The 144,179-nt window shown below is 39.5% G+C and overlaps 9 protein-coding genes, 1 long non-coding RNA gene and 2 other non-coding genes across 16 annotated transcripts in view; 6 read left to right on the top strand and 6 right to left on the bottom strand.

The window, feature by feature from the left end:
• The window catches only part of LOC105045647 (telomere repeat-binding protein 2), a 6,203-nt gene extending 3,856 nt beyond the window's left edge, over positions 1-2,347 (bottom strand). The window contains exons 1-3 of one of the 3 annotated variants that reach the window (XM_010924000.4): positions 2,038-2,347; positions 534-789; positions 1-435 (exon numbers count right to left, since the gene is read on the bottom strand). The exon at positions 1-435 is cut by the window's left edge and continues 370 nt beyond it. In XM_010924000.4, coding sequence (XP_010922302.1) covers positions 1-435; positions 534-614 — 516 coding nt within the window. In that variant the 5' untranslated portion in view covers positions 615-789; positions 2,038-2,347. Of the gene's footprint in view, positions 436-533; positions 790-869; positions 1,623-2,037 lie in introns of those variants that run through there. The other 2 variants (XM_029264855.2, XM_073258590.1) reach the window with 2 other exon arrangements.
• Positions 2,348-12,830: 10,483 nt separating this feature from the next.
• On the bottom strand, positions 12,831-12,904 carry TRNAI-UAU (transfer RNA isoleucine (anticodon UAU)). The gene has a single exon. It is a non-coding gene; the product is annotated as a tRNA-Ile (tRNA).
• Positions 12,905-30,599: 17,695 nt separating this feature from the next.
• Positions 30,600-34,215, top strand: LOC105045646 (scarecrow-like protein 9). Its single transcript, XM_010923999.4, has 3 exons — positions 30,600-30,750; positions 31,076-33,726; positions 33,871-34,215. Exon 2 carries the CDS (start codon positions 31,368-31,370, stop codon positions 33,630-33,632), a length of 2,265 nt encoding a protein of 754 aa, XP_010922301.1. The 5' UTR covers positions 30,600-30,750; positions 31,076-31,367; the 3' UTR covers positions 33,633-33,726; positions 33,871-34,215.
• Positions 34,216-35,120: 905 nt separating this feature from the next.
• LOC105045645 (uncharacterized) lies at positions 35,121-45,794 on the bottom strand. The gene is made up of 5 exons (XR_832096.2): positions 45,566-45,794; positions 45,389-45,460; positions 45,238-45,301; positions 35,893-36,013; positions 35,121-35,655 (listed from the first exon to the last, which is right to left on the bottom strand). It is a non-coding gene; the product is annotated as an uncharacterized lncRNA (long non-coding RNA).
• A 3,302-nt stretch (positions 45,795-49,096) lies between these two features.
• Positions 49,097-51,836, top strand: LOC105045644 (laccase-17). The gene is made up of 6 exons (XM_029264857.2): positions 49,097-49,300; positions 49,443-49,594; positions 49,756-50,000; positions 50,105-50,233; positions 50,335-51,303; positions 51,421-51,836. The coding sequence occupies exons 1-6, from the start codon at positions 49,172-49,174 to the stop codon at positions 51,549-51,551; spliced, it is 1,755 nt and encodes a 584-aa protein (XP_029120690.2). The 5' UTR covers positions 49,097-49,171; the 3' UTR covers positions 51,552-51,836.
• Positions 51,837-52,943: 1,107 nt separating this feature from the next.
• LOC105045643 (uncharacterized protein At2g37660, chloroplastic) lies at positions 52,944-58,250 on the bottom strand. Its single transcript, XM_010923994.3, has 7 exons — positions 58,079-58,250; positions 56,282-56,553; positions 56,156-56,192; positions 55,976-56,073; positions 54,609-54,670; positions 53,586-53,709; positions 52,944-53,228 (listed from the first exon to the last, which is right to left on the bottom strand). The coding sequence occupies exons 1-7, from the start codon at positions 58,131-58,133 to the stop codon at positions 53,109-53,111; spliced, it is 768 nt and encodes a 255-aa protein (XP_010922296.1). The 5' UTR covers positions 58,134-58,250; the 3' UTR covers positions 52,944-53,108.
• Positions 57,542-57,613, top strand: TRNAD-GUC (transfer RNA aspartic acid (anticodon GUC)). The gene has a single exon. It is a non-coding gene; the product is annotated as a tRNA-Asp (tRNA).
• Positions 58,251-62,387: 4,137 nt separating the features above from the next.
• LOC105045641 (uncharacterized) lies at positions 62,388-65,558 on the top strand. The gene is made up of 6 exons (XM_010923993.4): positions 62,388-62,670; positions 62,773-62,859; positions 63,310-63,372; positions 63,484-63,585; positions 64,998-65,256; positions 65,370-65,558. The coding sequence occupies exons 1-6, from the start codon at positions 62,593-62,595 to the stop codon at positions 65,477-65,479; spliced, it is 699 nt and encodes a 232-aa protein (XP_010922295.1). The 5' UTR covers positions 62,388-62,592; the 3' UTR covers positions 65,480-65,558.
• A 700-nt stretch (positions 65,559-66,258) lies between these two features.
• LOC105045640 (protein FIZZY-RELATED 3) lies at positions 66,259-70,861 on the bottom strand. Of its 3 annotated transcripts, XM_019850543.3 has the most exons (11): positions 70,262-70,861; positions 69,950-70,072; positions 69,558-69,662; positions 68,936-69,115; positions 68,741-68,803; positions 68,408-68,602; positions 68,229-68,330; positions 67,076-67,138; positions 66,889-66,957; positions 66,709-66,783; positions 66,259-66,514 (listed from the first exon to the last, which is right to left on the bottom strand). In XM_019850543.3, the coding sequence occupies exons 1-10, from the start codon at positions 70,709-70,711 to the stop codon at positions 66,730-66,732; spliced, it is 1,404 nt and encodes a 467-aa protein (XP_019706102.1). In that variant the 5' UTR covers positions 70,712-70,861; the 3' UTR covers positions 66,259-66,514; positions 66,709-66,729. The 3 variants fall into 3 exon arrangements, 2 of the variants coding, with proteins under 2 accessions (XP_019706102.1, XP_010922293.1); XM_010923991.3 differs by lacking the exon at positions 66,259-66,514 and having other exon boundaries at positions 66,526-66,783; XR_002164724.2 differs by lacking the exons at positions 66,259-66,514; positions 66,709-66,783 and having other exon boundaries at positions 66,938-66,957; positions 67,076-67,165.
• Positions 70,862-86,921: 16,060 nt separating this feature from the next.
• Positions 86,922-89,963, bottom strand: LOC105045639 (probable WRKY transcription factor 49). Its single transcript, XM_010923990.3, has 3 exons — positions 89,624-89,963; positions 89,365-89,508; positions 86,922-87,679 (listed from the first exon to the last, which is right to left on the bottom strand). Exons 1-3 carry the CDS (start codon positions 89,872-89,874, stop codon positions 87,130-87,132), a joined length of 945 nt encoding a protein of 314 aa, XP_010922292.1. The 5' UTR covers positions 89,875-89,963; the 3' UTR covers positions 86,922-87,129.
• A 33,784-nt stretch (positions 89,964-123,747) lies between these two features.
• LOC109505869 (cyclin-dependent protein kinase inhibitor SMR5) lies at positions 123,748-124,267 on the top strand. Its single transcript, XM_019850653.3, has one exon. The coding sequence runs from the start codon at positions 123,812-123,814 to the stop codon at positions 124,031-124,033; it is 222 nt and encodes a 73-aa protein (XP_019706212.1). The 5' UTR covers positions 123,748-123,811; the 3' UTR covers positions 124,034-124,267.
• Positions 124,268-140,446: 16,179 nt separating this feature from the next.
• LOC105045638 (laccase-17) lies at positions 140,447-143,138 on the top strand. The gene is made up of 6 exons (XM_010923989.3): positions 140,447-140,658; positions 140,774-140,925; positions 141,028-141,272; positions 141,429-141,557; positions 141,653-142,609; positions 142,765-143,138. Exons 1-6 carry the CDS (start codon positions 140,542-140,544, stop codon positions 142,893-142,895), a joined length of 1,731 nt encoding a protein of 576 aa, XP_010922291.1. The 5' UTR covers positions 140,447-140,541; the 3' UTR covers positions 142,896-143,138.
• The last annotated feature ends 1,041 nt before the right edge of the window (positions 143,139-144,179 follow it).

Below are 144,179 nucleotides of genomic sequence, written 5' to 3' on the forward strand. Positions count from 1 at the left end.
GTAACTATCAGTGCAACATTTCTTGGCAGTTGTGCCAAGAGAATATGCAAGTTCTTCCTTGCTGCCATTAGCCACAAAATCCCCAGTATAAATATCCTTGTTGAATACATCAGATTTTACAGCAACAAAAGTAGATTCTGAAGCTGTTGCATTTGGAATTTGCGAATGTTCCTTCAAAGTGTGGAGAATCTGCCTCTGTATGGGAAGTTCAGAACCAGATGTACTTTCCTTACAGCTTACTTGATCAAAAGCTTCATCTTTGCATGGCTTCTCTTCATCCAGTTGCTCCTGTTTAACATTCTGGTTAGAGTTTCCGACTATGCTACTCAGAGTCGAAGAATTTTCTCTCTCTAGTATCTTCCCTGCTACAGCTGCAAGCAAGTCAAATGCACACATTTGGCCATCCACCACCTTCCTTCTAACTGAACGCTTTCCCTGTAACTCAACTATTAGAGATTAGAAAGAGTTCACCAAAACCCATTAGGAAAAGGGAGGGAAATTCAAGCAAATGGCTTGTGACAGAAAACAAATACCTTGGCAGATTTTGGAATTTGAGGCATTGCAGGAACCTGGTAGCCATTGAAACTGTATTCCAACCTCTTCTTAAACACCATATCTCAGAGACTCATGCCTTCAAGAAGATCATCAAACAGCAAGGAAAACATCACTGTATCCACGACCTTTCTTCAGATGCAAAAATGGAGACGCAGACAATATGCAGTTTCAGTTGCTCCATTAATCCAACGAGTTTATGAAATATATACCATGTGCTAGAAGGAAAGAAACAACCTGCAAACAGAGCAGAGATTAGATTCGCTGACAAAGAGATGCTTCAATGGTCACAAAAAATATAAGGTACTTGAACCAACCATGAAGACCAATGATTAGATTTGAATCAAAAATAAAGTTGATGATAGTAAAATCCCAACAGTAAGCGCCCTTCCCTCAGAATCCTACCAAAACTTCATTGTCCACAAGACTAACAGATGGATAGAGGTCCATATGGTGTCTATGGATAGAGGTCCCTAGAGGTCCATTGAACACACAAAGTATCGCAGCTTCTAAAAGAAAAAACTAATCAAAATGTTTAATCACTGCTGCAGTAATCGATCAGCAAAAAAATATACGCTTCAAATTCCATTATAGAAGGATATCTAACAGCCAAATCAATTTCTCTTATATCATCCAAACCCCAACAAACTGCTGACGAATCTAAAAGCTACATGAAGGAGCGATAGATATAATGAACATCAGGAGATCCAGTTAACGAACGAAATCCAAAAATAGCGTCAGAAGCTTCATAAAGGGAGTGTAAATGTAATAAATGGAATAAAAGGTGCGAGAATTATGAAGCGCCCTATTAAAACACAAACCTCACAAAATCATGAGATATTAAAAGAAAGATCATAAATTTAAAGCAGAAACAGATCAAAGATGTTACCTTTAAGCGCCTCGTATGATCCTTAGATCACCTCATTTCTACAGAAAGTCATACTAGATTAAAGAATCTATGGCATTTTGTAAAAATTCCTGCAAGTTATAATAACAGAAATACCTCTTTTTCCTCCATCCAAAGCAAAAATAAAGCTTATATTAGCCCCCCCACACACAACACCTCCACCCCCCCGACAACAACACCCCCCACCCCCCTCCCCCAAAAAAAAAAGTTTATGAAGGATCAAACGAGATCAAATACAAGAGGAAAATGGAACTGGTAAGAGGATCGGGAACCCCAAGATAAGGAATTCAATTGACGGATAATTCAACAAAAAAAAAGACATGAAATCCATAAAAAAAAGATAGTATCTTGATTGTCTTGTCGCTGTTGCTCTTTCAAACAGAAACAGTGTTCAAGAGAAAATTTCCTTTTTCAAATAGACCAGATACGTCCATAAGAAAGCAGAACCAGCAAGGAAAAGAAACAAAATTCACGAATTTTTCGAGGATCAGAGAAAAAATAATTGGAAATTAGCTCTCAAGACCGTCTATCCGAAGAATAAGGGTAAGAAACAACATGGAATCCGATCCGCTCCTCACCTCCACAAGAAAGATTTGGTCAGAAAACCGCATCAAATTCTTCAAGATTCTAGTCCGAAGGATAGATCGCCGGTAAACAGAGGAATTCCGGCCAAGGCCGGCGGTGACGAGATCGCCAGAATGCGAGAAAACAACCCCTAATCCCGATCGGAATTCAAAATTTGCTTCATGCACGCAATCTAATTTTTACCAAGAAAACTCTCATTCAGACGGAGCCCAATTCGGAAGCCTAATTTTTCTCTTCCACGTCTAATCGCTTTGCTCCCTCCCTCTTTCCCCGTGACCGAGAGATCACCAAACCTCATAAAAACTACCCTCTGTTTTGCTTAAGCCCCATCTTTTATAACATCGACACGTGCGACCGGCTAGTCCGGTGAAACCCATCTTTTACAGCATTACCTTTTCCTCTCCACGTATTGCACTAATTTCCTTTTGATGTCCGCCACGTGTATAGATCGAGCGATCGTAAGGTGGATGATAGTGAGCTTTGGTCGGAGACGTGATGCGGCGCCGGTTTTTTTGTAATTTTCGTTTCGTTTCCGGATTAAGAAAACTCCATGCTTTGCGAATAGAAATGTTATTGTTTTCGTCTTGATTATTGTCCAAATCCGCATGGCAGTGAGGGTTGAGTTATTGGGTCAATAAATATACATCTGAAAGACTTGCACATTAAATCTTATGGATCGAGTTACGAGGGCCGTTCAAACTTTCTGGAAGGCTATGTATGTTAGTATAACTGCTATGAATTATCCTCGTAATCATCATTTATAGTTGCCACAAAAAGTAGTATACAAGGATACGTATACATTAATGTATATAGTTTTCTATAGTTCTAATAATTCTAGTTTTAATAGCTCTTTTAAGTAAAGAGCCAAAGTTACGAAGAATGTATATACAACACATTAATACTGGTATAAGATACTGCATTTACCATAAACTCCTTCTCACGCTTTGATCTGAAACGCAGAAACGAGTCAAGATGTAAACCTCCTGTTTCATATGAATTAAGTGACGGGTTATTTCTCAACATTGTGAAAAAATTATGAAGCATCTCGCATGAGAAGCAATGCTCAAAGATGTGATCTAGTCACAACAACATTAGTTATTTACTTCCATATGCAAATTTTCTTTTCCGAATGTCTAAAACATCTGGAGGGTGTATAACAAATTAATTCGGTGCTTTCTCACCAGAACAAAAGATCAATGTTTTTCCTTTATTTTTATTATTATAGAACAGAGTCGGATAAAAGGTGGAAAAGAGGAAAAATCCGCTTCTTTTAATATTTTTTAATTATCTCGTAAAAGAAATATAATTAGTAGTTTAACAAGCATGCATGAGTGGTGGGGTAATTCATCCGCAGCACTGTAGCTGTCAATGCCTGCCGTCCTTCCCATTTGAACTGATGACGTTATGCAGGGGAACAGATAGTGTGGCCTGTGGAGCGGCCGCGAGGGCTGGCACCATTAGTACGGGGATAAGGGAGAAGATGAGGCCAGGAGTGGAAATAACTATTTGTGTGGTGGGGAGTGAGTGGGATCCGGACAGCCGAGGACGGGAGGAGAGTTAGGGAAGCACGATGCCATTATTGGAATGATCATCTTGTGCACCAAGTCTCCCGCAGCACAAACGGTCTGTTCTGATCGCCCAGTATGGAAGGCCAGGGTATCCCACATGTTCCTCCCAAAACTCCAGCCAAAAGAATTTCTCATCAGCCTGCCCTTCTTATATTGGAGTGATTAAGAATTTTGATTAAAAGATTAGAGCCATGATTTTCTAGATTAGAAGAAATCAAAATACATTTTTTAATCTAAAAATTACATTATGTTGTTTTCTGGTTCATAGATTATCTTTAGATCTATAGAACATTATGAAATTATTCTAAATACAAAATTTTGATTTTTCTTATTTAATTATTTTTTGTACATTGAAACATAAAATGTAATAAAAGATATAGAAGAATAAAATGGAGAGAGAGAGGATTGTACATGACCTTAAAATCAATTTTTAAATATAATTATTGAACTCGTACGCATATTTTTGGCTGAGATGATATTATAGCTCGAAGATATCAACTGAGATCTTAAAAATTTTCATTTTTATCAACTGATAAATTGATTCATTTGGTCTCAAGTGCTCGGTCGGATAACTTATCAAGATTTGAGGACCTTGCTTTTGGATAGGCTAGTGGAGCTATACATAACCATCCATCTTGGTGTAGACCACTGAAATGATTAGGTCTTTTGTGCTCTGCCTGATGCAACCATGTGGCACCTTTCATGCATGTCGTCTCACTGGCAGAATGAAAATCCCATGCATCATCTACCGTCTGGGCGTTGTCTTAAAAATTCCAATTAATCCCTGACTTTATCCAAAATAAATTCAAAACCCTGATCATTTTTCATGTCCTTGCTACAGCAGTCTAGTACAGATCCAGCTGCCTGCCTTGGCAAATGTACCATGCCAACATAGATGTTGTTTGCTATAGAAGATTAGACAACACATATCAACGCTGACCTCAAGAAGGCATGTAAATCTACAGAGCAGTGCAATGAAGTACAACCCTTGGTGGCTCAGTTTGGTGCTTGTCTGTCTATATATATGCTGTAATGTGGGGTAGACATGGATGGTGTATTTAATATGGCCACATAAAATAAGATTAAAACCTAACTCGGAACCTTAATACGCCAAAAGGGATCATATGTTATTGGCTTGTTTCGAATTACCAGTTTTATGTGGCATTGTCTTTGTGATTATTACTGTAAAACTAGCAGATTGCTCTTGATTAATTTATATTAAATGAAAAATACAAGACATGCGATACACATGGGGAGACAAGAGTAGCATAATGGCGGATTTGGAGGTAGCTTCATGGCTACACATCTATTTGTTCAGATAGGAATGGTTAGCCTGTAGCCATCACATGATCGATGATAGAAATATCAGCGCGATGTCTGTGATTAAGGGGGACGGGAGGCCAACTATAAAAATGAAAAAGGAAAAAGAGAGGAAAAAAAAAAAAAAGGGATATGAGGCCATATAAATTATAGAACGCTGCAAGGCCAAGCCTGACATCTAGTGTGTGGAATTATCAAGTAAAATTGCGAGTATATAGTGAAAATTAAAGAGTTTGAGCAGGATTTAATTAGTTGAGTTTTTCTTGGTGCATGAAAGGATTCAAGGGATGGATGTTTTAGTCAAACATGGCAGACTAATTAGTCTGTCACACATGCAATCTTAAAAACTTGCAGAATATTAAGATGCAGCCCATGTAACAAATTCTTGTCTGAACCATACAAAATCTTATGCATAAGCGTGCATGGATTTGAATTTGAATATGTATATTTGTATCTGCACGCACAGGCGTGCATTTGTAAGCATTGTTGCAATGCACTCTCAGGTTCTAACAGTGCATGTGACAAGGTTAACGACAAAAAAAAAAACACTATAATTAGAACTTTCATTGCTTAATTATCAAGGTTAGCGAACCATAGTTAAGCCTAATCAATATTCTGGTGAATATTATTATCACAGCCGCTGGATCATTTCTGTCTATTAATAAGAATTGGGTAGGCGTTGGCTGCCCTTAACGTTTCCCCTTTAATTTGCTCTCTTTCAGGGAGTCCACCAGGCTGTGACAGAGAGAAATGTGTCACGTGAATCGACCATCCACATGCAATTAAAATTAACTAAGGCAGTATATTGGCGGTCCCGCACGCTCACGCATAAACAGTTAGAAATGAGGGATTAGAAGTTCTATTTGATGATGATATCAGGCCTATTTCAACACCTATTGTGCTAATAAAAATATATGACTCTCATTTCCACTATTCGATCGAAAGAAGTTTTATTTTGATATCGATTCCAAATGAATTGGCTCAATCTCTTGTAAATATTAATTTATATTTTTTTAAAAAAATGTAATTTTTTTATTTTAATTTTAATTTTAATTTTAAATATTTTGAGGGATACCATCATTCTGATTTTCATTCTATTTCGTTCCGATTCCAAACCAAAAAGATAGTGCTTTCCTGTGAAAAAGGCTCTCTACTCCGCGTCCAACAGTGTAAGAATCCTGGTTATCTCCTTCAAACAGCAACTGAGACGGACGGGCCCACCTTGTCAGCCTCTAACTCGGAATCCCTTGCATATGGTAAATATGCCTACAACCTAACCAAGAAGAAAAAAACGCCTACAAATTTTATCGGATTTCTGTGTCATCCAGTCGTGGTTGGATGTAATAACAAGGCAACAATAATAGGACAAGGTGACAACCGACAACCGACAACCAACCATGTTACCAAAAACCCTTATGACTTTTCTCATCTAGAGAATAAAAGAAATGCACGAAAACTTCGTTACACCTACCGCATTTTTTTGAAGGGAAATGGGAGGAAGCGATCCACATTTTTTTGAAGGGGAATGGGAGGAAGCAATGTGCTTCCTCTTTAGTAAAATGAGCCATTGGCGAGATAACAGGTAGCAGGTACAACAGGCTCGGCGCCCCGGCTATAGAGCTCACAGTAAAACAAAACGAAGAGAATCCACACTCTATCTGACTAAAAACACATGAAAAATAAATATTGGAATAGAGAATAATCCTTCTTAGCATCGAAACAGAGAATCCACACTCTATCTGGCCAAAAACACATGAAAAATAAAAAAATTAGAATAGAGAATAATCTTAGTATCTGTGGGTTGAACAGATTTTGAAGAGACCGATGATTCTTAGGACTCGTTTGGTTCGTGAGAAGAACTTTTCTCTTCAGAAAGTTACTTTTTGGGAATAGAATTTTGGTATGTTCGATTGATCATAAAAAAATAATTTATTATAAAGTAACTTATGTTTGAATAAGCACTTATTTTTCTGAAAAAACTATGTAAAATATCTATTATATCTTTAGTAGATATAAAACCATATATTTTTACTAATAAACTTTATATAAATATAAATATTATATTTATATTAATATAAATATAATATTAATATATTATAATATAACATTAGATCATAATAATTTATTGTGCTAATATAATACTAATATATTAATATTATTAATATAATATGAATATTTTAATATAATAAATTTATTAATATAGATATAAATATAATATTATATTAATATTAATAAAAATATTATATTAATATAAATATTAAAATAATATTAAAATATAATAAATATTAATATTATACTTTATAAATATTAGAATAATATTAATATAATATTATATAACTATTTAGTATTTCATCTTAACCATCCATTAGTATTTTGCTAAATTTTAGCTATAGATCTTAAAAAAGTCTTTTAGAAAAAAAAAAGTACTATTACTTTTCATGTCACGGAAAGTGTCAAAACCCACCTCCCCCATTGATTTTCACTTTCCATGAAACGTGAAAAGTGACTTCTCAAGAGAAGTAATTTTTTCACTCTCTCTCTTCTTAAAACTTCAATCAAACAAGAGGCTCTTTCTTTACTTTTCAGAAAGTATCTCTTCTCCTCTCCATTTTCTATCAACCAAACGAGTCCTTAAAGATTAATCTCCCTTCACATATCTTTCCCCAGCTTATGAATGATTGGAGTGCCTTTTGCAGAGCAGTAGAATAACATTTTTTTTGGGGCATGCATTGCAAAATAGTGTTTATGGAAGAGTTTTTTTGAAAAAGAAAATACAAGAGTTCCATTCGAGCCAAATGTGCCGAGAAATTGCCATTGCAAATTGGTTCTGTTGCTGCAAAACTCCGAAGAACAGATATTGAGATCGTTGGTGAATCGAGCTAAAGAGCTATTGAGCGTCGAGTAGATGTAGACCGCGAATGAACCTGTAAAAGAAGTTCTAAAACTGTAGAGTACTTTTCGATTTAGGACTCTTCGATATTTAAATCAGTCAGGACCTTGAGAATAGGTAATGGAAATGGAGAAGTAGAAAGCAAGAAGTATGAGTTTAAAAGGGGAATAAAATGGAGAGAACTCTGATTTTCTTCAGTGAAAAATTTAGTAGAATTTTATCTTTATGAATTCAGACTTATCTCTTGGAGAGTATCCTATCCCTTTTATATAAAGGAAGCTTGCTTAGGTCTTAAAAAAAATTTGTTAGACTGTTAAAGATATGTTAGGCCGTGAAAGATCTGTTAGGCCGCTAGAAATCTATTAGATCATTAAGTTGTTATAACAGAATGGCCAACTGTGCAGAAATCGTGGGACGGCTGCCCACGTGACGATGAACTGAAATATATATAGTTGGAAGACAGTTATTACTGAGCTAGATGACAACTATCGGATAATCGTTTGTATCTCTAGTGGCACGTCGGCAAAAAATTGATGTGAAATGGCTGATATCAATGACCATCTAAATCGAATATCATACCTTTAGTATCGATAACTATGTCGGATGATAACCGAAGTAAGATGTTGCAGCTCGAACACAAATCGAGATAAAAATCTTGCTTATCATCAGTTCTGGATTAAGTCAACTAACAAATAGTACTGAAAAGATAGATTAATCATAAACTGATGTGATTCAAAAAAAATTATTAATTCAGATAATAATCTACTTTCACATATTCAGATGAAGATGAGATCAGATAATATATACCAACGGGTCCCATGCTCTTCTCAGACAGTCGATACGTTGTTTCATTGTTCTTTTGTACAGCTCTTCAAATAGGGAGGCATGCAGAGAAGTGTAGATAAAGGTCATGACATGTGTCGCGATTGCAATGGCTCGTGATGAATTAACACGGAAAAATAAACATGAATATCGTTTGGTCTGGAGTTTGGTGTTATTGATCTGCCATCAAAGTGGAGTACCATGATATGTCAGACTCGATTAAAATAGTAATAAGGGTGATAACAGCAGGAGCACATCGATCAGACAATTGAAAACTTGTTGGTTTGTGAGAGATCATGGGTTCATGAAACCTTAATGATGTTATTGTTGGGCATTTGGGGCAGAATACACAGCACATGGAAAAACATAAGAGCCATCAATTTTTCTCATAGGCTTTGGGAGATAAGAAGATGAAAACATAAGCATGAAAGTATAAATAGGAGTAAGTAGCACCGAGCATGTATCATTGGGAAGTAGAAAAACAGTGCCTTAGAAGGATATCTGCAGAATTGGGCAAAGCATTTGTCATGTAAGTCATAAAAAAGGGGAGCCAGGAGAGAGATTGTATTTTTTCTGTGAAATAAATTATAACTGCTAATTGAGGAACCTTTGCATACATAAAATCTTCCTTTGTACCTGAGAACTCTCAGTTTAAGAAATGGGTGCCAGCTTCCTGCTGTTGGCCATAGAAAAAGAAAATCTTATCAGGCTTAAGTTCCTTATGACCTTATCTGCTAATAGCTGAAAACAAGGTATTACTAATGCTTTTGATTTGTACTGTAATTCGTCAATTAACAATATGTTGTCAAATATACTGCAGAAGGTAGATTCATGGATTGAGGAGCAGGTACAAAGAAAGGAACCTGTAGTTTGAAAAGAGGGAACTCCATATATACCATTGATTAAGGTTTTACTCCGTTAATTTGCATCTTTACATGATTTTTCTTATATAAGTATACGTACATATGTGTATCTATGTATAGTAGCTCCAATATTTTTTTAGTGTTTTATCTTTTGATACTATTACTAGATTATGTCTGCCTAATCAAAACTTTCCATTTTTCTTTGTTTGAAGCTCGTAACAGCCAACATTTCAGTGCGTAATACCCTTTCTAATATGTCTAGAGGATGTTTGGTTCGTAACCGAAATCAAAATGAGAATAGTAATCGGAATGGTCAAATCCTCTGAAGTATTTGGTTCGTGATCGGAATCGAAATCGGAACCAGAATTGGAATGAAAATTTGGATCTGTAGAGGAGAGTAGGGATTAAGTTTTATATAGATTAAGCCATTTCCATTCTATCTTGGAATCAGAATCGGAATTGGACTCCTCCTAATCAAACGATTGGAATGGGAGTCACCCATTCCAATTTTAATTCTAGACCCCCAGTCTCCCCAACCAAACACTTCTCTAATTATTATTCAGAATAAAAGATTGATGACGTCGCTTTTTCTAATTTATCTCCTACAATATGCCAGCCACTATTTTGGCATGCAGGGGCAAAAATTTGGTAGCGTTCATTTTCTTCTTACCATCATTTCCCCTGACTCATACTCGCTGTTTGATTGAGTTATTGCATTAAAGAGCAAAAAATCGCTGCTTAGGGATTGGTATATAATACACCACCCTAATCCCAACTTCTAGTTTAGATATCTTTAGATAGTTACTTGCAGAACCAATAATAGTGTCATTTATATGGTTGAATTAGTTGATTTAAGAAACTAACTTCCGCAAACGTGGGCTGTCAATCCAATAGCTCATTTGTTAAAACTGCATGAGCTATGGCTATTGTCAATAATATTCCAAAACATGCAGATAGTTTTGGTCAAAAAAAAAAAAAAATAAATAAATAATTAGACTTGGCTACCCTCAAATGAATCTTCACTCAGATCTATTTATATTTACATTGAACAATAGAAATCTTACATCAATGTTCTAAACTACTAGATGTAATTTACCTTCTCTAAATTGCTTACATATAATAAATTATATGATGCAGAGATCCCTACTCTATGCATAAAAAGGTCAAAAAATTGGATACTTTAAAAAAAATTAAATCATATATATATTTTGATTATGTGATGTATAAGCTAAGCATCTTTAAATTAAATAATTTTTTATATATAAATAGCTTAAAGGTAGTATATATATAATATCCAACAGTTTGGATCATTGGTGTAGGACTTTTATTGTCGAATATAAATCTAACTAGATTTAAATGGACATCCACTTTACTATAGCTAAGTTCATCTCTCTCTCTCTCTCTCTCTATATATATATATATATATATATATATATATATATGTATGTATGTATATGTATAAGTATGTATATATCTGTGTATTGAATTCAATTTAAACTTGTGGGTTTAAGCCACGAAGAAGAAATAACTATGTATATTTTCATAATATTAATTTGTCCTAAGCCTAATTTGCATATTTGCTAATTAAAATAATTCTTTACATGAATCTTTAAAAATGATGACAACAATTTTCACTGCAGTTTGAATATGAGTCTTGTTTTGTAGAGGATATGCAGGTTATACTGAGGATTCAAGTTTTGTGCTCCAATATATGACTATATATGTTCAAGCCTTCCAAATCAGTAATAGATCTAGCAGTACCTTCACCTCACGTAATGTTCTCCTTAACATGTTGATCCAGCATCTTATGCTGCCATAAAATCTAAATCAGAAATTTCCTCCCGCATAAAATCATACATTTGTCAAAGCATAATTACCCTCATTTGCATGTGAAGATCCTGCTTTTGAGTTCTATAATTTTTTTTGTAAAAAAAATGCAGGTACCTATTCTTTGTTAGAACAGCGATCTAATACTCTCTTCACATGCTCACTGTGCTAATCAACGCTTCCATGAAGCAGAGTTTAAACAGCACTGACGCATCTCTATCACTATCATGTAACCTAAAGAGGACAATCAATATTTATGACAGAAACAAGATGATTTTAAAAAAAATCTGTTAACCTTGATATCTCAGGTGAAGGATAACAGCTCCCAGGATGAAACAATTGGCAAATAAAAGATTGCACATCTTCACATGCATTTGGACCAGAGATGATCATGGGCTGGGCTTTAGCACAACAATATCGAATTAAATTGGTCCGGCCCAAAACCCAACTAACAAAGAATATAGTTTAAGCCCGAGGTCTGACCGATGATCAGCTCTAATTTGGAGCTATATGATGAGATGCAAATAACCAAAAAAAAAAGAAAAGAAAAACATCAATAGGCAGTCCCAGTGGGGCCTGTACTTGTGAGCTTGAATTAAAATTATGGCAAAGAAGTATGTATTTTGCTAGTTAAAATTACTAGAAAGAAACCTACAATTTTTGGTTAGAGGATGGTGATAGAGCTGTGCCATTGCTGTCTAAACTCCTCTTCATGGAAATATTGATTGCATTGAGAGAATGTAGAGAAAGTATTAGAATGCTATCCTAACAAAGACTTGGTTCCTGCAAATTCCATCAAATATAACTCAAATGCATGATCTTCAGATGCAGATGAGGGTGATGATCGATGCTTTGACAAATGTAATTTGCATAGTTTGGCAATTGGTCTGAGAATGTACCGAAAAACAATTTTGTTTTGTATGCGGGAGGAGGTTTCTGATTTAGCTTTTATTACAACTTAAGATGCTTGACCAACATGTGAATGCGAACATTGCATTAGTGATTTGGAAGGTTTGAACATAATCACATACCAGATCCAGGTTAAGCCTGGTCAATTATTTGTGAAACCACATTTCTCATACGTAGAAAAGATGAGAAGAATTGACTACTTGCTTGGGTGGATCTAATTAGTTGCATTGAACTTGAATCCATAGAATGAGAAAACACGGGGACCTACCAATCCTCTGCAAAAAGGACTTACATCCAAATAGATAGGGTTGTTATATATAATTATTTCTAGCTAAGTTTAGACAAAAAAAGATATTAGGAAAAAGAAAAGTTATACCTATCCTCTGCAAAAAGGACTTGCATCCAAACAGACAGGAGTTGTTATATAATTAGACGATCAAAAACGTTAAGAAAAAGAATAGTTATTTTTTATTAGGAAAAAGAATAGCTATCCCTATCCTCTGCAAAAGAGACTTGCATCCAAAACAGACAGGAGTTATTATATAATTATAAAATCAAAAACATTTGGAAAAATTTAAAAATTATTATGGTCCCGGCGGGGCTCGAACCCGCGACCTTCGGCTCATAAGACCAACGCTCTAACCAACTGAGCTACGGGACCAAGACAAGGGGGAGTAGGCAATGGAATCCTATTAATAGTTAGATCGACATGTTTTGAAATCTGTATTAATTTAGATTGTATAATGTGTTTTTCTAATAGAGCCTAACTTCATTTTCTATCAAAAATCCAATATGGTTTTATCTTTTTTTTTTGTAAAAATTAGTTGCCTATTGTATGTCCCTTATGCATGTTCATAGTTTAGACATACAACATGATCAAATTTGAATGTACTCTCTTATGCTAAATCTTCACCAAACTTTTCTTATGCAACCAATTTTTTTCTTCTATCTTTTTAAAATATTTTTTGTTGTACCGTATCATCTGCTCAGCTCTTTCCATTCTTACAACAATCTTGAATCTTTAATAAGATCTCAAAACCTCACTATAAGAGGCTAAAATATTCTAGTGTTCGATGGAAGTCCAAAAAGGCGCCAAAGAAGACTCAAAAGGGAGGGCTTTTTTGACACATGGTTTCAAACAATGAGGACTATGTTTAGCATTATAACATACTTGATTATTAATTCTCATGTATTATATAAATATTTGATGTGATATGTTTAGTAAGATAGTGGAGGAAAAAGGGCATCTGGCCACCTTGACCTGGCTGCCGCGCCCCCCCTCCACCCCCCTCCCAAAAAAAAAAAATTCTGGTCTCATTTCTCAAATTACATATTAACATTCATGTGCTCTACAATTTACTTTAACTATGAAGGCATATGCACCATCAATGACTCCGAAGGGATATTCTAATTAAGAGTGTGCAAAAATTTCTTACAGTCGCAACATATAATTGGAGCCTATTCATTATTGGCTTTATATTGAGATGATGCTTGTTATACTATATCAGCATCAAGCATCTACAGTGCCCATGCATATAAAAGAGGAAGATAGATCATTATTCTTATTTTTAGTGTTATTTTTTAATTTAAATTAGAAAGTAGATGCCAATACGTTTAATTGCCAAATTTTCAATACTTATCCTTGATCAGAAGAAATAACCTAGGCCAAGATGTGTATTAAAAATACCTACAACTAGATCATCTTTGGATGCTAGTCTAAGGATGAATATTCTGAAGTTATCCAGTTAAAGTGGCAAACACCATCCAAAAAGTGGTGGATAAATTTATTCGGTAAAAAACCTAGAAAGGTATTTACCTGTGAATTCTTATTTCAGGAGGGTGAAGCAATGTTAACCATCCAAAATGCTCTCTCTCTTCCCCTCTACTTTAACCTTTGCTATTTAACTATGTGAGAACCAACTGAAAAAAAAAATTTATTCGCTGGAGCAATGAACATAGATTGCCAAATATATTCAACGGGCGGGTAGCTATTCCGATTCGGCATCCAAGCCTATTGTAGGTGATATAATCCGGTTTTCTTTATGTTTTTAGGAACATTTTCAACCTGCTGAAATCAAAATAAAAGCCTTTCCATTTCCCGGGAGGGATAAGGAGAAGAGATACTGCCAGAAAAGCCGTCAAAAGATGCTATCCTCATGGTTCCATACAGCCTTGAATGAGTCAAAGTTTTACCCCTTTCTTTCCCTTTCTCCTCCTCTCCGAAGTCATTCCCCAAGCCTCCACGTCCTGCGCCGCTCTGGACACCCTCCCTACGCACTATCAAAGCGACACGAATTCAAATCAAGTGGATTTTGCTTGCGTGGCGCTATCTCATTGAGAGAAACGATGCTCCTATGTTCGGTGCGCACCGAACAGCAATTTAGCACATGCCGAAAATAGGACACCATATAGAAAAATATTAATCGGTGGTGCAAACGAAGATAAATACTAGGAGGATAGCAAGCGTGTCGACGTTGGAGTCCGGTGCTTCGCCGGTGTCTCTTTGTCGGTCCGCGCCCTCCGCGGAGTCTTGTCCATGGAAGCAAGAGCATTAATATTAGTGCGCGATGTGAAGGTTAGTCAAAGGCTGGTTACCTCGGGGCACCGGAGTGGAGGTCGACGTCAGTGTCGAAGAAGAAAAGTAAAGGAGAGTGGCGGAGAAGATTGGGCACCAAGGAATCCACTCAGAGGGGGGGAAGATAAGAGTGGTTAGGCTGCCCACCGGCGGCCGCAGGTGATCCTGGTTAGAGCCGGTCACCTGCGATCGCTGGATTCTTCTAGAGATTCGGAGAATCCTGTGCTTTCTAGGCCCAACAGGTGCACAGTTGCACAGTCGCTCTATACGCTGCATGGTTCCAACCATTTTTTTTTTTCTTTTTTTTTCTTTGGGGTGGTAGAAGCTTGGGTACAAACCATGCAGGGGCCACAGAGAGCACTAAGAGGAAACGTGTGATTTATGTTGCTTTGTAGATTGACACCATCATGTGGAAGTGATATTATGACAGTGATATGCACGTATATATGTTACATGTACGTCTTCATATTGAATGTTCTTTTCTTATTCCGTTTGTCTGAAATTTTGGAGCAGTTGAGGAATTGTCGCATACTGATCAGAATGCATTGCTATGATCGGAGTGGACAGGTATAAGTCATGTGAACATATTAGATGCATGGAGATCGAAGCTGAAGTAGGGACATCCGAACGTACACATGCATTTGCTCATTTGGTGTCTAATAGCTCCCTCCATTGATAGATGTGTTAGATTCTTGTTTGGGTTAAGGGGCAAGTTATCGTACGTACGAATGTGCTTGGAAATCTGCAGCATCCACATAGGCCTCCCCAAGGATCGGTGCTTAAAACGCCTCTTTCAACTACTTCTATTTAGTATTTCGAGTCCCGAGATAGAGAGTTGAATAGTCTCAAGTTTCTAATAATATGTCATTCCTTTCTTTATCCACGTTTTTTTTTTTCTTTTTCATGAGGAATATTATCCCATGCACCGATCCTTGTCTTGATGATCAAATTCTTAAATTCTTCTTGTAATCGTGTCTGAATGCTATTTTCTTCTTCCAACTTGTTCTGTTAATTTATTTGAGATGTCCTTTTGCAAGATTTCTAGCGAAGTGTTCATCAGCTTTGGTTTGACCAACTAATGGTTAAATCATGATATTGAAAGGTTCCACTCCAGTACAATAGAACGTTGATTTGGTGTGGAATGAATTAAATTATGTGACCCTCCGTGAATCCTTTGTGTGCACGTGTGGCAGAGGCAAATAAAGATATAACGGAGAATCTTAAAAGGATGCAAGTATTCACAAGAAATGTAAGGAAGCAATTTACAAATTCAAATTATATTTCAAATAATTATCATGTTTCATTTATACCGATTTGATCGTACCCAAAAGGGAGAAGAATTTTCTTAACCCACTTAACTCAAATATCTCAAAAAGAGTTTAGAAAAAAAATAAAAAAATTTGACAAAAATAGGATTGAGATATTTTTTCTTTCATTCATGATTTAAAAAATTATCGTAGAGAAGTCCACCTCTTACACAATTTGGATTGCATTTCTCTTTTAATTTGAATATGAATAGTTTTTCAAACATATGCATGACCAGTAGAAATAAATACTAAAAAAATTATATTCTACAAGAAGTAAATCTTGACTTTCATATCAATATTATCTTTTATTACTTTGTCTTATTCTTTCTAGATTATATCAACATTATCTTTTATTGCTTTGCCTATCAAAGACTTTTCTAAAAATAATTTTTTTAGTTTAATTGGTCTATTTTGGAATCCAAACAATAATATTTGGGCTTGATTACTGGTTGTGTGTTTCTCTTGATTTAATTTTTAAAAAAGATCATTTGAATTAAGCATCATATGATGAAGTTATAGTCACCAAAAGTTTGGCATATGACTCGATTTTTTGATATGGAGGATCTCCCTCTTGGACTATATCTAGCCCTATCTGTGATGGTCAAAGTAATATACATCAATTCTGATGATCCTCCTATATCATGATTATAGAATATCAAGTCTAATGATTCATATAAAAAATATTTTAACAAAAATATGAAGTCCATTTAAAATTTATTCAAAAAGTAGAACATTTTTTTAAAGAAGTTTATATCAATGATTTTAAACATAGCTAATTATGACATCCAAGTCCAAGGGTTATATATATGGGTTGAACTTACATGATTTTACCTTAACATCATATCTTGTTTCATAAAATTATGATTACCTTAAGGTTTATTCTAGAACCGTCGCCAAGAGTCTGAGAAGCAACCTGGGGAGACAAACATAAGAAATGGCATATGATGGCACTAGGTTTGAATTATATAATATAGATCAAATATGAATTCTTTTGAAGGTTCATATTTTGTGTTGAGAAAAACACCTCAAATTCGACTCATAAGGAGCCCACAACGAAGTCCACAGTAAGGAGAAGTCCAAGGAAGGAGCCCATATGAAGAACAGCCCGTTGGAGGGAGTTGGCCCATAGCTGGGCGCGGCCCAGCAGCTCGGTGTGGCCCAAGCCAGCACGGGTGCGCACGGGCTGCCCGCAGGTGCGGCCTAGGCGAGCGTGCGGGCGCACGTGAGCCAGCAGCAGGCGCGGCCCAACGGGCACGGGGTGTGCATTTCCCGCACGATTTCTCGCGATCCACCATAGATCAGTTTAGGTTTTCTACTCATTTCTCGTAGCTCACGGCTACTCTTTGTAGGAGCTGGTGCAGTGGTCCCAATCCTTGAGAGGCCAAGGGGTCAAGAGAGCCAGCTAGTAGATCTTAGTCGACTCATTCTGAGACTGGATCGACTAAGTTGAAAGTAAGTCGATCCAGTCACAGAATAGGTCGACTATGTCTCAAAGGATGGGCCAAACAGAAAGATAAGATCTCGGAGAAACTATGGATGGCACGTAGGTTAGTTGACTCAGTGCCAGTCTGAGTCAACTAGATTTCAGATGAGTCGACTCAGTCCTAGTCTGAGTCAACTCAGGTATGTGCAGACAATGAGATAGATTTTCTATTTGGATCTAGGGTCGGATTTAATCTTAGATGCCTTAAAGCCTGGTTTGAGAGGTCTTAAGGGAGCTATCTCAAGGTTTGGATTGAGATTAAGTCCATGGGTGAAAGCATACAAGACTTGGGCTTGGATGAGTGCTTTCATGCATGGGTTAGCCTAGAAAGTTTTTTGGACTTGGATTATTTAACCTGTTGTAATTGGTATATATACAGGTCTTGTAATACCAAAGATAAAGAGAATGAATGCAGAGTTTCTTCTTCTAAAACCATAGCCACCTCTCTTTCTCTCACGTCCTTAGTCTCCACCTAAGATTGCAAGCCAAAGAAGAAGGTAGCCTTGCTGCTCCCATCCACCATCCAATCAGGCTTCCGCGCTTTTCTTTGTCTCTTCTTCGATTTGCTGGTTTAACACTTAGGTTCCTACGCAAGAGATCGGTCCATGGTTGGTATCGGAGCAGTAACAGATTTTTTCAATATTTGGTATCAGAGTCAGGTTGAGCATGGAGGAGGAAGAAGAGAAGATTAAGGAGTTTTCTACTGTAGAGGATTAGTAGCAAGGTTTTAGATCAAGGTTTTCTCCAGATTTTGTGAGGAAAAAAGAGATCTGGAGGTTGTTGTCCACCACCCCTTATCAGGTATTTTTCAGATCTGCCTTTGTGCTGTTTTATGTTTTGGATTGATCATGAAAAGTAGCGGGGTGAAGGTTGGGTTTGATAAGTTTGATGGAAAGGAGAGTTTCACCATGTGAAAGGTTAGGGTGGAGGATCTGCTGGTTCAGACGGGATTGGATTCGACCTTGGATGATAGATCAGAGGAGATGACTGACAAGTAGTGGATGTCCTTGGAGAAAAGGGCATGTGCCATGATTAGGACTTATCTGACGGATGAGGTGTTGTATGGCGTGTTGCAGGAAAGATCATCGAGAGATTTGTGTTTGAGGTTGCATATGTTGTATATGGGAAAGAACATGTGCAACAAGTTAATGCTGAAGAAGCAACTTTATAGCCTTCGGATGCAGGAGGGTGAGGATGTTGCGGGGCATATTCAATGGTTCAACCGAATGAGCATGAATTTGCTCAATATTGGGGTGGAGCTTGAAGAGGAGGACAAAAGTTTGCTACTGTTATGTTTATTATCCAGGAGCTTTGATCTATTGGTTACAATGTTGCTATATGGTAAGGAGACACTGATGTATCAGGAGATCGTTTCAATGTTTAGATCCAACGAGCAGCGGGAACGGTTGATGAAGAGGGAGGTTTTTTAGGAGGATCTTGCTGTTTCGGAGCCCAAAAAATGAAAGAAAAAGAGCGAGCAGGTGGGGCGGAGATAGTCCCGAAAAGGCAGCAAGGAGGCTAAATACTTCAAGTGTGATGAAGCAGGGCACTTTAAGCAAGAGTGTCCGCTTTAGAAGAAGTGCAAGAGAGAAGAAAGAAAAGAATTAGATTCTTTAGGTTTAGTTGCTGAGTCTAAAGAGTCGGATGAGCCCTTGATAGTTTCAGAGGAGCTCGTGGGGTGCAAGGGTTCGAAATGACTTCGGAGGGGTCTGTGGAGTGCGGAGGGTCTGAAAGGGCAGCGACGGTGATCAAAGTGCAGTGGCAAGTCCAGTAGGATAGTGTTGGGAGGTTGGCCTCAGATATAGGATTGACTTCTGTAGCATCAGGTGGACTTCGAATTCAAGTGGAGCATCGGATAGAGGTGGCTTCACAGGTGGAGGGAGTTTTGGCACAAGTTCAGAGCAGAGGGGTGCAAGAGGAGGAGCAATATCCCAACACCAGTGCCAGAGTTGCACAGAGCTAGATGGAGTGGAGTGTGCAGTTGGAGAGGCGTGGCTCTGAGGGGATTGTGTCAGGTGGAGCATCAGTTGCAGTGACTATTGGTATAGGAATGCTGCAGTCTCTTCATGAAAATCCAAGGCAACAAGTGGTACAGCTACCAAGCAGAAAGGAGCCTACAACAAGTTTCAAGGTGGTGCCAAAGAGCAAGCAAAAGTCTTCAGCTATGGAGACGGTCATCCCAAAGGTCTCTAAGGGAGCTCAGAAGCTGAAGAAAATTAGCGGTGGCAAGGATGTTCGCACAAGGGGCTGTCAGGATATGCAACGATAGCGGGATCATGTAGGAGGATATTGCCAGGTGTGCTAAGGCTTGAGGGCACCAAAGTGGAGATTATAGGAGTTGGTGTAGTGCTCCTAAGCCTTGAGAGGAAAGAGGTCAATGGAGCCAGCCAGTAGATCTTAGTCGACTCATTCTGAGACTGGATCGACAAGTTGAAGGTGAGTCGATCCAATCTCAGAGTGGGTCGACTATATCTCAGAGGAGGAGCCAAACAGAAAGATAGGATCTCAAAAAAACTATGGACGACATACAGGTTAGTCAACTCAATACCAGTTTGAGTCAATTAGATTTTAGGTGAGTTGACTAGGTTTCAGGTCAGTCGACTCAGGCACATGCAGACAGTGAGATGGGTTTTTTGTTTGGGTCTAGGGTCAGGTTTGATCCTAAGTGCCTTAAGACCTAATTTGAGAAGTCTTAAGAGGGCTAACTCAAGATTTGGACTGAGATTAAGTCCATGGGTAAGAGCATACAAGACTTAGGCTTAGGTGAGTACTTTTATGTATGTGTTAGCCTAGAAAGTTTTTTAGGCTTGGGTTATTTAACCCGTTGTAATTAGTATATTTACAGATCTTGTAATACCAAGAAAAAAGAGAATGAATACAGAGCTTTTTCTTCTAAAACCCTAGCCGCCTCTCTCTCTCTCTCACGTCCCTAGTCTCCACCTAGGGTTGCACGCCAAGGAAGAAGACAGCCTTGCTGCTCCCATCCGCCATCCAATCAGGCTTCTGCGCTTCTCTTTGTCTCTTTTTCGGTTTGCTGGTTTAATACCCAGATTCCCATGCAAGAGATCAGTCCACAGTTGGTATCGGAGCGGTACCAGATTTTTTCAAGACTCTCATGGACCAAGTGGTCCACAAGCGAGATATCGCGGTTCACAGGCTTTGTGTGCATGATCAAGCAGCTAACAGTGCATGTAGGAGTGATCCGATGGTCAGAGGGTTATTTGAGTCCTAATCGGAGTCCTGTCTCTAGTCTGGGCTCAGTTTGAGAACTTTAAGAGGCCCTATAGGCATGGTCTTCAACAGCGATGGTAGCAATCGGCATGCTAGAGAAGCAACAGTCGAGAGAGAGTTCAGTAGGCAGCAGACAGATGCTGAGGGGTGCCGATAAAGAGGAGAAGCAGAGGACTTCAGGCAGATTGTCAGACAGTGGACAACAGTCATTTCAAGAGTTTTCTAGAGAGAGAGAGCTTTGTGAGGGAGTGCTTCTTATTAAGAGAGAGATTAGTGTACGAGGGTTGAGAGTGTGATCTCTTCTTGTAATTTTTTTTTTCTCATAGTGAAGCTTGCATGTCCTGTGGAGACGAGCCTTTGATTGATTCACGCATTTGATTGTGTTTTTTATTTTTTATTTTTTTCTATTACAATGAGTGGTACCAGATTCATAACAATTGGCATCAAAGCTAGATGGTATCAGGATGTAGGTTGTGGCAGTGGTGATCAAGATTGAAGAAGATGGAGAAATCATACTCAATCAAGATGAAAATCAATCGATATGATGAGAAAAGTAATTTTTCTTGTAGCAAGTGAGGGTGAAGGATATACTCATCCAACGGGATTGATTGATGCTCTCATATATGAGGAGAAGCTGATTACTATGGAGGTAATGGATTGAAGGCGGCTCCAGATACAGATGGTGAATACGATCCACTTGTACTTAATGGATAATGTGGTGATCCATTTGCTTAGCGAGACTTCTCCGATGGGGATGTGGACGAAGCTCAAAGAGATATACATGACGAAGTTACTCACCAATGTGCTCTTCTTCTAGAAGTAGTTCTACCAGCTATGGATCAGCGAGAAATAGAGCATGTAGGAGCATCTTAACAACTTCCAAAAGATCCTCATCGATCTTCTCAGTATTGACGAGAAGGTTGAGGAGAAGACTAGAACACTGGTTATGCTTTCGTCGCTTTCCTCTTTTTTTGAGTCTTTGATGACTGTTCTTCTAGTGGAAAAGAGCACCATCAAGATGGAAGAGGTAACTTCTGCTCTACTCCAGAATGAGATTCTCAGATGGAAGAATCGATCTTCGAGTTCAGGTAGTGACTCGGCTATGATGATGTCTGGAGGTGGTGACAACAGAAAATGGAGCGACAGAAGATCGTGAGATGGGCGATCCAAGTCTAAGATGAGGGAGTCAAGCAAAATTAGATGCTACAGATGTGATGAGTTGAGATATCATGTCAGAAATTGCCCACAACTCAAAGATCGGATAAAGGATACTATGACGATAGTGAGTAGTGATACAAAAAAAAGTGATGTGATTCTTCTGATTTTAGACGAGATATCTATTTCTTTCCATCAGTGGATTATGGATTCTGTATGTTCGCATCATGTGTGTTGCAAAGAGGAGCTGTTTGACTCCCTGAAGAGCAGTAAGGGCACTGTTCGTTTGCCGGATGGATCAAGCTATGCGATCGAGAGCATCAGGACTGTCAGTGTGAAGGTACATAATGAAACAGTCAGAAAATTAGATGAGGTCCGATATATACCCAGTTCTTGAAGGAATCTAATCTCTGAGCAAATTGGATTCGATCGACTACAAGTGGAGAGCTGATGGAGAAATTCTAAAGATCTTGCACGGCAGCAGGATTGTGATGAGGAGAAGAAAGTATGAAGGATATTACCTCTTGCTAGGGAGCTCAGCGCGAGGTGGAACTTCAAAAGCTAGTGGGAGCCCAGTGCGAGGTGAAGCTACAGATGCAGATGGATCAGACACGAGACAGGAGACTCGGAAGGATGACAGACAATATCATAAGGTGAAGTTCTTATTGCCACAAGAGGCTATTTCAAGTAGATCTCAAGTTAGGAGAAGCACAGCATATGATGGAGATGGGATCGAATGGCCTAGCTTGACTCTCATATTTGTCAATCTATGATCAACAAGTATATGCCCTAGGGCATAGGGGTGAGATCATCCAAAATGCTCTGAAAATTAGGTGGAGCCTGAATGTTGAGTCGAGGTGGAGATTATTGAGAAAAATATCTCAGATTTGACCCACAAAGAGCCCACAATAAAGTCCACAATAAGAAGAAGCCCAGGGAAGTAGCCTATGTGAAGAACAACCCGTTTGAGGGAGCTGGCCGCGGCCCAGCAGCTAGGCACGGGCCAGCCCAGGCGCGCACAGGCTGGCCACAGGCACGGCCCAGCGGGGCACACGACATGCATTTTCGATACGGTTTCTCACAGTCCACCATAAACTAGCCTACGTTTCCTGTCCATTTCTCATAGCTCATGGCTACTCTCATGGATCGAGCGGTCCAAATGCGAGATATTGCGATTCACAGGCTTTGTTTGCACGATCAAGCGACTGGCGGGGCATGCGGGAGCAATCCGATGGTCAGGGGGTTATTTGAGTTCTAATCGAAGTTCTGTCTCCGATCTGGGCTCGGCTTGAGGTGTTTAAGAGGCCCTGTGGGCAAGGTGTTCAACAGTGGTGATGGCAGTTGGCAGATCAGAGAAGCAGCAGCTGAGAGAGAGTTCGACAGGCAGCAGACAGACACTGAGGGGCGTCGGTAGAGAGCAAAAGCAGAGGGCTTCAAATAGATTATCAGACAGCGGACAGCGATCGTTTCAGAGATCTTTTAAAGAGAGAACTTTATGAGGGACTACTTCTTGTTGAGAGAGATATTGATGTACAAGAATTGAGAATATAATTTTTTTTATAATTTTTTTTTATAATAAAATTTATATATTTTATAGGGATGAGTTATTATCTTGTTCATATATTTGATTTTTTTTTTCTGCCGTAATAAATGACGCTGGATCTATAATATTTTGTGTCTAAACATCGGTAATCGTAAAAGTTTATTAAAGAAGCCATCCGGATGTATGACTAGATGGCAGAGTATGACGGGAGAATGCATGCACCATCTAGAAGGCGACGTCATGTTGGTGCACGTGCGCGGGAGTAGGATGGAAGAGCAAGCAGATTACATCCGCATAACAACAAGATCATACATCTTGGCAATCAGATTCATCTCATTCATGTGGGCCAATCATCAGGATAAGTGTATAAAGAGTGTGGCCCCCAAAAATGAGATGATCCGATTAGTACAGCGCACAACCACATGGTGCATGGAGGATATAATTTTTTTTGAAAAAGCAATGGAGATCCCTATGTTGGTCCCACCCCTTGAATTATTTTCATTTGGTGGTCTTGATTTAGTGGGGATCTGCATCGTACTATTGTGGAAGCACGTCAAAGTCCGAGGCTTGTAACCTAGCCAAATCCTAAACACTAAATTATAGAAGATGCCTTGCTTTCACCCACCCACGACAGATGCCCACATGATAACGGTTGCTTACAAAAATTATATGGGTCACGCATTATAGAAAAAAACATGAAATAGATTTTCTATTTTATCATATTTTATCTAACTATTATCAAATTTAAAGAATAAATTTAAAAATTAAATTTTTTTTTACTAACAAAATTATCAATCTCATAATTAAAAATAAAAAATATAATTTTTTTTAAATTTTTAAAATATACTTTTACCTGATACATACTATATGATCAGATGTTATCCATCAAGCAAATTAATCATTAAATGAGTCAATATATATTTTTAAATAAATTGATATAATTTTTAGAATATCATATTCACCAATATATAATATATGATCAGATGATATATATATATATATATATATATATATATATATATATATATATATATATATATATATATATATATATATATAAAATAAATTAGTCATCTAATAATCTAATATATATCTTCAAGTAAATTGATGTATAATTTTTAAAATATCATGTTCATTGATATATATTATATAGTCTGATGATACATATTCATCAACTTTTTGATATATACTAAATATTTTTTTAAAACGCATCTGCTATGGTCCAATATATATATTTAGATAAATCGATATGTAATTTTGAGAATATACTTTTTATTTAGAGATATGTATTGGATCACCATCATATGAGTATTAAAAAAGTTTATAATATATATCAAAAAATTGATATTGAATGTGTATCACCTAGCCATATATTGTTACTGATAAATATGATATTCCAAAAATTATGTACCAATTTGATGAGATTGCTAGATGACTAATGCTAAATATGTATCACTTGACCGTGTATTATATATTGGTAAACTTCATATTGTAAAAATTATATATCAATTTATTTAGAGATATAAATTGACTTGCTTGATAATTAATTTATTTGGAGTATACTATCTAGCCGTATATTATATATTAGTGATTACTATGTTCTGAAATCTATATATATATATATTTTAGATCTAGAGTACATGGATGAAAAGCACATTCTTAAAACAAAAAGAAAGAAAATATTGTACATTTCTAATTATACATGAGACTAATAGCTCTACTAATAAAAGAAGTTTTTTACTTTAATATTCCTTACTTAAGATGGTCATTAGAAGAGATGCGGCAAAACTGAAAGTTCATCCATATATCTTTTTCTCCGATGCCTACTAGTAGGAGTGGCAATTGGATCGGATCGGATCATATATGGGTCAGATCAATATGGATCGGATCAGAAAATCATCAATCCAAATTTGATCTGTTTATTAAAAAGATCAAAATAAATCTGAACCCAATCTATTTATTAAATAAGTAAATCGATCTGACTCATTTAATCTGTTTATTAAACAGATCAAATTAGATTAAATAAGCTAAACAGATTAAACAGATTGGATTAAATGAGTTAGAAATATATTAAATAGACTTTAAACAGATTAAATAGGACTTAAACAGATTAAATAGATTAAATAAATCAGAAACAAATTTAATAGATTATCTGAATTAATTTAATTTAAATATTAAATAAATTAAATAAATTGAATATTTAAAATTTAAATTTAATTTATATATTAAATATATTAAATAAATTAATTTATTTATAATTTAAATTTATTTATAATAGAATAAATATAGATATGGATGGAAACATATTTTGTGGGCCCTACTTGCTGCATATGATTTTAGTTCTCAGAATGCCTATGACAACCTAAGCGATTACTTTCCCCCTGTGGACGACCCGCAAAATATTCGTACATGGCTTGCTCTGTCGACCATTAATTATCATAATAGTAGTTTATTAATTACAGCATATTACCGAGAATTACCTTCCAGGATCGATGTCCCATACCCAACAAGGACGTGTTGGTTTTCCCCTCCCCAAGGCTTCATCTAATCTCGTATCGTATTTTTTTGTGATGGTCCGGCGCCTGGTCCGATACTACTGTCGGACAGAGGACAGCATACTGCCGGAAAGGATAGGATGCATACTGCCGTCATCAACTAATCATGCATCACTGTATCAGCCGACGGACAGAGGGCAGCATCCTCCATTCAGCTGTCCGGCCAGCGCAGCAGACAGCCTTGTGCCACAAATCCATCGAGTACTTTACCTAATTAATTTTAAAAAAAATTATTTATAAAAATAATTTAATTTTTAATTTATTTATCAAAATAATATAAACAGTATAAAATATCATTCAAAATGATATTTTTTGATAACCACGTCACCGCCATTCTCCATATGGACGTGAAAAAAAAATTAAAATCATCAATTCAAATGACGTGTTTTAAAACGCCATTTGAATTGACGATTTTAATTATTAATTCTTCAAAAAAAATAAAAATTATAATTTTAAATTTAAAAAAATAAAATTTTTAATTTAAATTCAAATAAAAAATATCATTTCAAATTACTTTCCTCATTTCAAATTAATTAATTTTTTTAAAAAAATATCTCAAAAAAATATATCTTAAAAAATTAAAAAATAAAAAATATCATAAAAAAGAAAAAAAAAGAAAAAAGATAAGAAAAAAAATAAAATTTATAATTTTAAATTTAAAAAAATAAAATTTTTAATTTTAATTCAAATAAAAAACATCATTTCAAATTATTTTCTCCATTTCAAATTAATCTTTTTAAAAAATATTCCAAACAAAGGAAAAAACTACCTAAAAAAATTCCATAAAAACAGAAAAAAAATGAAAAAAATTAAAATTAAAATTTTAAATTATTAAAAAAATTAAAATTTTAATTTGAATTTAAAAAAATAAAAAATAAAATAAAAAAGTGAAAAAATGAGAAAAAAATAAAAATAAATTAAAATAATAAATTAAAATTTTTAAAAAGATAAAAATTTTAACTTTAATTCAAATAAAAAATATCATTTCAAATTACTATCCCATTTCAAATTATTTTTTTAAAAAAATATATGAAAAAAGAAAAAAATTGGTGTACAAAAAATAAAAACAGCATAAAAAAAGAAAAAAGAGAAAATATTTAAATTAAAAAAAATAAAAATAAAAATTTTAAATTTTTTAAAAAATAAAAATTATAATTTTGATTCAAATAAAAATTATCATTTCAAATTAGTATCCCCATTTCAAATTATCTTTTTAAAAAAAATATTTTAAAAAAATTGGTGTAAAAAAGAAATAAAAAATACCATAAAAAAAGAATTAAGAAAAATAAAAATAAAAATTTTAAATTTTTAAAAAATAAAAATTTTAATTTTAATTTAAATAAAAATCATCATTTCAAATTACAATCCCTTTTTCAAATTAATTTTTTTAAAAAATACCATAAAATAAAAAAAGAGAAAAAATTAAAAAAATAAAAATTATAATTTAAATTAAAAAAATAAAAAATTATATTTTTAATTCAAATAAAAAATATCATTTCAAATCATTTTCTTCATTTAATATTAATTTTTTAAAAAAAATATCCCAAAAAAATTTTAAAAAAATACCATAAAAAATACCATAAAAAATGAAAAAAATGAAAAAAATGAAAAAGAAATGAGGAAAAAATAAAAATTATAATTTTTAATTTAAAAAAAATAAAATTTTTAATTTAAATTCAAATAAAAAACATAATTTCAAATTACTAAATTAATTTAATTTAGAAATACCTTAAAAAATATCCCCTTCAAATTAAAATTTTAATTTTTTTATTATTTAAATGTATAATTTTAATTTTCTCCCATTTTTACCCTTTTTGGCATTTTTTTAGGTATTTTTTCCTTTATTTGGAATATTTTTTAAAAAATTAATTTTAAATTAATTTAGTAATTTGAAATGATATTTTTTATTTGAATTAAAATTAAAATTTTTATTTTTTTAATTTAAAATTATAATATTTATTTTTTTTTATTTTTTCTTTTTTATGGTATTTTTTCTTTTTTAAATTTTTTAAGTTTTTTTGGGATATTTTTTTAAAAATATTAATTTTAAATGAAAAAAATAATTTGAAATGATATTTTTTATTTGAATTAAAATTAAAATTTTTATTTTTTAAAATTTAAATTTAAAATTATAATTTTTATTTTTTTCTCATTTTTTTCATTCTTTTATGGTATTTTTTAAAAAAATTAATTTGAAAAGGAGATTGTAATTTGAAATGATGATTTTTATTTAAATTAAAATTAAAATTTTTATTTTTTAAAATTTAAAATTATAATTTTATTTTTTAAAATTCTTTTTTATGATATTTTTTATTTTTTTATATCAATTTTTTTTCAGATATTTTTTTTAAAAAAATTTGAAATGGAGATACTAATTTGAAATGATGATTTTTATTTTAATCAAAATTATAATTTTTATTTTTTAAAAAAAATTAAAATTATATTTTTTTATTTTTTTATTTTTTTTGAAAAAAATTAAAATTTCTGATTTAAATAGCATTTTTTAAAACACTATTTAATTTTATGATTTTATTTTATTTTATTTTTTTTCCATCCACGTGAAAAATTGGTGGCATAGGGTGGCGACGTGACCATAAAAAAATATCATTTTGAATAATATTTTTTATTATTTATATTATTTTAATAAATAAATTAAAAATTATATTATTTTTATAAATAAATTTTTTTAAATTAATTAAATAAAGTACTCCAAATCCACTGTCGGGTCACGTGTTCAGAAATCTGGTCTTATGTGTGGTCCGCAGTCCACATCAGGGGGACCAAGTGTCAACCACTACAACGGTGGAAATAGCCGAGTGGACGTTGTCTCGTTCTAGCTAGCAAGCCATAAAAAAGAAGACGATCGTCAAGAAGAGGTCCAGAGAGGCTGGAAGAACATCATTAATTTATTTGTTAGCTTGTTAATTGATGAGTAAATTTTCCGATGATATCACGTCATCATTATAATAAATTAATGGATAATAAAAAATAAATAAAAAATAAAAAAATAATATGAGATATTATCCATAAAAATTATTGAAATATATAAAAATCGATGAAATATAAAAATTCTTATTAATTTATTATAGATTTAATGTGATGTCATCATTGCAACGAATATTTTTTTGTAATTGATGACTGGTTTTCCGATTTCAATCAGCAGGATTGTTCGGTTTCCCTTCATGGTTTTGGATGCGTCTCTAAACGAACAAGGCTTTGAAATATCGCCCAGATATCCCAATGAGCAGTCGAAGCCTGAGAAAACGAAGCATTGACTAAACCAAGGAGTGGTTTGTCGGTTCGAGGCATACATGGTATGATGTAAATGATTCAAAATAAGTTTAAGAAAGAAAAACGCTGAAGGTTGCTTGGTGCCCACGGGATGATTGAACCATGCTAGGACCTCATGTGACACATTATACCAATATTCACTAAAAACGCAATCACTTTTTTCTTTTTTGTTGCTTTCCTAAGAGGAGCAAGACATGTAGGGTTCCAAGACTTGGCAGAAAATGCCAAATTTTAAAAAGATGTGATTCCCAACTACCAAAAAGCATTTCACTGGTGGGGCTATTTAGTAATTAAAAAAAAAATCCAACACAAAATATTTATACTTAGAATAGACGAATAGGTACTCTTTCTTTTTTTTTTTTTCTTTTTTTTTGTTCTTTTTTTTTTTTTTTGTGGTAAAGAATAGGTAGTTCCCTTTCCAAATTATGCCCTACGTCGTCGATAAGATTAAAATAGAAAAGTCGTACACTTTAACTTGATTAGTTCAATGTACTTTAAATAAAAAAAAAAAAAAGGACTTTGATGTGTTTTATTCTCGAAACCAATAATTATAATAAATAGTTGACAACTGATGAACGCTGGGATGCAAAAGAAGCCAGTCTATTGATTTGACAATTACCTCGCCCGGGCTTTCCATCTTCATAAACCAATGGCTATACTGATTAATCTGAATTCCTCGTCAGAATTGTTGTTGCAAAGGGCGAATGAAGGATTGAAAGAATGGTGGGTAAAAGAATGCAATCCCAAGAGAAAAATAAAAATAAAAAAATCTACCACCCTTATATCATTCACGTGCATGCAAGCCTTTCACAAACCATGCATCACAAATACGTCACTCCTCCTCTGGGTCCAATCTTGCAACGTGGACTTTACCAAAAAAAAAAAAAAAAAAAAAACTCTTGCTACGTGGTAGCCGAGATGGAGCACCAACAGTCGGATGGGAGCACCACTGACCGTCCGATCACCGTCCACGTACGAAGCAGCGTGTCGTGGCACGTGGCGAAAAGAAGCTTGCCGCTCAAGCTTGTGGCGAGGAAATGCAACTACTCGGGTCAAAATCGTAGTCGGTCACGTCGCCTCGCGCTCCAATCCAGCGGCGCGCGTCACCGGCGAAACGTTGAAACCACCGACGGTAGCCGGTGACGTTGTCCCCACGGTGCGCGTCGCGCGAAGGTTCCTTGCAGAAAAAGCAAATCGTTGGCAGGCAGATTTCTTGGAATATTTTATAAATGCGAGACTTGTTATTAATAAGCGATCCAAGGACCAGATGGTTCCTCCGCAAGAGTGGAGAGTCCCGGAGCCCTCCTCTTCTCTCCTCTTTTCTCCCCCTCCGTTCGTTCGTTTCTCCCGTCTAGGGTTCCAATAAGGTGCGTTGTTCTCCATCACTTCCTACTAGATTTCGATCGGTTTCTTTGGTTTCTTGCTTGAAATACTATCTCTCTTCCTGCAAAAATTGCTGCAAATTTGACGGATTTCGTGTTTGTTAGAGCAGATGATGTGGTTTTGATTTCTTGTTTCGATTGGTATTTCTTGGAAATCTCGATCCTCGTTGCATCTTCTTCCAGTGATCTTTCTTTGGATGATCTCGTGGTCTCATTTCGTCCAATTCCTGGGATTAATTTTGGATCTAGCGATGCTGTGTTTGTCCGTTATCATGGTTAGTGCATGAAATTTTACGCTCTTTATTTGCAGCTTACCAGAGATTCGTGATCCGCTAGCTAGAAGGGTTTGGAACACACCATCTCACCAGATTTTCTTAAATTTTTTGGGTGTTTTCGTGAGATAGCTTTAGATCTCCTCTCCTCTCCTCAATAGCCTTCCGATTTTTCCTCTGGTTCTGTGTCCCCATCCCTTTTTTTTTCTTTTTCCCTGTTTTATTGGTAGAAATCCGTAGTAAAAAATGGGTAGAAGGGGTGGGTTAAGGTTGAGGTTAGAATAGTAGTGATTTTTAAAGTTATAGGCTTTTAGGGTATCGCATAATTCGATGGTTATGGGGACGGGCATCCGTGACTTGCGAGGAACGACGAGTGGATTGACATACGAACACCCCTTCCATGACCAGACTTCCATCAATAATTTGAAGTCAGTAGGGCCACCCCCACCCATGTTAGAAAATGAGAGGTTCATCGACCTCCAAAACGTCCCCCAAACTTCCACTCTCTCCGGTCCCACATCCTCCATCCTCACCACAAGTGCCAATGCCTCATCCTCTGTGACTGCAAGCACGGAGTTGGATCCCGCGGAAGATGCGGAGCTTTTCTCCGACATAGTCCTCAGCTACATCAGCCAGATGCTTATGGAGGAGGACGTGGATGAAAAATTCGAGCACCCAGCTCTTCTAGCTGCGGAGAAGCCCTTCTATGATATCCTTGCCGAGAATAGTTCTCTTTCACCGGACCAGCCCCCTTTGTCTTCCAACCATAGTTCAGGTAGCCCTGATGATTCTTCCAATAACCACTATGGGAGTTCCAGTGGCTATGTTAGCAAAAATTTGGTGGTAGATAATAATAGCTGGCCCTATGATTCACTTGAGTATCAGCAGCTACAGACTCACCCTGCTCCTGTTGATTACTTCTCTCAGTCTTCATTTTCTTCCAGCAATATCGTAGAAGGATTAGATGAGACGCTGGCAAATACAGTTGCAGTTCCTGATCTCTTTTCTGAGAGCCAACCTGCTTGGGAACAGTTCAGGAGGGGAGTCGAGGAGGCGCGCAAGTTCCTCCCTAGCGAGGATAAGTTGGTGATCGATTTGGAGGCCAATGGTTTCTCTTTACCTCGGGAGGAAGTGAAGCAAGAGAATAAATTGGTCGAGGTCAAGGCAGAGAAGGAGGAGAGGCAGGGGTCGCGGGGTCGGAAGAATCCACATGGTGACGATTGGGAGTTGGAGGAGGGGAGAAGCAATAAACAGTCAGCTGTTTTCCCGGATCAGACCGTTCGTACCGACATGTTTGATAGGATCTTGCTGTATACCGGGGAGGCATGTTTAAAAGGTCCTTCTGAACTTCGAGCTGCAATGGAGAAGGAGGCGAGCAGAAGGTCTCAGAGCAACCAATCTAAAGGGTCCGGCGGTGGAAAGGGTCGCGGGAAGAGGCAACCTAAGAGGGAGGTGGTGGATCTTAGAACCATCCTCATCCACTGTGCTCAGGCTGTGGCAATCGACGATCGCCGGAATGCAAATGAACTACTGAAGCAGATCAGGCAGCACTCTTCCCCTTATGGAGATGCGACTCAGAGGCTGGCCCACTACTTCGCCGATGGGCTTCAGGCTCGCCTAGCTGGTACGGGGAGCGAAATCTACAATTCTCTGGTGGCGAAACGGAGTTGTACGGCGGACATCTTGAAGGCACATCATCTGTACATGTCTGCGTGCCCTTTTAAGAAGATCTCCCATTTCTTCTCCAGCCAGACCATTTTGAACGTAGCTGAGAAGGCGACGAGGGTGCACATAGTAGACTATGGCATCGGCTACGGCTTCCAATGGCCATGTTTCCTCCAACGCCTCTCTACCAGGCCTGGTGGGCCCCCGAGGCTTCGGATCACCGGTATTGATGAGCCCCAGCCAGGTTTCCGTCCGACGGAGCGGATCGAGGAGACGGGGCGTCGATTAGCTGATTACTGCCGGAGCTTCGACATTCCCTTCGAATACCACGCTATTGCAGCCAAATGGGAGACCATCCGAGTGGAGGATATCAACATTGATAAAGACGAGGTGCTCATCGTGAGCTGTCTGTTTCGGTTCAGGCATCTGATGGATGAGACTGTGGTGTTGGATAGCCCAAGAAATATGGTCCTGAATACCATTAGGAAGATGAATCCAGAGGTATTCATCAATGTGATCATGAACGGCTCGTACAGCGCTCCCTTCTTTGTCACGCGCTTTCGGGAAGCATTGTTCCACTTCTCGGCCTTGTTTGATATGCTCGAAACGAATGTGCCGCGGGAAGATGCTCAGAGGCAGCTGATCGAAAGGGACCTCTTCGGACGGGAGGTTCTTAATGTCATCGCCTGCGAAGGCTTGGAAAGGGTGGAGAGGCCTGAGACTTACAAACAGTGGCAGGTGAGGACCCTCCGGGCGGGGTTCACACAGCTTCCGCTGGACCCGGACATCGTGAAAAAATCCAGAGACAAGGTGAACGCAGGCTACCACAAGGATTTTATTGTAGATGAGGATGGCAAATGGCTGCTGCAGGGGTGGAAAGGGCGCATCATCTATGCCCTCTCCTCTTGGAAACCCAACCACGCTAGCTAGTCTCTTTCCGGAGACATGGTGCACCGTATGCTGTAAATGGAGACGCATGATCCACTAGTCTGTTTTACCTACAGACTGCTCTTGATGACTTATGGTAACCTCTTGGTTCTTAAAAACTGTTAGTTTAATAACCTGGATCTTTCTTCCATAGTTATTATTATTATTATTATTTTTATTTTTTTGTGTTTCCCGGTGCATGACTTGTTACGCCTTACAAGGACACTCGGTTATTACACAGGTGGCTGGGGCCTGGCTTTCAGAAAGAAGATGGTGGAAACTGTAGCTAGGAGCTGTTGAAGTAGATAACGGGAAGACCGAGGATTCCCAGAAACTTTCCTCGTGCAGTGGTCCCTATCACTGTTCGCTGATATGAAATTTTGTAGGTTGGTTTTGTATGATGTTATAAAGTGTGTTAGACCCTTTGATGAATGACGGATCAGATAGTGGTACCTTGACAAGAGATTTCTCTCTGACTGTACAATTTAACCTATTAGTGGCCCTGCTGCCAAATGGATGCCTGGTGGCGGATTCTGTAAAGATGCATGTGCTATATACATTCCATGCCCTGCTTTGATCATTGACATATCATCGTATCTGCTTGGTAGCTACTCCACCTAAAAGCATACATGTTTGATCTATGAGGTATAAGGTCATATCTACTTAATAGCAAGAGTTTTGTGCTTTGCTTTCATCCTCCTCGGTACGGCGGGTTATGCCTAGCTGGTTAAATGCGGAGTTCCAATGTGCCTGCATGGCGCACGAACCATCCTGACATAGAAAAACCTAGCAAGCCTCCGATAATTCAGATATGTTAGATGAAATATTAAATTTAACATGATAATCTGAGGTTTTAACAAAAAGCTCCCAAGATGAGGTCTCTTCCTCCGGGAAAACGCCCCCCTTCCCCAGGGCCACCCTTATGCGCAGGTTCGTTTAACTTGTCATTAAGTAGTCCCGCACCAACTTAACACAATGGCTGCTGTGAAAAGTGAAACTCCACGGTTGGCGCTCGTGGGGCACTTCGGCTGAAACCTCATGAGTACCATGACAGCAAATCCTCTCTAGAACCGTCTGAGCTTCCACATCATTTCCCACGATGATCATCTCTCCCAAGAATCATCGTCCAGCAAAGTCTGAAATACTAGGATAACGAGTCTTTCTCACTTAGCATGAGATGGAAAATCACAAAACGGATGACTACGTTTTGAATTTCTTCTCCTTTCATCCGTATAGCTGACTCAGGCCAACTAGCTCCCACAATCTGCCCTTTACTTATCCTGATGAAAAGCTTGAATTGACAAATATACCACACTTCATATAAAGGTAGTGGCCTCAGATAAAAGCATAGAAAGGCCGAATAAGTTACCAAATAAACATTGAATAGCATGGCAGGGGGTCTTTTTTTAATGTTAAACAATCAACCATTGCTCCCCAATAATCAAAAGGATAAGGCCTTCATAAGCAATATAACATACTGACACATTAGCATTGGCAAGACCCAATAATCAAAAGGATAAGGCCTTCATAAGCAATATAACATCTTGACACATTAGCATTGGCAAGACCACCAGTGAAAAATATCGTCCACCATCATGTCAATATTTCGTGAAAGTAGTTTGCTTGTCCCACTCAGGTGGTGGCTTGAGTCTGTGCCATTATCTAAACCATATATTCTATAATTTAAAGAGCTTTTCCAGCAATGTTAAGATCCAAAAGGAAAACCTGTAAGGAGCTTTCAATTTGGGATTACTACATGCTGGAGACATACACTTTCATGACAGTTCAGTAGTATAAAAGACCGTATCTGCCATGTCTTCATCAAGCCACTCCATGCCCAGAATAATAAATTATAACAGAAGGAAGAAAAATGCTAGGAATCTTTTCGGTGGTACTGATAGTCTATTGGCAAAGAGACAATGTGCATTGACACTCTCCATAAATCTCTAGTATTATAACTGCCTCATCTGTCATCACAATATCGCTCGCTTCATAAAGAAATATCAACATAGTGATCCAATTAGTTCTGCACAATACACCATGAAGATCAAGACAACATGATTCATTCAATCATCCATCAGGAATGCCACAAAATAATACTTAAGGGAGAACAGATGACACAAGGGCAAGCATATTTAAAATAGTCGAAACCCCACTTGCAGTTTAAAATTATGCATGATTCTATCAACTCGCCATGAGGGCCAATTGTATAGGTCATCAAATTAAATGCAATAAGTTACGTTAAAGAACAGCCAATGCTTACCTGATCTTCTGACTTTTCTCTGCAGATATAATATTGTTCTGGAGACTGGAATGATCTTCTGTGTTTGGTTCATACATGAGGTACTTGAGAAAGGTTTCTGCCCTCAACAATCTTTACAAATCTGCTCCCATAAATAGATGAATAGGTCGGGACTAATCAACAAAGTAACAACAAGAAGTGGGGCAAATTTAATGTTTAAATCTGCAGATAAACAGAAAAATTGAAGAGAAGTTTGATGATATTTATGCATCATGGTTCAAGGTCCGGCCAAATCTATTTCGCAGTATTAAATCTCATTACAGATAAAGCGGCAGAAAGAGAAGCTATCAAGCACTTGATAAAAAGCTTTCGAGACCTTAACATGGCACACTTGTTGTGTGTCAATGATTTCAATTATAGTCTGTGGTCTCAGTTCAAGTCCACATTGCTCGCTACCCCTTCTACCCATCCACCAAATCGAAAAAAAGAAAATACACACATGCACAGACATACAAATGCGTGCACACACACAAGGGGAAAACACAGACTGCTCCTATAATGGAAGAAAAAGCAAAACATGCATCTCAGAAAAAATAATTGGGAATATATTCTGCATGAACATCTCAACAAGTAAAACAGGATCATTAAACATAATCAGGAATATACAGTGCATGAACATCTCAACAAGTAAAACATACAGTCCATTATAAGTTCAACCAAAAAAAGGCAAGCATGCAAAACACACATCTCAGTAAAACAATTAGGAATATACAGTGCATGAACATCTCTACAAGTAGAATAAAATTATTGATAAGTAGTGAAAAAATAACTATCGAGCAAAGTCAATGATCGCTAATGAAGAAACAAAATGCATACATATTTTTTTTCAACTACTACAAAATATCTATCATTAATCAAAAGATTCTCCCTCATCAAATCACCTGGGAGGATTCAAATCCATGGCCACGAAAATGATGGAAATCCAATTTTGTCGCGTCGCTAAATAATAAAGTAGCGAGATTCACCTTTCAAATAAGTGATATATCATAAGCATAACCATCAAGCCTTTTGCCTTTAGGATAAATTACATGAACACCCTCTCAATTTTAGCCCAATATTTCACTTACAACCCCTCTACTTTAAAAAATATCAAACTACCCTTTCAAGTTTTCAAGATAATCCAAATGGTCCAGCCATTTATCTTCATTAATGGAATGATGTCATGTAACCATCACATAAGATCATTATTTTATAAAATGACCAAAATATCCTTCTCCAACTCCCTTCATCCTCCTTTCCGATTGCTCCCATCCTCTGCCGCTGACATCCCTCCTTCCTTCCTCCTCTTCAATTGCTCCTCTCCTCCATTGCCGATGTCCCTCCTCCCTCCTCTTTTCCCTCTCCCCTTCCTTCTTAACCCCTTCTCCTCTTCGTCGTTGTCCTCCTCCTCCAAACTCATCCTTGAGCCCTCCCCCTCCAATGACGGCTCCCTCCACCTCCATCCATTCATTACCGACGACCCCTCCTTTTTCCTTCTCTCCTTTCTCCTCACACACTTCTCCTTCTCATCCTTCTTCTCCTCCAAGCCTGCCCATAAGCCTTCCCCCTCCATGATGGTTCCTTCCATCTCCACCCATTTCTCATCGGCAATCCATCCTTTCCCTTTCCTTCCTCCTCATCCCTCTCTCCTCCTCATCATCTTCCTCCAAACCCATTCATGAGCCCTCCCCCTCTATGTTGACTCTCTCTATCTCCATCCTTTCCTCTCTGGCAACCCCTTCCCCCTCCCCTTCCTCCTCACCCTCTTCTTCTCCACTTTCTCCTCTTCCAATCCCACCCATAAGGCTTTCAATGCCACCCTCCCCCTCCATGCCGACCTCCGCAACCCTGCCCTCTCCCTCCATGATAACTCCCCCCGTCTCCATCCCTTTCTTGTCAGTGACCCCTCCTCCCCTTCTTTCTCACCCTCTTTTCCTTCTCGTTGTTTTTCTCCTCCAAGCCCATCCATAAGCCTTCTCCCTCTATGGTTGCTCCCTCCACCTCCATCCCTTCCTTGATGATGATCCCTCTTTCTCCCTCATCTTCCTCCTCACGCCTTCTCCTCTTCCTTCAATCCCGCCCACGATACTTTCGATGCCATCCTTCTCCTCCAAGCTGACTTTGGTGACCCCATTCTCCCCTTTTATGGTGGCTCCGCCACCTCCCCTTTTATGGTGGCTCTGCCACCTCCATCCTTTGCTCACCGACGACCTCTCCTATATGATTGAGGGATATTTTTATCCATTCAAATGATAAGCTAGCACCATTTGTTGGTAAGTGAACAGCAGGTCCATTTTGGAACATCTAAAAAACTTAAGGGGTATAAGTAAAATTGAGCTAAAGTTGAGAGGATGTTTCTGTAATTTATCCTTACCTTTATCCCAACAATTTAGAAGATAAAATGAACACTTATGACATTGCAAAGTTATTAGATGGTAAAAACTATACCAACAACTTAGCTAATGATCCAAGAGGATCCCCAGACTTAACATGGATTACTTTGACCACTACAAGTAGAGCTAGATAGGATACGTGAACAAAATCTGCCACAAAAGGAATTTGAATCTGTGCCAATTTTTAGGAAGCCATAACTTAATAATATGATGTCTGATTGAGATAATCCTTTTTTTTGAAATTGAGTATCTTTTCAAATCTACAACTTTGGGCCAGCCTCTTAGGGGGCTAAATCGGACTAAAATTTTATTATTTGGGCCTCGAAACAGACCGGTGAAATTGAAACTATCTTTTTCGAGAAAGACTTTGATTCGAGCTTATCTTCCACTTGGTGAAGAATTAGGTGGAGCAATAGAAGGCAAAGTTGATGAAGAAGTCAAGATCTATCTCTTGTAAAATTTTAGTATTTTTTGATAATTTTTTATGTTAATTATTTTTTAAAGATATAGTCCTATTCGAACTAAGATATAGTTCTATTCGAACTAGAAAGTATTAAAATTTGACGCCTCGAGATTCGATCCACAATAAGCTTACAGCGAGATTCAAGACGACGAATGGAGTCCAACGAACCCAAGAACAGTCCAAACGGAGTCCAGACGGAGAAACTGCGCACGAAAGAAGGCAAGAAGGTGGGCTGGTAGAGCCCACGGATGGCCGATGGGCCGGCAGAGGCCAACAGTGGTGCAGTCGGGCCGGCGGGCATGTGGTCCAGGCCCGACGCGTGGGCACGTAGTCAAGCGCATGGGACCGTGGTGTACCACGATCTATGGGGCGCTCCGTGGATCGAAGGATCGATTCTCAACCGTTTCTCGCGGTCTACGATGGACCGATGGACGTTTTTGCATGGTTTCTCACGGTCTACGGGGGTTTTCTTGGATTGAACACACGATCGAACAGCGCGGGCATGATTTTGGGCTTGATCGAGCGGTCTAGATGCTGATCAGGGGCATACAACACACGCTGAGGAGTGATCGAATGGCCCAGTGAGCGAGCGATCGTGATCCAACGGTGAAATGGCTTGCTGTATGCTATCAAGAGTCCAAATTTGTGTAGGAATCGATCTGAGGCCTTTAAAGGCACCTGTGGACGATCAAAGAGCTGTGGCCTGGCTTTGGTGTTCGATAGAAACTCGAGAGAGGCGGCAGTAGTTGCAGACCGTGTGGTGGTTCGACGGAGAGCAGAGGTACAGGTACCTCGGACAGACTGTCACACAGTGGTAGTTCCAAAGGTTCAAAAATCTTAGATTCTAGTGAGAGCTTTATAAAGGTAGCTTCTAGTTGAGAGAGATTGTGTACAAAGATTGGGAGTGTGAGGATCTCCTCTTATACTTGTTCTTTTTCATAGTGAAACTTTGCATGCCTCGTGGAGGTAAGCCTTGGGCTGATTCACGTACTTGATTTTTTTCTCTTGTTTTGTATTTATTTTTCTTTCTTTCTTTCTTTTGCTGATCAAGTGCAACGCGAGTGGTATCGAGAAGGTCCTATAGTGATAGTGTCCTGACCAGACATCCCCAACAGGAAGAAAAATCCAACTCAAATTATTTAAGGGCAGACATCATTCTAGAAGCTAAGAAAATAAATCTAATCTAAATTGTGTAAGGGCGGATTTCACAATTATAAATATGGATTATCTACCTCGGTTTATAGAGATAGAAAAAAAATCAATGAAAGAAAAGGGGATCTAAGCCCTACTTCCAAAAATCTCCTCTTTTTCTATCTTTTTTTTATAAGATTTTAGTTGAGTGGGTTGAAAAAAATATTCTTTCTCCCCAATTGGATCAAGTTGGTGTCAGAATATTGATTCTCTACAATTGTAGGGCCCTTAGCTCATGGTCCAAACATACAAAAAAACACAAGCAATCAGGAGAGAGGCTATCCATACTTCAAGTACATAAAAGGACAAAAATGAGTATAGCTGCTAGTTCTTCTTTGAGAGATGATGAAATGAAATGACATCTCACACAACTGTAGGAGAAGATTGCCTAACTCATCGAGATCGTCTCTAGATTAACGACACCTTCAATGCAAGCACAAGCATCTACAACTGTTACAATGTCTCCTACGTTTGGAGATAAAGATCCACCATCCAGTAAGAAGGATGAGCAATCTAAAAGTATGCAAAATCTATCTTCAAATATTTAAAGTTGGAGCTCGAGTCGAGATCTCCATATACAATAAGACTGTTGATGCAAAAGATTAGATAATTGGCTAGACTAGTTAGAGACCTACTTTACTATATATAGATACTCCAGCATCCAGAAGATAGCTTTTACCCATCTCAAATTTTCTAGCTATGCTTTAAGGGGTGAAATTCGTGTATGAGAAACAATGACGTTATAATACGACATGGAGCAAATTCAAAGGCCGAATCAAGAGGCAGTTTTATCCAATTGGCCACAAAAAAAATTGATGGTCAAGAGGCAATACCTACAACAGAAGTATGATAAATTTGTCGAGGACTATACCAAGTTCAACAAATAAACAGTCTCCATCGACAATCATACAATTTTCATGAGATATGTTGGAGATCTTGACGAGAGCATTTGAATGGAGCTAAAGCTCTTCAAAGTTGAAGATATCAGCAAGGCTCGCATAAAGGCTATAGGGATTGAGGAGAAGAATCAGCCTAGGGAAGGCAAGGAGGGAAACAAGTTCAAAAAAAGCAGCAAAAATTTAGGATAGAAAGATAAGTAAAAAACACGTTAACATGGTTCAAAAAAATTACTGCAATCACTATAACATTCACGAACACACCAAGGAGCAGTGTTGAAAACTTCACCACCAAGTTACATCCCAAGAGGAGGAAGCCAAAGAATGATGATTCCGAGAATAACGAGATGGTAGTCCTCAATGTTGTAGAGGTTGAAGAGCTGTTTGAATTCAAGCAAGCAAACTCCAAATGGAGCTTAATGATGAAGAAACCCAAAACAGTAACTGAGACAAATCTGAAGGCACGATAGAAACTCTTCCATTTGAATATCCAGATGAAGCAAAGGATCATCAAGACTATTGTAGATCCTGAAAACTAGAAGAATCTCATCTCTGAAAATCTAGTTCAGAAGCTGAGGTTGCAGACCAAGTCTCACCTACATCCTTACCCTCTTAGTTGGATTCAAAAAAATGTTGAGTTGAAGAACACCAAATAATGCACTTTCAAGTTCGTCATAACCGAGAGGTATATTGACGAGGTAACTTATTAAGTAGTTCCTCTAGATGTTTGTCAAATTATTCTTAGGAGCTCATACCTTTGGGATCAAGATGCAGTTTTCTACAGACGATAGAGAAAGTATCATCTCGTAAAGGATGGGAAGGGATGACCAAAATCTTCAAAATGCAAGACAATGTAAACCATATGACTGCTGCTCAGGTAAAGCAACTTGTTAATACTTGCAACAACTTCGCGATGATAATACAAGAAGCCAATGCTACTCGTGAGAGACTCAGCTCTCGTCTTTGATTTCACTAACTGATTAATCGAAATCGAGATCAAACAAGAGTCATCATAGTCATCGTTGACAACAAGGATGTCAAAGATCATCCTTACCATAGGTCCAGATATAGGAGCAAATCAAGTAATCTGCTGAGATCCGAGAGTAAAGAAGAGAAAAGCCAGAAATCATGTTTGAGCTAGATAGTTCAACCATGAAATAAATAAGCAGGCGTTTCCCCAACTTCAGTTCTGATTTAGCAAGAGCTAAATCCTCTAAATAGGGAAGCTCTGATCTAAGAAAATTTTCAAACTTGATGTGGATCATTTTGGGCACTACAGACAGGGTTGGATAGAGTCCAAAAGCAAGATCCACCACATCAGAAAGTCAAATCACGTGCCAAACTTTAAAAAGCTATGATTTAGTCATACGATGTCTGATTGAGATGATTTTTTTTTAAATTAGATATCTTTTCAAAATCTACAACTTTAGGCCAACCTCCTAGAGGACTAAATTGGATTAAAATTCCATCGTTCGAATCTCGAAACAAGCTGGTCAAATCAAAACTTTTTTCGAGAAAGATTTTCATCGGAGATTATCTTCTACTCTGTAAAGAATAAGGTGGAGCGATAAAAGATAAATTTGATGTCAAAAGTGAAATCCATCTCTCATAGAATTTTAATATTTTTTCATGATTTTTTATATTAATCATGTTATTTTTAGAGATCTAATCTTATTTGAACTAGGAAGAGGAATCCGACCAAAATTGTTTAAGGATGGACATCTTTCTAGAAGCTAAAAAGAGAAATCCAACCAAAATTATGCAAGAGCGGATCTTACCATTATAAATAGGGACTATGCACCTCGATTTATGGAGATAGAGAAAAAACAATGAAACAAAAAAAAGGGACTTATATCCTATTTTTAAAAATCTTCTCTTTTCTTCTACCTTTTTTTATGAGATTCGATTTAAGTGGGTTGAAGAAAATCTTTTTTCTCCTTAATTGGATCAGTTAATGCCAATATCAAATGATTGAAAACTATATTTTCTTTTTTTTGATAATAAAAATTGTATTTTCCTTTTGATGTGTTTGAACTTGTAGTTATTAGCTTGTTAATAATGTTTGAGATGTATTTAGTACTAGTTGACCAATGTTTAAGATAAGAGACTTTGCTGGGGGCATTTCAGAATAGAGATTAAATTCAAAGTAGAAAAAAAAAATGAGAGGCTTTCATTTGAAAAAGATGAATATCCTAACAACAAGGTCTAACAAATTCTTAAAACCTAGATCTGCCCAAACCTATTTTTTCCTGATTTTCTGGACTTAAACAGCTTGCAATTGGTGAGGTTCTCGGGGCATTAGCTTGTCTCTTGGCGTGAGGATCAAGGTGGTTCCACATTAGGTGGCCACGGACATAGGTCAGAGGAGAAGAATGGATAGAGTAAAGAAGAAATTAGAAAGGACGACAACGTAGTTGCTTTTACATTGGGATAAGATCATAGGATCAGGCAGGTAATATCCCACCAAGGTCCAAGTTTCTTCCCTAACAAGTTCCTACAATACTCATACACACTATGCATTAAGAGCATTGGATTATTCCCTTTTCTTTCAGTCGGGGAGGCAGGGGGGGTTGTTGTTCCCTTCTAGTTTTGATGTCGCAATATCACTGATAATATAAATTGTTTTTTGTATCTTTTCTTTCTTTGACTTCTCTTGAAGTATACTTTGATTTTAATGCTTATTTTGCTGCTTTCCACAAAGATATGTGAGAGGGTTTGGGGGATGGAGGACTGATGGGCATGTTTAGACTTCTAATCAAACAAATTAATCTCTGCACCTGGAAACACAATCATTAGTCCGGCAGATCAAAAGCTCCTACATGGTTGTTTGCCTCACTTTAGTGTCATCTCCACCCACAACTCTCTCTTAAGAAACTTTTTTTACCTGTATAAAACTGTAATAGAACACAACAATGGAAAGACATTTAAACCATGTTATTCTTATGACCAGGAAAACACTAACTATTTAATGCACAGCTTCAATTGCAAGCCATTCAACAATCAACTATCAGTTTACAAAGGGGGCTTTCGCCTCAATAAACATTCAATCATAATTACTTGAAAGGTAAAAAAAGAACAACAAATAGGCATAAGACAGAAACATATAACATCTATTCATCAAGATTTGTAGATAAAAGAACTTGCTACTGGAATCTATGCATGGATACTATATTTAAAGTTATGCTGGACATAAAGGAATAAATTGATGAAAAACATCCAGCAAAGCATGAATGCAAAGCTTCACCCCTTGAAGGAAACATCTTTACTCCATTATTTTGTAATCATGTTTTTAACTATTTATAGAACCATAATCATGAAGATATTAACATAGCTGTGCTCTAGCACATTACCAGAATGATAATGACTGCATCTTCCTGAGCAGATAGCAGCGACATAAACTCAGAAAAGGCAATTTTTAGAAGTATGAAAATTTATTTCATAATACTCAACAAGTGCAAAATAAGCATCTGGAAATGGGTGCAATATGGAATTCTTTAGCATCCAATGCATTCAAGTTTTCTAGCATAAGAAAATTGGATTTTGGAATATATTTATATGCTCATGTGTGGTACACTTACATGTTACAATTAAAGAACCAAGAATATGGCAAAACAAATTAATAAAGAACAATTAAATTTTCAGTGTACAAGCACTATGTACCTGGTTTGCATTTACATTGAAGTTTCTACACTTTTCAATTTTAGATAATAGCATCTTATCGATGAGATCACAACTTAAAGGCCACCAATTAAACAAAATGACAACTGTGATCATGTTCCAAAAAAGACACCAAGAGGGTCGCAATGGCAGATACGCCAAGCTGTGAGGATTGTACCCTTTACAATGCCATACTTTTTACATGCCTGCATCGAGTACCCGCTGCAAGTTGTTACATACCGACAGCTTGATGGCAGAAGTGGTGATATCTCTCCTATTTATAAATACTCTAAAGTTAGCAAGTCAAAAAACTCAAAAGATAACCTTGTTCCAATTCTCAGAGAAAGACACACACACACACACACAGGTCATGCTGTCCAGAAATTATATAATGTTTAAGACAGAGATACTGAAATCTCATCAGAGGATCCTTAACTCATTGCAAAATTTCAGGGTTGAAAAATGCTGCTCTGGCAGTACGTACACATCTAAAATGCCTTGCTTCGCATTCTACATGTCACAAACGTTCAAATATACTATACACATAATTTTACAACACTTAAATATATATAAAATATTTTGCGCCAATAATCCAGGGATTACCATAATTCATTCTTTAGAAGAAAGATACTGCAATTAAGATACCAAGAACGCTATGTAACTTCTGTGACACCAAGAAGCCTCATCTATCCGTGATGATAATAACACCAGGATACAGGAACCCTACCTTACTTTTGCAAAATTTCAACATGGACAATGCCGCTCTAACCCCAAATCCGTAACCTCCTCATCTGAGAATCCGCAAAACAGAACAACGTAATCAACAAACTGAAAAATAAAGGACTACAACAGGAGATAAGAAGAGAAGAAGAACAAACCAAAGCCCTCCCTTCCACCGCCTTCTGATCCGAATCCTCCTCCGCACCATCAGCAGACGACAATCGAACTCGCTGCATTTCATTAGAAAGAAAGACGGTTAAAATAGAAGAAGATGATGAAGAAAAATTATGAAAGGCTTCGAGATCGAGTATAGGAGCCAGGGTTTGGTGAATTACGGGAGGCAGATGAAAGGGAGCGCGGCCTAGGGTTCTAAGAGAGAGCCGAAGGGCGTCATTGCTTCGTCCGAGGAGGATTTTGGAGAGATTGGGAAGAGTTCGTGAGGAGGGAGACGGACTCGGGGAGCCTGGGAGGGGAACAAAAGCCGACGGGGAACGTCATCGGCGTCGAGCTCCAGTGTTCAGCTAGGTCGGCCGACTACTTTTCTCTTTGGGCTATAGCACGACAATAAGAGGTTCTTGGGTCAAGCCCAAGCCCATTCATTATTTCCTTCCCTCTCCCCACAGGCCACAACCTGTCAATACCTTGATGGGACCCAGAAATGACATAGCTCATCGAATGGTCGCACGCAAGAAGAGAAATTCTTTGTGCATCATAGAAAATCTAACGTGAAGCGCATCTCTTTATATAAATAATCCATCTGATCATTATTTTTTTAATATATATTTAATATTTATAATTTTATTTTTTTATTTAAAAATTTTATATAATAAAAATAATTTTATCTTTCAAAAAAAAATTATGACATATCATAACTTTTTATACGTAGGATGCCATAATGTAGCCTAAAAAATTATAATATCCTATGCATATTATGACATCCTGCATTAAATTATGATTTTCTGCATGCAGATTGTCATAATATGACCTAAGATGTCATAATATGGAAGGCATATTTTTGTCCAACTATTTTCCAATACGCATTTAATGCTTGCAGTTTTACTTTTTCGTTTGAAAATTTTGAATGATGAAAATGACCATATTCTTTGAAGAAAATTATGATATCCTGTGCATATTATGACATCCTACATTATATTATGACATCTTATGGAAAAAAATTATAACTTTCTGGACACATAATATCATAATATGGACATAGGATGTCATAATTTTTTTAAAGAATAAGAGCATTTTCGTCATTCAAAATTTTAAACGAAAAAGTAAAGTTAGAGGTATTAAAAGCACGTTAAAAAGCAGTGAATACCTAGACCAATCGGATAAAGCAGTGCACTCCACGTTGGATTTTCTACACTGTCCACGGTGCACAAAAAATTTCCCCACGCTAGGATGACCATCCATTTGCACTGGGCCTCCTAGGATCAAGCCCAAGGCCATTTCCATCCTCCCACTGGGCCATTCCAAGCCCAGGGTTGCATTTGATGGTTGTGCATCTTCTTTTGTAATCGGATGGCCAATGTCGCATTTGATGATCTTCCCTTGCAGAACATGTGATTCTTGATCCATACTTTGGTTGTATATTTTTTTTGCTGCAGCAGGCCTCATGGGTTGCAAGCCGAAAGATATTTCATCTTTCAACTAAAACCCCCCTCCTCATGCATTCTCTCTTCAGCTAATACTAAAAAGACATACCAAAGATAAAGAGTATATTAGTTTCCTATACTTAACGATTTATGAAGTCTCACTAGAAAAATTTATTTAATTTCAAACGTCTTATTGGTGTAGGGTCATAATCATCCATTAAGTGTCACTTTTTTATTCAGCAGCTTTTTAAGATTAATTCGGATGATAAAAACATAGTGACAAGGAAAACCTAATCTCGAGCACCTAAACAGATGAGCAGAATATGTTCATTCATGAAATTATTCATCCACTCGAATCAGTCATGTGGATAGCATGTGGTAGAAACAAAATACATCCATTAAATACTCTTTCTTTCTTAAAAAAACTATGTGCATATATGAACTAAATAATTAAAATATATTTAGAGAAAAATGAAAAAAAAATCAATCATTTGATCTAATCACGGTCGTCAATCAAGTACATCTTTTTCTGGAACTAGTCATATGCATGTCATTTGGCAAATGTCAATTCTCTATCCTTTTCTGGCTGTAGATGTATGGTCAACATCCTCAAAGTGAGACCAATAGGCTGCAAGCAACATACCCGGAGCCATGCATCACAGAGTGGCTCTCCAGAAAACTAGAATATAATGCACCTTTATCAGTGTTCAGGTTCTGTGATCCCAGGTTCAAAGGAAGAAGATGACTTATTTCGTGTTGCCCACAGTCCATACTAGCATCAAGGACGTGCGAGAGTGTTAGTAATTAAAATTTGCACTTCTGAATGAACAGTTGAGAATTGTTTTGTGTGTGTGTGTGTGTGTGTGGTGTGTTTTTGTTGGTGTATATATATATATATATATATATATATATATCTTTTAAATATATATTTTTAATGTCTAGAGATGGTAATGGATCGGATATAAATTGAGTCAATCGATATCCATATCTGTTCATCAACTAAAAATTTCATACTCATATCTGCCTCAAATCTGATAGATACAAGTCGGGTTAGGTCAGTTAGATAAGAAAGGTTGGACTAGGTTGGATAGGATACATGTAAACATATATATTCTAATTAAAGTTTGCACTTGGTGAATGAACAGTTGAGTTTTGTTTTTATTTATTATTATTATTATTATTTGTATGTGCGTGGGTGTTGGTACATGTGTTCTTCTTAACATGTGTTCTCAGTGTCAAATGATAAGGGGGTAGATATAAAGGGAGTATCTCCAGAAAAGGTGGAATTCTTTTTTGGTGGATTGGTGAGACGTAATAAGATGATGCTTAACTACGGCATCTATTTAATCCGACAATGAACCATGGGCCATCCTCCAAAAGTCAAAAGGATAGCTTAGGGGAGTGAGTTAATTGGTTCAGACATCCTTCTCTTGCTTAGAAACCCGGAGAAGGAAAAGCAAAGGGAAGTCCACGATCACCAACCCTTCTGTTACCAACAAATCTTTATCAACCTATCAATATTTAAAATAATAGTTTGGAAAGGAAAACATAAACTGAAACTTGTTCTAGCTAGATAATAACAGAACCTGAAAATCTGAAATTAACCCAAAACTATAACTTCAGATCTCCCAGCCCAAACTCTGAAACTGAGAAAAATTAACTCCTGTCATATACATTACAATCATATGTACCAGCTCTAATATGTATTGCTAATTTTATTAATATAGCACCTCATGAGTTAGGTTTTCTCTAACTCAATTACATCAAAAAGAAAGGAAAACAGAAACAAGGGCTTCGTTCGTGTCTAATTGTTTTTGCCAATTGGAAAAGGACCCTTTTAGATTCAAGAACAAATGATGTGGTTCTGAGTTCTAATTTTCTTGGATGTCTAAGGATAATGCTGTCGGTATGTGGTTGGAAGCAAGAACAATGCGCAAAGAATTTCTTTCATAATTTTTGCCTTTTTGCATGGAAAAGAAATACTATTAGTACCATGTTAAGAAAGCTTTTTTGAGAATGCATGTCCTAACAATCGGACACTGTTTAGGAACTGTATCCTTATTCAGAAGGTAGGCCAATGTGTTATCAAATAAAATAGAACTGGACTTTAGCTACACTCCAAAGCTAAGGGAGGCCAAAATTCCCTTGAGGTGACCTCGTCAGCTCACCTCACCTAACAGAACAAGCCCAAGCTAGCTACGACCATATCCACCAGTATAAATAGACCTTTCGAGCTCTCATAACTCTGTATCCACCTATACTTTCGAATCCATTCTTCTATCCATCTAGCCAATTATCTTTCCTTCTCTACCTAGTGAGTTCCACATCACCACAGAAACAAAAATGGCTCTCTCTCTTCTTCCTTCAACCCTTCTCATGGCTGCCTTGATGTTCTCGACTGTCACTCTGCTTCTCTCTCTGGGTGGCGCAGGTGCACAACAAACTGGCATAAACAGGCACTATAGATTTGACGTATGTTCTTACATACAAGTTACATTAAATAATATATATATATATATATATACATATATATATTTGTATGTTTGCGTATAGATGGCACAATATAAGATGCATGGAACTGTTTCTTTTCTTCTGAAATGGATCATATTTGCAGATAAGAATGGCCAATGTGACCCGACTGTGCCATACAAAGAGCATTGTGACGGTCAATGGGCAGTTTCCAGGGCCCAAGATCGTTGCTAGAGAAGGAGACAGAGTTGTGGTTAAGGTGGTTAACCACGTTCCGTATAATGTCACTTTACACTGGTATGTGTGCTAATGAAACTTTGTTTTCCCGTTACACTACTTCTATTCAAGGTGTTCGAGTGTACCAACGAGCGTTTAGTCCCCCATGTTTTTGTATTATGATTTTTTAACGATACAATGAATGTTGTGTGAACCAAATGATCAATGCATGGAACGAACAGGCATGGTGTTCGCCAGCTGCGGAGTGGATGGGCTGACGGTCCGGCGTATGTGACCCAATGCCCCATTCAGACAGGGCAGAGCTACGTGTATAACTTCACCATCGTCGGCCAGCGAGGGACGCTCTTCTGGCACGCACACATCTCGTGGCTGAGGGCCACCCTCTACGGGCCCATCATCATTCTCCCCGCCCGCGGCGTCCCTTACCCCTTCTCCAGACCCTACAAAGAAGTCCCCATCATCTTTGGTACACGCATATATATTTTAGTTGTTACAATCTCTTAACTACGGATTGTCTTTGATTTGAAGCTTGGTAACATCCATGGAATTAAAATTTGTAATATTTTGCAGGGGAATGGTGGAACGCTGACACGGAGGCAGTCATTAGCCAGGCTCTTCAGACGGGTGGCGGTCCTAACGTCTCTGATGCCTACACCATCAATGGGCTTCCTGGTCCCCTGTACAACTGCTCGGCTAAAGGTACCTTTAAATGAAAGTTATAGATAGTGGAGTACTTCGAGTAGTTTTTAGGCATTTTTGGCAAAGTTTAATTACAAATGGTGGGTGGTGGCGTTTGGCAGATACATTCAAGCTGAAAGTGAAGCCCGGAAAGACGTACCTTCTCCGTATGATCAACGCTGCACTCAACGACGAGCTCTTCTTCAGCATTGCAAACCACACCCTCACCATCGTGGACGTTGATGCTGTTTATGTGAAGCCCTTCGACACCGACACCCTCATCATAGCACCAGGTCAAACCACCAACGTCCTCCTCCGTACCAGGCCCAGCTTCTTCCATTCCACCTTCCTCATGGCTGCAAGGCCCTATGCCACTGGAGCCGGCGCCTTCGATAACTCTACGGTGGCTGGCTTTCTTGAGTACCAAGATCCCAATACTTCCTCCAGAGCAAGCTTTAGTAAGAAGCTCCCACTCTTCAGACCAACCCTCCCATCTCTGAACGATACGGCGTTTGTCGCAAACTTCACCAGCAGATTACGGAGCCTGGCAACCGCTCAGTTTCCTGCCAACGTACCACAAAGTGTGGATAGGCGATTCTTCTTCACCGTGGGCCTTGGGACGAGCCCATGCCCGAAGAACCAGACTTGCCAAGGGCCCAACGGCACCAAGTTCGCCGCGACCGTCAGCAATATATCCTTCACGATGCCGACCACAGCTCTCCTCCAGGCCCACTTCTTTGGGCAGTCAAGGGGCGTTTACTCCCCGGACTTCCCGTACAGTCCGCTGATCCCATTCAACTACACGGGGACCCCTCCCAACAACACAGCGGTGAGCAATGGGACCAAGTTGATGGTGCTTCCTTTCAACGCCACCGTGGAGCTTGTGATGCAGGACACCAGCATCCTAGGGGCGGAGAGCCACCCATTGCACCTCCACGGCTTCAACTTCTTCGTCGTGGGGCAAGGCTCTGGCAACTACAATCCGGCAAAGGACCCGGCCAACTTCAACCTGGTGGACCCGGCGGAGAGGAACACGGTTGGGGTGCCGGCCGGTGGGTGGGTCGCCATCCGATTCCGTGCTGATAACCCTGGTGAGTAGACAATTGCATGTAGAGATGCCTGCTAGTGCTAGGCAATGCCATATCTTTACCTTGATCGATGCTTTGCCTGGAGTATAAATATTGAGTTGGGTTTGTGGGCCCATGCAGGTGTGTGGTTCATGCATTGCCACCTGGAGGTACACACGAGTTGGGGTCTGAAGATGGCGTGGTTGGTCTTGGATGGGAGCCTCCCCAACCAGAAGCTGCCTCGTCCACCGTCCGATCTTCCCAAATGTTGAAAGGTCCGGAGGAGTTTCGTGGTTTGACTGCTTGGCGGAAAGGGTGCCAGTCCACGCATCCGTTTTTGTTTGTGTTCGCGTTCTTTACTCCTTTTGGCGTGGTTTGTGGTTCCTTCACTAATTGACGTACGGTCGAGAGTTCGTGAGAGGACAAAGCAGTTTCTTGTTTTTATTGGCCAAGTTGGCCTGCAGGATCCGCGTGTCATTTTTTTTATCAATGACGTGGCAACTTCTAGGATTTCACGTCATTCATATTTTGTTTGTTTGAGCAATAAAACATGAGTGAATTTATAACTTGATTCGAATTTATAATTTTTTATTTTTTATAAATCAGGTAAGCTATTTCAATAGCTTCATAAGAAAACTAAAAACTACATATCAGTGCCAAAAATAAGTTTCAAAAAAACAAAAATTCCAAATGTGTGATATATGCCCTCCTCGGCCATTTTCCATAAACTTTTCAGAATAGCTCATTAGTTCCCCTGGAACGTCTTTGTTAATATCACCATTTATTTTGAATCGAGATTGAAGCGATATCCCTTATTTAAAAAAAAAAAAAACGATATCAAAATCTAATTTCTAAATAAGGCACTAAGGCAGTTGCATATAATGCATCACTGTACAGGGGTTTTTAAATATATACCTTTCAAAAATTACCTTAACGCACGTACACAAAAACCTAAACGTATATTTTCCAAACTTTGCTGGAACGAATTTTGGGTCATACAAGATTTTCTACAGGAATTAAGCTCCTGAGGAATGTGAGCAACATAACTCAAGAAAAAAAAAAAAAGAAGAAAATAGCGTTTTTATCTTGGTGTGGGACAGCGATTTCAACAGAGTCGACACACCTTCGTTAACAAGAATATAGTTTACCAAAAAAACAAAACAAGAATATTAACTTAGTTCAAGGCATATCCAAGAGAAATCTTTCTCCTTCGAATGAAAGGGAGGGCAACCCACTCGACTGAGTAGCAACCAAGCAGCAACGCTTGGATAGTTGGATATCTAAGAAAAATCAACAGAAGACATCCATCCATAAATGACTCCACGATTCTCAAAGCTTGTAGATGCTGGAAAAGCCTTGCACCAGAAGTTACGGGAACAATTCGAACAAAAAGATTACATCAGATTTATTGCAGACATTACTAACGATTAAGACCTGATAAATAAGGCTGAAGGGAAACCATCACCAGCTTGATACCCAGATTCTCTCATTGCTTATTGGTCAAGTTCTGTTGGATTTATACCTTGCACCGAGCAATCCATATCCCTGCAATCTCTACACCCCCATAGTATCTAAAGCCACAACAAAGATATGAGAGAACGATTACTGTAGCATCTAGAAACTCATGAGCACCAAATTTCAAGACAAGCTTTCGTAAGAACTGATTTTTGAGTGAACCACAGCATATAAACCATTATTTTATTTCGAGTGAACCACAACATATAAGCCATTATTTTCCATTCTCTTCTCAGTTTGTCATCAAGTTTTTCAGCTTAAAACTGCAACAACAACAATTTAGGGTCCACCAATGGAGCCTCATAATTGGCTACTCAAAAACGAGCACTAGTCTGGGCAAAGAGTGCCCCGAAATCTTTTGTTGGTGTACCCAGATTCTCTGGCTTTGACGCCAGATCAAACGCCTTGAACTTTGCCGCCTCAATTTGCAAAGCCTGTCAATCACAGAAAGCAATCCTTAAATAGTTGGCCTACACTGTTGTAGAAGAATTTTTAGTTAATGCTAAATGGTACCGAATGTTATTGCCATTTTCTTAAGAAAGAAAAACATGTCGCTTGTACTTTGCTGTGAGTTTAAAGCACATCCATGTCAGACAACTTTGTTATCGTCAATACTAAAAAATTTGTGGCCATGATACATAAAAAATAGTGCCTGCTGTAACTGTCCTAATTTAAGTCTTATGATCAGGAGGTAGAATATGCTTGTCAAAAACTAACGTGTTTTACCGGCTGCAATTTTAACTCTTCGATTAAACAAATCAAACCAATATAGTTGCTCAACTAAGCCGAACCTGAATGCAAGCTTCTGCAACATCAGCCCTAGGTATCGTCCTAGTTTCTGTCTGGAGAAGCTCATCATCTTTTCCCACGAGCAACTCTCGTTGGCCCCCATCTTTATCTTGTAATCCTCCAGCTCTGGTCAAGAATAACGTAGGTCAATACATGATTCCAAAACTGGGCATATATAATGTTAAACTTGAATTGTTTAATTGCAGTTTGCTGCATAAAGATTAAACATTAATCTTCTGGTGAGTAGACTCAGCAGTTGGTTGTTCATTTAAAAGGTTATCATAATACAGTTATGCTTGCTTTAGAAATTTGCAAGTTGTTCCGATGAACGTTTCACACAAAGAGCCCATAATCCATGACTAGTTTGGCTCCCGTTATAACCTGATTGTCAGGCAATAAAATAATGCCACCCCCTATTTTCCACGTTCAAAGAAAAAAAGGTAATGAGAAAAAAGATCATTGTACCTATGCAAGCGGACTTGATGCCCTGGTTTAAGCAAGAATTCTTAAAATGATGGTTTTTTCCAGTTGAAACTTTTATAAGTAGAGAACAGAACAAAGAATTTGCATCTTCAAAATGCCACCACCTTACTGCTAAATGTGTAAAGGCAACCATAGGTTCTGACTTTCAAGTGTTAAACTCACACTTTGGTTTTGGAAAAGAAGGTTATGGGTCTGAAATGTATATGCTTTCAGTAAAATTCTACTGCAACTTGTGTTTAAGACAGAAATGATTGGTTTTAACTGTAAAGCTCATTCTATAATTTCTGAAGAAAATGGAAGCAACACACATATACATAAACATACACACATATGTATACATACATGTCAATCTATGTGTATATGTATATCCAACAAAAACAGCTTTTGCTGATACTCCAACCTATTTAGAAGGACAATCATTGAAATGGAAAGTCATATATATGAACATTAAAACAACATATATAAAATGACCAGATGTTATCATCCCCAAAAACTAATGCAGTATACTTTGATTTTTGATAATATATTATCAAAAGCCAAACCTTATAATTGTGTATGGTACTCCAGAGTCTGCTAAGTACTGCTCTGCCTTTCGCTTCCACACCTGTAATTGTTCAAACATCACCATTATCAGGACTTAACATTTGTGAAGCAAATATTCAATTCCAAACAAGATTACAAAGGTCACTCATGCTGGACTTTAGAGGTTATGAACTATGTTCAGAAGATTCTTATGGGCACCATTAAGATAATTTGGACTTGAGAAAAGCAGCCATACTAATTACCTTGGACATCACAGTATAATCCAAAACTTTCTGCAATATATGGAAAGCTAGAGATATTAAATTTTTAAGTGACAGCTAAAAGAGGAATGCTTCACAGCTTCACAAGATCCAAATTGCAAAGCCCAGGTCTTAAAGAAAGGGCCCCTGTAGTACAACATAACGTGCTAATTTTACCATGTGCTGATACCCGGTGAAATTATTCCCCGTTGAGCAAGTGCATATGACAACAAGATGTTTAAAGGTCCAGAATAATTGTTGCAAGGAGAAAAAACAAATGTATTCCAAGATCAATTGCTCCAAGTTAAATACTTGTTAGTACCTGGAAGAACCAACTGAGAAATATATTAGTGAACAAATCTTATATGCTTAGTTTTAAGTGCTAACAAGGGCACTATGCAAGTGGGTGGTCTGAAAAATGCATAGAATCCTTAAAAAGCAATAACACTACCTTTTTGATCAATGAGTGCTCTGGGATTTAAGTGATGGAAGGAACTTCTGTTACAAGAAGCAGTGATATTTCCATGTCATTTTAGATATTTCATATTAAAACATTGTTATTGCATAACTTGGCAATTTAAAAAGTCCTTTGGGACTTCAAATGAAGGTTGAGATTAAACCGAAGCTATTTGGCAAGTTCTGAAGATGCAGGTTCATGCAGATATGCAGAGAACAAAATAACATGCAAACTACATAAAAGTCAAATGCTCCTGTCATTAGTTTGTTGAAATCGCATCCTTCAATTATACCATCAACCCAACAAAATTTTGACAAAAGATCTCCTAGATTCATACACATTCCAGTGAGGGCAGTAAATATAACATACTGCTAGTTAGGAGTCACCAGAGTATCTGCGATGATGATTACATGATCAAAAAATGTTTTGTTCAATGCTAATACAGGTTTAGTCAAGCATCAAATCTCACAAGAAAGCTTGCAATTCAAGGGCAGAAAGAAAGACATGGCGCAGAACACAAACTGGCCCAACAAATATCAACAAGAAGAACTAAAAAAGGAGTTAGAGAAAGAGAGGAAAAGCAAAATGAGAAACATAAACATCTAAACATAACCACTTTTAAGAAAATATAAAAAAGAATACAACTACAAAATCAAAACTAAACACTTACCAGTATATTTCCATTTCCAAGGCTGTTCAAGGGATGATTAGGGTTTGTTCCGCCCATAGACCCAACCAAGATTATATGCTTCACCCCAGCAGCCTTGGCTGTACAAGAGGGTGACAATGTTTAACAAAGCTTATAGTAATTCAAAATTGGACAAATGAATTAGATAATAGTGAGACTTACCAGCATCAATCTGATTCTTCTGACCAATCCAATCAACCTAACATACCAAACATTCACCCAATGAGTAAACGGGAAAAGGTTTAGTACAAGTACTGTCTTGAAAGAAAATCAACAACTGAATTATACCTGCTCAGGATATAATCCATCTTCAAAATAGAACTCAGGGCGTCCACCTTTGGTTGGGTCAAACCCTGGCTTCATTTTTGGAACGGCACTTGTGAGAATGATCAGAGCATCAATGCCCTGTACAGCAGGAACAATACTTGCAGCATCCCTTACATCGGCTACAAAAACATCATCAGCTCCTCCAATTTTTTCTTTGCTTTCTGGTGTCCTAACTAGGCCCCTCACAATGAACTGATCTGTTCTCTCCTTCAATTTTTTATAAACAATTTGACCTGAAAATGAATCAAGAGGGGAAAAAAATCTAAGAATGAAATGGTACCATTTTATTTTCAGACAGACGAACAGAAGGTAAACCATCCAACACTCTATCTGCCACTGAAAATCCAGCTATCTTTTTTTTCTTATTTTAAAGATTAAGAGAGGCCAAACCCCACCTTCCACCCTATACGCACCCTATCTCTCGAGAGCCAAGACTAACTGGAATCAAAACCCCATCCTCTTGGTGATACTATCAAAGCAAGCGCTCAACGGTCTGAAAATCCAACAATCAAACCTTCACTTTTTGCAATTTTCTCTGTCATAATTGCTGGCTACAAATAAAATGACCTGGAAGCACTTTAATGCTGGTATAAAATGCAAACTGATGACGATTGCAGCAGATGTTAAATAAGAGTCATAAGGGTAATTATATTATTTGACAATCAGTCACATGATCTTAAAATATACCGGTGCCCTTGGGACCAAAGCATCTCTAAAGCCTGAGTTTTGAATACCAGACGCAGTCATGAGTGCAAATTCTCATAGATGCGCATGTAAGTACTTTAATATTTCGCAGAAATTGATCTTTCTCTGTCATAAAAAATCTTGTAATAAACTTTAATAATGAGAACATAGGTGGAATGTCTGATTTAACCAGCAGCGATCCAATTTGATTTTGTGACTTCATCGCCATCTTGCGATCAGCTGTATCTGATGATTCCATCAGCATGCTTCACTAATCTGATATCATTATAGCAGGCAGGCTTGTGGATCACCTTTTATATGTATGCACACAGTGATTACTTCCAGATTCTTACTGAGAGAACTAGCTAAATTCACCAACTTTGAACCTGTGTGATTTCCATCATGAGAATCCCCAGTCCAAAACAAAGCCGATACTTTTCGGCATCTCTTTTGCAGCGCTATCCTTATGTCATCCAAAAGGACAAGCATCGCTCAAGCACTTATTAAGGAGCTTTTAGACTGCACTCATCGAAGGTTGTCGTTGTAGTATAGTGGTGAGTATTCCCGCCTGTCACGCGGGCGACCCGGGTTCGATCCCCGGCAACGGCGAAATGTTTTCTTTCTTTTTTATTCAAATAAATCTTTTTGCCAGGGAAAAAAATTGCTTTATTTTTTCATCTAAGATAAAAAAAAATCTTTTGACGAACAATAGTTCGCATCTCCGTTCTCATATTTTCTTTATAGAACCCTAAGATCATAGGGAATAAAATTGCTTTATTTTTTCATCTAAGATAAAAAAAAATCTTTTGACGAACAATAGTTCGCATCTCCGTTCTCATATTTTCTTTATGGAACCCTAAGATCATTTTTTTTCTGAAGCAAAGATGTCATCTTATAAACATGAAATCATCACTGAAACACGAAAGATTTTGGCGACTTCATATCAATTAACACTAGAAATCCACGAGATGGTCAAAAAAATTAGAGAACCCCAGATCAAGATAGAACGCGAACAGGTAGTTTGATTCGTAAAAAGCAAAAAAAAAAAAAAAAGGATGGGGAGCAGGGGATCACCTGTTCTACCTCCGGCACCAGTGACGAGAACTGTTTTCGGAGAGGCATCCGCCATGGCCGTCGCAGAGAGAGAGAGAGAGCTGAACTGGAGCCAGAGGAGGGGAGGAGGGAAGAAGACCGTTTGGATTTCTCTAGAAGGTCTCGTTGGGCATCCTAGACACGGGAGTCATGTGGAACACGCTTTGCACCCTCGTTGGCTGGCCTCAGTACTGCATGCAGCAGTGCAATTGGACCGCGTCAAATCCCACGGTGGACCACACGCCACGCTACCCCCTGTATTTCACCAATTTCAGATTGCGCGCATATGCTCCGGCATTTGTTCTGGTTCCGTTGCAGCTGGTCCATCCAACGATTTTTCCGTAGGCAGTCGGTTACCATGCATAAAAACAAAACATGGAGCAATAGAAACCCTTGGATCGTTGGCGGTGCAGAAAATTGGATATGCAGTGCATCATTTTATTCATCAATTTTTTTATTTAAAAATTTTATATAATAATTTTTTTAAAAAAATTATAATATTTTTTATAAAAATTATAATATTTTTATAAAAAAATCACTGTCAATAGATCATAGATTAATTATGATCTAAAATTACGACCTTCCAAAATCTAAGTCAAGATTCGCTAAAGTGTGTGTGTCACAATCTTTTAAGACTTTGCTGACTATAATGAGCTCGTTAAGATCTGAAAATAAATTTTAGTTTATTTTAAAATATAAAATAAAAAATATTAAATTGAAGTAAGGTATCATAATTTTTATGAAAGAATATTATAATATTGTATAGAAAAAAAAATAATGAATATATATAAAAATAATATTATGATATCACTTCATAAAAATTATAACATCTTTTTATAAAAATTATGCTTTTTCTTCACAAAAATTATTTCTACCAAGATGTCATAATTTTTATGAAAAAAATTATAATTTTTTAAAAAAATATTATTATTATATAAAATTATTAAATAAAAAAATTAATCTACTGATATTAAATATATATTAAAAAAATAATAATTATGTAAATTAATCAGATAAAATGATGGACTTCACATCAAATTTTCTACACTGTCTCGCTGCACAAAGAAATTCTCGATGGAGCAATTTAATCGGATGGGCCTTTCCGGCTGCAGATGCAACTGGCTTAGAATTTATACACAAACTTGGCCGAACTTTTTTTTTTTTTTTTTTTGATAAAGATGTGTATTAGAAATAAATGCTCGACCTACCTGGCGGATAAGCTTGGGAAATGGTTGGATTGGTTTAAATGGTTGAGCTAAAACACAATACAAACCTGGCCCTAATCTAACCTGAAATCCAATCTAGCCACATCCTAATCGATCCAACTTTATAATAAATAAACTTATGAGAGATTTGCACGTTCTATTTGGTTTCTTTGTTTGATCTTGTTAAATTATATAATTGCACAAGTAAATCCAAATATAACCCAACCAAAATAATACTAATCTAAAAACAAAGCTAAGGCCTTTCTCCAATCTCAAAATTACTATTATAGAATATCTAACTAGATCAATGGGACACAAAACTCAATACTAATCTTGCTCAAAACAAACTTAGCTCAAGAAAACAATGGGTTAGGTAGGGTTGGAGAAATCAATACAAGGGCTGGCTTGAGTTAGAAATACAAGTCCCCAGCTTAACTCGTCCAAATAGGCTCGATTTTAGTTCAACTAATTTTTTTTTTCATTGGGCTAATATGAGAGGAAATGTTGAGAACGGAGCCATCAAACTGATGTAACATGACCTTGATAAGTATCAAACATGATTTTCAATGACCATCTATCTAAAATTTTAAAGATCGAAGCAATTAAGTAGTGACAAAAATGCCTTATTATGTTCCAAAGTAGATGGGCAAGCAAAATTGAGGATCATCTCATATTTAGGATGGTGTGACCACGATCTTAGACAATGCATAGTATCTGCATGTATAATATCGCACAATGACTTCCATTGAAGGATGAAATCTAGCTACTAATCTGTAGCATGCTAATAGATTTCCGCCAATTGAAATAATGGATCACATTCTTCATGCATCATACAACCTTCCCAACTACTACATTCAGAGCATGGTAGAAAAAGATGGATGAATTAAAAATCTATGAATTTTGCATTTGATTAACTATGCCTCCTTGAATGAGATGCAAATTTCCTGAGAAATGGCAGGGCAAAGAAAAATTGGAGAGCTATCATGGACATTTAACTACAACAATGAACAATTTATGCCAATAAATTCCACAAGATCATTTACATTGGCCAAAATATTAGTTTATTAGCAGTCATGTGATGCACAATCTAAAGTGTTTTGAAGGTTTCTTCTGTTAGGTATTTAGGATTCTATTGATCATTAACACTGTGCATAAATTTGCATGAAAACAAACTATTATTTGAATGGGCAGAAAAGGTTTGCACATACCATGCAAATTACCTCAAGGCCCTTTCCTTTGGTTCCATGCACTTTAAAGAGTAAATGATTTTTTACGGACTCAATAGAAGTGTCAAATGTATTATCATTATTAAAACATATAGGCATGCCACCCCACTATTTTAGATGGTCCATTATAATTAGCTGTGAATTTATAAATGGAAACCCTATCTCAGAGAATACGAGACCAAACAAATATCAAGACATCATTTTGATTATGAATCAGTTATTTTCATGTAACATGACTTCCAATATATTATCCACCATTTAATTGACGTAAATATTAGAAAGTAAATGAATGTTCAACACCGACATATCAATCAGGATAGAAATATAAACAAGCATGTTGAAATACTATGCAGTATTAATAAAAGAAGAAATTGCAGTATAGAAAGAGAATTATGGCAAAAAACATCAAATTGTAAAATAGTCTATGGTCTACATTTGCAACCCTTCCCCCATCTCTTTCCAAACGGCTTTAATTAAGATACCAAAACCACACTCCACCAAGTCAGGTGTGAAAAGGGGCATTGGCGAACCTCTTGGTGCTCTTCATACACAACCACCCAATGTCATACATGTCATGTCAAAGAGTTGCCCTTTCATGACAATGCAATATAACATGACATAAGTATTAATAGAGATGGATAGATATCAATTTTTCATCAATATTTTCATGACAATATCATAAAATGATGCAAGCATGTGGCTACAGTCTAGGTTGATTGCTATTTTTTGGATGCTTGATCAGCAATTTGATTGCATGTTATGCAAATAGGTCCACCTATAAGCCTCGGCCGCTGCCTCAAACCAAATCCTTCCATTTGATGTCAAAATTATAGTATGGTCAGTGGAAATTGAGCCTTGCACGTTTTGGCCCTAATTATGTAGTCTTTAAATATAATAGGTCTTGCACCCTAATACCTAACCTTAGTTTAGATGATATTATCCTTGCCACTATCACATGTGGCGGGGATAGTTCTTTCGGTCATATCATAAAAATAGATCAGTATTAGATAAAAATTTGGCCTCATCCAGTCTAATCCAAATTCGAGGGCCTTCCACTCATTTTTCTTTGAGTGTGTTTTCTGGACTAGCTTATTTAGATTGAACCAAAAATATATTTAATTTATGATCAAAATTAAAATTAAAATAAATTAAAATAATAATAAAAATGGCCTTAGGATGTCTGATTCATGATTGAGATTGATATTTATCCTTCCTCTCTTTGTAAGGTAATGGACCTAATAAGAGCTTTAGCATCTCTCTGCGCATGTGTTCCGTTCTTTTCCCGCAGAAATTTTTATGGATGGGGCTAAATTGCTTTCTGCATCTTAGCGCATTGCTACTTTGCTGCTGAACAACCGCTAGCGAGGATTCCTCTTCCTATGGTTATATTCATTTTTGTAGCAAAAAATCCTCAACAACTTTCTACTACTCGATTAAAATTTAAATATTAAAAAAATATAAAAATTATATTTTGAAGAATAAAAATATCTTTATTCCATCTGAAATCAAAATCAAAATGAAACTTTTTCAATCATTTTCATCCTTATTTTTATTTTTGGAGTCAAACTCTCTCAACCAAATATTCATTACAACAGTGATGTCACGTCAAATTTATAATAAATTAATAAAAATACTTGCATATCATCGAGTGTCATATATTTCATTAATTTTCATGATGATGCTCTATATTATTTCATCAATTTTTAATTTTTAATTTTTAATTAATTTATTATAAATATGATGTGGCATCATCGATGTAACGAATATTTGCTCACCAAGTACGCCGCAAGTTTATTTTGGCTCCACGGACTAGCCCAATATTCACCTTTTTCAGAGCAAGGTCCAAACTAGCCTATTATTTTTCGAACCAATCTCTGTTTCAATTTAAGTTTATTTGATCAAGAGGCGAGACCAGACGTTCCAAGCCCTGTCTAGGGTTTTAGCGTCGGCGGATCGACGAAGCGCTTGATAAACCGCGAAAAAAGGGTCTCGCTCTGTGCTGAGACCCCCTCCAACTCCAATAACCCGGCAACTGGAGGAGGTGGAGCTAAGGAAGTCGGAAGATATGAGCGGTGTCGGAGCGCCGGATTTCTTCTACAGAGAGGCTCAGCGCCTCGGATACGTCGCCCGTTCCGCATTCAAGGTCACATCTTTTCCTTTCCCTTTTTCTTTTTTGGCTTGATTTTTGAGCGTTTCCTTCGATTAAAATCCAACAGTAACATCGCTATTTTGATTTTTGCGGCAGCTTCTCCAGATGCAGAAGCAGTACAAACTGATTACTCCGGGAGCTTCCATCCTTGATCTTGGATGTGCTCCTGGTGCTTGGCTTCAGGTAAAGTTATCTCCCTTTTTATTAATCCTTCTTTACCGGAAAAGAAAAAAATCCTGAAACTTTCTGTAAAATTTTTTGGACTTTTTTTTTTTTTTTTTTTGCTTTTGGTGCTTTTTCGGCATTCTGTCTATGATAAATGAACAAAAAAGTAACCTTTTTTTTTCCTTACTTTTTGTAAAATCAACTTTTTGTTTTAATTCAAATTGGTTAATTTCTGTATATCCTACATTAAAAAAAAAAAAAAAGACTGCTGTTTGGAATGTTTCCTTCGAAATATTTATGGTAGCTACCGTTCTCTTCTGGGATTTTCTTTTGATAGTTATTGGGGCGATATATGCAGCAAAAAGATCTTCTTTTCTTTTTTTTTTTTGGGAGTGAAAGGGAGCCAGAGCGTCTGCCACTCGGCTTTTATTGCTAAAAAGATCATCTTTTCTGTTGTGTTATGTTTAGGTGGCTTGCCAGACCTTGGGTCCTCTGGAGAAAGGTGGGGTCGTGGTGGGTATTGATCTGAAGGTCAGTCGTGACTGCTTAGCCTAATCCAGGAATTTACTGAGATGGTGAATTAGATTGCCTTGTGTGTTCCTTTGGGTTGTTTTGATAGTGGCTTCATTGGTTGCAGAGCAGAAGGTAAAGGTTCCTTGTTCTCATTGTGACTCGAGAGTGAGAACAGTTTGTGCTGATGTGATGAATCTTTTGAAGGATCAAGTTAGGGCAATGTCTCCTCAGGTTTTATCTTATTCTTGCTCATGACCTTAACTGTAATTTTAATTTTATAATTTGTCAATTTAGTAGCTTCCTAGTATCAGACTGTGGAAGTTTACACTTAAGTGCTTGGGATATTTGTGCTCATTTACGCAAGAAACATGATTACTCTGAATAGTACATTGCCAGACAAAAAACCACCATGGCATATAGTTAACAACTCACAAGGTTAATGGAGCATGTTACTTGTTTGACATGTTGTAGCTTATGAAATGCAAGATGTGAGAGAAGCTTCTGATATTCTTTTTAGTTTTCGTGTGTTCATAGGTGGTAGCCATTTGGGGAGGCAGTTACTTATTCTGCAAAGACTCAAGTGTTTGCTGACTGTCTCGATTAAACATGAGAGAGCAAGGCAACTTAGGCAGAACATGCAGTAGGCTGCCTCCTAGCTCTTTGTTGTTTCTGTTCTTTTCCACTTTGTTAATTATACCTCTACGAACTACTTCATGATTTGTTTTTCTTTCATTACTTTATTAGAGTTTAGCTGGGTAATGTGATTATCATGCTCTGTGTACTCTACTTTTCACCACTTTTCTCCAATGGACTTCTCGTTTCACTTTCGCCTTTTATTGGTGGGAGTCTGTAAACTATTGTTGACTATGATGCCAATAATTGCAAAACCTATGAAGGATAAAGGATGTAACCAAGGGAGGGCTTATACTGCCTTCCCAATCGGGAATGATACTGGATTTTAAAATTTTTAACTTAGTGGTGAAAATGATTTTTATTTGGTGATCTCACTAGGTGAGGAGACATGGATTTTGAAATCAGAACTTGCTTTACTTGCAGGATGATTGTGGAGGTTTGAAAAGAAAGGACTTGATTATGAATGAGGGTTATTGTTGTGATATTGTCTGATATATTTTTGGTAACCTGAAATATGAAGTTGGCAAAAAGAATTATTCTATGGTTTTATATCTACAGTTTAAGGAGTCTATTTGATAGGGAAGTCAGCAAACATTTTATTTGTGTTCTGTTGCCCATCCTGACCCTTGTCATTTCATCTTCATCTATCTAGTCCACTAATAGACCCAAATGATGCAGTGTTGTGTGTGAGCCTCCATTCCTTCGCCTCCACAATTTCACTGCTATAACTACTCCCATGTAAAATGAATACGCCTTGGTTCAGTTCTATTTTTAAGTGTGAGAAACAAGAGATTGCATTTTCTAAAATTGAAGGTGTTGTTATAAATATTAAGTTAAAAAAATAGATTGGAGGATTGTAGCCACCCATAGCATTCTCACATGCATTGTACTTGTTAGACTCTAGTATGTTGTATTCACTGATTGGAGCATGCGGACATGCATGTGTCTTTTAGTAGTTCCTACCAAATTGAATCATGAATTTACAAGCACGTTTGTCCATTGTGTTTCAGAAAAGAGGATTTTCTGTGATACTATCAGATATGTGTCCTACGGTTTCCGGGATCACAACAAAAGATACAGCTATATCATGTGAGCTGGGGATGCGAGCACTCTCATTGGCTGTTGGGAGGGTACGCCAACCTAGTTCAGCTAATAATACAGATCTAGAGGATTGTCTGAGCATTTCTGAACCTGATGCAAATGAGGATGGTGTTCTTCAACATGGGGGCAACCTTGTGATTAAGCTTCTTGAGAGTGAAGATATACAAGGTTATTACCCTTCCTGGAATGCAATTAGCGATGTTATTCTCTGCATGTTACTGTTGCTGCTGCTAATACATTGACTTCTAGGTCTCACTTTATCATTGTTCACATGGTTCCAGGATTCGGCAAATTCTGCAAACTTCGTTTCAAGAAAGTATCATGGTTAAGGCCCAAGGCAACTAGATCTTCTTCAAGAGAAATTTATTTGATATGCCTAGGTCTGCGGTAGTGCCATTCAGACAGGATTATGCTAAAAAAATTATGTTCTCATTGTAAGAAGCTGGGGTCACTCAATTTTGATCTGATGACATGATGCAGCTATCTGATATGCTGTTTCTGAATGTGTTTGATGTTGTATGCTGCTCGAACTCTTTGAATGAATTTGATATCTATCTCTAAATAAACTAAAATAGAATTAGAAAGAAAGCAAACCGAGTAAATATTTCGATGGAATCACTCTTTAAGTTTGCCCTTTTGAACCGATGATACACACAAAAAGAAAAAAAGAGAGTTTTTGGATGCTTTGGCATTTCGTCTACTAGTTTTTGTTCCATCCTCTGCGGCTCAGCTACATTGAGAGATCCTGCAGAAGTCCGACACGTACATTTCCTTCTCTCTGATCTGTTTTCACTGCATATGTACTTAGGTGTTCACTGTGCTTCTTTGAAGTCAACACGGTAACACTGAGGTGGTGTTTTTTTTTTTTTTTTTGAAAAAAAAAAGGAAAAAAAAAAGAGAGTGTGTTTTTCGGCAACATTGTCTTTTACTAAATGAGATGGGTTTATTGGATGCTTTGGCATTTCGTCTACTAGTTTTTGTTCCATTCTCCTGCGGCTTAGCTACATTGAGAGGTCCTGCAGAAGTCTGAGACGTACATTTCCTTCTCTCTGATCTGTTTTCACTGCATATGTACTTGGCGTTCACTGTGCTTTTTTCAAGTCGACACGGTGACGCTGAGGTGGGTTTTTTTTATTTTTTGGAAAAAAAGGGTGCAGTGAAAACAGTCAGAAACCAATGCTTACAAATAACCCAATGGTGCTCTTGGACGAATATAAATTTGCCACTACAGTAATTTCTAAGAGTTATCCGAGGAAGCTCGACAAAAATGAGGTCATTGCCGTAATTCTACTTTCACAACTATAATAGCATTTGGCAATGAAAATGAAAAAGGCTGTAATGAAGCCACATAACAGGTGAAAAAACACCAGCACTTGCTTGCAGAAGACAATTCTGAACTGTTGTTTCTCCATCCAATACAATGATTCTAAATTCAATAGAGTGAAAAGAGCAAGGAATCAGTCATTTGATTTGGCTTCTGTTAGTTGATAAAAGCAGATTCACATATTATCTGTGTAAGTTTTATCTGATTGGACCATTTACAAAAAAAAAATGGTTAGCATAAACCTTGTTTAATGCAAGTAATGTCTGTGAATCAATTTGGGTTTATCCGAGGATTACACTTCTATTAAAAAATGATGGTCATCTGATGTGGGTCCGTCCCAAGGACCAAACTCCAGAGTCACGTACAGGGACCTGGGAATGACGCACCTTGTTAGAATATAGATCATAACATTTCCCACAACGGCTAAGCAACTTCCATTCCAAGAAGACATGAGATCTGCATAAAGGAATGCTTACTGGTGTTTTTGCAGACGGAAAGACGTTCCAAAATCTGAGTGTCTCATCACCGGCTCCAGTGACTATAGTCTGCAAGATAATCCCAACAGAACATATAATGCGTTAAGTTAATGAGACATTATTGATTGATGTGAATGTAACGGTCATGCTCATATGCTTGCATTTGCCAACTAGAGAGCGTGGTTACCTGCCCATCAGGTGAAATGGCAAGGTAGAGAACCCGGAGCGTGTGACCGGTTAGAGTAGCTACCTGTTGGTTTTAGTGAGTTCAGCTCAACTTCAAAAAAGTAAACAAATATGATATAAGAAGGAAAATTTATCCATAATGCTCAACATAAGGTAAATACAAAGCAATACACTTTCTAGTCAATATAGATCTCACCCGAAAAGAGAGAGAGAGAGAGAGTACACTTATATTAGATGATTCCAGCGTAAATAGAGTCATACGTATATCAGTAGTGGTGCTCATTAAGCAAAAACGCACGTTATCCCGTCTACTAAGGACCAGTTTCATCAATCATATTTTATACCACATGTCCTTTACCTAGCTGCAATATTTTTCATTCCTCTCTCTGTATTTTATAACTTTACAAGAAGGCAACAGGGATTTATCATCCTAAGGCAACAAGGATGAAAATAATAATTTTACAAAAGTTAACGAGATTAAGGATCGTTTCTAAAAAAGTAAATGAACCGTCAAGGTTTTTTTAAAAAATATTTGTAGAATTTAATAATGATTAACAAAATCATACCCTATGAAAAGAACAAGTAGTAAAACAATAACATGCATGTACACACCATATCACTCAATCTGGACAAGAGATGCATAAAAGTTTTGAAAGAAAATGTGTAAAGGTAAGTCATGATTACATTCATGAGTAGAGCCTGCAAAGTCATGGCAAAGCCAATAACATTATCGATAATAAATAATAACTAGCTCATAAAATATGATTTTGTAATCCAATAGAAATATTGAAATAGGGATTAAATTATAAGATTGGTGGATCTGAAGGAAAATACTGTGACAGTATGCCTATACAACAGTGGCATCATCGTGGGAGGAAATATAAAGGAGCGTTCATAGATAGAGGGTCTAGTAGCCTACAACATGTTCAGAAAAATCATTGAATAGAAGATAAAAAAACTTGGTGAATTTTATGAATAAGGTTTTAAGACGTCCTTGTTGGTGCATGTAGCAGTCGATGAAATTTATTCCAAACCAAAATTTTATGTAGGACGGCTCTTTGGTTGTGGTTATGTTGTTTTTGAGCATTCTTTTCCACATAATGCTGCCCCAAAATTACTGTGAGTGAACTCTGATATACATAAACGACGCATACCTTCCCCAGAGATGGATACTTCCATATCATAATTTGGTTCTGGGAATACCCATGAGTGCTGACTAATTCATTGACATTTTTACACCATGCTAGATTGCAAACCTGCAAATTTCAAATGTTAGATCGAGTTTTCAGCATATAAAGTTCTCAATACAAATCTATATGTAAATAGTCAGCACCTGACTTCCCGTATCCACACATTTCAGCATGTTTCTGTTTGTGGTATTCCAGAAGCGAATGCACCGATCAGCAGTTCCACCACCTGATGCAAGAAGGCCGCTCTGATGCGGCGACCAGGCAATGGCTTTAATCGCCGCTGTATGCTCTGTAAATTTTATGACTGGTTGCTGAGAGTGCTGGTTCCATACTAGTAGCTGATCCACAGTTCAAGCAGAGACCAAGGTGATCTATTTTATAAGCTTGAAGAAAACTTCAAAGCAAAAAATAGAATAGTAGATAAATGTTAATATATTAATTACTTTGACCACCATTTAGTAAGCAGATCCATTTACCTGGTTGTCATTTCCACCTGATGCTAATTCTCTGTCATCATGAGACCATTTCAATCCACATACCTGGTATAGAAATGGAATTTTATTGAAGAAATATGTGATTATCAGATTATCCCGGCTCACAAAAGTACACCACTCTAAATTTAGTTTGCAGTGTTTTCTGCTTTGTACCAATCTGAAAATGTTAAACTCTACCTCAGATCTGTGGCCAACAAGCTTGCTGACATAGTCCTTTGAAACACGAAGATCATGTTGAAGAATATGTTTGTCCCTACTTCCAGAAGCCAACATGCATGAACTCCATGCCAGAACTCCTGTTCTAGTCTGATGGCCACCCATAGTTCGGATCTGTTTGCACCGAGAGCTGTCCCATATCTGTGAGACGAAATCAAACCATCATTTGGACTGTTACTTCCATTAACAGAGTTTGACAGAATGCTTTCTTTAAGAATTCTAGCAATCAATTTACATCGATGATAGCTTGAGTATTTGTTAACACACAAGGACCCAAGTACATGAGACCTGATAACAGTCCACACCATCAATCCATATGTTGCACCTTGATGAAAGCAAATTCCTGGCTAATTTGTATAATTCTTTGTGATGTTCTTTCACTGTAACATTTACTTCACTAGAAGATGCAGAAATATTTGTTCATTGCCCACATGCAATACCGTGTAGGAACAAATTGTTGAAATTTTGAATAGAATTATATTTCTTTCTGTTTAGTAGCATCTTTCTAGTAAATTTGTCTAATCTATCAGGACAAACTGAAACTGTCATCAAGGCAGAAACATGATGAGAACAATTAGCTTACCTGGACATCTCCAAGATATGTTCCAACTGCGAGATAGGATCCTTCTCTAGTCCATTGGACGGCACATACACCATCTCTGTTGCCCAGGTCGCATAGTTTAGTCACCTGAAGTCAAGAACAGCAAGAAGTTTGCGACATTAATCACTGACCCATGTTTCCAAGAAATAAGTTTTTCTTTCTTCGGGTGGCATTATCACAAAAAGATTGCAATTGTATAGAATAATTAAAGTAGGAATTATTTTTATATACTTTCAGATCATAGCATTTTAATGAGTTATTCTATTCATGAACCAACAATTGGTGCTGTTAGGCCTTGGAACAATTTCTTTTGATTCTCGATATGGCATCTGAAAAACTAATAGAAGCCAAGACAGAGCACCGAGATTTAGAACCTTGCTGGTGGATGCATTCCATAGATAGACACAAGTCCCCAAACCAACGGCTAGCACATTCTGCGAGGACCAATCAACCAGATTCAGATAAAAATCATCTTGAAGTGATGGAGCATCCAGAACCTGCAATTGTCGAAATACAATTATCAAAAAACCATTTTTGCTATCAATCTTCTTTTCCTTTGTAAGTTCCCTCCAATTTTTAGGATCGTTAGCGGTGATGCGAAACTAAACTTCTAATATTGAGCTTAATTTGTGAACTTTTGTTAAACCACAGCTTTCTTAGAGCAACAAAAGCAGAGTTTTGGGTACCTTATAAGCAGTCTTGGGTACCTTCCTCGGCACCTTCGGCGGCATCAAGACTTCCGCCGACCCGCTCCCATCCTGACCTGTGATAACCGCAGACAGTGGCGAGTTGGGGGCTGAGTGATCCGCCTTGAACCGGAACAGATTCTTGCTTGGACTCATCGGCGACCCCTGGCCTGCCGGAGAACAAGGCACCGAATCGGCTCCAAAGAGCTCGGTCCTCAGAAGCCTCGAATAAGCCTCATTTCCCCCTTCCTTGACCGGAGAAGATTTCTCCACCAGCGCAAAATTCTGAAGCCTTGAGGACGACCGCAACGGTATGAAACGATCGCTGTACGTCGTCTTCGACGGTGACGTTGTCTTCGGGATCGAAGGGAAGTGGGTGGAGATTGTGTTCAGGCGCAGAGAAGATTGCATACCAGCTGGAAGATTCAGGCTTGATTTCCTTGAATCCATTTGGACTTCTACTCTTCCCCTCCTTCGATCTTTCTCGATTTTTTTTTTTTTCGTTGCCTCCAGTGACGATGGGCAGAGGGGACTTGGGAGAATGGTAGGCAATACGGATAGAGCTAGAGCTAGAGCTAGAGCCAGAGAGAGATCTCAACTGTAGACTAGGTTTTGTTTAAATTCCTTGCTGCGTTCCATTCCCAACGGTCACCTGATTAGAAAAAGTAGAGGCGAGGGGCGGTGACTGATGAGCCAACTAGCCGTTGGAAACGCGCCAGCTTGGAATCCTAAAAGTTGGAATAGACTCACAGCTGATCCTGCGGATGGATTTTGTTGGATCGGATGCAGACTGGCCCCGGTGTAATTGGAAAGAACACTAGCCGTTGGTTCATTTCGCTGGAACCGGATGGTAGGCAATGGGATGTATTCAATGGACCATCCATAATGACATCATTAAGATCGAACCAACAAATTATATCCTACGCCAGATGTACCGTATGATACACCATCCCAGCTCCTTCTTATAGTCGTGCATCGGGATGCGTGTTTGATAGTGTGGGCCTCACCGTCAAGGAAAAAGTCAAAGAGTATGGACGGCCGTAAATGATTTATAGGAAGCTTATACTTCCTATAAATGGTCAATTTATGCAATTATGCTTTTAGAAGTCTTTGATGGGATCAAGACCCATCACAGACTTAACTGGCAGATTTAAATCAAAGTTATCATCAATAAATTGTACATTAATAAATAATGATATTCTTTCACTTAGTGCACTTGGCCCACTCAATGCTTCTTCATAGAGATTTGGGGGCCTTGGTTACTGTCACAGGACTGATTTTCGTCCAAAATTTTTATAAAAATACAAGCCTTTGCAAGAATAAAAGCCCAAAATTGGACTGTGACAGTTACCCTAATGTACCAGCAAGAATTTGAGTCCACATCACCATGTGTAGTCTAGAAATTGTGGTCCAATTTGGATGGTTGGTGTTGCGGCTTGTTTCTGGTTGATGCCAGAAGACAAAAAAATATAGCGTTAGAGCAACCAGCAAAAAAATTCGGATTAGAGGATTATACTACAGTGATTACCCTTCGATGCTCAAGTCAGAACGCGCAAATAGAGAAGCAGAGTTTTGAGCTCAATGAAAATGGATTACCCATCTGGATCCTCAAAATTTGAGTATTTATAGAGGAGACTGCTGTACAACTATTTTTGGAAGACAAGCTGGCTGAATTCGGTGCGATTATGTAGTTATGATTCTTTGGATCAGGCAATTGTACCGGCAAATTCTTCGAATCAGACGATTGCACCCAAATAGGATTGAGAGCTGTGGCCAGTTGGTGCCTGCACTTTGAACTTGAGCTTTTCGATCTGCTTCTGAGAAAAAATCAGAGAGTGTTGTATGTCGACTAGGAGTTGAAACTGATAGCCTTCTGACCAAGGCTCAGTTAGATGAGTTGATCTGGAAGTCCAGTCGACCCGCAGCTATTATGCTGATTAGAGGTTGTTCCGATACGCAAGCCAAATAAGGATCGGATGCAACTGGAGATCGACCAGCTGATCTTCTGACCAAGAGTCGAATCAAATTATTTTCATCCAGAATTCGAGTAAAGAACCGTTCGACTAGAGATCGGATCAGAAACTGACCGACTAGGGGTCGGACGAGTCATAATCAATCATGTAACTGCACTGCTTAAGGTGTGCATCTCGACCAGCTCTTTTAGATCAAAAATCGGATCAAGAACATACCGATGAGGGATTGGAGAGAATAGCCTCCGACCAAGGGTCGGGACAGATATTTGCTGATCATGGGTCAGGCAAACCATAACAATTAGGCCGCTTGAGAGGTGCTGATATGAATCCGATGGGTCATAACGGGCTTAAGTCTTCATATATTACCGGCCCATTTCAGATCACTCCTAACAGATACCCCCTACTCCCAGTTTGAGCTCTGGTCGGACTATGGGAGTATTTATTTCCGCATTTTGAATGGCCGGAGATGTGAAGAGATCTTTTTAAATCAAATATCTGTATGCGATTTTTCAGACGAAAAAATTATCGAGCTAATGATAAAATATTCAAAATTTGCACAGATGCCACTCCAGATGCCGCTCTTTTCTGCTGGGATGCATTAAATGTGGAGATCGTTGGCCAGTTGCTAAGCTAATGAAAGCATGATGCATGGTCTTTTTTAGGGATTCATACCGACTTGACGTCCTCTAAAAGACATGCGTCTTTCTATTTAAAGGGGTGGCTTCTTTTGTTTTATTTCTCTTTACCCTGTTAACTTCTGTGAAATCTTTCCTCCCCTTGCCATTTTTCTTGCTGCAAAGCTCCCATGGACAGATTTCCTTCTTTCTTCATCGTGTGATGAGCTCTCAAAAGATAGTTGCTTCCTCTTGATTTCTTACTTGAAGGTAAGTCCCTCTTACCTCCTTCTTGATTTTTTCTTCCTTTCATTTTTTCCTTAGATTTCTATTTTCATGGCGGGTTTCAAAAACTCTGTGAGTGAGAGTCCTATGCGAAAAAAAAATGAAGGATCCAAAAAACCCTAGGTCTAAAACCAGTCCTTTGGCCGGACCAGGAGAGATCCAATCTGAGTTGACCTTGAGTGACCTAGAGTTTTTTCGAGCCTAATAGTCTATCCCAGACGAGTTCCATCTTGAACTTCCTGATTCTGATGCTCGAGTTTATAATCCACCTCCAGACCGGTTAGTGGTGCACGAAAAAAATCTTCGAGTAGGTCTTAGATTTTCTATCTTTTCCTTTATTCTTGAACATTTTAGATTTTACAAGATTGCTTTCTGTTCTGTGTCCCCATATTTCTTTAGATGCATCATAGGATTTCTTGTTCTCTACTCTCAGACGGGAGTCCAACCTTCGATTCTTCTCTTTCGAGCTCTCTTCACACAGAGAAAACATCCATATGCCAATTGACTATATGTTTTCTCTCAGAGAGGTGCCACTTCTCTAGTTTCTGGTGCTCCCTCGTCTATTCATGATTGGAAGAGCCATTTCTTTTTTATTTCTTGTGTTTCAATAGATGACTAGGGGCTTTCGAATTGGGGTTGGATCGAAGCTTCATCTTTGAAGCCCGTAGAGTTAAGTGTTGAGGAAAAGAAAGGACTTAGGAATCTTCTGAATCACAATGCTCCTCATTTGGATGAGCTTTTATCTGATGAATCTCTCTTCTCGACAAGACTTTTCTTTAGTGAACCTAAGAGTGAGTGGGATCGTTTATACTTTCTCTCTTCTTCTTCTTTATATATATATATATATATATATATATATATATATATATATATATATATATATATATATATATATATATATATATATATAAACTCTCTAATCTGACGTTTGTTGAACAAAATTATAGAAATGGAACCCTCGATAAAGAATATTATGAAATTGAATGCCTCCTTTTCACAAAAGAGGAAGACTCGGATCGTCGGGATCGAAAAAAGAAAAAGCTAAAATCTGACGAGCTTAGCCAAGAGCCTGTCTCCGCTGACCAAGCATTTTCTTCCGAGATCGGAGTAATTTTAACAACATCTGCACCTACTCCGACTCTGACCGTCGATTTTCGAGAAGAGATCGTCGAGCGACCTCAACCTTCTAAGACTTTTGCTCAGGATGGATCTTCTAAGAAGGCTGATGATGATGAGATCTTTTCCGACAACATTATGGAGGGTTTATTTTTTCAAGACAGAAAGGCAGTCCGAAAAACAGTCGAAAATTCTGTTATTTCGATGGAGTTAGAGCAAATAGACAAGATGAGCGCTTCCAGTCTGAGGAAGCTGTCTTTGACTGTTGGCTACCAAGTATAGTATTTATCCTGTCACACCTCTTTTTCTTTTTTAGTCATCATATTTTCTCTGACTTGATCGATTTAAAATGCAGCTGCTTCATATTCTCGTCAATCGGTCGGACCGCTCGGTCAGGAAGGCACAATTACGAGAGGTCGAGAAGAAAGTCGAGATGGATGCCCAAGTAGTTCAGGTGAAAGTTAACGAACTAGAGGCTGAGGCCAAGCATTTCCAGGGGGCCCTTGGGCAAGTGGAGTCTGATCTTGTCCACGCCCTGAAGAGGAAGAAAGAGATGGAGAGAAGGATTGAGAAGTGCATTCAAAATGTCAAGCGCTCCTCCGTCGAGGAATTCAAGGCATCACCTACTTTCGCAACCATCACCTGCGGTCGAGGTGTTTAAGGCGTCTAAAGAATACTGCAACAATCACCTGGCCTTCAGCGAAAAAATTTTTCATCAGACTCACAAAGAAGGCTGGGTCGACTGCGAAAAGTCGATAGAGGAGGAGCATCTGAAACTTGATTTCGCTTTCTTGGATTATGAAGATGGAGATGAAGATGATGAGGAAGTTCAGGCTACCTCCGGGGTCTTCATTTTTTAGAAGGAGAATGTTGTCGAGCCACCTTCCTCTTCAACCGCTGATGCAGGTCCCTCTGAGCCTCCTTCAGATACAACTCTCCAAGAGAAGGTTGGAGATTGAATACTTATACTTTTTGCCCCCTCTTTTTTTTTGTTTGTTTTTTGTCTATCTCTGTAAGAAACTTTCTTTTAATGAAATAAAATTATGAGCTTTTCGAATTTACCGCTTTCAATTGCTTGTATAGTTGGCGGATAATATTTGTGACGTCGGTTCGATAGCTACTGCTCCTTTACCAGTCACTCCTCTTCCTCCGGTGATGGCGACTAAGATTAAAACTCACATCAAGAGTCTAGAGAAGAAACTCAAATCTTTCGAAAGGAAAGCTGCCAATCAGAGAAAAAGACTTCAAAAAGCTCAAAAGAAGCTTCGTGAGGCCGAGAAAGAAGTTAGCATACTTCAATAAGAGGTTCAACGAGGAGTCGTAGTACACAGTGCCGAGAAGACATAATTAACCGAAGAGGCACAGAGGAATCTGACAGAGCAGAGAAGAAGTCCTGGGGTGTGACGATGAAATTGATTGTATATCGTCGTCAGCTTGATTCTGCTCATAAAGAAATCCCACCTTAGAGTCTCAGATTAAGTGCAGGGAGTTTGGATGGGCGAGGTCTGGACATAAATTACAAATTCAAGACAAACTCCGCAATGCCAGAAAGAAATTTCAAAGTTGCAAAAGATATTGGATAGCAAGAAGATCGTCGTCACTCTCAAGGATGTACAACAACGAGATATCCAAGTGACTACTCCAATCACCATCATCAACCCAAAAGAGTCTCTTCCGATCACCCACGATGATATATCTCGACCGGAAGAGTGGGAACCAAAAGGTCAATCTTCGATGGGAGAAGAAAGAGCTTCTTCTTCCCAATCTAATGAGCAGCTAATGGACAGTTTTTGGTTGACGAACCACATGACCTTTGCTGGCAGACATCATTCTGATTACAGCTTTTGTCGGAATGCAGTTTGAGTTTTATACCCACAACTTGATCTGTCCAAGCTTCCAAAACTCAACATAGGCATGGACGACGCTTTAATGTAGTTAAATGGGAAGCGAGGGAATACTTACGTATTTTTTGAATTCATAATTTCTCGTAGAGTTTGGCGCGTCGAAGATCTTGATGGTGGGGTACTTTCTGAGATTGATGAAGTGCAACCAGCTGACGGTGCCCTACCAGTCGAGTAGTCAACTCTCTCTGTCTCTCTTTTTGTGATGTCAGATAAAGAGCTGACTAGACTCTTATCAATATTTTTTATTAAAATAAAATAATAACTTTTTTAACCATGCATTCATTTTTTTTTTATATTGCTATTTTCTGAATCATGTTGACTTCACATGGTTGCCACAAAATTGAGTTTAAATATAAGCTGATTAAAGGCTTTTTGTACCTCGAGGCTGATTAAAGATCGAGTTCAAATATAAGTCGATCAAAGATTTTTTGTATCTCGAGATCGATCAAAGGCCGAGTTTAAATATAAGTCGATCAAAGATTTTTTGCATCTTGAGGCGATCAAAGGCTGAGTTTAAATATAAATCGATCAAAAAAATTTTGCACCTCGAGACCGATCAAAGGTCGAGTTTAAATATAAATCGATCAAAGACTTTTTGCACCACGAGGCCGATCAAAGGTCGAGTTTAAATATAAGCCGATCAAAGACTTTTTGTATCTCGAGGTTGATCAAAGATCGAGTTTAAATATAAGCCGATCAAAGGCTTTTTGCACCTTAAGGCCGATCAAAGGTCGAGTTTAAATATAAACCGATCAAAGATTTTTTGCATCTCGAGGCCGATCAAATGTCGAGTTTAAATATAAGCCGATCAAAGACTTTTTATATCTTGAGGCCAATCAAAAGTTGAATTTAAATATAAGCTCCTCATTGGTATTACACTTACTTATATGTGAAAGTACCGACATTGACAAATTGAAGCATTCATTCATGCATATACTTCAGTAAAATTACAATATCACTGATAATACATATGGAGGTTAGCTGAGTTTCACGATCTTTGGAGTGGAGTTCTATCAAGCTGCTTTAGTTTATAAGTTTCAGAACGTACCATCTCATCAACTTGATAAGGACCTTCCCAATTAGGCGACCTCTTTTCTCGCTCCATAGGCTGTGAGACCTCGATGCACAGCACTCGATGCACAGCACCAGATCGTCGATCCAAAATTCTTTAGACTTGACTCAAAAATTATAGTATTTGGCCACCCTTTGTCGGTAGAAGGTCATTCGTATGGTAGCTCGTTCTCTACTCTCCTCAATTAGATCAAGATTGGTTCGCAACTGTTCCAAGTTGGTGTCCTCATTGTACTCCTCGTCCCTAAAGAAAGGGAGCCCAATCTCAACCAGTATAACTGCTTCGATTCCAAATGCAAGGTCGAATAGAGTTTCTCCGGTCGAAATCTCCAGAGTCGTCCGGTACATCCATAAAACATGATATAGCTCGTCCGTCCAGGACCTCTCAATCTGATTAAGTTTAGCCTTCAGGTCTTGCAAGCGAGTCCTGTTTGTCACTTCAGCCTCTCCATTAGCTTGTGGGTATCCAACTGAAGTGAAGCATTATTCAATTCCAAGATCATCATAGAATTTTTGAAGTCAGAAGCTACTGAACTACCTGTCGTTATCAGTTACCAGCATTCTCAGGAGGCCATAGTGGCAAATAGTAGATTTTTAGATGAAATCTTTAACTTTGACCTCTGTTATATGGGTTAGAGGCTCGGCCTCCATCCACTTTGTGAAATAATCAATGGCTATCAGGAAAAATTTACGCTGATCTGAGGCCTGAGGAAAGGGATCCAAAATGTTCATTCTCCATTGAGCAAAAAGCCATGGAACGGCTATTGGAGCAAGGGGCACCGCTGGCTGATGCTGAACATTAGAAATCTTCTGATAGCAATTGTACCTTCTGATAAAATCAGAGGCATCCTTTTGCATCGAAGGCCAATAATAGCTTTATCGGAAGATTTTGTAAGAAAAAGTCTTTGCACCCAAATAATTTTCATAAATTTTCTCGTGGATCTTTCTTAGTGCATAATCTATTTCAGATGGTCGCAGACACCTCAAAAATGGAAGAGAGAAAGACCGCTTGTACAGCTTGCCATCATGAAGTATATAGCGGATAGCCTGCCTATAGATTTTTCGAGCTTTTCGGCTGTTAGGTGGTAATTTATCCGACCTGAGGTACTTTAGCAAGGGGTCAATCTAGCAAAGCTCTTCATCAATCTACTGGATAGCAAGAGATTTTTTCAGGCTTGAGGTTCCCAATGTCTCGATATAAGTTCTTTTTTGGAATTCAAGCGGTAAAGAGGCTGCTAGCTTTGACAACACATCTGTCCGTGTATTTTATATCTGAGGTACCTATTAGATATCAAAGCTTAAAAAAGATGTGGTCAGTTCTTTTATCTTTTCGAGGTACCTCCTCATATTTTTCTTTCGAGCTTCATATTCACCCTTGACTTATCCCATCACCAGTTGAGAGTCACTGAAGACCTTCAAGTGTTTGGCTCTTACATCCTTTGCCAGTCTGAGTCTGATAATTAAAACCTCATACTCTATTTCATTGTTGGTGGTTGAAAATTCAAACCATAGAGCGTACTCTGCTACATCGCCTTTCGGTTCGGATAAGATGATCTCAGCCTCTGATCCCGATGAATTGGATGACCCATCCACATGAAGAATCCATTGATCTTCAGGATCAGGGCTCATATTTATTTATTCTTCTAGCACCATTGAACTACCTTCTGTAGCCTATGAGTTCTTCTCATCAAGAATGGTGCACTCTAGGATGAAGTCTACTAAGAACTGAGCTTTGATTGAAGGCCTTAGGTGAAACTTGATGTCGGACTCGGAGAGCTGCAAGGCCCATTTTGCAATCTGTCCTGATGTATCCGGACGATGGAGGACTGCTTTGATCGACTAATCTATGAGTAATACTATTATAAGAACTTGAAAATAGGGTCGGAGCTTCTTTGCCATGATGACCAGAGTAAATATTAACTTTTTCAACTTTGTGTATCTGATTTCTGCATCTTAAAGGACCTTATTTGAGTAATACATTGATTTTTGAATTCATCCTTCTTCTTAAATAAGAATCGAACTAATTGCTATTAGAGATACGGCAAGGTAGAGTAACAATTCTTCTCATAATTGGGGCTTTGTAAACAAAGGTGCCGAGCTAAGGCATTGCTTCAACTCTTCAAATATTTTTTGACACTCGATCGTCCATTAGAAGTCCCTTGACTGCTTGAGGGTTGAAAAAAAAGATAAACATCTCTCAGCCGATCTAGAGACAAAATGATTGAGTGAAGCGATTCTTTCAGTGAAGTGCTGGACTTTCTTTATATTTTTTGGTGGGGACATCTCTAGAATCATCTTAATCTTCTCCAGATTCACCTCAATTCCTCGTTGGGAGACTATAAATCTAAGAAATTTTCTAGAGCTAACTCCGAAGGCATATTTTATGGGATTCAACCGCATCTGGAATCGACGCAAAGTGCTAAAGGTTTCTTGGAGGTCGGCTATATGATCCAGGGTGATTCGATTTTTACCAACATATCATCTATATAGACCTCAATGTTACGATCAATTTGATCTTTAAATATCTTATTCACTAGTCACTGATATGTTGCTCCGATATTCTTTAGCCCAAAGGGCATTATCTTGTAATAGTAGAGCCCAGAGTTAATAATAAAGATCATTTTCTCCTCATTCTCAGGTGCCATCCAGATTTGATTATAATCGAAGAAGGCATCTATGAAGGTGAGGAGCTCGTGCCCAGAAGTGGCATCAACCAATTGATCTATCTGAAGAAGAGCGTAGCTGTCCTTAGGACAGGCTTTATTCAGATTAGTGAAGTCGATGCACATTCGCCATTTTTCGTTTGCTTTCTTGACTAGCATCACGTTGGTGAGCCAGTCAAGGTACATTGCTTCTCGAATAAAATCAGCCTTGACGAGCTTGTTTACTTCCCCAGCAATTGCTTTCTGGAGCTCTGGGGCAAAGCTTCTTTTCTTCTACTTTATAGGACGAAAGATTGGATCCACCTCCAAGTGATGGGCCATCACCTCCGGATCTATGCCAGACATATCTGCCGCTGCCCAAGCGAACATATCCATATTTTTTTTGTAAAAGAGCAGTTAGCCGAGCTTTGATTATCTGATCTATGGATGATTCGATTTTCATAGTTTGATGGGGATATTCTTTCCTCAGAGGGACCTCCATCAGACCCTCGGACGGCTGAGCATGCTCCCCAACTAGATTGTCGCGGGTGTCTAAATATGTTGGGAGTTTAGGTTGGGGTGCCGTCGGTTGTTTCTTCGCCTGTAGCTTAGCAGCAAAACACTGTCGGGCCACAGTTTAATTGCCTCGGACTTGTCCCACTCCAGCTTCCGTTAGAAATTTCATCATCAGGTGGTAGCTTGACACTACTGCCTTCAGCGCCCCTAGACTTGATCGGCTAAGTATTGCATTGTAGGCTGATGGTAGATTAAGCACAAAGAAATCAACATGGATGGTCATTTGTCTGGGTCTGATTCCCACCTTAAGGGGCAGTCTCATAGTTTCTTCCAAAACTATCAAACTCTCGGAGAAATCTTGGATTGGAGTACTGAATTTACTTAGCTGTTCTGGAACAAACTCCATTGCAGTGAAGGCAGCAAAGTATAAAATATCGATAGAACTTTCATTATCAATAAAAATATGATGTACATTGTAGTCAGTGATGTTAGCAATAATAACCACCGTATTATTGTGCGGGGTTTGTATACCTTCAGCATCTTATTCGGTGAAGATTATTGACTCTTCGAGTCGAGGCCTCTTCACTGCATGCGGCTCCATCGAACCAAACGACCCCCTGTTATCATATGAATCTCACCCCACAGGGGTTGATCTTCTGCTATCATCCATCTCTCCACCTGTGGTTGCATTGGAATCAGTTGAGGTTGAGGCTGAGGGGGCTGGTGCTATTGCTGTTGAAGCACAGGACACCTCTGCTACTGCTATCCGGCCCTTGGAGGATATCAGTGTGGAGAACCTTATTGTTGGATGAACCAATCCAGCCTCCCCTCCTAGATCAAACGCTCAATTTTCTCCTTGAATTGGTAACAATCTTCGATATTATGATCGTCATCACGATGATAGAGGCAATACTTGTCTGGATCGCGATGCCCTGAGTTCATTCGTATCTTTGAAGGCGGAGGCAGCTCAGTTTGCAGCTCCATCAAAATCTCTCTCCTTGAAGTATTCAAAGGAGTGAAGTCGCCGAATCACCTCGGGGGTGAACAATTCCTCTTCGACAAAATATTTCTTCTCCTCGATGGAGACCTCGAACGATGGTGATTTCTACCATTTCGCTTAGATGAGCAAGCCCCATCCTACTCTTGATTCCCCATAGTTGGGGTTACTCGGACGATTTCTTCTGCTAGAGAATCATGCAATCGAGCATATTTCTCTGCCCAAGCCAGTATTTTTGAAAAATCTCAAGAAAAGGTCTTCAACAGTATTTTTGAAGTCGCCCATCAACAATCCATCCTTCAGGACGGACATTGCGATCGAATGATCTAGATCATGGACTTCCAACATAGCTCTGTTGAACCGAGCTACGTAAGATCGAATGGACTCGCCCTCTTTTTGTTTGATGGTCTGGAGGTAGTCCGAATGCTTCTGTTATCACCGACTGATGATGAAATGGATGGTGAAGGCTTGGCTCAGTTGTCGGAAAGAGTGAATAGAATTTGGCTTCAGACTGAAATACTAATGTCGGGCCGTCCCCTTCAAAAAGAAAGGGAAGACTCGGCACAGGATAGCGTCAGAAGCATCCTGAAGAAGAATGACTGCTTGGAAGTAGTTGACATGATTGGCGGGGTCTATAGTCCCGTCGTAGCTCTCTAGCTGAGGAACCTTGAAGTTTGGTGGGATTGGCTCCTGGAGAATACTCGCCACAAAATGTGGTTCAAAATCGAACCAGTCGGACGGTGCTGGCGGGTTGTTGCAAATTTGCTGGATCTTTTGATCCATCTCTTGAAGTCTTCACTTAACTTCCACATCTCAATTGGTATGCGTTTCAGAGTGCGGAGGAGATCATCGACCGGAGGTTGAATCATGCTCCAACTAAGGACTCGGAGATCGCTGCCTCCTAGGTTCTTGTATCTAATTCACCTCCAGTCGCTGGGCTGGAGGGATTTGGGTTTGATTCGCCGGCAGGGGTGCTAACGGAGATTAGATCGCTGCCTGAACGACAACTGTGAGTTGTTGCACCTGCTGGAAAAGCAGGTTGAATTGCTCCGCGGTCACCGCCGCGGGTTGCTGTACTGATGCAGGAACTTTCGCTGCCGTCAGAGGTGCAAGGGCAGAATGGTTTACTTCATTTCGCACCTATCGAGAAGCGGAGGCACCGGTTCGCGGGGAAGAAGTCCTGTGCAGAGCAATCATCAGGAGTTTCTAACTTGTCTGCTTCTTTTATAGGACCAGAGATTCGACCCTTCCTCTATTTATTGCGACTTATTTCTGATTGATGCTAGAAGATAAGGAAATGCAACGCTGGAGCAATCTGCAAAAAAGTTCGGACCAGAGGATTGGGCTCCGATGAGGACCCTCCGATGCTCAAGTCAGAATGCGCAAACAGAGAAGCAGAATTTTGAGCTCAATGAAAATGGATTACCTCTCTGGATCCTTGGGGTTTGAGTATTTATAGAGGAGATGACTGTGTAGCTATTTTTGAAAGACAGGCTGGCCGAATCCAGTACAATTATTTGATTACGATTCTTCAGATCAGACGGTTGTACCGGCAAGATTCTCCGGATCAGGCGGTTGCTCCTAAATAGGATTGGCAGCTGTGGTCAGTTGGTGCCTGCCCTTTGAACTTGAGCCTGGTCAATCTGCTTCCGAGGAAAGATCAGAGAGTGTTGTGTGCCGACTAGGAGTTGGAACTGATAGTCTTTCGACCAAAACTCGGTTAGATGGGTTGATCTGAAAGTCCAACCGACCTGCAGCTGTTATGCTGACCAAAAGTTATTCCGATACACAAGCCAAATAAAGATCGGATGTGACTGGAGATCGACCAACTCATCTTTCGACCAAGGGTCAAATCAAATCTTTTTCGTCCAAGATTCGGGTAAAGAACCGTCCGAGTAGAAGTCGGACCAGAAACTAACTGACTAGGGGTCGGATGAGTCATAATCAATCATGCAATTGCGCTGTTTAAAGTGTGCACCTCGACCAACTCTTTTAGATCAGAAGTCGGATCAAGAATATGCCAACAAAGAATCGGAGAAAATAGCCTCCAACTAAAGATCGGGACAGACATTTGTTGATCATGGGTCAGACAAACCACAACAATTAGGCCGCTTGAGAGGTGCTGATATAGACCCGATGGATCATAATGAGCTTAAGTCTTCATACAGTACCAGCCTATTCCAGATCACTTCTAACAGTTGGCTTATAGACTGTGCCCTAAAGATGGATGCGGCTCCCCATATCCAACCTTGCAGTCTTTGTACTTCAAGTAGGCCTAGACTATTTCCCATGTCTACAGGAACCTTAGAGGGTTACAAGTTGCTTCTTGATTAGCTAACCTTAGAATGTGTAACCAATAAGGTTAGTCTCGTTATATATGCCATTCACGCTTTAGTTCAAGGTAAGGCCTCTCTCTCTTGCCCAAAAGTTGCTCTATGCTGGAATTTGACACAACTTATGTGGAGCAGATGTCAGAGCCTTTTGTAAACATTTTCAAAACTTGGTTGGTCATACTTGATCAACAAAACTTACTGGGAATGATTGGGGACATAATCCTTCATTAAGTCAATAGTGTAGATGAGACACTATGTATTGTTCAAATTTCATACTATTTTTAAAGATATTTTTTTTATTTTTTAAAATAATTCAAAATCTCATCCAAAAAAATTAATTAAAGATTATTATTTAAATTTTTTTATCTTATATAAATATTCATAATTTTTTTAATAAATAATTAATATAAAACTAAATACACGTCCAGTCCTCATACTTTGAGACTTATGGAGGAAGAAAACTAGTGGGCAGATAAAATGGAGATACCATTGGTGAGGCGTTTCTTCTGCCCCCTTAAAGGTAGAAGAAATTAGTAAAAGACGAATATTGGGACTAGTTGGCGATCTGCTTCTATTGTTTCAGCTGTGTTTATCATAGGGGAAGAAAGGTCTCCAGAAAGTATCCTCGGTTTACCCTGAAGCGAGTTTCAGCTGTCTTTCAGCTGCTTTTCTTTTTTCAGCCTAGTTGGCTCTCTGAGAAATCCAGAAAGTATCCTCGGTCCCTTTTTTGGCTGTTTGAAGGTCTCCATTGCTACAGAGGTTTAACAGGACAAGGAAGGTGCATCCAAGGTTGATGTTTTAGCTGGACTTTATTCAAATAGAACTTACTTTTTCCCATCTTGTTGGAAGTCATCAAAATTGGTCGCTTTTCACCTACTCTAGTCTTTTTCTGTTTTGAAACTGAAGCAATTGGGCGCTTTATATGTTTTATTAAAGGCAAAATTCATCAGATTTGGAAACTAAAACCTAGCTGTTTCTTGTTTCTGGATTTAGCCGTCTCGAGGCCATCAAAAGATGAATTGTAATGCACCAATAGATTCTTCGAAGCTATCATACACTAGGAGGAGATCCAAATCAAGAATTGTAAGCACAGACTTGAACCAGGTAAGCTAATGATATAGGAAATGTTATAACTGATCCACTGCATTATCACGTGGTGGACCATTGTGAGCCACAAATAATACCGGACGCTGGTACATCTGAACCATACAACATCATGAAGTGCTGATGAACAACATATATCAACTATTTTGTCACAGTGTTTCCATGTGTTGTTCAACGATCACAGTCATGAATTTACAAAGCAAGTAGGTCCATGATACCATGCATTAAACTTTTGATGCATGATTCCAGTATCAAAATTTCTTCAGTCATCATTCCTAACCTTCCATTGTTGCGTGTTTGACTTGGGATGGTTGGTACCTCTTGCTGCAACCATTCCTTTGTCTGAGACAAAGGCATTGATCATAGGCGCCTTGTGGTAAAGAGACATCTACTTGAAAATTATTACAAAAGGCAGCATTAATGAGAGCAGGTATAACTAAAACTAGCCTCTTAAACTTGACAGGTAGAAAGCATCACTTAACAAACAACCGCCCTCATTAATCAAGGGACCCATTTGTTCGAGACTTGAAAATCTCCAACATTTAGTTCGAGTTTATCACTGAAAATCTTCTTTTATGTTAATGTGATCCAATTGTGAACATCAGCACGTAGGTTTGAGATCCAACTGGTAGCATATATCAGGGCTCGTGGCGATTGCGGGCAAATATGAAGAAGGTTTTCCAATATCTTTATCACAGAATATTTCTAGGTCCTAATGCACCCAATGCCACCATATAGCGGCCTATACACTTTAGAAAGCAGAATATGTGCTCTGCTGACACCTTAGAAATTTATATTCCCTAACATACATAAGCAATCATGCAATTTACTAAACATTGTCTGATATGCACTATATGAGACTACTCTGCTTGGTTTTAAGCTTAAAGCTGGCTCTATACCAGATCAGGTGCTAGAAATCTAGAACTAAGACTCAGGTTTAGAAACATATTTGCATTGACAAGGTTGGAGAGCAGCAGGTTTAGGTATTTACATTCTGAAGCTGGATTCTCTTTTTACTTTCCTCTGTCATCTGATCAAGTAGGTACACATCATTCCGCCTTTTCTAGACCTTGACCGAAATTAGGATCCAAATATTCTGTAATGGCTTTTTCTTTTTTTTCTCTTTTTGTGTGCGTGTGTGCGAGTGATTTTTGGATCAAACTACTCTGGAGCTCACGATATTCATCTCTATACATTCAAAGAGTGAATTGTTTTCTTTGCTTTACAGTTGCAACTTAGTGAGCTTGAGCTTTTGTAAATACTTGATCCTAAGTTAAAAAGGTAAAAAAGAAGGGCTCCATGTTCTTTTTCTTTTTTTTCTGTCTACACTGGACTCTGTTTTCAGATTCGAATCTAAAGAAGGCTTTGATTTGCAACTCTGGAACTGAGTGAATAGGGCTTGAAGTCAGATCCCTAGGATCCTATCATGAAAAATCTCAGCGGGGTTTCAGTTCACATGAATTATTTCTTGCCAAATGATCTTAGCCAATTCATGTCAACATTTATGCATTAGTTCTAAATAGTGATGGGTCCAAACAATGCATGCGAGCCACGTGGGTTTTGCACGTGTGTTGAGTCTGTGTTACGATTAACAGAGATTAGTCCCAGACAGTGAATTGGTGTATCTATCATCCACTCTGAGAAGAAGAAGGAGAAAATTTAGCCGAAAAAGGGTACTGTACGATGTAGGGTCTGCAAGTTAAATGTGATGGGAGAATCGAATAATGTTTTCCAAGCCTCCCTGTTTCATCTGCATCTTAATTAGAACGTTATTTTTTCAACGTCTGACAATTAACATGGTTGGCCACACAACCTTTTTGCTTCTACATGATAGTTTAGATATCCTTAATGCGCACCTCCTTCATCTTCAACTGCAAATTTCAATTTCGTCATCTAATCCTCATGATTTAAGCATGTCAGTTTCAAAATTGCATAATTTTATATGATTGGTGTTATGCTTCAATCCTGACAGATGATGCATTTAAGCCCCACTTTTATTTTATGGGCTGGACCGATTTATTTGGTTCTTTTTTGTTGAAAATCTAGTCATTAGAAAAATATAAAACGGTGGAATTGCTCATCTAACATAATATAAATCATTACCATAAATAATAATAATAATAATAATATAAATCATGTATATAACAAGTCTACCAAAAGCTCTCGCATTCAGTGTGCATTACTTCACCACCCTAATTTTCTTTCACGTTGGTGTTACACATGGTGTAAGAGGACAACCAGGCCCCACATTTTCCAAGATACACTTGCAGTATCCAAAGGAATTAAGTATGAAGCCATACAACAGTAATCCTTCTACGGATGTGTCACCGGAATCATGTTCGAAAGTATACCCACGTCAAGATGAGCTGAGTTGAGAGACCAAGAATGGGATGGCGAGTAGTGATCAGGAGAAGACGCCTGAGAGGAGGTAGAGTTGCAGGGCTTCCTAACAAGCAAGGGTACGATATCCTCCAGCAGCCCTTGTGGGCACTGCGCATTGTCTTCGGTTGGCATCCTTTCTTCTCTGAGAACCGGGCCAAGGAGCGTTCCTTGAGGGCTCTTCTCACCAATGATCACAAGCTCCTGCTGCTGCTGCTGCTGCGTCGTGGTTGGTGCTTCCGGCTTTGTGGATCTCGCATCCGGGTTTTGATCAAGATCTTCCGCCTGCTGGACCTTGGGTTTCTTCGGCACATGAAGACTCGTCGCAGAGTTCTGGCCTTGTCGTCGAGGCAAGAAAAAATGGGAGTAGGCATAGTGGAGGTGGAGGCCTTCATAGGTGATGATCAGCATCTCTGGATCTTCTGTGGATCTCTCTACTTGCTTCTTAGCATTACAGCGAGGGTTGGTGCACCTGTAGTAACTCCTGTTTGCCAAACAAACAAATAAGGGGGAAAAGAAAAATTATGTGAGCATATTTGAAGATGGGAGTGAAAATGAGAGCACAAGGGAACAAGCATGCATGACCACCACTTGATCATGATCCAGCTTGGCTTCCAAAAATAGTAGCACGTGATGAAAGCAACTTCACAACCAATTTTTAAACAATGGCTGCTCCTTCCTGAAGGTTAGGCGTTAGGATTGCGACATTGAACTACCTGCAATCTTTTGCACAAACCGGCAACATCGAATTCCATGGCTAGCTCAAATGCAAAGATCTCTAGCGGGTGGCCTGGAATGTTTATGATGATGATTACGTGCATGCACTAACATGTTCGCAACCCTTGCATGGCTTGGAAGTTAAGGTAGTACTGTAACATCCTCTCTGGCCGTTTAGATGGGAATGAAATCGGTGCTTTTATGCAGAGTGGCGTGGTATCCTAAACCATTGGATGGTGGACTGCAGCGGTTTTATGGATTTACACCCCAAAACGGGTGCAAAATCAGAAAAAGGTCGCATTTAAGAAAGTTTTTTTTTTTTTTTTTTGTTCATGTTGCAACTTTTGTATTTCTGGGGAAATTTGTGGTGCCTTTTAATGAAAGAATTGTACCCTATACTGCTTGCATGAATGTCACCGTGCATCATGTCAATTATCTTATCTGGTTGCTATAAGCTTTATCCATCATACTCAGTGATTGGTCCATAATAAAGAAATGAGGTGATTGACGTGATGCTTGATCATGTTGGCGCGTAGTACATATTTTGGATGCAGAAGATAGGAAGAGAAGCTTCCCTAATTGGCGTCTTTACTTGCGTGGGCCCTACTGTGCTATGAAATTTAACGATATTAGGCTCGAGGTCATCACATCCAAGGGCTAATCTTGTCGGTTGCTGGTAGGGAACTGTAGCCATGTGGGGTTGTGCGACCACTGTGGCTCGCTAAGAGACAGGGTGCTGAAATGGAAAACTTACAACCGGGCCCGGTTTTATTTTCCTACCGTTCTCATTCTCAGCTTGCTACCGGGATGGTCATAAAAGTAAAGCCAAACGCAACAACGCACCAAACAACTTCCGCAAGGAGATTCAGCATTGAAAAAGAGTAAAGGATTTTTATTCGCGAAAAAATAATACGTCTTCTAAGTCATCTCTTTCGGTAGTAAAGATGGTGATAAAATTGCTTCTGGCAAAAGAAATGGACCTTGACAATTTGCTGGATATTATGGAAAAAAAGAAATGGAAGATTTTTCAGATTTGAAGCTGATTCTGCGCGCAAGACTCTGGAGAAAGGCCTACTACTGCATAAAAGCTGGACATCAGTATGCATAGGAAAATTAATGGGAGACAGAGTTGAGGAAGCTTGTAAACGATCTCGGCAAGCAATAGAGCTGGGAATATGAGACTACGTCGATGGCAAACACACAGGCTCTCTCTTGCTTCCCACTTCTGACTTTTGGCTTATTCGCCATGTGAGGGATATATATGTTTGATTTCTGATGTAAGAAGGTTACGTGGTCATCCCATCTCCTCATCTCGAGGGATGAAGAATCGCTTCCTTTCTATGACCACACCTACTGTCCTTTCATCTTGAGCATGATATTAACTTAGCTGTAAATAAAATCAGGGGAGGGGATAAATACCCTCCTTTACATGAAAAAAAAAAAAAAAAGGACCTTGGGTTTGGGTTGTTCTTGATAGATTTCTGACCATACTTCCTCCACTTATAGCCATCATCTGTGAGTCCATTCCCACAGCTCTTGATCCTGAGTGTATACTTATTCTCCATTTTACCTGACCCTTTCTCTGGGAATGAACTCCTACAATAAATAGAATCAGATTCACTGATTAATAAAAGATAAGTAATGGGGCAAACTACATATCTTGAGAGTGAGAAACAGAAGCATCTGCAGAAGAAAAGCCTAGTGAACATACACAGCTAGAGAACCAGTACTGCGACCATGCTGAAATCCCATGGACAGCGCACTCTGGATGTCTCCAATTGTAGGGCCAGAGTAGACAGATGAGATGAGCTTGTTAACTACGGACTTCTGAGAAGCAGCTTCTTGAGATTCTGGGACCTCAGGTGGGACGAAGAGAGGGGACTCGTCGTCAAAGAGCTCATGGATGAGCTCCTCTACTGACCCATCAAACCAACTGGCTTCTGATTCATCTACTTCCTCCATGAAAATTGAAGAAAAATGGTTGTTTTTGAGAGGAGAAAGAAGTGAGAGCAGGGCAGAGTTGATATAAGAAGGAAACCGTGGAGCTCTAGACAAGTAGATCTCCGTGGAAATGGCTTGGCTTTTATAGTCTCTTCCATTTTTAAAAGACCAATATACCCTTAAGCGATGTGTCGTGCCATTTTGGTGTGAAAGCTGGGGTTTTGCTATCGGGGTGGTTGGGAGTAATCCAGCATAAAAAATAGAAATGAGATCCTCTACGGTACTCAAAAGCGTACCATAGAGAATAAAATGATTCTCTTGTTAAGTTATAATATTTGGTATAAAAAAAATAATAAAAAAATTAATAAATTTTATATTTATTTTAAAAAAATAAAATAAATATTATAAAAAATTAGTATTTGATAAAATTTTAAATGACGATAATTTATACTTGATAAAAATATTTTTAATAAAGCTTCATATGTAATTATTGAATTTATTCTGATATCTTTTCAAATTTATTTAATAAAATTTTTTTTGTAAAAAAAATTAAGATGAAGGTGGTATTATGTAAAGGGCTTTGTGATTATAGTCATTATATAAAAATTAATTAAAAATGATAATATTATCTTAATATTAAAAAATTATTTTATGTTGAAAGGTATATTTATAAATTTAATCATATTCCTATATAAATTTACCTCCAACCAAATATAGTAATCTTGTTTCAATATTATTTTCTGCAATAATTTTTTCACCAACCAAATATAGTAAAAATTATTTTTTTTCGTAATTATTTTTTCAGATAAATGATTCTCAGAAATTATCAGATTATCCCATAATCTGACATATCCGAACCAAACAGACCAAAAGATATTCTAGTCTTTTTATTTTTTTTATTTCTGACCATCGGATTAAATATGGACCATGCAAATTTCAATCAGATGAGGAGCTATGTGTATGACTGATGCGGTAAATATTTAAAAATCAGGATTGTTTTAATGATGTAAAGGATGGCTTTTTTTCTTCTTGGCTACCACCTCGGAAGGTGGAGGAGCTAGGAGAGGCGGTGACGGAGCCGCACTGTGGGATCCATGGGCGAAGGGCGGAGCACCGATGGGTGGCAAATCCACCGAAGTATGGCAGGGGCACCGTGGGTGAGGGAGGGGTGCGTGGCATGGGCAGGGGAGCATCGGTTGGGTAGGAAGGGGGGTGGCAAGAGCAGAGAGGTGCGATCGCGGGAAGAGGGGGTGGAGGGGCGACACGAGCAGATAGGCGTGGTCACAGGACGGAGAAGAAAAAAGAAGACCGCAGGTGAGGGAGACAGTGCTGCGGCAGAGAAGAAGAAAGAAGACCGTCCGAGGGGGGCTGCGGCGGAGAAGAAAAAAGAACAGGAGATGGAGACGCGAAGAGGGCTGGTTGCGGCGGAGAAGGAAGAAGACAGTGGGGGCGGGGGGGAGGGGGGCTTTATGACAGAGAAGAAGAAAGAGGACCATCATGAAGGGCATTGCGGTGGAGAAAAAGAAGAACATCATCGCCGGAGGGAGCTGCAGTGGAAAAGAAGAAAGAACAGGGGGCACGGTCGCGAGAAGAAAGGTTGTCGGTGGCATGAGCATTGGTGGGGAAGGGGTGCTGCGGCATAAGCAAGAAAGTGGTGTCGATCGTAAGAAGGGGGTCAGCACGAGCACGAGAGGGATAAATTTTTTTTATAATAAAATATTATAAAAAAGCATGACAGTAAAATCTGTCAAAGCTGCTTCCTTATGGATAAGGTATGATACTTCGCCTAATCAGCTCAGATGGACCCTGAGCCGGCCCTGGGGCGGGTCAAACTGGGCGACCGCCCCAGGCTCTGATTTTTTTTTCTGGGTAAACCAAATGTCATCCTCCCTCTCTCGAGTCTCGACATTCCAACGGCTCCCAGCAACAGCTTTTTAGCTCTCAATGTCCTCTGGGACACCCTTAGGACCTTCCGCACGAAGTCCCTAGCTGGTGACAGAGATGGCGTCGTCGTGCGGCCCAAGGTTCTTGGGTTCGTCGGGGTCAGACCAGCTTCTCCTCACCGATCGCCGAGCCGCACCATGGAATACCCGATTCCCTTCCCTTCCGGATGGCTTGGGAAGGTATGATTCGTGACGTCCGTCCTTCGCTTTTGTCATTTTCTTCTATTTTCTTGTTAATGATCTTGGATCTTGAACTCTGAAGAGAAGGATTTTATGTAGATCAAGAAAAGCGGCTCGTGAGATTGTTTTTTTTTTTTTCCTTGGCTGGAGGATATCTGGCCGATAAAATTAGGCGAGAATGGTTGTTAACTAGTTTCTTCTTGTGATGGATTCCATTTTTTCTTTAGAGAAAAAATTTCTGAACTCCGGTGAAGGGGAAAGATTCAAAACAGATCGATCCAAGCTGATGAAGCTAAACATAGTGGTGATTGTACAAGGGTTTCTTCTAAGGTAAAAGTTCACCTGTTTTTGATACTATCTTAGGTTTTTTCTATTTATGCCTTTTTCTTCTGTTTCCGGTTATTGATCTTGGATCTTGAACTCATAAAAGAGAAGGATTAAATGTAGATCAAGAAAAGAGGCTCATCAAGATAGATCTACTTACAGTTTTAAAGCATTTGTAACCTCATCAAGATAGATCTAAATTAGGGTTTTAAACCATTGGTAATTACTTTCCGGTGGTCCAACAATGATCTATCTTTTCATTGAAACATAGGTTTGAATAATTTCAATTATATAAAAATAATTTTGAATTTTTGTTTGATTTCAAAACATTAATTTTATTGGATGAAGAAAGTTTGAAAAAATTTTATCTTAATCTTCAAAATATTTTAACAAATGGTAATCATTATGATTTTGATGGGATTGATTTATTTTCAGAATTAAAAGTTCTAAAAGCAATTATGCCAAAAGAAAAAAATACTGCTATGGATATACTTAATTATATTAATGAAATGAATTGTTATCCAAATACATCAATTGCATATAGAATATTATTGACCATACCTGTCACTGTTGCCTCTGCTGAAAGAAGTTTTTCAAAATTAAAATTATTAAAATCATATTTACGATCAACAATGTTACAAGAAAGATTAAATGGTTTAGCTATGCTATCTATTGAAGAAGAATTATTGTCAAATATTGATTACAAAAAAATTATAAAAAATTTTGTATTACAAAATATACGTAGATTAATTTTTCAATAATAATTAATATTTAAAATATATTAATTTTTAATAATTTTTTTTTTTTTTAATTTGACTCCGGACCTAAAAAGTATCAGGACCGGTCCTGGATGGACCAAAACCACCTGACGCGTGGACTGCCCAAACAAGTGAAAAGGTCAACTGCTACACTGCACGCCCCTCTGGAGAGAGACGGAGAGAGAGAGAGGGGGAGTCCGATAGATTGTACCCCGCTCTGTGGAGAGAGAGAGAGAGAAAGAGAGTCACTGGATGATGCATGCAACCTTCCTCGTGCATGCTATCTATGCGTGCTAGTAATAGAGATTGGATCAAATCAAGACGAAGTGAGTGTGATGGTTACTGGTTGGTAAGAATTAAAATGGCGGATATAGTGGCAAAGATGCACTTGTCCATATGACGCATTCCTATGACGGTTTCCTAGCAGACCTATATTGTGAGGGAATATTTGTCTCTTTCTCACCAAGCAACCACGGCACTAGAGAGGAAATTTTTAGATCAATTAAATCCTCCCACCCAACCATATTCTTCCTCTTGCTGACAGAAATCAATTCCTTCCATCTCCCAACCAGAAGCTTTGCCCACTGTCTTAACAAATAATTATAATAATATTTAAGATCTCCTGCAAGTCCAATGTATTAATCCTAGCTATCTCTTATCCTATTATCTTCATGAGAAATAACATAGTTTTTATGTCTTTCAGCCCTTACATATATGATGGATATATATGTTAAGTCTAATATTCATTATCAACCCTTTTCCTATAAACTTTTAGGTCAAATTGTTTGCTCGACATGATTATGGTACCACTAAAAATTTGTTGGCGAGTTCGAATCTCCCCCATGCTAATTATTTATTCAGTCATCTTGATTATTGTCTTGTCTTATATTATAGTCATTATTATTCTTTCATATATATATATATATATATATATATATAGCCTGTCATAAGAGGCAGGGTGTTATGGTTAATGTACATTGTTGACTCTTTATCGATTAGCTTAAATTTTGAGTTGAATCGGTTATTATTGACTCTTTCTTTATTAGTTTCAACCTTTAAACTAAATCGGTAATTTTACTAGATAAAAATCTGTTATGATTTATTTTAGATTGTCCCCATGCATATTTGATCTTATACATTTATATCATCTATCCTATTTAAAGAAGCACAAATCGGTGTCAAATCTATAACTTTAATTGGAGATAAAATAAAATAAAAATTAGTTCTACCAAAAAAGAAAATAAAAATTATAAATCCGAATATTTGGAGCTCATCACCATAAACTAGTTCGAAATGTTAAGAGGTTATTTTTTTAATTAATAAATTATCTTCAAAAGATCTTCAGGGAGCGAGAGAGAGATGTGTAGAAGATGAAGCATATAAACTTAGAGGATCGTTCTGGTCGTTGTACCTCTCGAAATGAAATTATCATCTCTTGTACTCAAGATAGTGTGGTCATGTGAAGTTGTGCAGAGGCCACTCATGGGCAACGGTTGCGCCGCATGCCGCCAAAGCGTGAGAGAGAGAGAGAGAGAGGGAGGGTTAGAAAAGTGTTGGCTTGTGTCAACTTGCATGAGCGTTGACTGCAGGGCGAGGGACGATGGCTCCGATACACGCAAAAAGGAGACAAAAAGATTATTTTAAAGGCGAAACGCTGACCGGCGAGCATGTGGGTGGAAGTCAGCAGCCAGCTGGGAGGTCCGGAAGTTCCGAGTTGGATCCAATACGGTATGGCCCTCTCCACTACCACAAATTATTGTTATGACCAGATTCGCCGTAGATCAAAAATATTTTATTAATTAAAATAAATAAATAAATATATCATAGCACGTATCGTTGATATATATTAAATAATATATATATATATATATATATATAATATCTAATACATTTATAATATATATTATAATATAATAAAAAATAAATAAATACATCATAGCACGTGTTGTTGACATACATACATTTATAATATATATTATAATATAATAAAAAATAAATAAATACGTCATAGCACGTGTTGTTGACATACATAAAATATATTTTATATATATATATAAAACCAACACATCCACAAATACACGCTACCATATATTTAATCATTTTGTTCCTTCCTCCAACTAACAAAATATTTCTGATGCAATCAATAGTCTTCACCATGATCGCCATGGTGGGTCCTAATGCACAATATGGCCCCCACCTCGCGAGCCAATTGAGTCCCTTGTGGTTTGGCGTCTTTTTTTTTTTTGAGCCGGTAGAAGAGCAAGGTTTGGCGTCTTGGCAAGAAAAAATTTACTGCGAAACTTTCATTCTTTTGAATCCAGAGTTGATAAATGCAAGCTACAGACGGGTGGGAATAGTGATGCAGGAAATATTTTCTCTGACCTCGATATCTGTCGATCAAAGAGAAGTCACTCGAGAAGCGCTGACCTATTTATCTTGGTTACAGACGAGATGAAATCACAATCTTACTGGCATGTAATATTCGCTACAAAAAAATAAATTATTATATTATCACTAATATTATTAGTGGCGATATATAGCGATGGCACGTCATCGTCAAAAATTTGATAAAAATAAATTCATTATTAATTATTATTATTAACGACGTAAATTCATCACCACTAATAATAGTAATTACTGACGGTATTAGCAACAAAAAAATCATCACTAATAATTTTTATTTTTTTAATTAAAATATTAAAAAATATTAGCGATGATCATTTTGTTGCTACTGTAGTCATTAATAGTTTTTAAATTTTTTAATAAAAATTTTAAAAAATTATTAACGACGATAGATGCCGTCGTTAATAATTTTAATTTTTTTAAAAAATTCATAATTAAATATTTTAAAATCAATTTTAATCACATTAACAAGCAATAATATTTTTTAAAATCTATTAGAAATAAAATAATAATTATTTAATATAATTATAAATATAAAATTAATTATATTATATTAAAAATATAATTTATATAATTTTATAAATTTATACTGCTTTACAAGTATCAAAATTACATACATATCAAAAAAAATTATGTAAGATCCTCCTCATCATCCTCTTTATCCTCCTCCTACTTCTATACGTCCTCTCTAGTAGCTGGTGGATGAGAGCCGGATGTCCTAGCATCCTGTAACGAAGAAAAATAAAATCTTATCAATAGGTTTCAATACGAAAGCATATATGTCGATACAGAGATATATATTTCGATATACTACTCCGATTCTCGAACAGATTGTTCCTACACATTTCATTCGTTGATACAGAGATATAAACAGTACCCTCGATCCATTGTTTGGATGGTTAGATTGAATTTTTATCCTTTATTTTTTTTTCGGATTCAAGCCTAAACATGTGAAGCTTCTAAATATAAAAATTTAAAATAAGTAAAAAAAATTATTAATAGACTTATCTGCTATGATGGCTGTGACAACGAGCCCAGCTGATGATGCAGATGCGAATTTTGAAGAATTTCAATGATCATATCGCGGATGGCATCTTGGAAGCTCTGAGGTCACTGATTCCAAAGCCTCTATACAACCTTCTCTACATGTGCATCAGTCCACATCTGGCTCATCGAGCCCTGAGAAGAGTATCAAGCTATTGAAGGATCGAAGCTGTGGTGAATCCTATGATCTGGCTCTTACTCACCTCTTCGGTGGTCCTGAGCCATCCCCCAAGGTCAAGAAGGGGCTGAGAGGATGGATCCTCGCCATGCTGCAATACGAGATACTCCGTATAATCTGCTTATATAGTTTAAAATTTTATTACTCCATATATATCAGTATATATAAAAATTTAATAAATAATATTTTAAGTTGTTACCGTGATCTCTCAAGATCGAGGATCTAAGTAATCACCAGTCCTCCTAGACTGGTGTGTGGCCTCCTATTTCCACAGCTGTCCTGATGCACGATCCAGCTATCATGTCTATAATAAATAAATAATTAAATTAAATTAATTAAAATATACATATGATTAATTCAATATGAAATTAATGTAAGTGTAGAATTTTTACCAATCTATCAGCCACAACATGCGTGCTAATGGAGTCGCTAGTGTGCTTGATCAGATGCTGCTAGACGGATCGATTCTGTCGTGCCTTCTGCCGCATACCAGAGTACTCCTCAACACTCCACTGGTTGCAGAGGGCCTCTCATATGTTCGTCTGTATCCAATGATCTGTGTAAGACTTTCAGTCTGATGGTGACTCAGAACTGGAATGCTCTATGGCAGACTACCGAAGGTTGTACAGCCTATTCCAGAACTTCTGCATGGCCACCTCCTCGAAGATCCGACGGCTAGTCTCCTCATCATGAGAAGTCTCGAATTGATAGTACCCCTACAAGTAGAAGCAACTGTATATTAATAAATAGAATACAAACCTATCGTGAATTTAAAAATTAGATATCTTTGACTTATCAAGAACATCTCCCAAGCTGTATTATGAGCCCTCAATGGCCAACTAGAGAACTCGTTCATCAACATCGACATCAATCATTGGATGATCTCGGTAACTACACGAGGTACTCCAGACTCTATAAATGTGCAGCAAAATTGATTTTAAACCATAAATGTTAGTATCTAAAATAGCTAAATTTTAAATATATTCAGTGAAGATATAGTACTTACGAGCGGCTCTGAATATGAACGAGCACTCTATCCTCTGGTCAAGTCAGAGATATCGCGAGCCAGCAGATCCTCTACCATGCCACTGACTCTGAGAGCCAAACATTGCTTCGTGTAAGTGTGGGGTCACCCAACATCATCCGAATATGAGAGTATCAAGATATTATAAAGAATGTTATATTGGATAATAAAAGATAAAATAACATAAAAGAAAATATTTAAAGTATTAGAGTTTATCACGTGGTATGTCTGGTGTAGAACCATGCGAGCTGGCTATATGAGAGCTCTCTCCTCGAGAGCTCTCTTCTCGACTGTAACGGCTCCGATCTTTAAAAGATATGATCTATAATCTCTAAAAATAAAAAATAAGTAAATTCACGGATTAATTATATAATTATAGGTGCTAATACCTCAATGATCTGTAACTAAGTTAATTGAAACTAAAAAACTATTGTAATTGATACATCTCAAGCCTAAAATGGTATGGAAAAATATATTTTAATATACTACTTTGATTCTCAGACGGATTGTTCATACATATTTTATTCAATAATGCGGAGCTATATATACCTCCAACCCATCCATCGGATGGTTCAATTAAATTTTAACCCCTTTGTACCCATTCCTTCCATCTCAAGTCTAAACCGACATGGAGGAGTATATTTCGATATACTCTTTCGATACTCGAATAGATTATTTCTACATATCCCATTCGATTATACGAATGTATCTACATCTCCATTTCATCTATCGAATAGGAAGATTGACTTTTGATCCCTAGATCTCCTTTCTATGACTCAAATCTAACTATATGAAGCTTTTAAATATAAAAATTTAAAGCTGAATGAGCGATAATGAGCTTAGTTGCTTGACTTACCTGCTGTGATGGCTGTGACAACGAGCTCAGCTGAATGAGCGACAAGTAACTAAAATATTAACCTTTATATGCGAATGTCCTCAAGATAGAGAGTGCAATATCCTAGAGATTTGAATCTTTCTTATTTTTTGACTTGATTCTGCCTTTCAAGTATGCATCTCGAGTCCAAATATTACAGGTTTTCTCATAATAAGTATGCAAAAAAGTTTGGAATCATGGTTAGAAATCAGCTTGCTGCAGTTGATATCTGGATTTTACCACCTTCAAAGATATGTTATACTTGTATTCATCATGTTTATCTGAAAGTAGTTTACTTGCAATAATTTAAAATCATATCTTTCAAATATTTTGGCTAAAGGATCATGACTCTGGGAGGCCTGAGCCAGGCCCGAATCCATTGCAAATTTTTTATAAAAATAAAATAAAAACTTAAAAATAGTACTTAAATCAGAGACCAACAAAGTAACAAGGGAAAGAGGAAAAGAAGAAGGCTCAGATCTACCATTGAAAAATAAGACATTGCAAGTTTCTCTGCATCTTTAATCATGAGGTGGCTACAAATGATTGTTTGTGATGTAACAGACCATTCAAGCTTGCCTTGCAACTACAACAACAAGAACAAAAATGCATCATCTCCATCGATCTCTTTCTAGGCTCTTTAGGTATATCTCGCACAGGCAGTCATTATAGTCTTGTCGAGCCCCCGATCGCCTCCCCGAGCTCCTCACCCTTATCCGAGCCCAATCCGAAAATTCTTTTCGAGCTTCGGGACTAGCTTAGACCTGATGATTTTAGAAAAAATCAGATCCGAACATTAATTTTAATAATATTATTAATAATATTATTAAATTAATATTAATATTATTATTAATTTAGTATTATTAAATTAACATTATTCATAATATTATTGATTTAAATTAATTAAATATTATTAATTTAAAACTAATTTAACTAAATAAAATTAAATATTATTATTTTAATTTAAATATTAAATCTAATTTAACTAAATCTTATAAATATTAATTTAAAAAATATTAAAAAATTTAAAACAACGATATTTGGCAACTGCTATGCAGCCACCGCCGTCGCTAATACTCACCAAACCCACAGAGGTGGCACTGCGGCACGGAGGCGGCGCTGTGGCACGGAGGTGGCACTGCATGGTAGGAGAAGAAGGGGAAGAGGGGAGGAAAGAGGAAGGTGGGGGGAAGAAGGGAGGAGGCGGACTGGGGACTCGGAAAGGCGGTTGGGGGAGGCGGGCCGGAGGCTCGGGGCTCGGAGAGGCGGCCAATGGCTCGGAGAAGCCAAATTTGATGACGGGGAAAAGAGTAGTATTGGAGGAAGTCGAGGGCTCGAGGAGGCAGGAGAAGGTCGGAGGCTCGAAGAGGTGGGAGGCGGCAATCGAGGGGCTCGGAGAAGCGAGATCCGTCGATCGAGGGCTCGGGGAAGCAAGATCCAGAGGTCGAGAACTTGAGGAGGTGGGATTCAATGGTGGGGGAAAGAGGGAGACTGGAGGCAGGGTAAAAAGAGGGGCGATGGGGGGATAGGAGGCGAGAGAAAGAGGGAGGGAAGAGGAAAAGTGAAAAATCAAAAATTAGATAGAAGTGAAATAGGGATAGTGTTAGTGACGGCAAAATTACCGTTGCTATAGCCATCAATAATATTATTAGCAACGGCAAAATACTGTCTCTAATAAAATTTTCCATCACTACTAAGGTTATAGTAAATTTTTTTAAAAAAATACTAGTTATTAGCGACGACATGCACTCCATCGCTAACACCATTGCTAATAAATTATTAGCGATGGTTTTTCCGCTGCTAATAATCAATTAAGCCATTGCTAATAATTTATTGGATTTTAACGATGAAAAGATTTTTTATCGTAATATTCTGTCGGTGAATAGCATTATTAGTGATGACTTTTTTACCGTCACTAATATATGAATTTCTTATAGTGATTTAATGACAGTTATGCCCATAATCGATCTCTGATCGTTGTGATGCATATATAGTATTTGAAATCATCGGACAATAGCTTACCTCAACCGCATGTTGGATGTAAAACGTGATCATTGTTTGTGCAATCTTCTCGAAGATGGCTGCCACTCATTGTGAAAATGACCTTCGACCTCCTTCTATAAATAAGAGGAGGCAGGGGATCCATATGGGCATAAAACACCCTAGCTCTCCTACTCTCATTTCTACTGTTCACTGATCTGCAACTAATTTGAGTATCGGAGAGTCCCATCGGAAAAAATCTCGATAACATTCTTCTTTTTATAAGTCTAGTCTTCTCTCGAGAAGCCTCAACCGTATTGCCGGCCTCGGCTATTCTTGGCTGCACCTACCTCACCTTCAACTCGGAGATCGGCAACACCAAATAGTATCCCATGATATATATCTTGAGAAAAAAGATTGTCTGGAGCCTTCTACACATTCTTGCTTTTTAACCATTGATTAAACCAAATGTTATGCACAACGGCATAGGCATGCAATGCATTGTGTGGTAACACGAGGCCTTTCATGGCGCAACTATAACACTACACGGCATGGCATGCCATGGCCTTCATTCTTGTTGCCCTCCAAATAACCACAAATTTTAATAGAACTAGCAAATCTTTGCTTGATCTGACACCTACTATTTCTCGACCATTACAGAAATGGACTGCACTCAATTGGTAGTTGTATGATGAATCATAAGAGGGTTTACTTTCTACGGATGGCTAAAGGGGTAAATTTAGGGTAGCTTGATACTCAAAGCCTCCAGCTCCGCCTTGATACAAAGCCAACTAGAAGTTATGTTATCCATGAAATTGTCATTTTTCCCCATAGATTTGCACGATGACAACTTATATTTCACTGGGATATATCAATTAGAAATTTATAACCTATGCGGGAGTTGGCCAAAATATACTCATTAAACCAGTTACCAAAAATATCACCTAATAAGATCAATTTGTTAGGCGAGATTTTTGAAACAACTCTAAATGGACTTTTTCAGTAGCAGAGTATCAGAACCTATGCTTTAAAACAATTGCTAAGCATAGTCGTACATATGTATTGGATGGCATTTCAATGTATTATTTCTGTATATCATCTGAGATCTTTGAGTGTGTCAGTTCCTAATATATTTTCCTACATATCAGCCAAGATCTTGATTCAATCCATTAAGATGGCTGAGAAGGCATGCTTCCATTAAAAACCTTGGAAGAGACAGAGATCTTCATATAACTTGTCCTCAACTTTGGGTAATTGAGCTAATTGTTCAACAGACCTACCCTTCAACATCAGGACATAAAAATAAAAGTGTGGCCGTGTGTAAGCCAATGTGCACCGGGATGGAAGCAGATTATCATATCTGAAGACATGAATGTGCTGTGCTTCTTTATAGCTAGCTTGCCAAACGCATTCCGGTGACCGTTGAGGGAAACAATTAACATGCACAAGTATCGATCGAAAGCTTGTTCGAATGCTAACAGCTGGCAACTAGCTGTATAAGTGGTTGCACAAACAATTTGGGCATCTAATACGGCGTGACTTAAAAATTTGTCCTGTACTTCTTTCTTTATCCCTCTCCGTCTTGCCTTGCCTCCTCGTCAGCTAAGCTTTCCACCTTCCTGCTCTAAATGATTCATAGGCGCATCGCATTGGTTTGGGACCCAATTGGAGTCGGTCCACATTGTAACCTCTTGTCCGGTGGACGGTCACGCGCGCTGGACTGTATTGTGAGTGGTGAGGTGGCAATGACACGGTCTCACGTTTTGGTTTAATTTACCCTGCACTCCTCTATTTATTTATTTTCTGAATAATTTGAAGAGGGGGTTGTCCTCCGCCACAGCTTTTATTTAAGGGCCCCTCCACCCATACAATGAATTTTGCTCACCATCAACCGAAAGACAAATGCGCAAAGGGATCCAATTAGGTAAACTGAAATATTTATTGAAGACTCGGTTCATCCACAATTTTTTTTAAAAAAATTATTTTTTATAAAATTATTTTTTTAAAAATAAAATTTTGATATATTTAATTAATTATAAATAAATAATTTATTGAAGAGTAATTTATTTATATTTAGTTAAACATTTATTTTTCTAAAAATACTACGTATAGTATTTATTATATCCTTAATAGATATAAGACCATACATTTTGCTCATAAATTTTTTATAAATAATAATAATATATTTATATTAATATAAAAATAATATTAATATATTATAATATAATATTAGATCATAATAAATTATTATATTAATATTATATATTATATTAATATAAATATTATAATATTAATATAATATTATGTCACCACTATTCAGTATTTCATCCTAATCATTCATAATATTTTATAAAAATTTAACTGTATAATTTTAAAAAAATATTTTAGATAATAAAAAAATATTACTATTTTTCATCCCATGAAAAATGACAAAACCTATCTTCTTCATAGATTTCTACTTACCATTGGTCTTCCATAAAAAAAAATTTTTTCCTCTCTTTCTTCTTAAAATTTTAATTAAATAAAAATCTCTCTACTTTCTAGAAACTATTTTTTCTCTCCTCTATTTTTTATAAACCAAATGAATCCTAAATCCCTTTAGAATGGATACGTCTCTAAGAATCTAAAAGTAAAATATCTAATAATTGAAAAAAAAATTGAGATCCCATATGAACAGCAATACATGAAGCCATCGTATCTGCAGTGCGATTAGTCTCTTTATAAATATATTTAGCCTGAAAAGTATGAAAATATCCGTCAATTCTTTCTCAAATAATTCTGTCTCCATGGATGACCAAGTCCGAAGACGTTGAATCCATCACCCATTTATAATTGTCAACAGACTTTCCTTGGATATAGGATGCGAAGCTTTCAAGATATTAAAGACTACCATAAGCTTCCAAGCACGAATAACTCTCTGGTCTTGTCATTTGAAGTGCAGACCGGCTCGGTCACGCCTTATCGTGCATCGTCTCTTTGGAGCAGGACCGGGTGGCCTTGCGCGCGTGAAGACCAAAAACATCTTTTGCGAGAACCCGTTTCCATCTGCAGTAGCGAAATTCTTTGCCTGCTGCGTAGAAAATCCAATATGAGCGGACCGTCTCATTCGATTGAATCTTATGATTATTTTTTTTAATATATATTTAATATATATAATTTTATTTTTTATTTAAAATTTAAAATAAAAAATGTTTTTTAAAAAAATTATTATATTTTTTATAAATATTATAATATTTTATATTAAAATTATAATTTTTTATAAAAAAATTAAATTATAATTTCTGTACTGACTACTTTCTATTAGCAATAAGTTGTTTTGACTGCATAATCAAAAAATGCTACGTAACCATCACACAAGGGCTTAAAAAAATCTCATATGAGAAAAAAATATTATTTTTCTATCACATCAAAAATATATATATATTTTTCCTTCCATTTTTTGGTATTTCTGCTTGCTGACGGTACACCAGCAGATAAGGATGATGGCTCAACTACAGGGCCACCTCGTTTCGTAATTCAACCATAGGGGGCCGCCTTCAAGAGCAAGCCAATTTGGACCGAGCCCATTTCAAGGCTTACCCAATATTCTACGTAGTTTCTGTCATCAAGAGGCCGATAGAGACGTTTCCAACGGACCTCTCATAATTATTTCAACCATCGCTCGCAAATTCCTCCAACATATACCTATATAAAAAATCACCATACGGGACGACGTTTGGTATTAGATGAACATCCTAATATCAAAGATGGTATAGATGAGATGATAAGATCATCATATATAACTATATTATGATGATCCTACATAATGATGATTTTAAATCACCATCTAATTTAGTAATGGAATATCCATCCTTATAGTCACAAATCAAAAATCATTCTAAAACGATGATTATAAACTAAACTTTGAAAAATCAAAATGTAATAATCCTGCCATTTGGGCCCTGGATCAAGCCCAAACTTTAGAAGCCCAAAAACTCCTATGTGCAATGCGTGGCAGAGGAGGAAGAAAACTCCTAATCGAAGTTTTCTTTGCTTTCGATTTCATCGAGATCGGGGGAAGGAGTCTGATTAAGTCTAGAAAATCCCTCTATAGATAGGCTCCTTCTCCTCCCTTAGATTTTCACTATGGATTGCAGAGAGATTATTGAGATTTTTCGAGGTGATTTCTATGGATTGCTAGATAGGAAGAAGAGTCGTTGGAGTTTTTCTCGACCGTCGGAGCCAAGTTAAGGCTCGATCCTTCCTTCTCTCTCTCTTTTCTATCTTCTTTTGGCTCAGGCCTTGCCGCCGACCACTTGCTTTGTTGAAAAAATCAAGAAAAAAGAACTGGTTTTTCTTATTTTGAACAAGCCTTCCTTCTTTTTTCGGCCATCGGCGTCGCCATCTATGATGCCGCACCCCTAGATCGTAAACCCCCACCTACCTGCTACCTTTCTCAAAGCTCATAGCCGTCAGTAAACCGTCGATGATGGAAGAAACAAAAAAAAAATGGAGGTCCCCTATTTTTTCAAAAATTTTATTTTTTTTGTTGGCCGGCCATTGGTCGTCGGCCATCCCTTATTTTCGTCACTGTCGGCTGTCTGTTATCGCCACCTATCACCGATCTTCCAACCATCAGCCACCAAGAATCACCTCCCTTCCGCCCCTGTTCGGCCAAGTAAAGAAGAAAAGAAAAGAAAAAGATGAAAAAAAAAGGAGAGGATTTTCTCTCTCCTATCTTTCTCTCCACTTTTATGTCTCTCTATCCTCTCTCTCTTTCTCTCTCAATCTAACTCATGGATCCCACTATGAACTTGATATGAACTTTTCAAAGAGACTCGGACTCGCTTTGATAACTGTGCAATTTGTCGATCCTAGTCCAATCCTTGCTAAATATTTATAAATATAATCATCGTTAATCTCCTATTAAGTCATCATGACATGACTTTTAATGATCTTGATCATAGATTTTTCTTTTGAGGAATGTGAAAAATTTCCCTTTCTAAAATTTTCTCTCTCTTCATGATTTTTTCTTTCTAAAAATCTTATGAATCAGTGGAGAGTCCAGATACCTACGTAACCCAGATCATTGGTTGACCCTAGGAGAGTTCTGAACATATAATATTTAAAAAAAATTATAATTTTTTTATCTTTAATCATACATGATTTTTATGTTTAATCTTGATCATGTAGAGATGCAATTATTGTACAAGAAGATATCAAGCAAAATATTTTGATTTCGAGTTCGTAGATTGAGGATCTCATCAATTTCTGTATTTAGATCGGTCATCGATAGAGATAAAAATGTTTGTACATGATCACCATTATATATGTTGTTTTACTATTAGTCTTGTATCGTTGATTTTGCATCGTTGAATTTATGATTGATGAATTTGCTATGTTTAGGACACCATTATTTACTTATATGATTTTTAGACATGAATATGTTATGTCAATATATATGTATCAGTGATTGATGGCATAATTATATAAGTGTGATACATTTATCTTGATCACACTGTAAATTGAAATTGATTAATGAAGTCAATATATTATAATTTCATAAAAAAGATATGGTTTGGACTAGCCCCATCATGTGGATAGCCGATCAGGAACTTATACTTAGGACAACCTCTAGGAGTTTATGCCTGAAATTTTAGGTCAGATCAAGATTTGAGGTATGATCTTGATTAGTCCAAAATCGGAAAGAAAAAAATTAAGAAATTTAGAATTGTGATAAGAGGAATAAATAACGAGACATGAAATAATATTGATAAAAAATTTTACTTGTTGATCTATGATAACACATCTCTTTTGACAAGATAGATGATTGACATATATTTGACATATATTTTATGAATATTTATCATAATTTGGATATTGAATATGAGATTCATGCTATATTACTTATCATTATTTTTAGATTATAATATTATAATGATGTGATAACTGATATATGAGATCCTTATTTGACTGCAAAGTTCACACTCCTTCATTTCTCTTTTTCTTCTCAGAGTTATAAGATGCTCATGATTAACATGATTTGGATTTACAGATGAGCGGATGAATAGATAGAACATTATTGATATCCAACCAGATAATAGAGAGAATTGAATTTATAATTGTATAAATTTTGCTCATTGTTACGAATGTAGACTATTATTATTTATAGATATTGAGGTATTGTAAGAAATTATGGGTCTTGTATATTCTTTAGGATTTGCCTTAAAAAATATGTGGCCATCACGTATCCGACCCGAATGTTTGGTTCGGAGTGTGACACAAAATACCTTTTAATCCAACAAAAAAATTAGTATATCAATAAATCATTAATATATTAAATCAATATTATGCATATGATACTATAATATATTGATATTATATATTATATTTATGATATATCCTATCGTAATGTATTATTAATCATATTATTATTTAGTGAGTTATAGGTTATAGTAGAAATATATTATGATACTTTAAATTTGTATAATATAATTATTTAATAGATTACTTTTGATTACTTCTTTTTTCCAATCAAAATAAATATTAGTATTAAAAAATAATATATTATAAATATCAATAAAATATTAATTCTATAATCATAGTTAATATATCTTAATAGAATTAGTAATTTATAAGACTAATAAATATATATTTATAAAATATATTAATAATTAATATATTAATATTTTATTATAATATCTTTATATAATTAATAAATATGTTTTTGTATGAAATATGTTTTGGAGTAACTTTGGTATTATATAGTTGGTGATTTTAGATTTTAATGAAATATTAAATAAATTATTTGTGAATATCCAAGGACCTTTAACCGTTGGATTATGGTCTGTCAAACATTATCATCTTAAATTATTGGGATCAAATCATCTCACGATTTGGAATATCGTTGAGTTTAGATGATCGTAGTGGTCTCATGGCCTACCAAATGCCACCAAACGGCATGTGCGGCAACACAAAAGAATTGAGTAATGTTACGGATGGCCCATCAAGTCTCCCACCCATTCCTCATCCAATGTGGCATTACATTATTGGGGCAGTACACAGGGATTCGGATCGAATAATAGGAGAAATTATTATCCGGACCACCTCAGGTAGACCACCCAAATCCTACGGTGGATAACATACCACATTAACCCTTGTATTTCACAAATTCCTGATTGCAGGTTATTCACCGTGCACGTGCTTCGAGATTTGTGCTGGTCCAGATGGACGTGGCACTGCTGCATTGGATTTTACTAATACCATAGCAGGACTAACAGCCGTATGGCTGGAGCTGGGGCAATCTGGTCCACACTCCTAGTCCCCCGTATTCAAAGGCAGTAGCGCCAGGACAGCGCTGTTACGTCGTTCAACCGATCCCTGGTCCGACTTTAATGCAATAACTTTTTTTTTTTTTTTCCTTAATGAAAAAGAAGGGAGACCTACCCCATACTTTCTTAAGATAAAAGAAAGATAAAAAAAATAAACCGAAAAATGTCATACTTTCATCTAACATAGGTTATAAAATTCAAAATTAAAACTTTAAATAAACTGAAATGCACTAAGAGAAGAGATTTAATTTGCATCAGATGGCGAACCTTTCTTATCAATTTACGCTTCACTTTCGAATTCCCTGCTCCACAATTCATTTGATTCCCAGGCCATATATAGACGCAAGAACTTGCATGGTAATTGGGCTGTGTCGAGAGTGCTTATAGGGCTCCGAAAGATTTGGGCCAAAACTTGTCAACGTCAAACGGAACCGAAATCTTCCGGTGCTAAGCTTAGCCCAATCTCACAATCCATGACCTATATCACACCAGAATAGTATGCAGCAAGGAGTAATTCTTTGTGCACCACAGACGGTGCAGCTCGGTACGCACTGAAAGAATAATGTTTTATAAATCAATCACATGTATGATGCAATCTCTATTTTTTCTATGATATCTTCCTACTTATTTACATGACATTAGTTATTTTTATTCATAAAAAATTATATTTTATTATTTGCTGCATCATATTTTTATAATTATGATAAACTCTATAGATTAGGGCAATGATTTTAGGGCCACGATGAGATCATGCCAGTGAGATCTAAAATCTTGATAGTCTCAATCTAAAATATTTTCAGTCATTGGATCATTGAGTCGGAGATCGATGATACTGGTAAGACTGGTACATCCTATGTATGTTCGATAGAGCAGGTGGTTAATCTCATAATCACTTGTGCAGTGACACTAATACAAGGATGTAAGTGCTCATTAGAGAATGAGTTCACTGAACTGATCCATAGAAAGAATATATTATGGAGTCTTACAGTATGTCAACAGATGGTTCTCCAGTGAGAGTGGTGCAAGTGATCCTTTAACTTGAGATCACCATGGTACCTTGTATATATGGATCCTTACTTTGGTTTATTCCCTAGTATATCATTTTGAGATGTATGTGGGATATTCTGGATTTGGTGAAGTGTGCATAAAGGTTGTGAGTGGTCAATAATGAATCGATCACTCCTTCTAGGAGGAGAGAACATCCTATGTGATCTTATAGGATGATGACTCTGAAGAGTCTCAGGCCAGAGCAGGGATGAACAATAAAAAATTTTTTACTGATTCATCAAATGAGTCATCATCATCAGATCGAGATACATATGGATAGGTATTTGAGCTTGACATGATTTCATACTCATGGTCTGTCTGGAATGTTGTGTAATCGAAGGATTGAATTGTACGGTACCTCGCCACAGAAAGATAATTTTCATATTTCTATCAAATTTCATATCTTTTGGGTAGTCATGACATATTGCTAGACATCAATCTTGACTTATAGACTTGCATGAATTAAAGAAGTTTAATTCAAAAAATTAATTAGAATGTGTTCTGATTAATTGATGCCTTTGGGCTGACCTAATTGGATTAGGTCATGAGTTTGAGTCCACTGCTGGCTAGATATGGAATCCAATGGGTCACACACAATAGGGATTTGGTTTTAATCCAATCTATTTGGATTTATTATAAATTCAATAGGTTAATTAAATTACTAGCACATGAATTAATCCAAGTTTTCAATTGGATTAGTGCAAAGGTATTTGTGCTAATCCTTAAGCTTGATGCCTTGACCTAATGGGATTATGTTTGAACCATCTAATTATTAGATAGCTTATCTGATTTTTATGAAGGTGTTCCATAAGAAATCAACCTTCTCCATGCCAAAACCACATGCACAAAATAATGTCACGCCCCATTTATTTTAGGCATTAAGAGGAGGAGTCCTTCTTTTATACTCCTCTTAATTTTCTTACCATATTCCACACGTCTCTTTTTGTTTTGCATCATTAGATGGCGCCTTGGGATAAGTAGGTATAGAAGAGAAGGAAGAGTCCTTCTCTGAGAAGAAACTCATACGCCAAAATTTATTTGGGATGCCACATAATTTTGTGCGATGAAATGGAAGAGTCTATTTCATATTGGACTCTTAACTTCTTTCCTTTTTTTTCTCTTATACCACATTAATTCTTAAGGGGTGGTGACATCAGATGGCGCTTTGGGTTATGTGCTCAAAGGAGAGTCCTTCTGCAGATTAAAAATACAACCAACTCCCTTATTAGGAATTAAAGCACCGATGGATATGCTGAACGCCAAATATTGGCATCCCTTCCTTCTTATTTAAAGGGGGCATGTCCTAGGAGAAAATATATGAAATTCTTTGGTAGTTAGACGTGGAAATGAATAAAAAAAGATAGAAAAAAAATTAAAAAAAAGATAAGAAAAAGAGAAAAAAAATAGAAATGAAGGAAAGAGAAATTGAAAAGCATGTGATGCTTATCCTAAAATCAGATTGCTCGTATTGAACATCTAATCTGATTTTTGTATAGTGAGATCATTTAGAAAATGATTCCTAGAGTGGTCCTAGTGGAGGTCTTGAAGGCATACAAGCAGTGGTACAATCTGTTCTTATGAAGAATGATTAGCAGTGGACTTGCAAAGATGAATGTAGTGCTACATCAAATTAGGATGGATTTTGATCAGTCTCATGTGGATCATCATTGGAGGGCTTCTACTTTGGAGTCTTGTGGAGATCTCATGATTACCAGATCCTTGTCTTCTTGTTCGTATGTGAATTCTGATCTCTTATTAATATACATGCTTATATTGTTTGATTGTAATCATCAAGATGTTCCGATTTTATGTTTCGGTAATCCTATTTTATTGTTAATATATTTTCAATAGTTGAATACATAATTTTTTTTTAAATTTATATTCTGCTGCATCATCGAAATTCAACAGTGGTATCAGAGCCATCCTTGACTGATTCAATCAAATATCATGCTATTATTGTGATATGGATTAGATCTGGTTCATATTATGTCAAAATTAGATTTTCTGAATGATGCTTAATTGATGTTCTTGATGCATCTTTTGTTAATGATAAAATATTATCAATCCATGATTGTACTTGGATATGAGTTTTCATGGTCTTTAGACTTGTATGATAAGTATAAGTTAGATCCCATAATCTAATTTTTTATGGAGTTATAAATCCAGTGCATGGGATGCGTGAAGCCTTAGAATGATACATTGAATGTACATTGTCAAGACTTAGGATTTTTGCATTTGATGCATTCACCAAAGATCCAAGGACCGACCACCATGTTATTGAGCACTCACCATTGTGGATCTTCCATCTTAGTTGTTGTCTAAGATATGTGTGGAGCCAAAAAATTTTGATCATAGAAAGGATGCCTCAGACATGGATTAGGATTTTTGCCGATGGATTTGTTTAACTATAATTCATTGATCTAAAATGATTAAAATTAATAATTATAGATTAAATCAAATTTATTATTTTAATTTGATTAGAAGTTATGTTTAATCTAGGTTGATCAAATTGTCATTTATCTAATTTAATTAGAGTTTGAGTCTTGGTTGATCGAATCTATGCTAACCTAATTGATTTAGGTTAACCTAAGAATTGATCAACTCATCTCAAAAGGATAACAAATGATTGACTTAAAATTAAAATTAGATCAAGAGTTGAATCCGAATAAAAAATTTTAGATAAATCCTATGTCCATATATTTAAACATCTCCATTGACATATTTATGAATGATATCACAATTAAGATAACATGAGAAGTTAGTTATCATGTTTCATAATTATTATAAAATGCATGATGAGTGGTTATGGATTATGGTACATCCATGTGATGGATATATGCATGAATGCTTTTCTATTGGCTGATTATATAAATGCATCTGCAAGAGTTGCAATAGGAGTTGGGTGCCCTTGATGCATTGTATTAACAGTTGTATCTTTCTTTTGTATGTTCCTAACTGTTGATTGAGATTTTTTATATATTGATGTAAAATTAAAGAAAAAAATTATTTAAAAATAGATAAAAATTATTTTTTTTTATTTTCAGATAAAGATCGAGCATTCATGGAAGTCTTCATGGAGATGAAGACTGGACTACCAGATATTTGTAGAGCAGAGGTGCATTAAGATTGATCATGAGATGGTTCAATCTATGATGCACCTAGGATTAGACCCATAAACTATCCTGTGGCTCTGATGATTTTTCTGAAATCCATAACTATTAGATTTTTTTATATGCTCTTACATGTTGGTAGTTAGAATTAAAATTTAAATTATATTTGTATATGTTTTGGATGTGCATGAGACCAAAGTCCTTTATTTAAATTATATTAAGTCATAATGGTGAAGTGTTAAGAATACTATCCATGTCTTCCTTCATGCTAAGCCAGTATTATGTCAAGAACCATAGTAGGCTTATTGTGCTATCCACAAGACTTACTGTAGAGACTGATTTGATACCGTCTTGGTGCATTATGAAGCTAATAGTACTTAGCTCATACTAAGTCAATAGAGTATATCAAAAATTGTAATGAGTTTGTTGTGCTATCTACAAGGCTTTTTATAGGGATTGATATAATATTGACTAAATGATACTTATGGCATATTCTGACAGTGCTATATTGTTATGCTATCTACAAGAGTAGTATTATTCAGATATGACTATATAAAATTGAAGGGTATGACTTAACTAAAATACTATAGTTTGTTGTGCTATCTATAAGGCTATAAGTATTTTAGAGGCAAAAGTTATGTTGAAAGTTATATGAGATGTAATTGGTAAAGAGTTACCTATCCTTGAACTCATAGGAGCTTGATGTACTATCTACAAGGCTTTTTACGAAGAATTGGAATTTCAATCCCATTAAGAAACTAGATGGTAGGTTTCTTCAATTTTCATATTTGAGGGCTATAAAATTTGCTAAAATAGTGAGAGACACATATTTGGATAAAAATTTCATCTAAATTGTGCATGTCATCATGAGTAGTCCTTTTATATTCTTATATATCTGCATCTTCACTATCACTGTATGGTATTTTTGATATCTTAAAATTGATCGAACTTTATGGAATGGTTGAGAAATCTGAGAATAGTTCTCACATAGGAGATAGTCTTTTATTCTCCTAATTTTGATTTGATCGGAGATGATACTATAAAGAAAAAAAAATCACATATGTGATATGGTGAGGTGACAGTATGATTGTCAAGGGTATCCTGATTAATTTAATCATGCGATTAAGTCATTATCATAGATGGTGAGTTAATCTAAGATTTGATCATACTAACTCTCTCGAATTCCTTATTTAGTATCTCCTCTGAGAAGAAGGTGAAGAATGTCTTCACCATCGGTATCTATTATCCTTACAGCAATAATGAGCATTGAAAAAAAATTGTAAGAGTTTTCTTGCAAATGTGAAATAGTAGCAGGATGCAAAAGTTGCATCTGCTAATAGTTTGTATATGATACAAACTAATATATCATTGAGTGTTTCAGCTTCAGAATTTTAGATATGAGATACCTCATATAAGTTTCATTTATGCAAAGCATTGCTGGACCTATAAAGCTGAAGTGAGGTGACTACATGCTTTTTGGCACTAATGGATAGTCTATTCATGCTAAGGCTATAGGAATCTACTTATTTATGTAACCTTCTAGCAAGATTTAGAAACTAGTATACTGTTGTTATATGCTTAAATTTATCAGAAACATTATTTCAATTCCTTTGCTATTGTAGCATGATTTTGAAATTAATGTAAAGAGTAAAAGTTACTCTCCTCCTGATAAATTTTATGGCCATAGATTTATAATAATGGTCTCATATTTCTATCACTCAATAAAGTTATTCTTTATATTGATGATAACAAGAAAAGAATATATGATGATCACATATCTCTGGTACTGCCAACTTGATCATTTTTTGTGAGTCAAAGATAAACAAGTAATACAAAGAAGAGTTTTTTGTTCTGTATGATTTTGAATCATATAAAACTTGTAAATCTTGTCTCATGGATAAAATGATCAAAATCCTATTTACTGGACATAGAAAAGGCACGAGCAAATTATTAGACCTTGTACATATGGATGTTCAAAAGCTAATAATATCTCGATCCAGAGATGGACACTTCATATGAGATATGGTGTGTTCTCTAATATGCTTTACAAATATTGTTATCTCATTTTGGAGATATGTCCTAAAAATTGCTGCATCTATTTTCAATTAGATACCGTCAAAATCTATTACTAGCACTCCATATGAGATATGAAAGAGGAAGAGACAGGTTGTCCAACTTATGTGAAAAGAGTTAATGTACATAAGTTTTGTGCTAGAATATATTTATATAAGTTTATAGGTTATCCTAAGAGTAGTATGTGATACTATTTCTACTATCCTCTTGGACAAAAGGTGTTTTGTCAGTAGGTATGCCATTTTTTGAAAAAAAAAATTTAAGAAGGGGATAGTGGGAGGATAATTAAATTTGAGAAATTCAAGATCTATAAACTATCCTATCATAACCTGTAGAGTGTCCATAAGTTGATGCTCGATCAGATGTGCCCATAGGTGAAGCACAACCATGACACACACCTCCTCACCAAAGGTCAATTTGTGTATGTAATATACCACTCAAAATATGGATTTATTGTTAAGAATGACAATACACCAAATATTATTGAGAATGATGTTTTTCTTGACCTATTCAGAAAGTTGTCATGAGTAGAGACTCTAACAGATGGCTTAAAATCATGAAATCTGAAATGAACTTCCTGTATATCAATCAAGTATAGACTATGATTGAAGTACCTATTGGTAAGACCCAATAGATTGCTATCAAAAATATCAATCAGATTTTTGCTTGCTATAACCACACACCATCTAGAGACTTTTGTCTCTAGTAGGAGGACAAATCCATTTATGGATTAAAGCAAGCATTGAAGAGTCGGTACTTTTATTTTTTGATGAGATAGTCAAAATATTTGACTTTATCAAAATATAGATGAATCGTGTGTGCAAGAAGACAAATGGGAGTGCCGCTAACTTCTTGGTTATATATGTGGATGACATACAGTATATTGAAAAGATTGTCCCAATATTGCATTTGGTCAAAGACATGCTTATCACAAAATTTTTTATTGAAAAGACTTGAGTGTAGCATCCAATTAACTTGGCATCTATAGTGATAGATGTAAGTGGATGCTAGGCTTGTCCCAGTCTAAGTACATGAATTTTATGTTGAAGGGGTTCAACATGAATGAGTGTAAAAATATTTACTTACCCATATATTCAATGTACTAAGCCTGATGTAATTTATACCTTGTGCATAATTATTGATTTCAGGCAGATCTATGATAGAATCTTTTAAAAATTATGAAAAAAATTTTCAAAGCACTTGAGGAGTACTAGAAGAACAGTGAATTGGAAGAGTTCGATACAGCAAACTGTGTTTGACTCAGTTAATTACTGTCAGTAAAGATTGCTAATGAAAGTTGCCAGATAAAAGGATTCATCACTGAGTTGGGTGTGGTCTCACTAGGTACCCACGCACATCCTATGGCACTTTTACCTCATTCATGATTTGATCATAAAATGAGGTCATATAAAGAATAGTATAATAGACCAGTTCACTAAGCCTTTACACAGCAGTAGTGTGTTCGCCACTTTGATTGCATGGGCATCAGGTACAGGGGCAATTGGCTTTAGTGCAAGTGTGAGATTGAAAGAATAGTATCATGCGAGCCAATCACATGTGTGATGCGATAGAACTTTTTCTGTGATATCTTCCTACTCATTTGCATGACATTAATTATTTTTATTCATAAGGTATTGTATTTTATTATTTGCTGCATCATATTTTTATGATTATGATAAGCCCCATAAATTAGGATAATGATTTTAGGGTCATGATGAGATCATGCCAGTGAGACCTAAAATCTTGATAGTCTCAATTTAAAATATTTTCAGTCGTTGGATCATCGAGTCGAAGATCGATGATATCGATAAGACATGTACATCCTATGTATGCTCGATGGAGAGGATGGTTGATCTCCCAATCACTTATGTGGCGATACTAATATAAGGATGTAGGTGCTCATTAGAGAATGTGTTCACTGAACTGATCTCAGGAAGAATATCTGATGGAGCCTTACAGCATGTAAACAGATGATTCTCTAGTGGGAGTGGTGCAAGTGATCTTTTGATCTGAGATCACCATGGTACCTTGTGTATATGGATCTTTACTTTGGTTTATTTCCTAGCATGCCACTTTGAGATATGTGTGGGATATTCTGGATTTGGTGAAGTATGCATGGAGATTGTAAGTGGTCAATAAAAAATCGATCACTCCTTGTAGGAGGAGAAAATATCCTATATGATCTCATAGGATGATGACTCTGAGAGTCTCTGACCAGAGTAGGGATGAATAACAGAAAAAAATTTTACTGGTTCATCAAACGAGTCATCATCATCAGATCGAGATATATAAGGATAGGTATTTGAGCTTGACATGATTCTATGCCCATGGTCTGTCTGGAATGTTATATGTCGAAGGATTGAATTACATGATAATTCACCACGAAAGAATAATTTTAGTATTTTCATCAAATTTCATATCTTCTGGATAGTCATGATATGTTGCTAGACGTCAATCTTGACTTGTGGACTTGCATAAATTAAAGGAGTTTAATTCAGAAATTAATTAGAATGTGTTTTGATTAATTAATACCTTTGGACGGACCTAATTGGATTAGGTCATAAGTTTGAGTTTACTGCTGGCTAAATATGAAACCCAATGGGTAACACACAATAGGAATTTTATCTTGGTCCAATCTATTTGGATTTATTGTAAATCCAATGGGTTAATTAAATTGTTAGCATATAAATTAACCCAAATTTTCAATTGGGTGTAAAGGTGTTTATGCTAACCCTTAAGCTTGATGCCTTGACCTAATGGGATTAGGTTTGAACCATCTAATTATTAGATGTCTTATCTGATTTTTATGGAGGTATTCCATAAGAAATCAATCTTCTCCACGCCAAAACCACATGCACAAAATAATGTCACGCCCCATTTATTTTAGGCATTAAGAGGAGTCCTTCTTTTATACTCCTCTTAATTTTCTTACTATATTCCACACATCCCTTTTTTTTTTGTAACCATCAGATGGTGCCTTAGGATATGTGAGCAAGGAAGAGAAGGAAGAGTCCTTCTTTAAGAAGGAACTCACACGCCAAAATTTATTTGGGATGCCACATAATTTTGTGCAATGAAATGGAAGAGTCCATTTTATATTGGACTCTTAACGTCTTTCTTTTTTCTTCTCTTATTCCATGTTAATGCTTAAGGAGTAGCGACATCAGATGGCGCTTTGGGTTATGTGCGCAGAGGAGAGTCTTTCTGTAGATTAAAAATTGAACCAACTCCCTTATTAGGAATTAAAGCACCGATGGATATGTTGAACGCCAAATGTTGGCATCCCTTGGAGGCGTCCCTTCTTATTTAAAGGGGGCGTGTCCTAGGAGAAAAGACATGAGAATTCTCTAGTGGTTAGATGTGGAAATGAAGAAAAAAAGATAGAAAAAAAATTTGAGAAAAAAATAAGAAAAAAAAATAGAAAGGAAGGGAAGAGAAATTGGAAAGCATATGATGCTTGTCCTAAAATCAGATTGTTCAAGTGTTGAACATCTAATCTAATTTTTGTATGGTGAGATCATTTGAAAAATGGTTTCTAGAATGGTCTTAGTAGAGGTCTTGAAGGCATACAAACAGTGGTGTAATCCGTTCTTACGAAGAACGATTAGTAGTGGACTTGCGAAGATGGCTACAGCGTTACATCGAATTGGAAAGGATCTTGATCAGTCCCGTGTGGATCACCGTTGGAGGACTTCTACTTTGGAGTCTTATGGAGATCTCATGATTATCAAATCCTGGTCTTCTTGTTGGTATATAAATTTCGATCTCTTATTAATATACATGTTTATATTGTTTGGTTGTAATTATCAAAGTGTTTCTAGAATTTTATGTTATGATAATCCTATTTAATTATTAAATATATTTTTAATAATTAAATATATTTAAAAAATTTTTGAAATTTATATTCCGCTGCATCATCGAAATTCAACATGCACCATCTACGGTGATTAATCCGCACATGGATCTGAGCATTGGTTTCAAAAAAATATTTTTTTTTCTCCAAACCCATGTGCCAATCAAACACCACGGGCGGTGCGGCCGAGCTGCACCGCCCGCGATGCAGAAAGAATTTCTCATGCAGCAAGGTGCGAGTTATGAATTGGCCCAGACTGATGTGCACCACTGGTTGCTTTCTTCCTTTTCGGAAGAAAAAGATGGTATTAAACTACTGCAAGTTGCTTTAGTAGGTTATGTTACATATGCTTCAGTTAGGTGGCATTCAAATTCCTTATCTTCCAACCTGTGGGTGGGGGAAGAGAAGATCAGACCACTCGTAACAGTGGATGCCAATCCCCCCATTCCTTCTCTCCCCAGCGCCCACCAACAAAAACAATGTCGTCACTTTATTAGAAAACTACCTCTGCTGCACCTAATAAGCCATTTCTTGCTTCCCATTCAAAACATCTCTTGGTGAACTTTTCTTTCAAGTTCATTCATCATCTACATTGAACCAATGTTAATCATGTCACTTGGACACCCACATCTACTATGAAATCTCTTCTTCAACTAATCCTGAATATATATGTACTAAGGGTTTTACCAATACATATATTTATCTATCTATCTATCTATCTATCTATATATATATATATAGACACACACACACACACACGAACTCTAGCTAGGTCTATATATCTTACTTTCACTGCCCAAAAGATTGTTGATGCCCCCATGGAAAGGAAATTAGGTTCATCATCTATAAAAGCACCTTCTATGTAGATCTCACCCCCACATCTAGTACTTCAACAGGTGCCTTCTTCTTCGTCAAGGACTCTCTCTAAAACTTGACATCGTGTTCCTGGTTAACCAGGCAACTACTATGATCATTTGAAACCTTGGCACTCAGCAGGTTCTTGTTAGACTAACCATGGTACTCCATACCATCCATCAGGTGGCCCTCACCCTTGTTTTTATTCATACATCGTAGCACCCATAGCATAACAAGGAAGAAACATAAAACGGAGCACCAATTAACTTCCTCGTCAAGAAGTCCTCGGCCAAACTTTTCCACCGTGCGACAGAATTCATCCCTTATTGATCGGATGGAAGAGAACAAAGAAATTCCTTCAATTTGTGCAACTAGATTTTTTTGGAAGAAAAAAGTTAAAAATAGAAAAAAATAACCAAAGTAAGTTATGGGTCATTTTTTTTTCTTTTATTAATAAATAATAAAACTAAGTTGCAAAGCCTATATTTATACTCATGATGTTCATTTTTACATTGCTCAGATTGAATTCCTCCAATTATACAAAGACATAGCTTTCATGAGATGGATATGACTAGTAAAAATAATTATTAAAAAAAATTAAAATCTTAATAGATCTCGATTTTTATATAAATTTTATCTGTAATCATTTTATTTAATTCTGTCCAAATTGAGAAACATACCCGGTCAAAGTCTTTGTCAGAAGCTTTTTGCATTGATAAGTTGCTAGATGCGGACAAGTTAGGGATAGACTCTATCCAGTTCCCTCCTAGTAGCTAGAGTGGTCTATATCGAACCTAGTGATCCTTCTAAAACAATTATGATGGCAAAAATAGGAATATATAGCCTGAGAGAATTGATGCTTTTCAAGGAATGCCATCAGCTAAACAAGAAGCAAATGCTCAGGAAATTAGGGGCAGATGAGAAGGTGAAGGTTGATATGCTGATGCATTTCAAGCAATCTATAGCATTTTGAAGTGAGGGATGAATATTTACCAACAAACTGCGGAATACATTAACAGAAATCAAGGTGATCAAAAGTGAAAAACAATGGAGGGTGGAGGTTCTTTAGATGAAGGTTATGGATGGAGTCCGAACCATTTAGAAGTCCAGACGCTCTTTTCAGGAGACGTCAAATGGAGCGCTTACTTCAACGTTCATCCTTTCCAACTCTCCATCTTTCAAGTCTAGGTAGGTTCTCTAAGACAAGTGTCATAATATTGTCTACAGACCAACGAGCGTCCCTTGCTCTTTCACCCCTGATGCTAGTTGGTGGAAAGTGGTCCATGGTATTCCAAACCAATAGATGCATCTCTTGGTTGAGATCCTACGCTAATTCCTTCAAGAGCAAACAATTTCCAGAGTGATGGAAGGAGCACAGGGCAATTGGTGAAAGTCTAGTGGGAAGGATCTTTCCATGCCGTGGCGGATGGACACAATAAAGGCCTGTAGACGTTTTACCAAACAGGTCGCTTGGATCGACCAACAGGCATAGCAGAATCCACCGTTCAGCAGGGTCCAGAAGGGCAACCTGGGAACCAGGTAAACTTAGCATGTCAACCTGTCGATATTCAGTGCATACGGTCATTAATGAAAATCAATTTTGACATGACATGGTTCAAATTTAATAGATTGTTTCTCAACTGCGACTGGGGGGACGTAAAAAACCGGCATCTTGGTTGCATCTACCATTTGTGGAAAGGAAACTTAAAGACATAGGTCAGATCATCAAGCATGTTGATCCATTTCGCATATATATGATCAAGTCCATTCTCTTATAAATAAAGACTCTGGGATCCTCCAAAATACGCAATCGACTCTTCACTTTCTCCTCTCATTGTCTCCATCTTCTAATTTGAGTGTTGAAGAGTCTTTATCGAAAATGCCATCCGATGAGGATTTCTTTGCAGATGATCAGGTGAAGCTTCAGCAGCGATTTCATCTTGACCATATCTACCTCGATGGTCGATCTCAGATGAAGACATCAGAAGCAACAGATTAAGGACAATAAAGAAGACAAAAATTATCTTTAAAGATAGAGGAAGAAAATTATATATAGAATGCTTTTAAGATGCATTTGTGGAACCCAAATGAGAACAGAGGTTTTGATAAAATGCATCTGCTACAGAAACATTTTTTTGCGAACGGTGATAAACCAAGAGGCATTTTTACAAGCACATGAAGCGCAAGGGAAGGGTAAAGGGGAATGCAAGGAGAAGCTGTGGTACCAGAGTTAGGGCTAAGATACCAAGATTTTCACTTTCTTTTTTTTCTCCCTTTTTTTTTTTTGCTTACAACCAGGGCCATGGTTGACATAGCAACAATAAATCAGCAATTAAATAAATTATAAAATATTTTTTTAATTTAATTTAATTTATATTTATATTTTTTAATTTTAAAATATGTTAAGTTAGTACTTCAAGTTTTCAAAATATTCTAATATCATCCTATTGTTCACTTATTAAAAAAAAAATATATTATTTTCTATTTCAATAAATAAAAATATTATTTATTTATATCGGATGGATCACTAGCAATGAAGGAATGAAGATCGAGCAAGTTGTCATGAAAGAAGAGGGCGGGATCGTAGAGGTTGGGATGGAAGAGGAAGACGGCATCAGAAACCTCATAAATAGAATTGAAAGAGGAGGAAAGGAGGAGGATAAGAGGTTAGGAGGAAAAGAAAGGGGAAGGAAGGAGAGCACCCATAAGTGGTCTTAGAGGAGAAGAAAGATGAGGAGAAGAAATAAATGAGAAGGAAGGAGATGAGGGAGAAAGAGAAGCTATTGGCAAAGAAGAGCATAGATGGAGGAAGCCACCACAAAGGAGGGGGTATGAGCAATCTTAGAGGAAGAGAAAGAGGAGAAGTGGGTGAAGAGAAAGAAGAAAGGGAAGAAAGAGTTGTGGGTGAGTTTGGAGGAGGAGGAGAAAGAGAGGAAAATGAGGAGGAAGATAAGAAATGAAAGGAGAGGTCACTGTGAGGAAGGGGCAAAGGTTGTGGAAGGCACTGTAGAGAAGGATATGGACGGACTTAGAAGAAGAGAAGTGGGAGAGAATGAAGGGAAGGAAGGGGAGCAGGGGGAGGAAAGGTCATTGATGAAGGAGGAATGGAGGTGGTGGGAGCCACCGTAGAGAGGAACATACATGCGTGAGCTTAAAGGAGGAGGAGAAGTGGAAGAGGAGTAAGGGGAGGAGGGAGAAAGTAGGTTGGCCGGTGAGGTGGACGGAGGTGGAGAGAGCCACCATAGAGGGAAAGGACTCGCAAGCAAACTTAAAGGAGGAGGAGGAGATGTAAGTGAGGAGAAAGAGAAAGAAAAATGAGGGATCGTTGGTGAGGAATTGGTGGAGGTAGAGAGAGTCACCATGGAGGAAGAAGATTTATGGACGAGCTTGAAGGAGGAGGACTATGAGGAGAAGGAGAGGAGAAGGAAGAGAAGGATAGAGGATGGAGGAGAGACCCCAGCATCAGAGGTGGATAAGAGAGCAATCGGAGAGAAAGGAGGAGGAAAAAGAAAATAAGGATAGTTTAATCATTTTATAAAATAATGATATCATTCTGCTAATGAAAATAGACGGTAACACCATATTGAAACATGTCAAAAATTTATAGAACTAATTTGATATATTTTAAAATTAAAAAAATATAATTACAATTGGATGGAGAGATATTTTTATATTTTATTATTTTATTATTATTTTTGCTTAAGGGCGTGGCCTTGGTAGACGCCGGGAAGCAACGGTGAATCGGCTACTGAATAGCCGCGGCTACCACGTGACCGGAGGTGCCTTTGCCGTGATCCGAGGGTCCTGCAAAGGACGTGGTTTGCAGCCGAGGTATCATTTGCACCATTGTCACCTAGCTTGTGACATCATTGATGGCGTACTAGATGCTTTTCTTTTACTTGTGTTAAGCATGACACTATGTTTTTTCTAAAACAAAACTTGAGGGACACAAGACACAGGTTCCATGGACCACACGTTCCTCATGCAAGCACATGCTTCCATATTCGTAGCTGACGATAACACGAAATACTTCCTCACAGCTACAATGCATGAGAAAATAATACTTGGACCTTATATTTCATCATAAAACGGTGTATGACGTCTTGAGATAAGCCTAGTTCAGCCATATTTCCGGTCCTTGGTGCTAGTATTAGGTCTCTGGACTGTAGCTGATACGGGAGTCATGATGTGTCTTAAGTAGGTCCTACCACTATTTATTGTTCTCATGTATAACAATTCACGGTCGCGATTCTCGGCTTGCCTCAAATTAGTTGTGATTTTAATAAAATGCAGTCATTGGTAACGTTCACAATTGGTCCCACATGGAACAGTCCTGGACCACAATTTGCTGCCACGGCAGAGTGCTCGTTGGCCCTGCGGTACCTCGCACAGACCTGACACGCACGTCCAATGGCTATCCAAAACGGCTCCACCAACCCGACGGCTCTGCTTCAACGTCGTCCAAATCCCTCTCTGCGAGGTATCCAAGGCTCTGCTTCGTCGTCCATATCAAGAGGTATCCAATGCCTGGTCATTAAATCCCCCCATCTCAGCTGACTCGCACGTGCTAGCCAAACGAAGGCGGTGCGAAACCGGTGTCCCACACCAGATTCGACAGCGATACCATCGCCTCTTCTCCCCACCGTACACGTGTCCTCCTCCCCCATCCTCCCGAATCCAAAATAAAATTCAAATAAAACCCCCAAACAATTGCAGCCATGGCTTGCTTTTTCCCGCCCTCGCACCGACCCAATTCCCGCGTCCGCCCTCGATTCGAACCGCCAAAACGCGGCCACGCGGATTGCTACGTGGCAGAGCCCACCGGGCCTCCGACCCCCAGCTGGCTTCTGACCGCACGATGGTCCCCCAGTGGCTTCGCGAGCACGCCACAACCCTCCGTTCGGAGCTTCGCCCCATAAAGATCTCTTTATAGAGCCTTGCAAGCCCAACCCCCATTCCCTCCCATACCTCATTCGAAACTTTCCCGCTTGGGCTTGGAGAGATGGAAATGGAGAGTGAGAGGCAGATGGAGGGGTGGGAGACGCCGAAGAGGGTGGAGTGCCGGATCCCGGCGGTGCTGCCGTGCCCACCACCGCCGAAGAAGAAGTCGCCGGCGGGGGCCTACGGGAAGAGGAGGGCTCCGCCCAAGAACGGCTACTTCCACCCGCCGGATCTGGAGGCATTCTTCGCCCTCGCGCCCCGAAGGGAAGCGTCCTGCGCTTGATGCTCGTATCTGGGATTGGAGAAGGAGCGCTCACGCCGAGATAAAAGTTAGCTTTCTTGGGTGTGTATATATATATATATCTGTTGTACCCTTATTCTAATATCAGGGATTTTAGCTTTTCTCCTTCTCTCTTCTCTATCTCTCTCTGAGTCTATTCTCAACTGCAAGCAAATCAAATCAAACCTTTTTGTAATACTAGTAATGATGATGATGCTATATCGGTCATTTCTTCTCTCCCTTTTCTTTGGATTAAGATTGGATTTTTCATCTACCTGTGAATATTTGATGGTGGATTTGCCTTTGGATCTGTTTCTGATATGATGAAACAGGGCTTGGATTTTAAGCGGTATTCTGGATTAGGGTTCCATATCGATCTATTATTATTATCCATTGGGATTTGTTTGCAATCTTGCGTTGCTGCTGGAGAGATGCTGAAACTTTTGCGGAGGCGGGAAAGCGGGAACTCTGCGATTACTGTTTATTAAAGTTTTTTTTTTTTTTTTTTTTTGATGAAAGATTATTGTCTAATAAAGTTTGCTAGGCCGTACCATTTTATTAAGGAAAGGTTTGTTAACTATGATATTAATAGCATATGCGAACCTCTTAGACGCTTTGGACATTGCCTACTATATTATCTGTTCTGTTTTATCGTGCTAAACGTAAGTCTACGGATGGCTATCGTTCTATGGGATGATGATTAAGTGCTTGTAACTAAATTGTTCACAAATATTATTTATCGGCAAATTTGATTTAAAATGTTTGTTTCCTCTTGATTAATTTGCTGGATAAGAGGTCACAGATATTTTAAACCAAATTTGTCGGATAAGATGATATATTTATGGGGTAAAACAACTAGAGATGTTAGGACCTAGCCAAAAAAAAGAACTAATACACCATAACGTTACATGCAGAGTGATGATATTGCGTCGCATTATGTGGTTTGTGGTAGTCTAAATATGAAACATCATTTGGGAGTGTATCATTGTAAACTGGCGAGGATGAGCTTTGGAGTCCTCCGTAGAGACGGTCACAAGCGTGCCATGAAAAAGTCGTTGCACAATCAAATCTCGCAGACTACCTGCTTCATAAGCTTAGAGATGAAATAAAGAAAACCGTTTTAGAAAAGACAAGGAATCAGAGGTCATGACACAAGTCAACCAAAGCGATTTGTTTGGACGAATCAAGCGTGAACCCGAGCAGTCATTGGATGCTTGACTGAGTACTGTATCGAACGGAGTCCCCCACAAGCTAACTATAGCTTGGTAGCAAACATGAGCCAAATAGTTTTGCAATATTTTGGCCAACGGATCGAACAAGTTGGACCATCAACCAGTCTGCAATTCAGTGCGGATGACTCACTGAAACTGGACTGAGAGAAAAATTGTGCTAGTTCTATAAAGCTGTTTAATCCCTCGCTTGAATTGTTGGCTCGTTCAAACTGCTCTGGGTTCAAACAAACTCGCTAATTCTTGAAAATCTTATATCATTTCCTGGTCAAATAGATTAGGGCTAGGGATTCGATCAAATCAAGCCCTCTCCTCCTGTTGTCCCATGATTCCTGGCCTTCCTCTCATCTCCGACCTTCCACTTTGACACTAACTTGACTGAAGGACGATTAATGCCAGCCACCAATATATACATATCTATGTATATATAACTTTTATTGCTTTTATCTCAAAGAATTTGATATTTTCTCTTGAAGTACATTTTCGGTTATTTTGTAGCATCATATATTTTTTCATCTCGCGCTATTTGTTGCTAATATTGTTATTATTGTTTAATGAATTTGAATGAAATAAAGTGATAGTGAGACAAGGACATAATGTATTAAAATATCAATAAATTTTAGTTTTTATAATTTTCTACATATTTATTTTTTAGTCTATTTTTAATATAGATAAATAATTGATATATTTTTCATGTTAATAAACAGTTGAAAGGAAGAAAAGAATGACTCAAGTAAACTAATGAAACAAGGAAACTGTTGTGGGATACCGACCCACCGACCGACTGACCGTCTCCGATTGGCCGACCGACCGACCGATTGGCTGACCGACTGACTGACCGTCTCCGACTGGCCGACCGACCGACTGACGGGCATATCGACCGATTGACGGTCGGAGCGCCCCGACTGAAAGTCGGGAGTGCCCGACTAACGGACGCTACCGACGGCTTTCCAATGGCCCATCGCCGACTGGAGGTATGTCGGGTGCATCCATCCCGACCGACCAAACCCAGAGGCTGACTCACATGAAACTCGCCGACTGACGGAGGAACCCGACGCCACTCTGCTGGCCGCCGACCAAGGGTCGGCCGTCTCCTCCCATCGCCGTACAGCCGCCAGACCTTGTCAGCTCTGACACGGACATGCGGCACAGTTACCCAGGGGCATTGTCCCGCCGAGAGCGAGGTCAACCCTGGTGATTAGACGGCCACACGGCGACATGACATTTTCACAGCGGCTCTGACAGTCTACAGTGAGTTGACAGTTCCTCACTTGTCTGCGCCATTAATGACGGCGCCATACCGTGCTCCACTATATATATACCGGGGAAGGCAACAGTGCGGGGGACCGATCCGCTCCGTCTCTTCCAAGAACTCAGGCTTGCTCCTCCCTCCCTCTCTCTCTCTCTCTCGGAGCTCTTTGTCTACATTTCACTGTTGCCCAGTCACCTCTCTGACTTGACCGTCGGAGGGTCCCCGCCGGAGCCGCCTCCGGTCAGTGCGGACTTCCTTTTGCAGGTGCACGCTCCCCGGCGATCGGGCGACGAGGCGATTGGCCGCAACAGATTGGCGCGCCAGGTAGGGGGATCAGCATGACAAAGACAAGAGCTCAACGATCGAGAGTCACTGGGTCGGCCAGGCGCTCTTCCCGCCGGGAAGAAGCCTCCCCGCCCCCACCGGCGGCGGAGCCTAGCTCTCCGCGCCCTGCAGTGACCACGGAGGCCCAGATTGCAGCCATCGTACGGCAGATGACCGTACTGACCGACGCAGTCAAAAGCCTCCAGCAACAACCGGCGGCCTGACCTATGCCTTCCAGGAGCAGCCGCCGACGGCCACGCCGACCCCTGTCGCCTCCATGCGAGCGCTCCCAACAGCGCTCCCACGGAGAGGAGGAGGGGCGACCACGACGCGACGACCGACGGTCCCAGCGGCCCTCTCCTTCCCCGTTGGAACGGGCGAGGAAGGAAAAGCGGCCGCGCACACCGTCGGCCTCTCTTTCAGAATCCTCCGGAGGCTCCACCCCTGGGGTCTCCCAGCATCGACGAGCGGACGACTACGAGCGACGGTTCGAGGAAATCGACCGCCGACTCGCCCAACTACAGACGGACGGCCAGAAGTCTTCGAACGACGTCGACTTCCAGACCGTCCAACCTCTCTCCCGACTGGTCCTTGACGAGCCGATTCTCAGTCGGTTCAAGATGCCGCATGTGGAGCCATATGACGGCTCCACCGACCCAGTCGACCATCTCGAGAGCTATAAAGCTCTCATGACGATTCAAGGGGCAACCGACGCTCTTTTTTGCATCGGCTTCCCCGCCACACTTCGCAAGGCTGCCAGGGCTTGGTACTCCGATCTTCGATCGGGCAGTATCCATTCCTTCGCGCAGCTCGAGCACTCGTTCGTGGCCCATTTCAGCACCAGCCGAAAGCCGCCGCGGACGTCGGATAGCCTTTTCTCCCTCAAGCAGGGGCAAAACGAGACGCTCCGACACTTCGTGGCGCGATTCAACGCGGCCACGCTCGAGGTCCGGGACCTCAACGAAGACATGGCTGTCTCAGCCATGAAGCGGGGCCTGAGGGCGTCCCGGTTCACTTATTCTCTGGACAAGACCCTCCCCCGGACTTATGCCGAGCTACTGGAGCGCGCATACAAGTATATGCGTGCGGACGAAGGAGCGTCCGATCGGCGCTTGGCCGAGCCCCGAGGCCCGAAGGAGAAGCGCAAGAAGGGTCGGGAACCTGCCGATCCCAGCAGGCCCCCGACCAATAGTCGGGTCTCGCCATCCCGACACATCCAAAAATCGCCCCGACAACAAACTCCGAGGCCGGTGCGTCCCAGGTACGACTCATACACTCCTCTCTCAGCTCTCCGTGCGCAGATCTTGATGGAGATCGAGGGAGAGGAATACCTGCGACGGCCTCCGCCTCTGAAGGCAAAGGGCCTCGACCGTCGGAAGTACTGTCGGTTCCATCGGAGCCACGGCCACGACACTGAACGGTGCATGCAGTTGAAGGATGAGATCGAAAATCTCATCCGTCGGGGGTACCTTGGCAAGTTCTGGAGGGGTCCGCCGACCCAACCGATTGCCAATCAGTCCCCCCAACCGACTGAAAAAGAGCCGACTAACAAGCCGACGGCAGGGGTCATCAACATGATCTCCAAGCGGCTGGGCCCGGGGACGTCTGCAGGAGGAGAGCCGACGAAAAGACCACGACCGAACGACGTAATCACCTTCGCGGAAGACGACGTTCGGGGCATCCAGACTCCCCACGACGACGCTGTTGTTGTGTCGGCGACGATAGCCAATTATGATGTAAAACGAATTTTCGTTGATAATGGAAGTTCGACAAATGTTTTGTTTTACTCGACCTTCTCCCGAATGCGACTGTCAACCGACCGACTCAAGAGGGTCTCCATGCCATTGATCGGCTTTGCCGGAGATGCCGTCACGACAGAAGGAGAAATCACTCTGCCCGTGACGGTCGGTACCGAACCACGGCAAAACACGATCTTCCTCACTTTCGCGGTCGTCCAGGTTCCTTCGGCCTACAACGCCATACTCGGACGATCCGGATTGAACGCCCTCAAGGCGATCGTCTCGACGTACCATCTCCTTGTTCGATTTCCGACTAAAAATGGAGTCGGGGAGATGCGCGGAGATCAACAGCTCGCTCGGCGGTGCTTCCAAATCTCCGCCCAAGGCGACGAGACGAAGGATCCTCTGACACTCGACAAAATGGACCAAAGGGAGGGGGAAGAACGGGGTTCGCCCGCCGAACAGATAGTGGCAGTCCCGATTGCAGAAGATCCCGATCGGAAAGTTTGGGTCGGGTCCCAATTGCCCGACCCCGAACGACGACGACTAGCGGAGCTTCTGACGGCCAATGCCGACATATTTGCTTGGTCAGCTGCAGATATGTCGGGCATTCCTCCGGAAACAATGACTCACCGACTCAACATCGACCCGACGATGAAACCGGTGAGGCAGAAGAAAAGGTCCTTCGCCCCAGAAAGGCAGAAGGCCATCGACGAGGAAGTGGACAAGCTGCTCGAAGCAGGCTTCATCCGAGAGACCACGTATCCCGATTGGCTCGCCAACGTCGTCATGGTCAAAAAAGCCAACGGGAAGTGGAGGGTCTGCATCGACTACACCGACCTCAACCGAGCCTGCCCGAAGGACAGCTTCCCACTTCCAAAGATCGATCAGCTGGTGGATGCGACGTCCGGGTTCCGACTGCTCAGCTTCATGGACGCCTTCGCCGGATACAACCAGATCCGGATGGCGCCTGAAGACGAGGAGCACACCGCGTTCGTAACTCCCAAGGGCCTCTACTGCTACAGGGTGATGCCCTTCGGATTGAAGAACGCCGGTGCCACCTACCAGCGACTCGTCAATAAGGTCTTCAAAGACCAAATCGGCCGCAACATGGAAGTGTATGTGGACGACATGCTGGTGAAAAGCACACAGATCCCTGACCATGTCCGGGATCTCGAGGAGACATTTTACACCCTTCGACGGCACCGAATGAAGCTCAACCCGACTAAATGTGCCTTCGGGGTGACCTCAGGGAAGTTCCTCGGATTCCTCGTTTCTCAGAGAGGGATCGAGGCCAATCCTGAGAAAATAAAGGCCATTCTCGATATGCGCCACCCGAACACCAAGAGGGAGGTCCAACAGCTGAACGGAAGAATCGTCGCTCTTAGCCGATTCATTTCCCGATCGGCTGAAAGGTGCCTCCCGTTCTTCAAGACTTTGCGTCAAGCGAACGGTTTCTCTTGGTCGGATGAGTGCGAACGGGCCTTCGGAGACCTGAAAAGGTACTTGGCTTCCCCGCCGCTGCTCGTAAAGCCGCAGGTCGGGGAGACCTTGTATCTCTACTTGGCCACATCTTCCGAGGCGATCAGTTCGGTGCTCGTTCGGGAAAACGAGTGCCGAACTCACCAGCCCATCTACTACATCAGCAAAGTGCTCCACGGCGCGGAAGCCAGATATTCGGAGACGGAGAAGATGATCTTCGCCTTGACCGTCTCCGCACAACGACTTCGACCATACTTCCAGGCCCATGCCATTGCGGTGCTCTCCAACCGGCCCCTGAGGGTAATTTTGCGCCGACCCGACACATCGGGACGACTCGCTAAGTGGGCAATGAAGCTTAGCGAGTTCGACATTCAGTACCGACCAAGGCCTGCCCTGAAAGCCCAGGTCTTGGCCGACTTCATCGCCGAATGCCCGACGACCGACCAAGGGTCGGGAGCTGAAGGCCCGGGACGAGATGCGGTCTCTGAGCCAGACCCGATCTCCACCTGGGTACTCCACATTGACGGAGCCTCGAACGCCCAGGGAAGCGGGGCCGGGCTCCTACTTACGAATTCGGAGGGGGTGGTCACCGAATACGCCCTCCGGTTCGACTTCAAGGCCTCCAACAATCAAGCCGAATATGAGGCACTCCTCGCTGGCTTGAGGATGGCGAAGGAGCTGGGCATCGACAGCCTTCGGGCGTTCTCTGACTCTCAGCTGATCGTGGGGCAGGTAAAGGGCGAGTTCGAGGCGCGAGATCCGACTATGATCAAGTACCTTCAGAAAGTAAAGGACCTCGTGGCACGCCTCGAACATTTTGAAATCTCCCACATTCCCAGATCGGAGAACTCCCGTGCCGACGCTCTCTCCAGATTGGCAACGTCGGCCTACGAGTCTTTGGGTCGGACGTTCGTCGAAAGCCTCCAGCAGCCGAGCATCGATCAGGTTGAAGAAGTACAGCAACTAACGTCCGAGCCAAGTTGGATGGACCCGATCGTCCGGTACCTGACCGATGGGATCAGCCCCGAAAATCTCATTGAGGCCAAGCGACTCCGATGGTCGGCGTCGCAATATGTCATCATGGACGGCCGACTCTACAAAAGGTCGTTTTCCCTCCCTTTACTCAAATGCTTGGGGCCGACCGACGCCGACTATGCTCTCCGGGAGGTTCACGAAGGAATCTGCGGGAACCACTTGGGGGGCAAGTCCCTAGCCTTCAAAGTCCTGCGACAAGGCTACTACTGGCCGACCATGAAGAAGGATGCGGCAGAGTTGGTCAAAAGGTGCGAGCCATGCCAAAAGTATGCCAATGTTCAGCACCAACCGGCCAGCCAGATCGCACCCATTGTCGCTCCGTGGCCCTTCGCCCAGTGGGGAGTCGATATACTCGGCCCATTCCCACCAGCGTCGGGCCAAAGGAAGTTCATCGTCGTCGCCATCGACTACTTCACGAAGTGGGTCGAGGCCGAGCCCTTGGCACAGATCACCGAGCGGAAGATGGAGGACTTCATCCAGAAATCCATCATCTTCAGGTTCGGGTTGCCGTACACCATCGTCACCGACAATGGTCGGCAATTCGACAACAAAGACTTCAAGGACTTCTGCGCCAGATTCCACATCCGGCATCGATTGACTTCCGTCGGGCACCCACAGTCCAACGGTGAGGTTGAGGTGGCCAACCGAACCTTGCTTCACGGACTCAAGACCCGACTGAATGAAGCCAAGGGTCTCTGGGTCGACGAGCTGGGCTCCGTTCTGTGGGCTTACCGAACGACCCCCCGTGTCCCGACCGGGGAGTCGCCGTTCAGCTTGGCCTACGGGACAGAAGCCATGATCCCGCTCGAAATTGGCCTACCATCCTCCAGGGTCGAGCGGTACCAAGAGCCAGACAACTCCGAGAGTCGGAGGGCCGACCTAGACCTCCTCCCCGAACTACGGGATGAGGCTCAAATCCGAATGGCTTCATATCAACAGAGGATCGCCCGGTACTACAACGCCAAGGTCAAGCCTAAGCTCTTCAGACCTGGCGACCTGGTCTTGAGGAGGGCAGAAGTGTCGAAGCCATTGGACCAGGGGAAGCTGGCGCCAAACTGGGAAGGGCCTTACAAAGTCGCAGACGCCTTCGGGCCCAGAGCCTATCGGCTGGAGACCCTTGAGGGGAAGCTCATTCCCCGGACTTGGAACGCCGACAACTTGAAGCTGTATCACCAGTAAATTCTGTAATTCAAGAGTCGGAATACAAGTCCAGTTTGGAATCTCGGAGTCTTAACTCTTCGACTAATGACCGCTGCTCACCGAGGTCGAGCACCGACGCGGCAATATGGACGTAGTGCATCTTTGACACCAATATCCTTATCGCCGACGTTGTGCCGGACCCTCGCAAGGACCGACTCATCTACAATGACGGGAGCCAGCGCTCCTTCGACGATGTGCCGGACCCTTGCAAGGGCCGACGAGCACTTATGAACGGGAGACCATACTCCTCCTACGGTCGAATTTTCGGGCAGGGCCATCGGCCGACGGACCGATCGGGCCTCGACCAAAGGAAGGCTAAAAGCCCACGCGACCATCGTCGCGACTTCCGACCAGGCTACGGCCGGTCGAGGGATATTCGGCTTACCACCGTCTATCGCACGACGCGGCCTTAGTCAAGGTCGCGTCCACGACTTGCCGACCGATCAACGGCCGGCCGAACGATGTTCGGCTTACCACCGTATGACGGAAGGAACAGAACCCGACACAAGAGCATGGGGACCCAACTAACCATCGTTTCCCCGACACCCCGCCAGACGATTTTGGACGGAGGCATCTATGAAAGCCCGGCTTGCCGTCGGGTCTCTATTTAACTGATGTACCCAACCAAGGACTTCGACTATCGGAAGCCGACTTGAAGTCGGAACGCACTCTGCTTTCGGGGCTTCACAAGTTGCTGAAGTCCTACCGACTTGCGTGGGTCAGTGACTTAACTAAGGTAGCGGCTCGCGTTCGACATTGCAGACATGTTTGGCATTGCAAACAAGGGGAGAAGCCAAAAGAAGAATTCATTCAAGACTTAAAGAAATTTTTCCATAAACAAAGGAAAGTCTACAAGGTAAAGGCCGGAGCCCGATTACAATTCAGAGCAAAACAGAAGACAAAATAAAACCGACTAATCATCGGAGTCGACGTCCTCCACTGGACGACGATGCGAGTTGGATGGAAGATCTGCTCCGACTTCAGCCGTCGGAGCCGACTGGTCTTCGGCAACCGGCTCTGCGACGTCTTCGGCTTCCGCCCTGGTGGAGAGACCATCCGACGCTGGTCCGGCCGTCTCCTCCGCAGCTGGGGCCTCCGACCCTGGCAGAACCACGTTGCTGAGGTCAAGTTCGGGGTACAAGCTCCGAACGGCTTCCCGGGCATCCTCGTACCCGACTTGGTACGAGAGGTAGCCGCTCTCGAGGAGCTCTTCGCGGTACTCCTCTGAGTCCCGGAAGACCTCGACCGCCCGACCCAAAGCCTCCTTCGCCGACTCTGATTCGGCTTTGGCAACGTCTGCGTCGGCCTGAGCGGCGGCACGGCCCTCTTCAGCCTTAGCGAGGTTCTCGAGACTCGCCCGAAGTTGCTCGCGCTCGCCCTCCAACTCTTTGCCGACACTGTCTCGCTCGTGTCGGAGCCGACGGATGGTCCGGGACTTCTTGGCCGCGTCATCCTTCGCCGACTTGAGCTCCGACTCTAACGATGCCTTGGCCTCCTTGAGTCGGGAGTTCTCCTCCGAGAGTCGGGAGACCTCCCCCTCGAGTCGGTTCTCCCGCTCAACCGACTGCTGGAATTGGTCGACAAGGATGGTCTTCTCGGCTTCTAGCCCCGCGACCTTATCTCTCCAGGCCGCGCGCATATCCCCGAATTTCCGATATCCGGCCTCTGGCTCGGATATGTTGAAGACCAGCTGCACAAAAAGAGCCGACTGTTAGTGAGCCGAACTTGCGAAGCGGCAATTAAAAACAGAAGGAAGAAGGGTTTACCCGAATCAGCATCGGATAGAAGGACGACAGCATGTCGGAGACACGCTGGTTCTTCATTGCTTCGATGTCGGCGGGAAGAAGGAGTGCTTGGCACAGTCTCCTGGCCAGGTCATGGTCGGCCAGTCCCGACGCACCCTCTGGAAGCGGGAGGTCGGCCGACCCGCCCGCCGACCGACCTTCGGCACCCGACACCATTGGGGCCTTACCTCGGCTAGCCGCCCAAGCCCTGACGTCGGAGATCGACGGCAAGCTCGACCCCGACCGAGTCTCGGCCGATGGCGCGGCGGTGGCATGCGTCGGCCGCTCAGGTTCGGGGGCCTCCTCCCGAACCTCCGGAATCTGATGGGCAGTCGGCGTGCCCCCTGCAGAATCAGCCACCCGCCGGTCGGGCGAAGCTGTTCCCCCGACTGATGGTCCCTCCGACGGGACGTCTGCCAGCGCTGTCGGCGCCGACAGTGCGATCACTGGCTCCGCCTCCGACCCTGCTGGTTCGCTCGGCGGAACAACACGGGGCCTCCTGGGAGGCTGCGACGGTCCGGCTCCTGCCGCCGGCCTCTTCCTCACGGCATGCTGACGAATGTCGGCAGCCGACAGTCGTGTCCTCGGCGGCATACCTGAAAAGATACGACCGATGGTCAGAACAAAGGGAAAAGGCAGAAAAGAAAATAAAGATGTCGAAAAAATGCAAACCGACCTAAACGGGGGACCGGGCAAAGGCCGGCATCATACAAGGCCTGCTCGGTGACGAGCTCGCTCTGCTTCGGCACCGAGATGTCCTTCAGCCGATGGAAGTCCTCCCGATCACCGACCTCCACCCGACTGTTCTCATTGGGATCGGTTCGGGGATTCCCCCAACGGGTGGGAAACCCCCACGGAGCAGAAGACGACGCGAAGAAGAACTGGTTCTTCCATCCGTGAATGGACGTCGGAAGACCAGTGATGAAGGAGAGCCCTTTCCGAGGGATAAAGTACCACCACCCTCGGGCTTTAGGATGGGGTCGGAGGACAAAGAAAACTCGGAAAAGAGAAATCCGAGGTTCGGTCGGCAAAAGCCGACATAGGAGAGCAAAACTGACTATTAGCCGAACTGAGTTCGGCGCAAGTTGTGCCGGGCATAGCCCGTAATAGTCCAAAACATTCCGAATGAACTCCGAAACCGGGAATCGAAGGCCGGCCCGGAGATCCTCCAGATAGAAGGCCACCTGGCCCTCGGGCGGGCTATTAACCCGACCATCGGCGCCAGGGGCGAACAGCCGAAACAGCTCCAGGATGCGGTACTGCTCCCGGATCTGGTCGACATTCGGCCCCGAAAGTGAAGATGCCTCCACCTCCGGGGACGACCGAGTGTCTTCGGTCGGCTCTCCCGACCGACTACCTCGCGGGGACGTCCTTGCCATGAGTACAAGAAAACGGCAAGAAAGAAAGAAAGAAGGAGGGGGAAAGAAACCTTAGCCCTTGGAAGGAAAAAATCGCGAAGGGGGCGACAGAATGGAGAAGTACCTGGAACGGGGGCTCGGGCGGGCAAAATCTCGACTGTGAAAATAAGAGGGGTAAAAAAACCATGTGGGGGTAACCTTGCATATATATAGTGCCCCCCAACGGTCGAGATGAAGGCACGCCCAGCGAAGACTCCCCAGATTTCGCCGCGTGGCATCATCAGGGCCGTCCAACGATCCAACGGTTCGAAGCACCCCCCTTCAGATTGCGCCACGTCGCCTCCATCCGCTCCACCGAACGCGAACCGATGGCCACGCGCCACGTGTCGCGGCGGGACGCGACGTTTTGTCTTCCCGACGGGACGCAACGTTTGGAGTTCCCGAGGGAACGGCGGGAATGATGGTTCCCCTTCCCGATGGGACACGACGGTTCCACTTCCCGATGGGACATGACACCTGGCACCGGTTTTATCGCTGACACCAGCGGGACATCCGGCACGGCGGGACGTCCGGCGCCGACCGACACCTGATGCTGATGGGACGAGACGCCTGGCGCCGACTGGATGTCGGGCGCCAGTAAGCCTCTCCACATTTATGAGGCGCCTGGCGCCGTGGTGACCGGCGGCACGGTCGGATCCTCACATACGACAAATCCACTCCTAGTCGCCAGCTTGCCGTCCGACTCAGGAGTGGAGGGGGGCAACTGTTGTGGGATACCGACCGACCGACCGACCGGCTGGCCGACCGACTGACCGTCTCCGATTGGCCGACCGACCGACTGATTGGCTGACCGACTGACTGACCGTCTCCGACTGGCCGACCGACCGACTGACGGGCATATCGACCGATTGACGGTCGGAGCGCCCCGACTGAAAGCCGGGAGTGCCCGACTAACGGACGCTACCGACGGCTTTCCAATGGCCCATCGCCGACTGGAGGTATGTCGGGTGCATCCATCCCGACCGACCAAACCCAGAGGCTGACTCACATGAAACTCGCCGACTGACGGAGGAACCCGACGCCACTCTGCTGGCCGCCGACCAAGGGTCGGCCGTCTCCTCCCATCGCCGTACAGCCGCCAGACCTTGTCAGCTCTGACATGGACATGCGGCACAGTTACCCAGGGGCATTGTCCCGCCGAGAGCGAGGTCAACCCTGGTGATTAGACGGCCACACGGCGACATGACATTTTCACAGCGGCTCTGACAGTCTACAGTGAGTTGACAGTTCCTCACTTGTCTGCGCCATTAATGACGGCGCCATACCGTGCTCCACTATATATATACCGGGGAAGGCAACAGTGCGGGGGACCGATCCGCTCCGTCTCTTCTAAGAACTCAGGCTTGCTCCTCCCTCCCTCTCTCTCTCTCTCTCGGAGCTCTTTGTCTACATTTCACTGTTGCCCAGTCACCTCTCTGACTTGACCGTCGGAGGGTCCCCGTCGGAGCCGCCTCCGGTCAGTGCGGACTTTCTTTTGCAGGTGTACGCTCCCCGGCGATCGGGCGACGAGGCGATTGACCGCAACAGAAACCATTAGAAGGGAGAAAGCTGAGAAACAAGATGCAAAGAAAGGATCAACAGTTCAGAGGAAAAACAAGAATAACTTGAACAACTTAATGAAACAGAGAAAAAGCAACCACCCCGTACACCTAGTGCACTCTTTTTTTATTATTACTAAGCAATAGTCGAATTACTATGGTGTATTTTTATTGGAGAGGCTGTACAGAGCTTTTCACAAAAGGATTGGAAAACTTGCATTGAGAGAAAAGGGCTAATCCAAGAATCAAGATCTATTTGATGGTCAAACTTACACTCTAATTTAGATATGGATTGACTGTTTCAAATATTGACATATGAAATTCATGGCTTTTAACCCAGGAATCCTGTCCTATGGGAATTGAAACTAAAATATTATTCTTAGATGACACTTGTTACCTGCTAATCAGGCTTTAGCTGTCCTTTTTAGAAACCCAGAACAGCAAGATTTACTAGGAAGAGGTTATTCCAGTAAATGTTTGACCAAAACTAGACTTAGGTTATAAGGTTATTCCAGTATATGTTTGACCAAACTAGACTTAGGTTATAAGGACGACGCATGATTGGGTGACCATGAGGCAGAACATACGATATGATAGTGAGGTGAGGAAGTTGAAAGAACAAGGTTTCGATAGGACGAACAAATTGACTTGGCGCCAATAGACCTCACCCACCCCAAAGGTCAGCTTAAAGCATATCACCTTTAGATCGTGGATCAGATCAGACATCCTTATCTCCGTGCATTCTGACTGATAGTTGGAAGATTTCTATCAAATGAACTTCGTCGCAACAAAAATCTCCCTACGGAGACAATGGAATATGGTTAAACAGAGGAACTTAGAAATAAGGGAAGCTAGCTTGGTGGCATTATAGTACTAGCAAGTTGGTCTTTGTTCTAATGATTGGACAGTAGGGTGGTTACAATTATTCATTCTTTTAATTTTTTAGGGTTGGGAGAGCTCCCTTGGTTATCAAGACAAAGCAAAAGCTAAGAGAGAGAGAGATCCAAACTCCACCCGGAAGTTGGGGAGGTTTCAGTGTAGCAACCGTACCCTTCTTCCAACCAAAAACTCCCAAACAAGAAAGCTATTCTTTTATTTTTTTTTTGGGTGCAACATAGCACTCTACATTACGAGTATGAATACAGTCAAAAAAATCAAAAAGAAACACATCCTAAAATGTCTGAGGCATCTCGATGAACTCCATCCAAACAACATCATCAATGTGCTCCACCACAAAAGAGGCCATCCAATAAGCTGCACCATTGGCCTTCCGATAAATATATCTAATATCGATCAAGGAGCATCCCCCGCAACAGATGATAGGCATCCCTAAATAACGGGTGAGTCATCCCGATCTTTGCTCCTTTCGCAGCCAATCAATCAAGTCTCCCTCGACAACCAATCTTTCCGCCTGTAGCCGTATCTTCGCAAAAGATATACCATCCCATGCATGCCGCTCTCAACTCTGCTGTAAGGATGGTACTATCCTGGAGGTGACACCCATCGACAGCGATCAATCTGAAATCAAGGCCTCAGATGACAAAAGCAGCACCGCCTCTGGAGCTTCTAACACTGCCATAAAATTAACCTTAAGGAAATTTGGGGGTGGGGGCTCCCAGATAATAAAAGCCACATGGATCGTTGCTTGAGTAGTAGGGGAGTCCTAGATGTCTCAAGTAATAGAGGTCAAATCAGACGACATCACAGTCATAGTCTCTCGAGCCTGCACCAGGGCCCTCTCTAGGATGAATTACGCCGACTGCCAAGCTGCCTCAAAGGTACCCCTATTTCTGGCAAGCCAAATATAGCAGATGATGTATGCCGCTCTAATCTCCAAACTCCTGGAGGAATCAATCCGCAAGCTCTGTCGAAGACCATCTAGAAAGCACTGGGTTGGCTCCATGGAGACACTCACCACGTAGGAAAACCCCGCCAAACTCCAAACCTATCAGCCCTTGGGGTACAAAAATAAAGAATGGTCCAGCGACTCCTCAGTGCATCCACTCGGACCGAGCAAGGGAATGTCCATACCCCTAGCATGCAGGATCATTATGTTCGGGAGGCGACGCCAAGCCACCTTCCAGAGAAAGAGCTAAAGCCTTGGGTGGATGCGAAGTCTCCAGATCCATGTGGCATCCATTCTCCTACACGCCTCCCTCCGAAGCACGTTGTATAGGTCTCTCGTCATGGCCCTCAAAGTATAGGCCAAGCTCCAGACTCTGACGTCTGGATCACCAAAGATAGGGATAGCAGTTGCCAGAATTTTCTCCGCCAATGTTGGACCAAAAAACTGGGGAACCACCTCAAGGTGCCAGCCACCTCCTCTCGGCTGGAGGAGGTCCACAACCCTCATGGACTCCAGTGTCTCCACACTGATGTAGGTCGGCCAACGATCCAAAAATATATCCGCAATCCAGGGGTTACAAATAAGATCGATCTCATGTCCATCCCCTACGATCCATCTGATCCGGCCATGTATCGTCTGGGCATGATGGCAAATTTTCTTCCATATAAAGGAGTCCCTCTGGCCAACATGAGTACTCAGATCACCGTATTTATCTCTGATCATCTCACTCCAAACGCAGGTTGGCTGAAGAAGGAGTCTGACTGTATGTCGAGCAATCATAACCTCCCGTCTAACTGTCAAAGATTGAATGCTCATGCCTCTATCGCTAACTAACTGACAGATTACATTCCAAGCCAGTAGGTGAACACCACCTCATTGGTATGATCCTCAAAGAAAATGTCTAAGCAATTGCTCAATCTTCACCACCATTGTTCTTGAAATAATGTTGTTGGACATCAGATAAATGGACATAGAGTTCAATATCGATCTCATCAATATAATCCTATCCATTAGGGCTATAGGCAACGAAACTGTCAATCTCCAATCGTCTATCGATAGACTCCTCCATCCCAAAACAAGACCCTTCAATGCAGTGCAGAATTATTAAAATATAATTTTGCACCACACACCACACGCCCCCCCCACCCACCCCAAAGCCATAATCGAATGGTATCAGTTGTTGGGAACAGAGGCGGTACATGGCATGGAACTCACCTGCATTAATTATATGTCCTTGTCTTTTTAGTCACGCCATTATTCATACACGTATGGTAGGTCATTCAGCTCGATCCTTCCACCTCATGTCATGAACTAGAGAGGGTCCGGACTCCGGACTGGTGCGTTTGGGGTGGACTGGTGAGGGGTGGTTCGGTAATCTTAAGCACGTTAAAGGCTTACTTTAATTTCTTTGTGAGCACTCTAAAGTTCAGCTTGACCCAACGCGGGGGCCACCCGGCCAATGCCCATGCTTGAGGAAATGGGACGCTAGTGTGGAATGTTTTATTCAATTTTCAACGGACCTCACCTAATCAACCCAATATGTGTCCTATATATTAGACCCCTCAATATTCACACGCAGTCTCTCAGAGTTAAGAGAACATAGTTCTCATTCCTACCAATATTCTATCCACTACTACCACAAGCATTAAGCAATTGTAGCAAGGATGGGTTTCGCTTTTCCTCCTCCAACATTCTCCATCGGAACTTTGCTTCTTGCTCTGAGCATTTTCCTAGTGTTGCCGGAGCTTTCAGCAGGCATTACTAGGCACTACAAGTTTGATGTACGTAATGTAACTAGGTCCAACTGGAGATTAGTTGGCCATAGTTAAGCTAAACTAGCTAATAGAGCATGCATGATTCGGTGTTTTATTTAGCAACGATGATTCGGTCTTGCAGATAGTGTTGCAGAACGTGACACGATTGTGCCACACCAGGAGCACGGTGACGGTGAACGGGCAATACCCGGGACCTAAGATTGTGGTAAGAGAAGGTGATCGAGTTGTGGTGAAGGTGGTCAACCATATGCAGAACAATATCACCATCCATTGGTATGCATTACATATAAGTCTGCATGAGTTGTGATGGACAACCAGTTATATATTTAACTGTCTGCTTTGATTGGGCTTACGAACAACGAAATGGTTGGGCAGGCATGGCATCCGGCAGCTTCAGAGTCAGTGGGCCGACGGCCCAGCATACATTACCCAATGCCCCATCCAGACGGGACGAAGCTATGTCTACAACTTTACGATAACAGGGCAGAGAGGCACCCTTTGGTGGCACGCTCACCACTCTTGGCTGAGGGCCACAGTCTATGGACCCTTCATCATCCTGCCAAAGCGTGGCGTCCCTTACCCCTTCCCCAAACCCTACAAAGAAGTTCCTATTCTATTGGGTGACGACAACGATCATATCCTGTTTACTAGATTTGTTTGTTTAGCATATGCGCGTATCTTTGCGAATTAACAAGTTACCAACAGCATATAATATATATATACATATATATATATATATATATCATAAAATATAATATAATATTTCGAAATCGCAGGTGAATGGTTTAACGAAGACCCTGAGGCTGTCATCGCTCAGTCCCTTTGGACCGGTGCGGGCCCAAATGTCTCCGAAGCTCACACAATTAATGGTCTGCCCGGTCCTCTGTACAATTGCTCCGCCAAAGGTAATTTTCTAGAGAGACCAGGAGTTTGGCTGGTTCATCTAGTGAGACAGGCAGTCTTGTGATAGCATGAAGCTAGCTTTTTATAATTTTCATAGATACGTTCAAGCTAAAGGTGAAGCCCGGAAAGACGTACCTTCTCCGGCTGATCAACGCTGCACTCAACGACGACCTTTTCTTCAGCATTGCCAACCACTCCATGACAGTCGTCGAGACCGACGCCAGCTACGTGAAGCCCTTCGTCACGGACACCATCCTCATCGGGCCAGGCGAAACCACCACTGTTCTCCTCCGAACCAAGCCCGCCTCCCCAAATGCCACCTTCTTCATGGCTGCGAGGCCCTACAATACCGGTCTCGGCACCATCGACAACACCACCGTCGCTGGCCTCCTCGAGTACACCTCCACTTCTCCCACCTCCATGAAAAAGCTCCCACTCCTCAAACCAACCCTCCCAGCTATCAATGACACCGCCGCTGCTGCAAACTTTAGCACCAAATTGCGTAGCCTGGCGACCTTGCAGTTCCCGGCCAATGTGCCTCAAACCGTGGACCGGCGTTTCTACTTCACCGTCGGGCTCGGCACGAGGCCGTGCCCCAAGAACCAGACATGTCAAGGGCCCAATGGGACCAAATTCGCCGCATCGGTCAACACCGTCTCGTTTGTTTTCCCATCTACGGCTCTCCTCCAGGCCCATTACCTGGGGCAATCCAACGGGATCTACACCACCGACTTCCCCAACAACCCTCCATTCCCATTCAACTACACTGGGACTCCACCGAACGACACCTTTGTGATCAACGGGACCAAGGCGGTGGTGCTGCCCTTCAACACAAACGTGGAGCTTGTCATGCAGGACACCAGCATCCAAGGTGCGGAGAGCCACCCGTTGCACCTCCATGGCTACAACTTCTACATCGTTGGCCAAGGATTCGGTAACTACGACCCAGTCAATGACCCAGGCAAGTTCAATCTTGTGGACCCGGTCGAGAGGAACACAGCAGGAGTGCCGTCCGGCGGATGGATTGCCATCCGATTCCGGGCTGATAACCCAGGTAGGCCTATGGCGTTTTGATATCTTTGAGAAATATGGTGTATTTGACTTCCGAAATGGCCCATGGGATCGTTTTGGGCTATGGTCAAGCCCATTAAGATGATGAAAAGTTGACTTGAATGCACGACTGACCGTTGACTTTTGCTTCCATGACAGGTGTGTGGCTCATGCACTGCCACTTCGACGTGCACCTGAGCTGGGGACTGGTGATGGCGTGGGTCGTCAATGATGGGCCACTCCCGGGCCAGAAGCTGCCACCCCCACCGTCCGATCTTCCAAAGTGCTGACATCGATCACTGGATGTGAATCTGATACTTTTGGTCTATTTTTGGGGTTTTGTTGGGCTTTCTTAATCTTACTACTTTTGGTTTGCCAAAAAGGCCTTCATCTGGGTGTGTTATTTTTGGTGATTAGGCTAGAGAAATAACCTGTAAAACGGACGTGGCACCCCTTGCAAGCCAACTTGATGTTTGTTGTGTTTCTTTAATTCCTTTTTGGTATTTTCCATCAATAAAGTTCGGTTCGACTTATGTTGTGCATAACATGGAACCGGCGGTTCTTTCATGAAACTCTATTTCTTAACTTGTTTTTTCTTTTAATTTGAGGTCTATATTGAGTGAGCAATCTGCTGGGAGGTTTGGAAGGAAAAAGAAACAATCGAACTTTTTTGAAGAAGAATGATTTTGTTCGTTCAGTCTTGTACAACATCTTGTGCAGTTTTTAGAGTTGGAAGGACATTTCCTCGAAGATTGTTGACGATTATGAGAGGCTCTGGAATGCCTTGAAATCTTTATTACCTCCACTGATGATGCAACATTCAGTCACTAGCCAGATTTAGCTTGCTCTACAATGCAGTTGGGTATTTGTGTATCTTTTAATGATAATTGCTCAGCACTTAAGCTTTCTTCTCCTATGCAGTCTTTGATGGCCGTTCAATTAGGAGGGGTGTTGATGTAAAGTTTGTATATTGCCATTCTCTTCTCTTATTTGTACGCCATCAGTTTTCTTTCATGTAGACAGAAGTGTGCCACTGCTCGATCCTTGTGCCAGTCTTTTGTGTCTTGGAGGGTTTTCCTTATTTTTGAATTTTGTTTCATCTCAAAAATTTTCTTGCTTAGATTTTGTGGATTAGATGAAATCCTTCTCTCCCTATTTTTATCGGTTGTAATCCTTTGTCCCTTTGGACTCCTATAAATATCGCATCCCAATAAATTAGTAAGTTGCTGCTTTTCAATTCATATATATATATATATATATATATATATATCCAGTCTTTTATGTCTTGGAGGGTTTTCCTTATTTTTGAATTTTGTTTCATCTCAAAAATTTTCTTGCTTAGATTTTGCGTATTAGATGAAATCCTTCTCTCCCTATTTTTATCGGTTGTAATCCTTTGTCCCTTTGGACTCCTATAAATATCGCATCCCAATAAATTAGTAAGTTGCTGCTTTTCAATTCATATATATATATATATATATATATTGAGTGAGCCATAATTAACTAAAGCTCATTGGCCATGTATCACATTGTTGTGCATGAGAAACTTTACTTCAGACTTACTTTAACACATC

The sequence above is a fragment of the Elaeis guineensis genome, chromosome 5 (genome assembly GCF_000442705.2).
Source record: "Elaeis guineensis isolate ETL-2024a chromosome 5, EG11, whole genome shotgun sequence".
NCBI lineage: Eukaryota > Viridiplantae > Streptophyta > Magnoliopsida > Arecales > Arecaceae > Elaeis > Elaeis guineensis.

Bases quoted from the DNA above. Each gene is read 5' to 3' on its own strand.
- LOC105045646 (XM_010923999.4), top strand. From the start codon at position 31,368: ATGGTTATGGGGACGGGCATCCGTGACTTGCGAGGAACGACGAGTGGA.
- LOC105045644 (XM_029264857.2), top strand. From the start codon at position 49,172: ATGGCTCTCTCTCTTCTTCCTTCAACCCTTCTCATGGCTGCCTTGATG. The intron at 50,234-50,334 runs GTACCTTTAAAT...GGCGTTTGGCAG, and splicing joins GTACAACTGCTCGGCTAAAG to ATACATTCAAGCTGAAAGTG. The intron at 51,304-51,420 runs GTGAGTAGACAA...GGGCCCATGCAG, and splicing joins ATTCCGTGCTGATAACCCTG to GTGTGTGGTTCATGCATTGC.
- LOC105045643 (XM_010923994.3), bottom strand. From the start codon at position 58,133: ATGGCGGATGCCTCTCCGAAAACAGTTCTCGTCACTGGTGCCGGAGGT. The intron at 54,671-55,975 runs GTAAGTGTTTAG...GAACAATTACAG, and splicing joins TTGGAAATGGAAATATACTG to GTGTGGAAGCGAAAGGCAGA. The intron at 53,229-53,585 runs GTTCGGCTTAGT...TGTGATTGACAG, and splicing joins TTGCAGAAGCTTGCATTCAG to GCTTTGCAAATTGAGGCGGC.
- LOC105045641 (XM_010923993.4), top strand. From the start codon at position 62,593: ATGAGCGGTGTCGGAGCGCCGGATTTCTTCTACAGAGAGGCTCAGCGC. The intron at 62,671-62,772 runs GTCACATCTTTT...TTTTTGCGGCAG, and splicing joins TCGCCCGTTCCGCATTCAAG to CTTCTCCAGATGCAGAAGCA. The intron at 63,373-63,483 runs GTCAGTCGTGAC...GTTGCAGAGCAG, and splicing joins TGGTGGGTATTGATCTGAAG to AAGGTAAAGGTTCCTTGTTC.
- LOC105045640 (XM_019850543.3), bottom strand. From the start codon at position 70,711: ATGGATTCAAGGAAATCAAGCCTGAATCTTCCAGCTGGTATGCAATCT. The intron at 68,331-68,407 runs GTGCTGACTATT...TGAAATTTGCAG, and splicing joins GTGTGGATACGGGAAGTCAG to GTTTGCAATCTAGCATGGTG. The intron at 66,784-66,888 runs GTAAGCATTCCT...CGTCATTCCCAG, and splicing joins TTCCGTCTGCAAAAACACCA to GTCCCTGTACGTGACTCTGG.
- LOC105045639 (XM_010923990.3), bottom strand. From the start codon at position 89,874: ATGGAGGAAGTAGATGAATCAGAAGCCAGTTGGTTTGATGGGTCAGTA. The intron at 89,509-89,623 runs GTATGTTCACTA...TATTTATTGTAG, and splicing joins AGTACTGGTTCTCTAGCTGT to GAGTTCATTCCCAGAGAAAG. The intron at 87,680-89,364 runs GTCCTTTTTTTT...TTTGGCAAACAG, and splicing joins AAGAACAACCCAAACCCAAG to GAGTTACTACAGGTGCACCA.
- LOC109505869 (XM_019850653.3), top strand. From the start codon at position 123,812: ATGGAAATGGAGAGTGAGAGGCAGATGGAGGGGTGGGAGACGCCGAAG.
- LOC105045638 (XM_010923989.3), top strand. From the start codon at position 140,542: ATGGGTTTCGCTTTTCCTCCTCCAACATTCTCCATCGGAACTTTGCTT. The intron at 141,273-141,428 runs GTGACGACAACG...TCGAAATCGCAG, and splicing joins AGAAGTTCCTATTCTATTGG to GTGAATGGTTTAACGAAGAC. The intron at 142,610-142,764 runs GTAGGCCTATGG...CTTCCATGACAG, and splicing joins ATTCCGGGCTGATAACCCAG to GTGTGTGGCTCATGCACTGC.